Raw genomic sequence first — 144179 nt, forward strand, 5'->3', positions numbered from 1 at the left:
ACACACACACACACATTATTAACTGTATCAAAAGGCATTGTTTCACCCACCCTCAGACATACACAAACTGTATCAAAACTATTTAATGTCCTATAGGCAGGTTGGGCTAGTAGTGTCACCTTCAGAAGATCACAGACTCAACACTATTATTTATGAAAAAGTATTTAATACAAAGTTTTTTTTTAATTTATTCATATCTTCCATCCATAAGATTTCTAAGCCTGAGCTAATGAGAAAGGCTGCTTTTGACTTCATCTAGAAACCCAAACAGCTTCCATTGAAATATCATTTGTATGCCCACAATACAGCATGAGAACCTATAATAAGAAATAACTGCATTATTTTTTATGGATCACACATGAAAAGGCTGTTTTAAAAAGTAGTCCAGCTGTGTCAGCCATTTTTATACAAAAAGTTTCTGTATTGATGAGGTTCTGAGTCACAAAGAAAGTCAACTATTTTAACTAAATGCATACATATATATAGATACAAAAAAATAAATAAATAAAAAACACAAAACATTTAAAATAAGTTTTTTATAGTTTTCCCTCAGGAAAGCTGCATCCCAATATCTTGTACCATAAGCACCCTGAGTTTTACAAGCATTAGACATAGCAGACGCATCAAACAGGAACACAATCAGAACACATACTGTTGGTTGCACTGGCCAGAAGATATAGATGAAGGCAACCATGTGGATAATCATGGAAGCAGTGCCTAGTCATCATCGAAACAACAGAGAATGGGTAAGGAAAATCAACTTTGAGTAGAATAAATAGCATAATAGTGGAAGCAGACCAAGTCTCACTGCCAGAATTAGCAGCACTGTGTGATAGGGCATATGAATCAGCACTGATTGTTTGTTGTACATCTGCTGCTAGATTCATAAACACAGAAAAGTATAGGAATGCAGTTATCTAAGCTTTGAGATGCAAGGATGTAGCAGTGCCTGGGCTTGAGCAGCAAAAAAAAAAAAAAAGCATCTTGCATACAGCACAATCTCACTTACCAGACAGGGAAAATGTTTGCATCCAGGTGATCACAAACAGGCAAATCTGAACTTATAAAGATAATGTTATCATAAGATCATAGGATCATAGGAGGTTACTAGGCTAATGGCCCTGGGCCCCTTACAAGCCTAGCCAAGAGTTTATCCCCCAAAAAAAACCCTCAGTCAGTACCTGTCACCCCTGTCAATGAGGGACAAAGGTGTTACCCCTGGGACAAATTTGTGGTTTCCCATCCACTCATCAAGGTTTCGCTTGAAGAGGGTCAGCGAGGTACTCTGTTTGACATGTATGGGAAGTCTATTCCAGAGAAGGGGCAGCCTGTGGGAGACAAACCTGTCTCTCCAGCAGGTTTTGTTGATGTCGCATATTAGATTTAGGCCTATCGAGTGAGTAATGCGCAAGGAGGCAGACTTATGGATATGGAACATCTCTAGTAGGACAAGGTCTGATATTGCCTTGTAGGCAAAACACACATCATCTCTGAGCAATCTGTATGATACCAAGTAAAGTGATAATGGTTTGAGACTGCCTGCATAAGACAGATGTTGGAGGCCATGGATTCTCTTTGTGAGGTATTTCTGTGGCCTTTCCAGTTGGAGCAAGTGTTTGGAGAGTTACATACCAGACAGGGAATTATACTCAATTATAGGCCTAATGAGGGAGGAGTACAGAGAGGCAATAACCTCCATTTTTCTGGATTCAATCCCTTTACTTGTGAGATGAACCAAGGAAAAGGCTTCTCTGACACTGCCTCCACATGGTGGGCGAATGTTAGATTGTTGTCAACCTGAGTACCCAGGCCTTTCACCACAAGTTGTGTGCTTAGGGGGTTGCCGTTGATGTGGTAATCAATAGGGGCCATGTTTTTACTGAATAGTATGATAATACATTTTTTGCGGATATCTTAAGGACATAACTTTGGCACCAGTTATTTGTAGCTGTGAGACTCTCTTGCAGTATATTACCATCATTTGAGGAGTCAGTGATAGCACCCAACTTACAGTCATCCACAAACTTGGCCAGCCGCAGGCCCATTGTCTTTGCCTGGACCACTAAGATGTAAATGCCAAACAGTAAGGGTCCCAGGACAGATCCCTGGAGATTTCTGGTCTGCTGTTGGAGATGGTGGCACCTATTTTGACCTTGTGTGTCCAATCAGTGAGACAGTTGGTCACCCATCTGATGAGATAGGGATTTATGCCAAGTTGTGTTAGCTTTTCAATGCTTCCTGAGTGGGGCATTGTGTCAAAGGCCTTGGCCAAGCAAAAGTAAGCTGTGTGTACTGATTTTTCCCTCATCCAGAGCCTTGGTGACAGTCTCAAAGAAGTCAACCAGGTCAGTAGACAAGATCTGCCCCTGACAAATCCGAATTGGGTGGGGTTAAGTGCTTGGAGATTGCCTATGTCCTTGTTTATGAGATCCATAATAATAATAATAATAATAATAATAATAATAATAATAAAACACTCCATGGCTTTACAGATCAGACTTGTCAAGCTAATGGGGCAATAGTTTCCTGGGTCAGTTGTGGCACCACCTTTGTTCAACTGGATGACAATGGCAGTTCTCCACTCTACCAGAATGAAGCCTATAATTATGCTGTGACTGAATAGTGTGCTCAATGGAGAAGCTAGTTCATGCTGGAGATGCTACAGAATACAGCCTGGGATACTATCAGGTCCCATGGAAGCTATGTTCTTTGCCTTAGATAGGGCCTTTCACACTTGATCTACAAAGATGTGAGGTGTGGGACAAGTACTGTCGATGTTGAATGGGCCTTTGTGGGGGATAGGGGGGGTGAAAGTTGCACTGACCCTATCAGCTAGCAGGTTGGCTAAGTCAACAGGATCAGTGTAAATGGTACCATTAAGTACTAGTTTGTAACAAATCTGGGCTTTGCCATGGAGGTTCCTGATGTAAATGAAGAAGAACTTGTGGTTTCCCTTTGTTTTGAAGGCTAGTTTAAACTCATAATTGGCTTTGTATGTTTTCACTAGTGATCTAATTTGCTTGTTGAGGCTGAGTAGTAAGTTTTTCCAATTAGGAATTTGTTCCTTTTTACCATTGGACATCAGCTTCTTCCATTTGTTATAAAGCCTGTTGATAGATGATGCTCACTAGACAGGTCTGTGCTTCCTTGAGTAGCAGGTTTTAGTTCTGTTGGGTATGACTGACTCCATGCAGTTGTACAGGTGCTTACATACTGCATTGACATACTGTTCAGCATAGCTGTCTGCATTCTCTGAGGGTGGTGGTGATGTGAAGCTACTGCTATCCTCCCTTAGGAGGTTGTAGTCAGCTTTTGAGAAGTTTTTAGCCTGGTTATGGCTGGGGAGGGGTGGAGTGGGATATAAACTTCTACTGAAACAGACCGATGATCTGATTAGAACATACTATGGAAGTGGTACAGTGGCCAGCTATGTTGGTGAAAACCAAGTCCAGAATGCTATCTCCCCTTGTGGGGGATGATAACAGCTGGTCAAGTGCATTAGAATTGATGAAGTCAAGGAATCTTTGGGTGAGTGCATTAGCGCAGGAATAGTTCAGCCAGTCTACAGTGTGGTAGTTGAAGTCACCAATGATCAGGGTGTTAGGGGGTACCTTGATGGAGTCAAGTAGGTCATGGTAGGAGGTGTTGGTGTCCTGAGTCATGGAGGGAAGTCTATAGCTGGCTTTAACTTGGATGGGTATCTTGTCAACTGTCAGTTGCACCTGAGTAATTCCAGTGTGTCATGCTGGCAAACCAGTCTGGAGGTGTGCTTTTCCTTAATGAAGATGGAGACTCCACCACCTGTAGTCTTTCCAACTTTCTTCTGGGGTCAGAAAGTGTGGAATAAGGCATGGCTTGTTAAGGCAGGGGTGCTCTCTGCAGCCTTGAACCAAGTTTCTGTGACCGCACAGATTTTGATATCTTCTGGTGTGAGAAGAGCCTCCAGTGAGTGCATTTTCAGGTTAAGACTTCTAGCATTAAGCAGCATTACCTTCAATTTACTTTTTGACAGATCTTTTATGCTGGGAGATTTGCCCTTGCACATAGCCTAAAAAAAGGCACAATGGGGGAAGCAATACCCTTGGCCAATATCTAGAACCCTAGGGGTGACAGGTAGAGGCCATCACTGGTAAAGCATCGAGGCCTGTAGACCATGTCATTCCAGACAGACAGATACTGGATCCCCTTGGAAAGACACTAGAAACTAAGCCAATTGTTGAAGTCAGTTATTTTTGTTGGTATTGTGGTATCATTCTTGATGAATGTAGGATGCTGCTCAGGGCTAGGGTCATACTTGCCTGGGACACATATTTTGAGAGCTCAATCATGTCTCTCATTGTATAGTCCAGGGAGGTATGTCTCAAGTCATTCACACCAACATGGACAATGACAGAGTCATACTTGTACCTGTTGTAGAGAGACTTAAGTGCTTGCGTTATGTGGCAGATTCTGGCACCTGACAGACAGCTGACCATGACATTCTCCTTATTGAACCTGGTGAGGGTGATATCAATGTGTCTTACTATTGACTCACCAATGAATAGTATGTTTGGTTTATTGTTATGCCTAATGGGCTATGTATGTGAGGCACTGGTGTGTTGTCTACTTTGTGTGATGTGATTGGCATTGTGTGTGGAATGTTTTTAGTGTGTTTTGGGGGTCTCTGTTCTTTAGGTAAGTTTTTATTGAGGACCCCTGCATAGGTGGCTGTGTGTTGTGCTTGGCTCTGTGATGTGGGTGGTGTGGTGCTTGTACTGGCAATCTCCTCTTTGTCAGGAGTACTGAATGTAGTGTGAGAGAGCATGGAATCCAGCTTATTGATGTAGATGCCTTTGTTCGTAAATAGAAGAATTATGTGCTAGGAGAAGAGGACTGTCCTTGAACGTGAGACAGTTGCTATACTGTCCCAGTATACCTATGTCAACCAGACTGGCAGGAGAAACTGATGGGAGTTGTCCAGACATAGTATTCAGAATACTTTGTAGACTTATGGAGAGCATGATTTGATAAGGTTTTGTCCACATGAGTGTAGACAACAAAAAAACTAGATGTAAAATAACTGGCCTGAAGCATACGTGCTAAAACCAAAACTGAGATGTTTAGAACAGAAGACAAATTTAATCAGGCTAGTAACAAGCAGTAATAAATGCAGAATAAGAGCACTTGAACACTTAAGAGCACACAGAGCAGCAAAATAAGATAATAACATGGGTAGAGCACAGTTACAGTAAGAGCAGCTGAATAAAGTATACATTTTCTTTTGTTAAATGGAGAGGGAGGAAACAGAGTGAACTTAAGATTATGAGACTACGGGGGTTGTCCTTCCCAAATGCTCTCCCTGTACACAGTAGATAGAGCTGATGAGATGGGACTGGTAGGAGTTTCTGAAATCAAAGAAGCAAGGGGGTAGTCCTTCCCAAATGATCTCACTGTACTCAGCTGAGTCAGCAAATGAGATGGGTCCAGGGGGAGTGTCCAAACACACATTTACAGCAAGGGCAAGCAATTCCAAAGCCACCAAGTTTAAAACTACAACAACACTAGGGCAGGAGGGTAGGAAACAAACTGCAGAGAGAAAAGGACCACAATATTCAATTAATATTCAATAAAAGTCAGAAAAAGCAGGTAATATGAGGAGAAATAAATGTAACTCAATATGCCCAGTTCAAAATGAAATGGGAGAAGTGAACAATATAACCCCTCTAATAGAGAATACGATTTTGTAAACATAATACGAAAGAAATGGGAATTTATAAAAACAGACCTACCTACTGTTAAAGAACTACATGATTTTCCTAAGGTAGTCTTTAAGAAAGGTAGGAATTTGAAGAATCTATTAGAAATTCATAAACCTATTAATTTTAGTACAAAACATGGGGGCATGTATAAATGTCATATGTGCCCATATTGTAGATATATAGAGGTAGGGACAAACTTCTCTATCAGAGGGGTTAGATATACTACTAAACATAGGTTTGATTGTAATACAAAAGGAGTGGTCTATCTTGCTAAGTGTTACAGCTGCCCTGCCTTCTATATCGGAAAGACTGATAGAAGGTTGAAGGACAGAGTATATGAACATTTGTATAGCATTAGAAACAACAAAATAGACAATGCCTTAGCTAGACACACTCACTCTTGTCCTAATCATGGTTTTATGTTTAGAGCTATAGAATGTGCAACCTCGGATGCTAGAGGCGGCCCAGTACATTTGTTACTTGAAAAAATGGAATTGTTTTGGCAACTACATATGTTTGCATGTCTCTATCCAGGTCTTAATGAGATGTATTCTATCAAATATATTTTAAAACTTAAAAGTCTTTTAAGATATTATAGCTATATATTTTTAAAGTAGTTTTTTTAAAAAAAACCTTTAGGGCAGAAATGTATATTATTTTACATAGCAAACATTTTATGAATTGTATATGTTATGCATATTATATTATATTATTTTACTAAGTAGGGTTGTCCAGTAGGAGTGATGTATGAGTTTTGCATCATTAGTTTAACTGTTTTAGTTTGTTTAAATTGTATGTTTTTTGAGTATGTACATAATTAAAGTCAGAAACTCATTTATATTTATGGTTTCTGACTTTTATACTTTTTGTATAGTATATTAGGTATTTTATAAGTTTCTAGACTGTTTTTAGAATATTTATAGATATATAAATTATGACTTAAATTAATAAATGTGTTAGTAGGTTTTAATTAACTTAACTAGAAGTAGATATAATTCATGTTATGTGTGTTTAAGGCATTTTGGTTTAGGCTGTGAGGGTATGTATATGCATTGGATCAGCTCTTCTAACAAGTAGGGTGGATCAGCTGACTGATGTTCATTTTATATACTGTGTTTTGAATATTTAATTGCATCTGAAGAAGTCTAGCTATCCAGCCAGACGAAAAGCGCTTTATGGAATAAAAAGTTTGCATTACTTGCTTACAAGTTTGTGAATTTATTCTTTTTGTGGAGCATTAGTCGGTTTGTTTTTCCCACTTACCATATCTATTCTAACTGTGTCTGTATTTGTGGTTATAGGGGTGTGGGGTTGCTGGCAACATGTTGTCTGAAACAGTTAAAAGTCTTCAACCTGGACAAAAGTCTGTCTTATATTGACACTCATGATTCAAAAGGTGTCCACTTGACAGGTAGCTTGCTGAAGCTCTGCTGTTTGAAACTAACTAAAATATGTTTTTAGTGGTAACGGTTCTTAGAACAATGAGTCATGTTTACCATATCCTTTCTGTTTTGGGAGATGTGGGATGTGTTGTGTTTACAATTAGCTGAAACCCTTTACTTTGGGGCAAGGTTTTTCAAATGGCCTTTCAGCCAGCTCTACCATCGCCAATCAATCTTAGGCTATTGTGTTGATGTGTGACTTGCTGGATGCCACCAAAGTGAATTGAATATGTTACAAATGGTAATATTGTTCTCGGTTAGCCATTCAGTCATGTAAAACACCAATCCCAACTGTGCCTACTATGGATGATGGTTAAGGGTTTGCTGGATGCATTTGTTGAAACCTGTTAAATGCAGTGCTATGTATAGTGTTTCTCTCAGCTTGCCAGTCTTTCTGCTTATTATACTCACTTAAACTCTGTTTACTGTTATGACTTGGAATATAATTGAAATCAGCTTAAATATATAACTATGGGAAATATTTATCTAATTTCAGTTATATTTAATATACTTATTCCAACTTTTATGGCTGGAGATTTTCTCTCTAAGTTTAAAACAAGCAAAGTCCTGTCAGGTATGCTGAACTGACTCCAACCGTAGCTACTGTGCAAATGAAGGTCTTGCAGGATGTGAGGTACTGTCAGCTAGCTGAAATGGTTTACTTTGCACAGTGTCTTCAACTGGCCCATGATCGATTTTAGGCATATCTCCCACATTAAATATATATTTAATGTCAGAGAAATTACAACAAAGGTATCTTGCCTTTAAACATGCCAGAGCTGGAGTCAGAGTATACAACATATGTTCAAGTCAATTTCACTTCTGATGTTCTGACAGTGGAGTTATATTAAGCAGGAATGGGTTTTCTAATGCACATTAAGAGATGTAACAATACATGAAAGTTAAATAATTCATAAATCTACAAGTCTGGTAGATGAATAAGTTAGTTCATGGATTCCTGTAACCTAAATCTGTGTTTAATAGGAGATAGAAATGTTTTTGTTTGTTTTTAGTTGTTAACTAGTCAAGGTCACTGGATATAAGCATTCCTATTTCAGGGGCAACCTGGCAATTCTGTTTGGTTTATTCACTCACACAGTAGACCAGTGAAGGCTGAGGAAGTTAAAATTAGGATTCAAAATAATGTAGTCATCTGCAAACATGAGCAAATTAATCTCTCTTTTTAGGAACTGTAAGCCTTTTAAATAAAGATGAGCTGCATGGAACTAAATAATGGATTCTGTAGGGTGCAAGAAAAAGGATGATGACAGTGGGCATCATTGCCACATACTCTTTTGGGGAGGAGGCAAAACAATCAGATTGCTCAGTATTAATACATACTCATCCCCTCAGTGAATTGCAACACTCTTTCAAATAATATGTGACTCATTCTGGGACTCTGAGATTAATGAGGTAAGTTGAGTGTTTATGACTTGAAGAATGTATATCTATTCTAGGCTTTGATGAAATACTTGTCAAAGAATGAATGCATTTGTAACAGAAAGATATCTTTTCACAGCTATGTTATAAAAGACTGAGGTAAAAATGGAAATAAGATGTTACAGAATCTTGCGTACTTTGACAGGAAGCCTGTCTTCACCTGTTGTCACACCATTTGGGCCAATATTTTAAAACACTGGGCCAGATTCAGGAAGCCTCCGTGTAAGAGTTATAACTCTTACACGGAGGCTGCACTTAAACGGTGTGATGTCAGCATGTCATGCATATGCATGAGGTGCATGAGGCATGCTGAATCACACTGTAACTCTTACACGGTCCGTGTAAGAGAGTAGGGGTGTGTCCGTAGGCTAAGCCCTGCATGCGGACACGCCCCCGGCAGTGTAGAATGGCTGAAAGTAAACAGCCACGAGAGAGGCCATGGAAATGTAAATAAACACACTACACAACACATTCCCCCACAGACCATCAGTGTACAAAGTGAACAGAGGCTATAAAATGAAAATAAAAACTGTTTTATTTTTTTTAAACCCCGTAAATGTGTGCTACTGTGTGCGCTCGTGTGCGTGGGTGTGCTACTAGCGCAATTGCAGTTAGCAGGCAGTGGAGAAGGATATGAGAACTAAATATGCAAAGTAAGCCAAGAAGAAATAGCTTAGCGGTAGAGTTGCTGGCTTAAGAGTAGGCAGGCAGGGTTCAAGCCCAAACAACAACCTTTTTTTTTTTTTTTTGTAAATAAGCAGTAAAAAGGCCCCTGACAGTATTGTACAAATGTAAAAGTATACCCTTTTGTAAAATGGAATGAAATGGAGCATATATTCTGAAGTAACACAGTAATAAAAATATTTAGAAATGTACTGATAGCTAAGCTGCAGTGAAACAGAGTGCTTGTAGTTGAGTAGTGTTTAAAAAGCTGCAAATTGCTTGCCCATAGCTAAGCACTGGTTTAACAGGCTCAAACTGTGTGCAACTAGCTGTGCTTAGCTTAACATGTGTGTCACGAGCCAATTAAGGTTTATCCCAGCGCACACCGTCTGCGCGCCACTCCCACAAGCCAACTGCCAGTGCGCATGCATTAGCTCCGCGCAAATGAGCACAGACCTGGTTTTAAGTGCTTAAAAGTGCTTTTGGCATGTTTGATTGACAGGTCCTCAATTCATGTCTAGACAGTCTTGAAAATTAAAAATCAGTGGTCAGATTCAAACCCAGGATACCATGCACTAGAGTCAAGGTACTAAACCACTAAGCCATGACAGCAGTACTTAGAAATGCAGAAATAGCATACATATAGGATATAATCCAGAATGGAGCATGATAAAGCAGTTTCTGTGAAGTAGATACAATTCCAAAACGGCCAATCATAGAAATGTGCGGGAAAATTGGCATATATAAGCCCCATAGGTGGGAATACACAGCAGAACCGATTGTAGAACAGACCTGCAGGCAGAATGAGTGGAGTAGGGGAGGGACGTTGCTTTCGAGCACAGCGGTGGGGCGTTGAGGAGTCCAGATACATGGTCTGGCTCCTAGTTCACCATCATGAGGCCCAACTCATGCAGGGCCAGGTCTCATGGGGAGCGTACAGGGTGGAGGCATGGGACCAGTTGGCTCATGATCTGACCAGTGCTACTGGCATTCCACGCACTGGTGAGCAGGTCTGTCACCACCATGCGGACCTGAATTGGCGTAAGCAAGACCAGCTGACCCAATGGATCCAGGAGGCCCAGGATACGCCCAACGCCCCACTACTGAGTAAGTTACATTTTACTTATGTATGTCAGAAATTAAACTAGCTGATACTATGGAGATGTGTATTCCAATATTACTTGTTTTGTATTACAGCTGCAGGTGTCCGCACTGTGAACCGAAGGGTGCATGACCGCAGGCTGGTGCGGCTGCGCCACCATGCAGGTTAGTAACCCCACATAGTACTTGTAAATAAATATTATAGTGTAGCACGTATCAGAACACTGCACTGTATTGATCAAAAGAAATATAATGTGCAAGCCAGAAGTGAAAGTCTGCAGGTATGGCTGCAACAAGTTCAGCAGTATGCAAGTGTAACCGGAAATATAATTGATAGAAATAAATAGTGCTGTAATACAGATGTCCCACCATTAATTAAATATAGTATAACCTGCAGTAGTCTCAAGAGTACAGCTTCAGAATCTGAGGTAATCACATGTGAGATTTATCCCCTGTTGAAATGCTGAATCATGACAGAAGTGAGGCTGCTGGAAAGTGTTTGAATCACCACAGGTCTAATATGTGAACAAAGCCTAGAAGTACCAACCTGAACTGTGAAATTGCAGGATGTGTGTGAGTGACAGAAAGGGTCATGTATCAATAAATAAAGTAGTAATAACCCCCAAATATATAAGCCTGAGTGTGTCTCCACAGAACTAAATGCATGTGGGAATTACAAATTAACATCCCAAACTGATTTCAGTGTGTCTGAATCTTGAATGTTTAAGCCAAAATCTGTATATGGTGATGACAGTAAACAATTTGCAGATAGAATGAATGATTGTCTGACAAACTAAACAGCCATAGTTGTCCCCTGTCCTGTCATCGAAGTGTAGCAGGATGATGTATCTGATCAAATTCACAATAACTAGGATAGTGATGTAACTGTAACAGGTCTAGCATGACAGTCAAATAAAAATAATTTTGAAACATCAGCCTCAAGGTAATTGTGTACCTATTACAAATGTATATGAATGTGAAACTTATGCATGTGTCATCATTTTCTTTCTCCACCCCACCCTATAACTGCAAATTAAAACACTCACTACATATTGGTATGTGAACATTTCATTAACCATGGACATTTGTCCTGTTCACAAATATATGCATGTCTGTTTGTGCATGTGCCCTGTTCATACCTGCAAACCTGATGGCCTGTTGCCATTAATCAACCCTGCATGTTGTTTGATTGTGTATTTCTGTTCAAATAATGCATGTGATATTGATATGCCCGTTGTTCAATGGTGTTAATATCTGGGTGTTTGTTTAATGGGAATACCAATGCATGCTGTTACAACTAATTGGAATGGAATAATATGCCACTAACCCAAACTAACATAACATACCCACAAACATAGAATGCTTGGGAAGGCAGGTCCCAGCGGACCCACCTCTCCCACCTCAGTTGGCGACTGCACCTGGCACTAGTGCCCAGGCTGGACCCTCCTCTGGTGGCCCTGTGCCACCTTCAGGTGGAAGCGCTGCAGGGGATGGGACCCATCCCCCCTCTGCAAGCGTGGCCGGAGGAGTACGTCCACTCACCCTCCAAGGTGTCCGGTCTGTGGTGTGAAGGGAGATCCAAGACTCTGTTCTTGGGCCCCTACGCCAGCTCGAGGCTCGGGTTGCACAGATTATGGCCACGGCCGTTGTCCCGCCTGCACAGCCCCCAGCACAGCCCCATCCTGGGCTGTGAAGGAACAGTGGCAACTGCCTATGGGTGGGGATATCAGTTCCACTGTTGCCATCTGTGGGCTCATGCACCTTGGATATCCCAACCTCCGTCCCCGTCAATTGTGTAACCCCCCCACTTCTGTCATACACCGCCCCTGTATGCGTCTTGTCTGTCTTGTCTGTTAACCTACCCAGCCTACCTCCCCAGCTATACCAACTTCCTTCACCTGACATACCACTCTCACCTGAAAAAAAAAAAAAGGGCACTCTGTACCCACAAAAAAATTACGCCCCATACATAGCTGTCCATGTCGCACACATGTCCGCTGGACATTGAAACTGTTAATTACAATTGGCTTTACAACAAATATTAATGTTGTCCTGACACCTCTCTCAGGGGTGGAAGGTTTCAAATGTCCCACCAAAATACATAGAAATACACAGCTGTTGCTGCTAAAGACATGGGCATCTATGGGCCTTACCCACATCCTTCCTGCAAATCCCACGCTTGTTTCCCTACTTTCTTACCCTCTTTGTGACCCCTTTTCACCACTTTCCTGTCACCCCTTTTTCTTTTCTTTCAAAGAAAATAGCTGGTGTCTTGTGTTAGCAGAGCTCAACGCCAGTGCGCATGCGTGAGCTCCGCGCAAACGAGCGCAGACCTGGTTTTAAGTGCTTAAAAGTGCCTTTATGGCACTTTGATTGACAGGTCCTGTACTCATTTTGAAAACTTGGAAAGAAAAATAAATTCCCACTGCCAGTCTCGAACCCAGGACCTTGGTAACATTAGTCTGTATGACCTACCACTAATATCAAGAGTGCCAAAGTACTGCAAGCAGACAATCCAAAAGGAAAAAACATTTTAATGACAAAACACAGCAGAGCTTTTGGACATAATCCTTCTTCAATACTACAAACTTATAAAATTTCTTTCAACTTATATATAGGCCCAAAATAGTCATGTGGTTAGCAGCCCAAAAATCACATGACCATAAGTATCAATGAATAATACAAGTTTAAAACAATACAAATAGTAATAATTTCATTCTATAGTACATAACAAAACAATTTAAAATTCAGCATGCTAATATAATTAACAGCCAAAATTACACATAAAATTCACATTACAAAATAAAACAATATACACAATTATAAATTCAATCTACTGAGCTTAACCAAAATTGGTTTAAGGCTCAGCGTACTGTTCAAGCCAGGAGAATAGTCACCAGCAAACCTTAAAATCCACTCATACTCTTTGATTTCTAAAAAATTATTTATATCGCCACCTCTTGGGGAGGGGAAAACAGAGTCAATAACCCTAAATTTAAAAACATGATCTTGTCCACAATCTAACATGTGTTTATATAAAGCATTTGTTTCAACACATCTTCTAATTTCAGACTTATGCTCTGTAATCCTCTCTTTCAACTTACGAGTGGTCTTGCCTACATAAAAAGATTTGCATAACACACAGGTAGCCAAATACACTATATGTGTTGTGTGACAGGTAGCTGAAACATAAAATTTAAAAGTTTTCCCTGTTACTGGATGAACAAAAAGGTCACTCCCTGTGTATAAAATATCCCCACAGCATGAACAATTGTGGCATTTACATGTACCATACTTAGAGGAAAGCGTTTTCATAGTGTTGGTAGAAAAATCCTTATAACATAACGAATTTTTTAAGGTTCTCATGTTCCTATAGGCAAATAAAGGTCTATCACCCAACAAAGCCTTTAGTTCATTTGAAGCCATTAGTATCAACCAGTTCTTAAATATTATTTGCTTTATGGATGGTGTTGTAAGACTATATGCAGTCACATATCTAATCACATCCATACGCACATTCGTGCTGTTCAAAGGTAAGGCATCTGACTCCAGTGGGTCAGATAGGAAGGTAGGAACAAACTTAGTCATCCTCTCCTGCATCACTTTCTCTTTCTCCATAGAAAGTAGGGTATTATCATATCCACTGGCAGAAAAATCTGCCAACATATCCTTTAATTGCAACTCAAAACAATGATCATCAGTGTTGAGCTTACTCAACCTTCGTAACTGGGATCTCACAATACCTTTAAAGATGTGAAGTGCATGCATGCTGTGAAAGTGAGTATATCTACCAGCACACACATCCTTTTTATGTGACTTTGTATTCATATGTCCATCCTTAAGTATAACTTCTACATCCAAAAACACAATTTCAGTCTTGGAACAACTCATTTTAAACTTTAAAAAGGAAGAAGCTCTATTCAAATAGTCTAAAAACATATTCAATATATCCAAGCTGCCCTTCCAAAGTAAGAAACAATCGTCTACAAAGCGTTGGAAAAATCTAATGTGTTGTCTATAAGGGTTTAGATCACTTAAAATATGCTTACTTTCCCACTGGTAAAGCACCAGGTTGGCATAGGTGTTGGCTATGGAAGTACCCATAGCCACACCAGTGAGCTGGAGATATATGAGTTCATTAAAAAGGAAAACATTATTCTTTAAAACCACATCTAAAAGGCTACACCAAGTTTCAATTTTACCATAATCAGGGTTGGAACATGAAATCAAAAAATCTCTCAAAAGGTCAATCCCATCATCATTTGGGATGACCGTAAAAAGAGAGACAATATCCAAAGTTACCAAGTAATACTCATTATTAATCATTTGTTCCTTCTCAGAGTTATAGCTTACTCGCAGCTTCTGTAAGAAATCAAATGTGTCACGTAAAACCGAGTCACAATTATTCAAAAAAGGTTGTAACTGACCATGTAAATAAACTGACAGGGGTTCGGTCACCCAACCTGCTCCTGAGACAATAGGTCTCATAGGTGGATTTGTGATTGACTTATGGATCTTAGGTATTCCATATAGGCGAGGTGTCACAGGACAAGGAACTGTTAAATAATTAAACAAATCAAGGTCTTTCTGACCCTGCAGCTGTAAGTCATAAATGACCATATTAACATATGATATACATTTTTTTTACATCCATACCAGTGACGCGTTTAAAAGCAGCAGTATCCTCCAGCAAACAGGACATAGTATTTAAATATTTATCACGTTCCATGAGCACCACTACCCCTCCCTTATCAGCTTGTTTAATTATTACTTCTTTACAGGAGCACAGATCTTTAAATGTTTTAAACTCATCCAGTGTTAAGTTGTACTCATTCCTTTTACTCTTATTACTACTCTCATACAATTGCCTAATCTGTAGTTCACACAGATCATGAAAAGCCTTCACTATTGGTACAGCAATAGGTATAAAAGTACTGAGGTGCTTGAAGCCTCTTTCTACTATAGATGATTGACCAAACAACAATTTTAAGTTTAAAATTCTGGTGAATTTTTTCAAGTCAGTTAGTGCAGACACCAGGTCATTTCCACCTGAAGGAATAAAGTTAAGCCCCTTTGAAAGTACTGATATATGGGCTTCTTGCAGCTGGAACGTTGATAAATTTAATGTACCTTTAATTATTTTTGGCCCATCTTGGCTGTGCCTAAAGGGCTGTTGAGCTTCCTTTTATTAGATGCCTCTGAGCATATAGCTGGAGAGTTGCTCTGTGTCATCGGTCGTTCTTTCACAGTTTCAGGATGTTCCAGTGAAAAACGCTTTGAAGCGAAATTAAAAGTTAGTTGCTGTGACTTTCTCCCCACCTCATAATTTATATTTCCAGGCGTTGTAATCACTCGCTTCAGTGTTACAGAGGAATTAGAAGTCTCTGCCCCTATTGCTGGTGTTATGTGGGTCAAACCATTCGCGGATTCAGACGGGGGAGGTTGTATTGCATGCCTTTTATTCTGTTCACTAAAAACTGCAGTAGCGTCGCTAATATCGTCCAAAGTATCCAGGTTACTTCTTGTTTTAACTTTATAAGCAAACCAGGATTCATTTTTGGATCTATTGCTATTATTTATAGGGACATTCTCCCTGGGCCAAGAGAAGATATTCCCTCTGCCAAAATCACTGATGTCACGAACAAGTTTTCGTTTTTTAGTTGCTTCCATTCTGGCATCTAAAGTTTGTAGTCTCCCTACCATGTCATGAAAATGCTTAGACATATTCGAAAAGATAGGCATAGCCAATATATCATTTTCAAGGGTGCAAATATCTTTCTTCAGGTCTTCCTCTATAGATAAAAAGTACTCATTCATGAGCAACATATAGTCTAAACCTAATTTGATATTCAGCTGTTGCCACTTCTTGAGCAACTCTGGGTATGCGTTCCCATATGAGGGCATTTTAAGAATACGTAGCCCTCTGGGAACAATCCCTCTGTCAATGTATGCTAAAAAACTAAAATGTTGCCATTGCAAATGTTTAAAAGTGTTAGCCTTTCTTTCCAATGTTTGTAACACTTTGTTAAATTCAGAGACAGCATCTGTATCAGGTACAGCAGAATCCACAATTACAGGATTAATTTCCTTTGTTTTGTTATGTACTATAGAATTAAATTATTACTATTTGTATTGTTTTAAACTTGTTTTATTCAGTGATACTTATGGTCATGTGATTTTTGGGCTGCTAACCACATGACTATTTTGGGCCTATATATAAGTTGAAAGAAATTTTATAAGTTTGTAGTATTGAAGAAGGATTATGTCCGAAAGCTCTGCTGTGTTTTGTCATTAAAGTGGTTTTTCCTTTTGGATTGACCTACCACTAAGCCATGACTGCCATACAAGAACATAGTGCTAAAATAAATATAACATGTAATAGTAGGAATCAATATAAAGGCAATATAGGAGGTGTACTACCCAAAGCATTTCAGGTAGAGTTTTAATGGCCGAATTACTGGATTCCCACACTAGTTCAGTGTTAACAGAAACAGCCCTGCTAATCGTTCGCTTGTACATAATAATGTAAGGTAATGTACACATAAGAAGGTATGCATATGTACACATACATATATATAAATATATAGTAATACATATGAAATATAGTCGTAGGTGTCAGTATCCATACACACTCACTACAGGAGACAGTGAAGATAAATGCAGCAGCCAGAATCTGCAACACAGACTGACCCCTTTGAGACCCACTAACCCTTTTAACTGCTTAAAGGTGGCTTCAGCACTTTGATTGACAGGTCCTGCACTCATTTCGAAGGTTTGGAAAGAAAAATAAATTCCCACTGCCAATCTCAAACCCAGGACCTTGGTAACATTAGTCTGTATGACCTACCAATAAACCATGACTACCATATGAGAACATTGTGCACAAATAAATATAACATGTAATAGTAGGGATCAATATAAAGGCAATATAGGAGGTGTACTACCCAAAGCATTTCAGGTAGAGTTTTAATGGCTGAATTACTGGATTCCCACACTAGTTCAGTGTTAACAGAAACAGCCCTGCTAATTGTCAGCTTGTACATAATAATGTAAGGTAATGTACATATATGAAGGTATGTATATGTACACATACATACATATAAATATACATTAATACATATGAAATATAGTTGTAGGTGTCAGTATCCATACACACTCACTACAGGAAACAGTGAAGATAAATGCAGCAGCCAGAATCTGTAACACAGCCTGACTCCTGTGAGACCTACTAACCCCTTTACTGCTGGAAGGTGCCTCCAGCACTTTGATTGATAGACCCTGTACTCAATTTGAAAGCAAAATACAAGCATACTAGTAGGCCCTACCACAAGACCATTGTAACACTAGTCTGTATGACCTACCAGCAAGACATGACTCTCATACAGGAATATAGTGCTAAATAAGTGGAACATGTAATAGTAGGAATGAAGATAAAGGCAATATAGTATGTGTACTACCCTAAGCTTGTCAGACAGACTTTTACTGTCCCAATTACTGGATTCCCATACTAGTGTGTGTTAACAGAAACAGCCCTGCAAATTGTTAGCTTGTACCCAATATTGTCAGCTAATGTACATATATGAAAGTATGTATATGTACACATATGTATATATAGCAATACATAATAAATATAGTTGTAGGTGTCAGTATGCATACACACTCACTACAAGGAACAGGTGGGAGAAATGCAGCAACCTGAATTCATAACACAGCATGAAGCATGAGAGATGTACTAACCTTCACACTTACAGAACATTTTCCAACAGCATACCAGCATGGTCCACGCCCTTACAATCTGAAAGGGCAACACCTATCTCACATACCTTTTTATAGCACTGTCCTGAAATCACAGTGAGACATGCAATCAGTACACAACTGGCTGTATGCAATTAGCCAATGCTGCCTTACAATTGGTGCAGAGGCCATCACATGGACCTATGCAGATACCTACAAAAGCATTCAGTACCCACACTCCACACATGCAATACAGTCATTGCACAAACCTAATGAGAAAGAGAGAGAGAGAGAGACAGAAATAGGAAAATATACAGACTGCCAGCAGAAAAACCAGCAGCAGCAGCAGAAAACAGCAAGCAGCAAGCATCACCACTGACACAGCAACAGCTGCCACAAACACAGGTAATGCAAAGTAGCAGGTTAATACTGTGTTTACTGTGACACCTCCAAATGTATCATAGTTCACTATCTATAGGTATGTCCATGAGATAGGTTGTGTGTACATAGTCCTGAAATATATACATATGTAATATTGCTGTACATGTTGCCCATACTTAAAACTTCCATAGCTTAGAACACAAGGCCAGTTGTGCATATGATGCAGTAGTTACCAGGGTCAGTAGAGGTTACTCCTCATTGGTGTGGGACCACTGTGTATGTATGGCACTGTTCAGGTACATATCCTGTAGTATGGCCAGGGATTAATATCAGTCTGTCATGTGGTGCTATGTCCTCCAGGGGTGAACGTAGCACACATCCAGGGATACCATTTCGTAACAGTGATGCTATGTGTTCTGCAATGTTGAGGGTGGCCCTCACCTGGACATGTGAGAGAATAGGGAGGTTACAGTCATCTGGGATAACTAATACCACATGTGTAGGAGAATGGGGGGGGGGTTACCTGCACCTAAACTGTCTGCAACAATGTTGCCAATATCTGTGCATTTGGTGAATGTGAAGCATCGTAACACTGATGACCACAGATGCCTTGCCTTCATGTGAATCTGCCCTGTGCTGCAGTAGCCTCCTACTATTGTTATACAATGTGCCTGTATCTGTAGTCCACTGGACAGGATTAATAAGTGGTGTGCAGATGTTCTGGGTTAGATATGTGTGTGCACAGTACATGCAGTATGTGGGATGTCTGTGGTAAGCATATGCAAAGGGGCCAGCAGTGTGTGTTGTGGCTTCCACTGGCCCAATGGGCTGCATGGATAGCATCACAGTCATAACTAGTGAATAACTGTGTAATTACATGCATACATAGCAAGGTAGTGTACTGTGCTTGTGGTGTTGTTGGGATATGTATATCCAGGCTGAGTAATGTGTGTCCACATCACAGGGCTGGATGGCAACACATATCCAGTATGTAGGGATGAACACCCAGAGTGTGTCAGACGTGTCGCCTGTGCAGAAATATCTGGCCATTACCTGTGCATCCCCCACAACACACACACATGCAACATATGGCAGAAATACTATAGCAGTACACACATGTTCATAGGTTCATACTAAGCTATTTGCCCTAGGGCATTGATAAGCCTAGTAGAATGTGTTTGTCTTTCGCCACCCAATTACAAGTTATGCTGCTATGCCCTTGTCCGACGTTAGTATACTGTGCCTCTGTCTAACAGTGACATAGAAGTGATACCTGGGGTACAACTATGATCTCCATCCACTCATCCAGATTCCTAGAGTCAATGAGGGACTCTGCCTAACCTGTAGTGTGAGTTCATTACAGAGTGAATGGAGCCTCTTGGTTAGGAATATGCCCCTCCAGCATGTCCATGTATGTCAGTGCTGAGGTTCAGGTCTCCTGAGCATGTGGCTGTATGGGACTCTGATTACCTGAGGTGCAGCATGTTCATTACTGCTGGGTAGGACATGGCTGTATATGGCACGCACAGATTGCCTCTGAACAGGCAGTATGCCACTGAGTCCAGCTGGATTTCCTTTACCTGGGCAGCATATGACATCTGTTTGAGCCATTGCATCCTCTTGATGAGGTACTGTTGTCCTGTACCAGTTGCTGTAGGTGTCTGGTTAGGTACATCCCAAAAGGTGCATTGTACGCAATTATAGGCCTGATGATGGATGAGTAAAGAGGCACAATGACCTCCCCTGCCATACATGTGAATCCCTCATGATTAGCTGGGCTATATAACATGTCTTTCAATCCACGTTGGCCATGTGGTTGACAAATGACAGACTGCTATCATGTTTCTTCCCCAGGTCCCCAACTACATCTTCTGTACTCAATGGCCTAACACCTATGTTGTACTTTGCCACCAATGTGGAGGCGTGGGAATCTGCGTTGAATATTGATACTCCCCCTCCCTTGTTCAAGTGTTGGGGCCGACAAGAATGGTAACAGCTATAACTTGGTAGTGCTGGTGTGCTCCTGTGAATCCTGAAACAGGTTTATGTTACTGCACAGATATCGATGTCCATAATGCTAAGTAGGGTTTTGAGTGCGTGCATCCTGAGGTCTAGACTTAGCATCACTCTTACTTCCTCATCCTTTGTGATACAAATGGATGTGGGTTTGCCTTATGAGCCTTGCCTAATACAGGCACTATGGGTGTAGCAAGAGGCTCCGCCAAATTCCAATAGGACAGGGGTGACAGGTGCAAGCTGTCCCTAGCAAAGCATACCACCCCAAGATGGCAGGCATTGGCACACCTGTGAATGACACCAGTATGTCAGTCAATTGTTGGAAGGGATCATCGTGCCTTGATATTGTGGTATCGTTCTTGGTGAGGGTAGGATGCTACTCAAGGTCAGGGTCAAACTGTCTTGGGCTACGTGCTCAGAGAGCTCCGTACTGTCTCATGTCATGTAGTCCAGGGAGGTACTTGCCTTTGGGGTTACTTGAGTGTTTGTGTTATGTGGCAGGTCGTAGTGCCCGACAGGCTGCACACCTCGTTAAGCCTGGTGAACGTGATGTCAGTGTGCCTGATGATAGAGGCACCTAGTTCAGGTGTATGAGGTGTGTTGTTTACTGTTAATGGCTGTGAGTGTTAAGCACATTGGCTTTGTGTGATATGTGTTGCACGTGTTTGTTTCCGTGGTAGTGGTTTCCTGAGTGTCTGCTTAGTAGGTCTCTGCTGCGTAGGCAGACCTGTAGTCCGAGCCTACAAGTATGTTCATGTGTGATCATGTGTTAGTTCTGCTGTCGTGGTAGGTCTATGTGAGACTGGAAGTGTAGTGAGTGTGGTTTCCTTCGCCACCTGACTGGTTATGGCGGTATTGAGTAGACAGAGCCTAGCCTCCAGTTTGGTATATGGTTGCATCACTCACATGAGTTTGAATTTGTTGTTAGGAGGAGGGGGTTGTCTGTGTACATGCAGCTGTTCTAACATTGTCTCTGGAGTACCACACTCACTAGCTGGAATGGGGAGGAGACTGACAACTGACCTTTGGACATGCTAGAATACTATTGTGAATTCCGTAATAATTGAAAACAAGGTCCAGTGGGGAGTGAGGGTGTACTGATATTACCTACTACTGCTGACTGATATAAAAGCTTCAGTGAGCAAGTGCCAGGTAACCTAAGTGCAATGTGTCACAATTAAGTAAATGCAACAATGACAAGCAGTCACTTGCTGTCATGTGTGACATGGAAATACGTACAGTAAGCAATGCAGATATCAGTAGTGAGTCACAGAAGTGTTGAGAAGCTGTGTATTATGTGGAAGTAGCATACCAGTGAAATAACAAGCTAACAAATAACAAGCATATAAACAAAGGTAGATTCAGGAGGCCTGGATGTAGTGTTTGCTACAGCAAACAAGGTGTAGCAATGTCAGTAAGATACAGCTCAAATATGCAGGCACTATAAACCTGAAACCAGATGTCCCCAGCTATGAATGGCAGAGTACAGCCTATTGTCACACAAGAGTGCAGACCACAAACCTTGTTAATGTTAAATAACTGGCCTGAAGGCCAACTGCCTATACCAGAACTAATACACTTGGACACTGGGCTCTCAATCAGCAGTTTCCAACTTCAACGGATGAAAGATATGTGTCCTGCCACCACAGTGCTTGCCACAAACCTCCCTAATGTAAAACAACTGGTCTGAAGGCCAACTGCTTAGTCCAAATGACTTAGAATGATAGCTACACTTTAATCAAGTTACAACCAAGCAGTAATAAGTACAATTTAATACTCCCTGTATAGAATGTGTACCATGTATTGCTGCGATACTATGCTGATAACCTGTTTGTGTACCTTTCCAGGGTAACATGGCTCCAAAAAGGAACCCTGCATATTCTGCTGCAGAGGATGAAATGATTCACCAGAGCCTGGTGCGTGACTATGCCATCCTGTCCTCACGCACCACCTAGAATCAGCAGGAGAGGTCTGCACTGTGGCAAAATCTAGTTAGCAGGATAAATGATGTTGGCATGCATGATAGGACATATGAGCAGGTGAGACATCACTGCAGTGATTTGATTAGAAATGTCTGCCAGCATGCTGCAGATATCCGCAGGCAACAGGTTGCCACAGGTGGGGGGGGTGGCCACACATCCCCCCCTCAACAGACAGGAGGGGCTACTGCTAAGTGTTGTGTATCCAGCCCCAGAACAACAACAGCAACAGTCATGCATCATGATGGAGGTTGGATCCACACAGCAGCAAGACACCGAGCGTGCAGGTAAGATGCCATATTTATTTATTGTTATTACTTTTACATTTGTTGACCAAGATAGTCTAGCTGGATATATGCCCATTTTCAGTAGAGGCCTGGGGAGAAAAGCTCCACACATAACATAATAAAGGCAGACAGACAAGTTGTTAATACAGACAGCCAACATAATAGAAATATACACCAGCCTGTTAATTAAATCAACATACATTTAAGGAACTCAAACAGTTTAAAGTCATACACAATGTACTGTCGGTTTCAAAGCAATTCTACCTAAAACATAACGGTTATGCAATAAGGCAAAAGCCATATAGATAATAGCTAAAGCTCAGAAGGGTAGAGAAGTAGAAGGAGTATGAAAGATAAAATAATAGGGAAGAGGCAGGAGTCAAGAAGGGAAGTGAGGAAAAGAAGGAAGACAGTCAAGAGGAGGTGGGAGGGATGGGAGAAGTAGGTCAGAGCATAGAAGGACATCAAGGTGAAAGAAACAGGGAAGAAGCTAGTTTTTATGCACAATGAGGGTTAAAGGTAAAGAGAGGGTTGGGAGAGGGACGTTAGCCTGGAGTCCAACAAGACCAAAGCCAGTGGTTTTGGAAGTACAGTTTGAGTTGTCGTTTGAAGAGAGGTAAGGGTGAGATTAGAGTTAACTCCTGGTATGTACATATGACTGTTCTGTACACTGTTACTTCATGCACGCATAAGGTGTGCATGTGGTATGTATCTGTCATCATGATATGTAATTGTGCATGTGTGATACAGACATTATGAGCAGCTGATGTGTATAAGGGAACTAGTGTACTACTGTACTGTATCATGTGCAAAACAAATGGCACACTTGTGCCCACTGACATTACTCTCTTCACACTTCCAGGTCCCTCCCATCTAGCAACGAGGTAGGCCATACATGCTGGTGAGTGTGTTTAACATTACCTGAAAAACAATTTATAATACTAGTAAGAGTAGTGTAACTCTGTAGTATACATGCTGGTGAGTGTGTTTAATAATACCTGCAATACCCAGTTTAACAAAATTAAGAGTAGTGTAACACGGTACTGATGTGTGTGTTTACTGTGGGGTGTGCATGTGTGCGAGTGTGCCTGTGCCCATGTGTGCATGTGTGTTAGTGTCCATGAGTGCATGTGTCCATTTCTGAATGTGTGCATTAGTATTGAAGTGCATCTCTGTCAAATATGTGTTGAGACTGTAATCTGTGTTCCCTGTTTTCCTCCCGTAGGTTCTGGTGCTGCTCTGGTGACCTGCAGCAGGGAACCTGAATCTTGTGCCCCAGGTACTGATGATGATGAAATGTCTGTAATGGTGCAGGAAGGTGTGTCTGGGTCCACCATTGGTCAGCCAATTGACAGTACACAGCTGTCAACCCCGTCAATGCGCACAGTCATCCTGCCGTTACATCCTTTGTCACCATTGTCCCTAGGTGATGGACAGTCTGCAGTGGGCATAGATCAGGATAATGTGGTACCTGTGGTACATGCATCCCCACAAGGCAGCCATGGGCAGGGTCCTCCAATGGTACCACACAGACAGTCGCCCATGGGTTCTCGTGGGGGCATCCGTGGCCGTACTGCCTCTGGCCGACGTGCCCACGGAGGTATGTCAACCTCCACTATGTTTCGAACTGTCATGCAGGCACAGGCACGTATGGAAAGGTACACCAGACAGGGTCTGAGGGAGCTGAGAGCATGTCACACAGCCATGACAGACGGCATGCGTGACGTTGCGAATGCTATCCGTAACTTCACAGATGCCGTTGACAGACATTGTGGGGGCATACAACAGCTGCTCCACAACCAGATGTCCATGGGCCAGGGCGATGGTGTGCGTTTGCGATGTTAACGTGGCCGTATGCCAGCAACAGCACCAGCTGGCAGTGGCCACGGACAACAACAGGCCCACTCACGCACCTCAAGTGCCAGCACCAGCCCCAGCAATGCTGGGTCTGTGCTGTCATCAAGACGCCCCAGGAGACCACGTGCACGTGGCTCTGGACAGTCCCAACAGGGAACTGTGTCCAGTCAACACACCCCTGCTTCCGACGACAGTACCCAGTCTGGGTTAGTACCGGATACGGCCTGTAGCACCCCTGCCAGGCATAGGTACCGTGTCTGTGCCCACAGACACTGATCTGGATGACCTGACAGGTGCAGTCTGTGGCTGTCCACAAAACCCTGTACATGGCAGCCATTATGTGGGACTGTGTGCGTGCTTACACACATGCAGAAACCTAACACCTAGGGCAAACACATACACACACACACACTGCACCAACACTGGTCCACCCTGTACTGCTGCCCCTCACAAACACACATACACACACATGTCAATTGGTGTTACTAGTGGCTGACTTGGGCATACCTAACCCACACCCTGTGCATATGATGACACTGTGCCACCTCCTGCATACTACAACATTGGTGCAGGAAAAGGTAAACACATTGCTGATGCACAGGGTGACTACATAGATGTGTATAAGTAGTAACATGTTGGTAACTGTTCACTGTTCCACTATGATTGTGTGTATATCCCAGCAGTCCTGCTGCAGTAACTGTATGAATGTCCTCAATTGTTATCTGCACCCATACTACTTACCAAAGTGTACCAGCTGCACACCATCACATGCTAACATTGACTATGGGAATGCGCATCATGTGCTGTTATGTAGATTCAGCTATATGTATCTGTTCTGTCACACATGCATTTATACACACCCTGCTACCCACACACATGCACATGCTCACCTGCCATTCCCATTATTTATTACCCTACATGAGTAGCTGTCGATACATAACAGGTACACATTTGAGAAGTGCACTATGTTGTTTACTACCGACTTCCTCTTCTCTACCTGTACTTACAGGGTGCAGGCAACCTCATCAGTTCAAAGGTGTAATGTGCATCAGGTACTGTGGTACCCTGATTGCCACATCAAACATGTTTCCCATAACAGAAATGCACACACAGACACATCCCACATCCACACACTTGCCACATTCAGGCTTCAAAACACTGTCTAGGTATATTCTGGTACATGTGCGTGTTACAGTAGCATGTAGCACTATACTGAGTACTGGCAGTTGTCTGTTGTCATGTTGTTTGTATAGAGTAAAAGAATTGTTTGATTATCCTACTTCGTTTTGTGGACATTACTTGAAGAAGTGTTACCTTACATGTGTTATTGGTACCACCACCTTCTCTTTTGTAGTTTTGTTTGTATAGGGTGCTGTCAACATCACTGCTTGTTAAGGGTAATGTGCACCCTGCAGTGCATAGCCCCATGTGGCAAAAGCCACATCCCACCCCCATCATTGTGCACACACACTAACCCCACCCACAGTAAAACACATACTTTCCATTTGCAAGATTCAAACCCATACCTAACTGTGTTATGACAGTAGAAGCAAACACATTAGCAGACTGTGCTATTTGCAATAGTTGGAGAAATCCTTTCTAATGCTGTACTTAGAGGGTGCTGACATCATCTGTGTGTAGGAGGAGGGATGTGCACCCTGTAGTGTGTTCTCCCAGTTGGCAAAAGGCACTTATCCCTCCCAGCATAATGCACACACATAAACCCCACTCATACTAACACACATACATTCCCTTTGCAGGATTCAAATCCCTACCTAACTATGTTATGACACTGGAGAAAGACGCATTAGCAGAGCGCGCTATATGAATTACTGGAGGACTTTAATACAGGTAATATAGTTATAGAGTCCTGACATCATCAGTGTTTCAAAAGGGGGATCTGCATCCTGTACTGTACTATCACAGTTGCTAATAGGGGCATTTCCCACACACACATCGATGTGTTCGAGGTTTGCATATGTGGAGGATCCAGTACTCCAGTGTGATTAGTATATGGTTTGATTGCAACAATGAGGGATATACTCCCAGTGGTGAGCATTCTGTACTCATGTTTGTGATGATCAGGTCTAGTATATCTGCCCCTCTTGTGGGAAGGTTGATTACCTGTTCCATAGCTAAAGAATGTCTGATCTATGGGAACCCTAGAGCTTGGGTATTGTGGCTTGTTTAATGTTCACAGTCTATGTTTGGGTAGCTGACGTCACCCAGTATGATGGTGTTTGCAGAGAAATCTATACTCTCCTGTGTGAGCATGAAGGCTGTGTGGGAGTCCTGAGTTTGAGAGGGTGCTGTAAGAGCTCCTCTGTGTCTCTTTCCATGTGGTCCAGGGAGGTACGTCTCAGGTTGTTTGCACCAGCATGGACAATGACTGCCTCATAGTTGTACTTGCTGTGGAGTGACCTGTGTGCCTGTGTTATGTGGCACATTCTATTACCCGACAGGTAGCTAAATGTGACCCTCACCTTGCTCAGTCTGGAGGGTGGCACGTCTGTCAACAGCTCATGTCAAACAAGTTCACACCCCTCATAAATGATGTGGAAAACTTCAAAGGCCCCAGGCCTGTTGAAAATATGGACCAGACTGCAGATACCTGTATAAAGGCATTCTATGGACACATTCAGGAATGCATGGATCATGAAACCACATATGAAAGCATGACCCAATTCTCCAAAGGCAGACGTCCTGTGTGCCGGACACCAGCCATAAACACACTATACAATAGAAGAATGACGCCACTACATGATACAATAAACTCCCAAAATGTGAAGGCATCACTGATGAGTATTGGAAGACAACTACAGGCACCCATATTATTGTCTAAGGCCATCTTTGAGAGAAGATTCCACAAGCCACTGAGGATAATCACAAGGCTTTCTGTAGTTATGTTAGGAACCTGGGTGGTACTACCCAGATATGCTCAGAGGTAATCCAAGATGTCACACGAAATACAAAACACACAGACATTGCCATCATCCTGGTGGACAGGTTCACTGCTGCCTTCTCCCCCCCACCACACCAAAAGGGCAAATATGTCTCGCGGCAGAGTGCTGCCCCCCCTGAAATCACAGATGCTCAGGTAAGAGATGCCCTTCCCAAAGCAATAAACACTGCATCAATGGGACCAGACAGTGTCCCAGGCTGTGTCCTACATGAACCACAAGAAGAGCTACACCCAGACATAACACTACTGTTCAATCCCAGCCTTACTACACGATATGTGGCCAAAGAGTGGCGTACAGCAACAGTGGTCCCTCTACATTCAGGTGATGCCTTCACGGATCCTGGACACTATTCGCCCCATATGTCTGACTAGCTTTGTCTGCAAAGCTATGGCAAGGATCATCATGAACCTCACATATCTAGATATTGTGGACCTACAGACATGTCACCATACACAGTCTGGCTTTGTTAATGGCAGATCCTGCCTCTCAAACCTGTTTGATTTCTTTGAAACAGTCACCAAGGCCACTGTCAAGGGGAAGGAGGTCTACACAGCCTATCTGGACCTTGCATAAGCCTTTGATACAATACCCCACTTGTGCATTCTAGGGAAGCTCACCAGTGTACATATTAACCCCTATGTCACTATGGTTATTGCACAGTGACTCAAGGGCAGAACACACATGGCTAGAATTGCTGGAGCCATGTCAGCCTCCAACCTGGTACAAGTGGTGTCCCACAAGGCTCAGCCCTGGGAGCTGTCATGTTCATTATATATTTATCATAGGTACAGGCCAACATGGAAGTACTGTGGCTGAGCAAGTCGCAGGTGACTGCAAACCGGACGCCATAATCAACTCTCCAGTTAACACACGCATCCTCCAAAAGGGCCTCTTGCAAACACATGACTTGTGCCACAGCCATGGCCTCAAGGTGAATGACAGAAAGCGTATAGTCATCCCCTTTGTCAAACACAAAGTGACCACAAAGTACCACATATGTGTTAATCCATTAAGTGCAGATGAAGGAATTATGGACCTTGGGATACACAGGTTGATAGCATTCTACCATTTGACAACAACATGGACAAAGTGGTTAGGAAAACATGTTATATGGGCCACATCATCATGATGGGATCCACATGTAGATCAGGGGAGGACATTGTGCCCCTTTACTCATCCCTCATCATGCCCATAATTGACTATGATGAACCTGTCGGCATGCACCTTACCAGACACCTGCAGCAACTGGAAATACCACATACATACCTCGACAAGAGGATCAAAGGGCTCAAACAGATGCCACATACTGACTGGTTAAAGAAACAGCAGCTCTACTTAGTGGCATACTGCCTCTTCATAGGCAATCTGTGCCTGACATATAAAGCCATGTCAAACCCTCACTTAATGGCCATGCTGCACCTCAGAATATCCAGATCCCATCAGGATACACGCTGGAAAGACTTGAACCTCAGGAGTGATATACATAGGACATGCTGGAGGGGCACATTCACAACTCAGAGGCTCACTTCATTCTTGATTATTATCCCAATAGAGGTTAGGCAGAGTGACTCAGTGACTATCTTCAAGAGTGATATTAATGACTGGATGTGACATTGTAGGGTTACCCTGGGTATCACTTATGTGTCACTGTGAGACAGAGGCACAGTATACTAACCTTGGAAAAGGGCATAGCAAGACAGATTTACAATGCATGTTGAAAGCCACACACATTCTGGCTAGGTGGATACATGCCCTGGGCAGACATCCCTGTATGAACCTATGGACCTATGTATCTTATTCACCATTGGCCCTATGTGCTGTTAATCACCAATGCAATCTCAATACTATGGTAGCATGTGCAAAGGTCAGTTGTCAGTCACCTCTATGGTACAGTTGTGGAATATGTGTGTCATGTAGTAATGTCACAGCTGCCACATGTACACAGTCAACCCTATCCCCTACCCATGGATGTACAACACATGTATGAGATGGAAACACATGGCCAAACTGTGGACTAAGCACTCTGAACCCAGTACTGGCATAACCTGTCGGGTGGCATGAAATACTACAGTGACAGCAATACCAATCTGATGTGGACCTACATGGACAGCAATACAAGCATGGAAACACACCGGGCCAGTTGTGGAGCCTAAGGATAGCATCCTGCATGACTGGCAGACATCTCTGCAGCTGGCACACAGGCATACATTAGGCCTGCACACAGCACGCATAACACATAGCACACAAATCCTGTGTGCCAAACAAGCACAGTCTGTACAGCTATACAACACTACTGCCGCAGTTGTGTTAGGTACTTTATTGTCCAGTACAGTGAGAACATGCTCACCAGGCTGGACAAGGTGTAGGTCACAGTGATATGCTCATGGGGCACTGTGGTCCACCACATAACACAAGCATACAGGTCAGTCAGATGCATGGACACATATGACTCAGTCATTGTCCATGCCACCACAGCTGATGTGGGATGTCCCTCACTGGGATACATGATAGGGAACATGGAAGGGATCACTGAGCAAGTGACACAGGCTGGTAGAACCCTGACCTTGGTTGGCATCAGACCCTCACCAGAGATTCTGACATATTACTGAATGCTAATGAATTACTGTAGCTACAACACCCTAGCTGAACGGTTCTTAGCATGCGGTCACTGCATTGCTATGGAATAACGTCTTACCACTCCCACAACAGGTGAAAACATGCAGCACCTGTACATCAACAACAGGTAGACTATATGCCCCAGACCAGGTGTGTATCCCTCACTACTAGGCTGATAGCATCTACATCTCACACTGTATATACACATCCCACATGCAGCACCTGCACAGAAGACCACAGTCATAATGTTACCCTGTGCAAATATCATGTATTCACATGTGGCAGGCATCACACATGGTAACTATTGAAGGTCACAGGTACATATGTGTATTTGGCACACACATACATCATGTGCGCATTGCCATAACTGGTTTAATCAATGTCATGCATTATTGTGAAGGACAACCCGCACACATGGGCATTCTGTGTGGGCAAAACACACGTGGCATGTCTGTAATCAAAAGCCATACATAATTGTGATATCATTTAGAAAGGGGTATGTGCATCCTGTAGTGTGTTTTCCCAGTTGCCAAAAGGGATATTTCAGTCATACACACTTATCCCCCCCTTCACACACACTTGCCACTTGCTGGATTTAAACCCCTATCTAACTATGTTATGACACTAGAGATGGACGTATTAGCAGAGCGCGCTATTCGCATTACTGGGAGATTTCTTTTCCCCTGATAAACTTATAGGGTGCTGACATCATCAGAGTTTAGAAAGTGGAATGAGCATCCTGTGGTGTGTTTTCCCAGTTGCCAAAAGGGATGTTCCTTTTATACACACACACACTTACCCCCCTTCACACACACTTGCTGGATTCAAACCCCTACTTAACTATGTTATGACACTAGAGACGGATGCATTAGCACAGCGCGCTATTCACATTACTGGGAGATTTCCTTTCCCCTGATATACTTATAGGGTGCTGACATCATCAGAGTTTAGAAAGTGGAATGAGCATCCTGTGGTGTGTTTTCCCAGTTGCCAAAAGGGATGTTCCTTTCATACACACTCACTTACCCCCCTTCACACACACTTACTAGATTCAAAACCCTACCTAACTATGTTATGACACTACAGACGGACGCATTAGCAGAGCGCGCTATTCGGATTACTGGGAGATTCCTTTTCTCCTGATATACTTATAGGGTGCTTACATGATCAGTGTCTAGAAAGGGGAATGAGCATCCTCTGGTGTGTTTTCACAGTTGCTAGGAGTAACATTTGGACTAAGTGTGTGAGCATGCCCAGTTCAGCCTTCCCATGGCATGTTGTGTGAAAGATGTCTCATTTATCTAAGTGTGTGAACATGCCCAGTGTGGGCTTTCCATATGTTGAACTCTGCAGCCCATCACATTTGTGGATGAGTGTGACCTTCAACAAATACCTCCAGTTTATGGTTGTGTGTTCTGTGCCATGTTGTGTAGTTACTGTCCAAATGCTTTTTGTGTGAACACAACAGGGAGTATACTGTGCCTGCAGGTTTTGCATGGGATACTTTGCACACAATTGTCAACATCCATTCATACTGACCTAACACTGTAGTACTGTATAGTGTAGTGGTTCAGTACTTTCACTGTGGTGGTCAGTATCCTGGGCTTTAGTCCTATCACTGCTTTACATTTCCATAGTGTACACAACAGCCTGGTTAGGGTCCAGTTGTGCACATCTGCACAAAGGCGGTGCCTCTACGGACCCTGATAATTACTGCCCCATAAGCTTAACAAGTCTAGTCTGCAAAGCTATGGAGAGGATCATAATTGAGCTCATAAACAAAGATATAGGGGACATGCAGACATTGTACCCGTCCCAGTTTGGCTTGGTCGAGGGCAGATCATGCCTTTTGTACTCGGTTGACATCTTCAAAATGGTCACTTAGGCCATTGTTGAGGGAAAGGCAGTCCATACAGCCTACCTTGGCCTTGCAAACACTTTCAACACAATACCCCATGCAGGTATTGTGGAAAACCCTACCAACTGAAATGTAAACCCATATGTCACAAGATGGGTTGTAAACTGGCTTAAGGACGGGACCCACAGGGTTAGAGTTGCTGGCACTATGTTAGACTCCAGGCTGGTCACAGGTGGTGTCACACAGGGCTCAGTCCTTGGCCCCCTATTGTTTGTCATGTACTTCTCAGAAGTACAGGCCAACATGGGAGGACTTTGGCTGACAACGTTTGCAGATGACTGCACACTGGGCGCCATAGTGGACAGTGCATCAGACACAGATATCCTTCAGAAGGGACTCACGGTAACTGATAGCTGGTGCCAGAGCCATGGCCTGAAGTCAAAGTGCACAACATGTGTAGACATACCCTTCGGGAAAAGCAAGGTAACCCCAAGCTACCATATAGGTGGCAATCCTCTAAGCACAGAGGAGGTTATCATGGACCTGGGGACCCAGGTTGACAGTCGCCGTTCTTCTGACACTCACGTAGCTAAAGTGGCTAGAAAGACCTTCTACATTGCCCACCTGATCAGAATGGGATTCACATCCAGATCTAGTGGGTCATTGTTCCCCTGTACTCTTCACTTATCAGACCGGTGATCGAGTACAATGCCCTATTCTGGATGTATCTCACCCAACATCTGCAGCAATTGGAGACACCCTGAATGTCCCCCACCTAAAGGATAAAGGAACCCCAACATCTGTCATATGCTGCCAGATTGAAGACACTCAATTCCGTCACATACCGTCTGCTTAGAGGTGACATGTGCCTGACATGAAAGGCCATGCAAGGCCATGCAAGGCCATGTCCAAACAGGGATTAATGGACATGCTCCACCTCAGAATCGGCAGATCCACCTGAACCACTAGTGCAAGTGACTTACACCTTAACATGGATGTACGTTGGACATGTTGGAGGGATGGAGTTATCACTCGGAGACTCCCTATGCTGTGGAATACAATCCCGGTCCATGTGAGGCAGAGCACCTTGCTGGCTGTGTTCAAGAGGTATCTTGACCTGTGGATGGGAGGTCATACGTTTAACCCGGGGATCATCACTGTGTCACTGCTGGAGAGAGGCACGACAAAATAATGGGCACAGTACTGTTTCCATATAAGGGGTGGTGTACGCCAACAAACTCTGGGCTAGGCTTATACCTGCCTTAGGGAAGATAGCCTAGTATAAACCTATGTACCTATGAACCTATCTGACCATGTTGCATTATGTTCAGATGTGAACTACTTACAACAGCCTCATCCAACATCAGTAGTGTATTCCACAACATGGGTGTACATTGGCAAACACTACCGATGTGCCCTAGGCCATTTCTAATGCTAGTCGGAGAGTGTGTTTGCCCGTCAACACATTGTAAGTGTAGTTTGCCATGACATATGTCTTGTTTAGTATACTGTGCCTCTGTCTACCTGTGACATAACATTGATACCCAGGGTAAACCTACCATCTCCCATCCACTCATTAGGATTCCTGTTGAGGGGAATCAATGAGTGACTCTACGGATAACCTGTACTGGTAGTTTACTCATGCGTGGGGGTGGCTTCTGTGTTATGGATAATGCAGTACAGCCTGTCCTATGTATGTCAGTGCTGGGGTTCAGGTCCCTCATGTGCATAGCTCCCTGCCATTCAGATTGTACAAGGTGCAGCATGTGCATTGATTCCAGCTTGGACATGGCTTTCTACATCAGGCACAGCTTGCGTCTGGGTGGACAGCATGGCAGTGTGTGAAGCTGCACTCTGTTTAATCAGGTGGCACATTATATGTGTTCCAGCTCTTTCATACTCCTGGTGAGGTACTGTTGTGGACTTTACAGTTGCTGGATGTGTATGCATGAGGTACACCCCACAGGGGCTGTTGTGGTCATTTCTAATGCTGATGAAAGATAACTGCAGAACCACAATGACCTCCCCTTAGCTAGATGTCAGAAAGCATGGACCATGCAATCACAAATAAAAACAGGACCCTCTCCACAAAGGGAAAGTGGCCTGTCTGGTGGACCCCAGCCATAAACAAACTGTATAACAGATGAGGGATACTAATGCAAGACAGAGCTACATCTCCAAAAGGGAAGACAGCTGTGATTAGCACTAGTAGAAAGCTACATTATCTCATAAAGACATGCAAGGTCAACTTGGGGACATAAATCACCAAAGACAATGAAGGTAACCACACTGCTTTCTTCAGTTATGTCAGACACCTGGTTGGGAACCCTCAGATATGCTCAGAGTTGGTACACAACAACATATATTCCAGTGACCTGACAGATATTGGCAACATTCTGGCGGACAGCTTCAGTGCGATTTACCCCCTCCCTCACCCCCAAAAGAAGATAGTTATCACAGTTGTATGTAACCTCACTGTCATCTTGGATGTCCATGTGAGAGCCGCACTCAGCAAAGACAAGTACACAGCATCAATGGGACCTGATGGTATCCCCGGTTGCATGCTATGTGAACTCCAGAAGGAGCTGGACCCGTATATACAAATGCTATTTAACCTTAGCCTTGCTACAGGATATGTACCTGAACACTGGCGTACGGCAACAGTGGTCACACTCCACAAAGGAGATGCCTCCACAGACCATGGCAACTACCACCACACAAGCTTAACCAGCCTTGTCTGCAAAGCTATGGGAAGAGTCATTATGGAGCTCTTACATGGAGACATTGCTGACCTACAGACCCTTGATCCCAACCCAGTTCAGCTTTGTACAGCACAGATCCTGCCTTTTGCACATAGTTGACTACTATGGAACTGTCAGTAGGGCCATTGATGAGGGCTACGCAGTCCACACAGCCTACCTGCACTTGGCTAAGGCCTGTGACACAATACCCCACTCAGACATCATAGACAAGCTCAACAGCTAACATATAACACCATATGTCACAGGATAGGTTGCAAAATGGCTAGGAAACAGAACCCATAAAGTCAACATTGCAGGTGCCTTGTCAGATTCAAAGCCAGTCACAGGTGGTGTCCCACAAGGATGTGTCCTGGGACCCCTCTTAATTGGTATTTACTTTTCAGATGTGAAAGCAAACATAGGAGGGTTGTGGCTGACAAAGTTTGCAGATGACTGCAACCTAGGCACCATAGTGAATACATCAGCTGGCACACACATCCTACAGAATGCCGTCACAAAGATGGATAGCTGGTGCCAGACTCATGGCCTGAAACTGAATGCAACTGATGTGTAGTCATCCCCTTTGGGAGGAACAAAGTACCCACAGATCAATACATAGACAGCAACCCACTGAGCACAGAAAACAAATCAGACACCTGGGGACACATGTAGATAGTGACATCTCGTTTGACACCCATGTTGCCAAAGTGGTTAGAAAGACTTTCTATCTTGCCCACCTTATCATGGAGGGTTTTCCATCCAGATCATAGGAGGTCATTGTACCACTATACTTCTCCCTTATCAGGCCCATGATTGAATACAAAGCCCCATTTGGTATGTACCTCACCCAGCACTTGCAACAGCTGGAGAGACCCCAAAAGTACCTTACCATGAAGATCAGGGGTCTACAACACATGTCATATGCTTCCAGAATAGAGGAAACCCAGCTTTATTCAGTGTCATGCCGCATACTTGCAGGTGACCTATGCCTGACATACAAGACCGTGTCCATTCAGGATTTGGTGGACATGCTCCACTGCAAGCAATCCAAATCCACCAGAACCATGAGAGCTGAAGATTTGAACCTCAGCACATACATGTATAGGACATGCTGGAGGGAAAGAGTCATAACTCAGAGGCATCTCACACTCTAGCAGAGTATCCCAGTTCATGTTAGACAGAGTCCCTCACTGACTCTCTTCAAGAGACATCTGGACAACTGCATATGAGACAGAGGCACAGACTAGACAGAGGTACAGTCATGTTATTCAATTACGTAAGGGGGTCATAATGTGTCACTACTAAGTCAGAGGCACAATATTCGGAATCTATTCTGTACACTTATTACCACTATAAGGGGTGGCAATAGCCACATCACTATGGCTAGGCATATACATGCACTAGGGCAGATAGCCTACTAGTAAACTATGACACTATGAAACTATGGTGTATGTGTAGGTATTGTCAATCAAGCACTATGATGTGGTTTGGGGGGCTTGATATCTCCCTGTATTCCAACATTGTTTTGTCTATTCCTTCTAACATGTCTAGGGATCACTTGCTAGTGTCCTCTCCTGCTCAGCTGGTGAACCTGGGAATATTGAGGCAATGTTACAATTGCCTCATGTACACTGACAACCCTCTCCTTCTCCCATAAAACACACATGCATGTGAGAGATGCAACTATATAGCCAAAGTGGAGGCTGAGCTCTCTCAACATAGGACTAGCAAGACCAGAGAGAAGGTGAAGGTAACCACACACATCACTAACCCAGTCTCACATAGCACTATCACAACTTAAAATCATATACATAGACACACAAAGACATACTCGGAGGCTCTGATCAGAATTCTACCAAAACAGCAGCGTCCACCACAGCAGACACCCACACAACTGCCTCCACAGGGCACAGCACATGCAACACATAGACCACAGAGTCAGTGTGCCAGACAGTCACAGCCCTTAAGGCCAAACACAATGCCAGACACACTTGTCATAGGTGACTCCATAGTCAGACACACTGACATCCCGCTCACCAGATTGAGTACGGAGGAGGTCACAGTAAGCTGCCTATCGGGCACTGGAATCCACCACATAATGCAAGCACTCAGGTCACTCAACTGCAGTCATTAACCATGCTGGTGTGAACGACCTGAGATGTACCTCTCTGGACTACATGGAAAGAGACATAGAGGATCCCTCTGATTATGTAGGCCAGGCAGGTATGACCCTGATCTTGAGCAGTATCCTACCTTCACCAAGTATGATGCCACATAAACAGAGACAAGATGATCAGCTGTAATAATTTGCTTAAACTATGGTGTCATTCAAAGGGGGTCCAATGTCTGTCTGCCTGGGATGACATGCTGGACAGGCCACGCTGATTTGCAAGGGACGGCTTGCACCTGTCACCCCTGGGCTTCCGGATTTCGGCTGATGCTCTTGCCACCCCCATTGTGCCTTTTTTATGCAAGAATCAGATTCTACACCTACCACCCTAGAACACAGAAAAGGAAAGACACTAAGGGTAATGCTGCTCAATGCCAGAGGTCTCAACCTCAAGCTGCACACACTCGACGCCCTTCTCAGTATGTAGCACATTGATGTCTGTGCTGTGCCTGAAACCTGGTTCACGGCTTCTGACAGCACCCCGGCACTATCGGGTGTTACCTCATATCATGCGTTCCGGCACCAAAATCCGGACAACATCAAGAAAGGAGGGTGGGTGTCCAATATTCATCAAGGACACCCTCACCTCAAGGTTGGTGGCAACACACGATGCATCGGAGACCATCCAGGTGCCAGTAACCGTAGACAAGACTGCTCTGCAGTTTGTAGCATGTTACATGCCACCCTCTCAAACTCAGGTACCTCACACAGCTGTCCTGAAAACACTGGAGAGGATAAATGTATCTCCAAACACCATCATACTGGGTGATTCCAACTATCCAAATATAGACTGGGATCACTAATCAAGCCCCAGCACTCTAACCCAAAGGTTCCAAGAGTTCATACACTCAAATGCCATGGGACAACTGGTCACCATCCCTACAAGTGGAGACAACATACTAGAACTCATCATCACGAACATGGGGTCACACTGTTCAACACCAGAAGTATACCCATCATTGTTGAGATCAGATCATGAACTAATCTCAGTGGGAGTCCACATCCCACCCACACCCCAGATAGAAAAACAAACAGTGAAGACCTTCTCAAATGCTGACTTCACATTTCTAAGGACTGGTGTGGTCTCTTTCAAGGCCCCCAAGCCAGCGGACACCATTACCCAAGCCGCTGTATCACTTACAAATGCCTTCTACCAGCACCTCCAGGTCTGCATGGATCAGGCAATCCCAAACAAAACAAAGACTCTTTGTACCACAGGCAAGCATCCAGTCTGGTGGACCCCAGCCATAAACAAGCTCTACAACAAAAGGAAGGAGCTACTACAAGATAGAGTGAAATCTGTAGAAGGGAAGACACCCCTGCTCATTATGAGTAAAACACTGGGTTCCCCCATACAATCATCCAAGGCAAGTTTTGAGAGTAAACCCGCTCAGGACTTAGTTCGGAATGACGTAAATATCACTGAACCTACAAACATTGCCAACATACTGGCTGACAGGTTCAGTGCAGATTTCCCCCCCCCCTTCCCCCCAACTGGAGGGGTATCTATACCAGAGGATTGTAGCCCCCCAAACATCTCCAATGCTGGGGTGAGAACTGCTCTATCCAAGGTGGAAAACACTTTATCCATGGGTCCAGATGGTGTCCCCAGTTGTGTGCTCCATGAACTCAATGAGGAATTACACCCGCAGTTAGGGCAGCTGTTTAATCTTAGCCTCACCTCAGGATATGTGCCCAAGGAGTGGCATACAGCAATGGTGGACCCACTTCACAAAGGAGGTGCCTCCACCAACCCCGGAAACTACCATCCCATCAGCTTGACAAGCCTGGTCTGCTAAGCTATGGAGAGGATCATAATGGGAATAATAAATGAAGACATAGGGGACTTGCAGACGTTGGATCCAATCCAGTTTGGCTTTGTCAAGGGCAGATCATGCCTTTTAAACTTGGTTGACTTTTTCAAGACAGTCACCCAGGCCATTGGCGTGGGCAAGGCAGTCCACACAGCCTACCTTGACCTGGCAAAGGCTTTCGACACAATACCCCACTCGGGTATCATTGAAAACATCACCAGCTTAAATGTGAACCCATACATCACAGGATGGGTTGCAAACTGGCTAAGTGACAGAACACACAGGGTCAAAGTTGCTGGTGCCATGTCACACTCCAGAACTGTCACAAGTGGTGTCCCACAGGGCTCAGTCCTGGGCCCACTTTTGTTCAGCATCTACTTTTCAGAAGTACAAGCAAACACAGGAGGATTATGGCTGACAAAGTTTGAAGATGACTGCAAACTGGGAACCATAGTTGGAAACCCATCTGACACAGACATCCTTCAGAAGGGTCTCATAGACACGGATAACTGGTGTCAGAGCCATGGCCTTATGTTAAACGCTAAACAATGCATAGTCATACCCTTCGGGAACAACAGGGTTACCTCTAGTTCCCATCTAGGTGGAAATCCTCTAAGCTCAGAAGAGGTTATCAGGGACCTGGGCACCCGGGTTGACAGTAATATTTCGTTTGACACTCACGTTGCCAGAGTAGGCCTGGGGCAGTTCCTGCTATTAGGACAGAGGTGTGACCTGGTAGTGTCAGGGTGCTGATGTGGGCTTTGACCCTGTTTTCTATTACAGCACTGATATCTACATTCTCTATACTGTGTGCGTTTACACTGCATGCATTTATACTTCTGGCATTGGGTAGCATTACATCTAGGTTCCTATCCCTTGTGGTACCTATGAGGTAGGTTTGTGTTTTTTGTGGTTTATGATTGGTGAGGGTGGATGTTAGTCGGGTCCTCAGGTGTGCATATGGTACATGGTATTACATTACTTAACACATGGCATTCATGCCTCAGGTGGTGCTGCAAGGTTGCCTCTGTCGGATGCACATACTACACTCCCTGTACATGTTTGGAAGCAGGTTGTGTCATGTTAGGCATCCCTGTTACTATATGAGTGAGTCACAGCGGGTATCAGTCCCAGTGTTCCTACTGACCAAGTGTATGTGCTATGCGTTGCCTCTTTGCCAAGGCCAGGGCATACTGGGCATGCCTCCTTCTGCCTACTGGGACAAGGCCAGGTTGTTCCTCCTCCGAGTCACCCTCTGCCTGTGGTGGCCTTGGCAATGGTGGGGGGATGTTAGGCCCAGCCCTGTGCTGGTCCTGCTGCAGCTGTTTCCGCAGGATCATATTATGTAGCATAGCACATATCATGACCATTTGGGTACATGTAGTTGGTGTGTACTGCAAGGCTCCACCAGATGTGTCCAGACACCGGAACCATGACTTGAGCAGCCCAAACACACGCTCTATGACATTACGTGTTTGTGCGTGTGCTTCATTATGGCGTTCCTGTTCAGGTGTGTGTGCATTTCTGATGGGTGTCATCAGCCACGGCTCAAGTACGTAACCTGCATCCCCCACTAGGTGTCCGTGTGGGAAGTCCCCACTGGCAAATGATTGGTACAGCTGCATCAGATGCCAGATGTGAGAATCATGGTAGTTCCCAGGGCAGCCAGCACACACATTCATTATTATGCTCTGGGCATCACACATGACCTGACAGTTGATGGAGGGGTATCCCTTGTGGTTAATGTAGACTCTACCCCGCTCACCGGCTGGTGCTTTGATGCGTACGTGCGTGCAGTCTATTGCACCCAGCACCTCAGGGTATCCCGCTATTTTCTGGAAGAGACGCATATTGCTGGCCACAACCTCACGGTCATTAGGGACATATATATGATCACCGACATGTGCGAACATGGCATCCAGGAACTGGTGCAGTACCCTGGAGGCTGGTGCCTGTGATATCCACATCATATCACCAGTTGGTCTCTGGAAGGTACCTGTTGCTAGTATTCTTAGGCCAACACATACCTTGGTTTCCACTGGGATGGGTTGCCCTCTGTTGGTTCTGTGTGTGAGATGTGGCCTGCACAGCTCAACAATCTGCTGCAGAAGGTCTCTGTCCACTCTGTAGCGCTCTACTATCTCCAGCTCATGTAACCAATGGTAGGTGACCCTGGGCCTGTATACTCTTCTCCTTCTCCTCACTCTGGGTTGTCTGTCAGCATCTGCATTGTCACCACCCTCAGCAATTCACCTTTGCCTGATTATAACAGCTATGGCAGCCCCTAGCATTTCTGCTCTGAGTTCAGCTTTTTTCAGTTTTCAATTCTGATAGCTTACTTTCTTGCAGTATGTCTTGTGAGAAACACCCTGCACTGCTCTTTGCAGTGTTTTAAATGCTGGGTTGGGCTTTTAGTCTGCCTGCATAATTGCCTGCTTCCAATTGTTTCCAACAATTAACTGCAGCAGTATCCTCTGGCAGTTTCCGTGTATTTTATTTGTTTCCTGTTTCCTCTCTGTTTCCTGAGGGGGAGCAATGTGCACACCAGCTTAAGCACGCTCACAGTTACTTAAACGCTCGCACACATCCCTACACGGTGTTACACGCGCGCACACATCCTTACATGGTGTGAACTTGGCTGATTCATGTTAAAACGCGCGCACACTGCCTTAAACACGTGCACGCCCACGCAAACCGTTGTAAACAGTTTGCAACACGCTCCCACATGTTGAGCCTGCCTTACACGCGCGCACATGCGCACATGCACATATATCAAGAAACTTTGAGTGTAGGGATAGCGTAAACCTTCAATTTCTTGACTTTCGTAGTGTTCTGTTGGGACACACCTCCCTCCCTGATGTCTGTCTGTCATCTGTCACATTACATTGCCCTCCAATCTGGTACATTTGTTTCTATCCTTCCCCTCTGTGATGTCACCTACCTCTTACTCTGTTCCTCATACTTCTCTAACTCTTACACTACTCAGACAGTGCTCATTACCTATGTGGCAGTGTGATTCAGTATTGTAACCCTCATTTACATAGGATTGCCTAGTAATGCTTAGTTACATGTCTTACACGGAGCTTCCCCCCCTTGACAACCACTAAACAGAGGCCATATTGTTTTTAGTCTGCAAGTCCCTCCATTGACATTCCATGTAATACATTAATTCCACAATTGTGGGCTTATAAGCTTCGGTTTTCAGTTTTAGGTAGCGCACTCCATTTGCGCGGGTGTGCGCTGCAGTTAAACATCATAATCCCACGGGGAAAAAAAAGTTATATAACATATTTTTGCAACACTTTTTCATGCCAATGGCCACATATTTGGCCATTGGCATGCTTAATGAAACATATGCACCCTTTATTTGGAGCTGACATAGCTCTGTTTTAGATTTTGCAGAAATGTACTCAGTTGTCAGCTGAGTACATTTCTGCAGCTAACACGTCCGTTACACGGACTGGTTTCAGCTTCGTGGATCACTCAGATACCTCATTTGCATATCTTTGAGCTGCAAATGAGTTATTGAGCATTTCCACGCCCAGTCCGTGTAAGCAACGTGTTAGCTGTCTCTTACATGGAGGTTTGGGCTGTACCTGAATCGGGAGGCTTACACGGAGGCTTACACTACTCTTGAACTCCGTGTAAGCCTTCCTGAATCTGGCCCACTGTTAACTCAAGTTCACTGATCAGTTAAGATAACAATTTAGCAGTCACCTACCTTTAAGTGTAAATAACTTGTAAGTGTAAGGGGATGTTCATTGGAAATGATGGCACTTGAGGTGAAAGCTGAGAACTGAATACTTTGTAATGAAAGCTCAGTAAAATGTTCTTAACCTGCCTGTAACAATGTATCAGATTGTTACTGTACTTAGTCATCAAGTCTTCAATCTATAGAAGGAGGAACAAGTATTAAGAAGAATTGTTCTTCTGTGCCCTAGAAAATAATTGCATTTTGTAAATAAATGGGATATCTGGATTGTATCACAGAGGATAAATTAACTTTAAGTTGCTTATAATCTACTATATATGTTTTTATTAAAACCACAGTTGCTTACTCAACTGAAAAAAATTGCACTGTCTGGAACTCAGAGTCCTGAATTTTATTATCTCTTCTTTTGTAAAACAAAAATGACCTGCAGCATGAATGAGGCACAAATTAAAATTCTTTTACCATATGAATATCAGCATATATGTCAAGGGTTTATAACCCATGAAGATAGAGAATAGCCTTAAGAAGTTAGTGCATTCGGTCACGTAGCATTAGTTGAGTCAATATATAAGAACTTACATGTAGTGGACAGTGTAATGGTGATTGTCAGTGAAACAGCTTCATGGTCAGAAGGACCTAGGTTTGGCAGAAAACTGATCTCTGTGTCATGGAAGAAGAGGTAAATAGCATATAAAATAAATACATAAAAATGAATAATTAAATAAATAAAGGCATGCATAAATAAAGTTGCCATGTGCAGGCAGATTACAAATGGATAACAAAAAGGATCAGCAGGATAAATATGTTTCTGCATATCAATTAGATTACTTGAGTCAATTGTTCCCTTAAAACAATTTTGCATTTTGACATTTCATTCTCTTTAGAGCTCACAATAGTCCCACCATCCCCTACCCAATGGCATAGTAAAGCTCTACACATTAAGGAAGTCCACGGATGGAAAGAAATCTTGAGAAAAATGCTTGGTGAACTCATATCACTGCATTACATGTTTTTAGGTCCCTTTGTTTCATCCTATGGCACCATACCCTAGTGCCTCTTGTTGACCACTGGGTTTACCAGCCTTCTCAAATACCACTGGACTTTCACCATATAGGCTGAGGTTGCTAGGGGGATCTGGTGGGGTCTGGTGATCTCGCCTTCTATTAGGGGATTTTTTATTTATGCCCTATCCAGTTGCTACCTCCCCTGTGGTCTTTTACTAGTGTCCAGAGCGTGAGTACACTGTAGATGTACAGGCATATCACTCAACCTTGGTGGCAGCAAAATCAAAGATTCTGCTGTAATCCCTGTTAAGATTATCTCATCACACATCCCTGACCGACACCTGGGATCATGTGGTGAATGACCTCAAGACTGCCTTTCCCTCTGGGATGGTAATGCCTATCACTCACCTGCTGCTCCAACAGTCACCCAAGCCAGTAATAAAACCTGGGCCAAATGGGCTATAGTTAGGGTTGTATCTGTCTATACCACTGGAGTGGTGTCAGGACTATACATATTACCCAAATCCCAAATCCAATGGGTGGTGAAATTAAGATGTACCCTTATTCTTCCATTATTTTTATCACATTCTCTGACTGGCAAATGAAATTAATTTTGATAATAAGTAAAACTCCTTTCACAGATGTGCTAGTATATGCTTAAGTCACTTAAGTGAAAACTTTTTTGTCAGACCACATTCCAGTGAAAAAATTGCACATCCCAATTTATTCAAATATATATATATATATATATATATATATATATATATATATATATATATATATATATATATATATATTATCATGGCAATTTCTTCATGCCGACATTTCTCAGGATGTTCATAAACTTCCACCTTGCTGTCTTTTGTCCATATGGGCTTTGATACTATGTGGTTCAGTATTGTTGATTCTCAATATTATGTATGCTTGATATTCTGCTCTTGATATTATAAGATTCAAAATTATGGTAAATACATTTTATATATATATATATATATATATATATATATATATATATATATATATATAGATAGATAGATAAATAAATAAACTGTGTGTGTTTTTCCATAGAAGCAAGACCCCTTTCAACCCCAGTCCTCAAAGCTCTAAATATATTAACTGCAGGCCTGCACAATGGTGGAGTAAGGAAAAACTTCTTATTCCACTGATCAATTACAGTCACAATTTCTGAATTACACTATTTAAAAGGTAAGTGGACAAAATGTATTTCTATGATGCATGGAACCCACGTGAAAAACTGAAAAGTTTGATTACTTTTCATTTATGGAATAATAGGCTTTTATGAAACAAACATTTTTTTTTGAAAGAAAGTGATAGCCAGAATTTCAAAATAGCTTGCACAATCCATAGCTCACATTTTCTCCTGTCTCAGCAAGAGCATACAAGTGCATGCTAATGGTGATTCAAAATTGCATGCTGTGTAGTGAAAACAATGCACAGCAAAACATGTATACAAATGACTGAATGATGACTTGGAAATAAATACATTTAGTAAAATAATGTCCTAACAATATTAAAACATATGAAATCTGAGCATAGTCATGATTCATCATCATCTACAGAGGAAATTGTGTCAGTGTCTATAAATGTGGAAATCATCCAAATGTATAAGTGCTGCACATAGCAAGTGTGGAGTCAGGGCAGTCACTTATCAGCTTCACAGAATACTCCATAGATTGATTTCTGCCAATATGCATGTGGCACCGTCAAGCACCAGTGTAAATGGTACCATCAGGACAGCTTACCGCAGTTTCACTGATCAAGAGATTACTGATAATTTTTGAGCTGATCAGGATACTGTAATAATTTTGTTTGGTATATGTTGCCACACAGGAATGCATGCTTTTTTCATACCTATGAAGATAACAGTGTATTTGGCTCTTTCCATATTGGCTACAGGCACCTTTAGAAAACCAACTGGGGACTTGTTTCACAGACATCAGCCTGTTAGAATACTCAAGTTCCTCAATGATGTTTTTACATATGATGTATCATACATGGTATCATAGAGAACCACTAGAGAGAGGGAGAGCTAAAACTGAGTACATACCATAACCTCATCCAACTTCCAAAGGTACTGGTTGTCATAGATTGCACAAATGTAGCAGTAAACCTCCCCCACTTTTCAGCCATATCATTGTCCTCATGTGTGTGGGGGTGTCAATATATTATTTTTAGCCAATATTTCAGTTTGTTGCATAAGGACTTGTGTCTCTTCAAACAGAGATGGTGTGAATGCAGGACAGATACCTTTATGTGGTTTGCTTATGACATGTACTGCTGATGGGAAGCAATTCTTATTACAAGAAGGGATGGTGCAACATGGTACATGTCTAAACTCAGGTGTGAACTGTGTACCCCATGAAGGCCATTTGGCCACTGATGATACACTCCTTTCCACACCCTCAGATAACACTGCCAGGAAGTGCAGTGATGGTGGCACTAACAATTTTCTACATGGATGTGGTCCTAGCAGCAGTGTGAATCACCACCAAGATACTCTGCATATTAATCATTACTGTTTACTTGGCATCCAGGTCCTCACAGGTGCTACCCAGCACAGCAATGAGGTCCATGCTGGCCTGGTCTGCAATGAATTTTGCCTGGATGAGACTACAGAACATATGTTGCTTGATCTCAAGTGCTCCTCACACATCAGGGGCCAAGTGTGACATGATAGGAGGAACCCCTGTGAGCCTGTAAAATGTTGGGTATAATGACTTCAAATGTAGTGTGCACATCTGCTGCAAGCCACAGAAGAGGCATCATTGTTGGTCAGAGCTACGAGAACATCTTTCCTAAGTAGGGTAGTGATCATTCATACAGTGTAACATCAAGTTCTTGCCTGGGTGAGGCCACAACCTTGACCATTAATGAAGATAGAGCCACTTGCTCAGGATGGAGATGGACAGTAGCTGTGACATCAAACTGTGATTAGGGATCTGTGCTTTACCATCATTAGCCATAGCATCCGCCAACATCCTGCTGCTCTCTGGCCTCTGTAGGTATTACTGTGACAATGCTCTGCCCTGTGCAAAAACCCTGCCCCTGTGAAATGCCTACTAATGGTGTCCATGAAAGATGTACTATGCAAACACATACAACCCTTGCTGCTGTCCTAGCTTAACTAGATAGTTGATAACCCTAAAACATCACATGGCTAGCAAATAATGTAGTTTACCTATGGTGTTTATTTGCATTGTAACTGTACCCAAGTCTAGTGTAAGAGGTACCAGCTTGGTACATCATTCACTGGGACATCTGGAGCTACTCAGTGTTATTGTCAGTGTCCATTCTTCCATGGATAATCCCAGAGGAATTTTCTCCCAGCAAGTTTCTAAAATGTTCTCCATGTCTATCAGTGTACTGCTCCCATGATGCCACTCCCATGGCCGCTTTTTCTACTGCAATGAAATATGCCTGATATTTATTTATTTATATATTTATTTTGTGCTTGTTGACTGGGTTTGTCCAACTGAGCTAAGTAGCCCTTTTTCAGTGGAAGCTCGGGGGAAAAAAGCTCCACATGTTCTATAGATTATCATTTACAAAAATAAGTAAACAATCAACAACTGGTTTACAGAAAATATAAAAAAAAATGCACATGAAATACAAGGATTTACTACAGCAAACTAATCATTAAGTTTTAGATTTTTTATGGATATGATATAGTATGCCAATAAGATGCTTATGACATTGCTGTAAAATGTTAACAGATTGACTTGATATTGTGGTCTACCCTGTTACAAGTACCTTCTGTGAAAGTGTAACACATTCAATCAAGCATATATTGCTCATCTTTTGTAATGAGAGTTCTAATGGAAAGGTGTCCTTCTTTAACAAGGAGAACACTAATTACCACACATTGAGTACATAGGTTCATATAGGTTCATAGGTTGATACTAGGCTATCTGCCCTAGTGCATTTACAAGCCTAGCCAGAGTGTGTTTGGCTTTCGCCACCCTTCTTAGATTAGTTGACTGTGCCTCTGTATAGTAGGTCACAGAAGATAGCCCATTTAAGGTTAGTTTACCATGCCTCTGTCTAGCAGTGACACAGAAGAGATCCCAGGGGTAAATTCAAATCCAAACGTCAAGATTCTTCTTGAAGAGGGTCATTGAGGGGCTCTGTCTGACATGGATTGGGATTTTGTTCCAGAGTGAGGGGAGCCTCTGGGATATGAATCTGTCCCTCCAGCATGTTCTATTTATTTCTGTGTTGAGGTTTAAGTCACTGGAGAGTGTAGTTCTGATGGATTTGGATTTCTTGAGGTGAAGCATGTCCATTAATTCTGGGTTGGATATGGCTTTATACGTCAGGCACAGATCACCTCTGAGTAGGCAGTAAGCAACTGAGTAGAGCTGGAGTTTCTTTAGCCTAACTGCGTAGGGCATCTGTTTGAGTCTCTTGATCCTCTTGGTGAGGTACTTTTTGGGTCTTTCTAGTTGTAGCAGGTGTTGGGTAAGGTGCATCCCAAATGGGGCATTGTATTCAATTATGGGCCTGATGAGTTATGAGTAAAGGGGCACAATAACCTCTCTTGATCTAGATGTGAACCCCTTTGTGATAAGGTGGGCTATATAGAATGTCTTTCTAACCACTTTGGCAATGTGATTGTCAAAGGAGAGATTGCAATCTACTTGGGTCCCCAAATCCCTAATTACTTCTTCCGTACTTAATGGATTACCACCTCTGTGGTAATTTGTGGGCACTTTGCTTTTCCCAAAGGGGATGACTATGCACTTTTTGGCATTTAACTTTAGGCCATGGCTCTGGCACCAGTTATCCGTCTCTGTGAGACCTTTTTGGAGGATGCTTGTGTCAGCCGGCGAGTTGATTATGGCCCCCAGTTTGCAGTCATCTGCAAACTTTGTCAGCCATAGTCCTCCTGTGTTAGCCTGTACCTCAGAGAAATATATACCGAACAAGAGAGGTCCAAGGACTGAGCCTTGTGGGATGCCACTTGTAACTGGTTTAGAGTCTGACATGGCACCTGCAATTCTGACCATGTGGGTTCTATCCCTAAACCAGTTTGCAGCCCATCTTGTGACACAGGGGTTGATATTTAAGTTGGTGAGCTTATTTATGATGCCCGAGTGGGGTATTGTGTCGAAGGCTTTTGCAAGGTCAAGGTAGGCTGTGTGGACTACCTTCCCTTCGTCTATGGCCTTGGTGACTGTTTCAAAGAAATTGACCAGGTTCAAGAGGCAAGATCTGCCCTTAACAAAGCCAAATTGGGTAGGATCCAGTGTTTGGAGGTTCCCAATGTCTTTGTTTATGAGTTCCATGATGATACACTCCATAGCTTTGCAGACCAGGCTAGTTAGGCTTATAGGGCTATAGTTTCCGGGGTCCATTGTGGCACCACCTTTATGGAGTGGGACCACTGTTGCTGTATGCCATTCTTTGGGTACATATCCTCTTGTAAGGCTGAGACTGAACAGTGATTTTAAGTGAGGGTTCAGTTCTTCTTGGAGCTCATGTAAAACGCAGCCCGGGACAGCGTCCGGTCCCATTGATGCTGTGCTTTTTGCTTTGGAGAGGGCAGATCTCACCTGTGCATCTGTGATGTCAGGGAGGCTACACTCTGTTGGGATAGTCATTTGCTCATTTTGGGGGGGGGGGGGTTGCACTGAACCTGTTTGCCAGGATGTCGGCAATGTCTGTGGATTCAGTGTATTTTTTGTCATTTTGCACTAACTCAGAGCATATCTGGGAGTTTCCACCCAGGTTTCTGACATAACTAAAGAAAGCCTTGTGATTATCTTTAGCGTCTTGTGCAATTTTTCTTTCAAAGCTAGCCTTAGATGATTTTATGAGGGGATGGTAGTTTCTTGCTAGAACTGATCAGAGTTGCCTTCCCTTTCAGGGATTTTGCTCTATCATGTAGTAGCTTCCTCCTTCTGTTGTCCAGCTAATTTATGGCTGGGGTCCACCAGACAGGTCTCCTGCCTTTGGAGGAGTGTGTCTTGGTTTTATTTTGATAGCACGATCCATGCATTCCTGTAGGTATCCATAGAATGCGTTTGTAAAGGATTCTGCAGTTTGGTCCCTATTTTCCACTGGCCCTGGGGCTTTGAAGGATTCCACCTCAGTTTTGAGAAGTGGGAGGTTTGCTTTTGAGAAGTTTTTGACCATGGTTTCCTTTGCTGGGGGAGGGGACGGGATATGGATGTCCATAGTAATTAATTTATGGTCAGATCTTACCAATGAGGGGTATACCTCTGGTATGGAACATAGAGTCCCCATGTTGGTGATGAACAGGTCCAATATGTTTTCCCCTCTTGTGGGAGTGGTGACCAGTTGTTCCATAGCATTTGAGTTTATAAATTCTAGGAACCATTGGGCTAGGGTGTTGGGGCTTGAGTAGTGCTCCCAGTCTATGTTTGGGTAGTTAAAGTCACCCAATATAATGGTGTTTGGAGAGACCTTCATATTCTCCAGTGTCTTCAGGAAAGCCAAGTGGGGTTCCTGAGTTTGGGAGGGTGGTCTGTAGCAGGCTACAAACTGGAAGGGAGTTTTGCCCACTGTTATTTGCACATGGATGGTCTCAGATGCTTCGTGCAGTGCCACTAGCCTGGAGGTATGGGTATCTTTGAGGAATATGGATACTCCCCCTCCTCTTGTGGTTCGGTCCGTGTTTTGGGGCCGAAAAGCATGGTATGAGGTATAGCCTGGTAGTGCTGGGGTGCTCTCGGGAGCCTTGAACCAGGTTTCTGTTACTGCACAGATATCGATATTCTCCATACTGAGTGCCTTTATAGATTACACATAGATCAATATAATGAAAGTGTTATGCCCCCAATAATCCTGCATAAATATATAATATATTTTTTCAAATCTGTCTGACTAAAGAACATGCTGGGTTCCTGCAAATATATGCATGTTTATATCTACTTGCACAGCACACATGCAAATTAGGTCAGGAAGGATGAATGCATGAATTGCTAGATATTACTCTGGAATAATTGTTTTATAAGGTGTGGCCTGCTTACACTTGCTTGTGTCAGCTTGTATGAAAGTGCTTCTGCTGAACAGCTGCATGGATTTGCTGATTGTGTTACTTAATGGGCAGCAATGTTACAAGAATGACATCATATGTGTGATTTCTAGGCCACCATCGTACCCCTCTTGAAAGTCAGGCTATTACCTAAGGATATATGGGAGAATGGGAGCACCTGCTGGTACCCACCTAGGAGCATCAGCAGGATTCATGAAGGAAAGAAGATGATGCAATATCACCTTCACAAACATTTCAGGGAGAACCTACTGGGGCCTTGTTATAGTGCATTAAAAAAAAATATAGTATCTGGCATGGCCTGGTTGAGGTGCAGGCAATTTTTTGTTAAGCCATGGCAAAGGAACCCTGCTGGGTTCCATGAATATGAGTAAGATTGGAATATTACCAAATATTTGGGAAAGCATTGTTTTTCCTTTTTTTATATATTTTTGTGCTTTGTTTTTTATCCTGTTGGTGATATGAAACTATTATTCCTATTGACAGATAATTGTCAAACTCGGCAGATTATCTATGTCTGCTTCTATTTGATTGTAATGCCAGATGGAGGAAGTGATGGTAGACTGTGTGATACGCCTACTATATTCATGTGCATTTACTCAGTTTGCACTTATAAGGTTGTGTCACAGTGTAAAGTGTCACAGTGACTGCAAAGTACCTGGTGTGTGTGCCCACATGTGTACTTGTGATATAGTTAATGTATCTTCCTGTATGTGCAAGGGATGCACACATGTAGGCAGCCTGCAATCCAGATATTGGTAAATACTTATGGGATTTTATATGTTGCACTAGCACGATACCTTACAATCAATCTATTTCACTGATTTTCTCTCTGTCTCTTTCAATATGGGCTCAGCATGGTGCTAATTATTTTATCTTCTGCAGGATGGAGAAGCCAGTTATAGTTATCTCCCCTCACAATGTCTGATATGTTTGATAGATTATTATAAAAAGTCCAGGGTCAGCATACTTTCACTTATAACTACTTCCCCATTCTGTCTTCTTGCAGTTCTAGATGCATCTCAACTGTCCAGATTTTGGCTGAATGTCCAAAATTTTGCCTCATATTTTTGGTCCATTCCTCATACAATTTGTCTTTTTCTGAAAATTAGTTGAGGATTGAAGTCACTAAATAATGACAGATATTTGAGTTTCAGACTTCTTAACTTTCAGAAAATGCATGGAAATACAAAACCTATTATTCTTGCACTTTCTAAGTTTATAAGAACAATATTTAAAATCTGTCTCTAATTTGGGTTTTTGTCTCCACATAATTTTTGCCTTTATCCAGACTTCTCGTGCTAAGAGGTTGAGAGGTATGATGATAGCTTTAGTCTACAGGTGGTCTCTCTGCTTCTTGCTCCTGCTGAGGGTGTGGCTGAGGTGTATGCAGATGAGGAGGCATAGGCTGCCTCAACTGAAGGGGTTTCTGGATCCCAATAGCATGTAGACAGATGCAATTGTTGAGTCACCATATCAAGAATGCAACTTTATGCAAAACAATGTGCAAAGAGATTCAGTAATGACAGGCACAGTTCAACACAGAATTTAAATATAAATTTTTCATATTCACCAAAATATAGGCAAACACCCTATATGACACCTCTTGCAAAACACATCAGTCAAATTAAATAAATGGAAAGGTAATGAGCAGAATACTACACTGCAGGGGGAGAGGGGGTGCAGTCATTTTGTTAGTTCATAGGTATGTAATAGGCATGTATTCCAATAGACCAATGAAAAGCCTAGTCTGAACTCCCATTTCATCTAGAACATTGTCTGGTATAGTTAAGGTTACAGAGTCACAAAGTAAGTAAACAGAGGCTGAGAGAGCTGCAGTCCTGGAATACAAGTAGTAGTTTGTCAGCAGTCAGCAGCTCACAGCCTTAATCATCTATGCAGAAACCAGAGAAGGCAATTCTAAAAGTTTCAGGTGTGATGGCATCCTCCACCTGAAACAACAGACCTCACAATATCCCTGGTTTAACTCTTATTTATCTATGATGTCTACCTTTTTAGGCAGTACTAATTTTACATTTTCAAAATTCTATCAAGTTCCAGATTTCTAACCAAATTCTACCATTTAAGTGATAGGATAATGAGAAAAATCTTTAGTGCACATCGCCAGGTTATATTCATGAGGGAGCCTGATAAATACTTCCCTGTAGTGAACCTTGGAGATCCACACTCTAGTCAAACTTAGAGGGCAGTATCCTAGCTTAGAGGCCAGTGTGCTGTCTTAGAGGCCAGTGTTTAAACTGTGCATCTTCATTTGAGACTATGTATATGGAAAAAGTTCTACTAAAATGTATGTTTTTCAGGTAATTTAATGAAACAAAACTTCATTGTTGTGTTGTTCTGACATGATACTTGATACAGCCATATTATGTCACTCACTCTTTGTTCACTTACCTGGTTAATCCAGTTTTAGATCACAGGGAAGCCACAACATATTGCAGCAGTCTGCAGACACAAATCAGACAGGCTAAGTTTCAGTTTTTTTCATGATGTTCACACACACACACACACACACACACACACACACACACACACACACACACACACACACACACACACACACACACTCACACTCTTACACATTGTACACAGGCCTGCAAGTAATTTAGAGAAACACCAGCTAACATGTGTCATGTAATTATGATGTAGGAGGGAATCACACCACACAAAAAAAAACATATGTCTACAGGAATGACATGCAGATTCCAGAAAGAAGACATCCGTCTGAGAAACAAACAGAATAACCATGCATTGAAAGTTAACAACTCTTAGCAGCAGCACTGTGCCACTCACAGACTAGTATGATTTTTGATAATCTCACAAAAACACTGGTTCGATGGGCTGATTTTGCTCCACTGAAACCTAGAGATCCCATTGCTCAACAGAGAGGCCCTGTGCTATGATAACCATGGTTAAGATATAATATAGAGTGCACAAAGAGTTTTCTGTGTACTGGATAAAAATATAATTTTACCACCCCAAAACCACACAAGCTATCAAGGGGAGATTGATGTTTCTGGCTGAGATTAAATACAGCAGCAGGATTGCATTTTGCAGTACTACAAGAGATTGCACAGCTACAAATGAGCCGTAAGAGTTTTTTTCCCCTCAAGTCCATCAGTGAGAGTCATTGCAAGTTACATAGTTAATAATTGTGATGCCCTGCACTGGAAAACCTCATACATGGGTGCTGTAGCAACTAAAAAAGGCATCACTTAGGATAAGACTCAAAAATGGAAATATAGGGACAACGAGAGAGAAATGAAGTGTCACAAATTTTTTATGGAGTACTAAAAAGCATTATTGCAATTAGCATCAGGAATTTATTCTATATCATTCCAGTTTTTTGGAATAACTTAACTGATCATCCTAACAGAAATTCAAAACCTAGACATGCTCAGAATCAGTGTAGCAGTGAAGTTGTGGGATACAGCTAAGGCTTTCAGATATTATAGCTATTTTGCAGCATTGTATCTCTTTTATTACTGATGTTTTTATCTCCATCTCATGATATTCCAGCAATGCATTGTACATTTCTAATAATTCTTCTTATATTCAACTGGTTATATGTTATTTATAAGAAACAGGAGACTATCTGCTGACTACATCACACTTTTCTAGCTAGTCTTTGACTTAAGAGGAGGCACATGTAGCATTAAGGAACTGTAACTAAGTTACATCAATTAAAGTACAAAACAGCTTACAACATGTTGAACGAGTGAGTAATTTTAGATTAGGAGCACATCATAATGTCTGGTTCTTCAAAGCATTCTCTGGATGTCAGTTTTAAGCAGTTAATATCATTGTCATTAGCTACACACAAAGTGAAGAAAAGACATGAAGAATTCACAAGTCAGAATTACTGAAAGACATTGGCTGGACTGGTCAACATCTGACTAGAATTTGGTCCCTAATTAGTTCCTTCTTACAATCCTTCCTGTCTAGTGAGATGACAAACTGCTGCATTTTTATATGTATTGTCTGTGATGCTCTGAATCCTTCACATTACCTAAAAGAAACACAGCACCATTATTTTTCAACTTCATATGGCATACGATAGGCGTTTTCCATAACCATGCAGAACTAGAAGGAGGAGGGTGTAGAGCAATAGGGGTCTAGGAATGGCTGATTTGATAGTATCAAATATTTTTATATGATAAAGAAAAAAAAAACAGTTTTAAATTCAAAGACTCACCGTATTTGAGAAATATGGTGTTTGTGGCATAAAAGAAAATATTATACCTAACAACTGAAGGAACTTTCATAATATTGTATCAGGAATATATATCTATATATATCTATATATATATATATATATATATATAAATATATATATATATATATATATATATATATATATATATATATGCATATATGTATATATGTATATATTTGTGTATGTATATATATATATATATATATATATATATATATATATATATATATATATATATATATATATATATATATACAGGTTCTCTATTATATTATTAAAAGTTTCGCTTGTCTAAATGCAAAACATCAACAGCTAAACTCAGAAACTACAAAACCGTGAATGGCCACCTGAGCGAAATTTTTCTCATGGAAAAAATTTGCTTGGCTATTATTGAGAATTTGCCATTTTCCCTGATGAAAAGTGATCTCAGAGTGAGTATATTTAGTTGGGGGGGCACAGCCCCCCACATGTGGGGGTGTGGGGGCAAAGACCCCCACTTAATTAGGGTTTAAAAGTTTTTGTGGTGTCCGTCGGCCAAGCATATTTTTTCCATGGAAAAAGAATTCAGTTAGGTGACCATTCGCAGTTTTGCCGTTTCGGAGTTCAGCTGTCGATGTTTAGCATTTCAACATGCTAAACTTTCAGCAATATAATAGGGAAACTATATATATGCATATATATATCTATATATATTTAGAGATATATCTATACATATATATATATATATATATATATATATATATATATATATATATATGGGTCCCCTTCTAAAGTCCGAAACGCCGATTCCCCGACACAGAAATCACCGACGCCAGATAACCGACAGGTACGTATACCGACAGGGTGATTCGCCGACAGTGGAAAGACCGACAAGGGTAATGTGTGATCGCGACCCGGTAAGTGTGCGACAGTGACGGAGGTAGGAGTGGTCAGGTAAGTGAGTTAAGGTTAGAGTGCAGGTAGGTGAAGTGTGCGTTAGTGTTGGAGCTTGGGCTAGGGGTGGGTAAGTGAGTTAGGGTTAGGGTGCAGGTAGGTGAAGTGTGCGTTAGTGTCGGAGCTTGGGCTAGGGGTGGGTAAGTGAGTTATGGTTAGGGTGCAGGTAGGTGAAGTGTGCATTAGTGTCGGAGCTTGGGCTAGGGGTGGGTAAGTGAGTTAGGGTTAGTGTGCAGGTAGGTGAAGTGTGCGTTAGTGTTAGAGCTTGGGCTAGGGGTGGGTAAGTGAGTTAGGGTTAGGGTGCAGGTAGGTGAAGTGTGCGATAGTGTCGGACCTTAGGGTTAGGGTTTGGGTCAGGGCTAGTGTGTATGCTATGTAGTGTAGTGTGTTGTTTACATTCCGTGTGTCGGTGTTATGGTGTTCGGTGTTTCGCGTTGTCGGGTTTGTGTGTTGTCGGTGTTCTGGCGTCGGTGATTTCTGTGTCGGGGAATCGTCGTTTCGGTCTTTAGCAGTAGACCCATATATATATATAAAAAACATCTACATTTTTTGACTGCAATATGCTTCATCTAGCTATTATGTTTTAATGAGCTACACATATTAATGTACAGTTCATTAGAAACTTTTTTTCAGTATACCAGCATTGTGGATTGCTACATATATTTTTAAATAATATAAATAAACCATTTTTATTTATTTTTTTAATGATTAAAGGAGTTATTATACATGCATGCTTAAATTTTTATTTAGTATGAAATGTATGAACTCCACGGACAGCTAAAAGCACAGTAATGTTAATTCAAATAAAACTTAATAGCACATAAATCTATATCTAATAGTACATGAACTTTCTTCTCCTTAAGGAGAGGAAATATCCATTCTGTTGAATTGCACTAATGACAGCAGCAGAAGTACACATTAGGAAAAAAGATTCCTCCCTTACAAAATGAAGTAGAAGATCACAATGCTTGTAGGGAATGCTAATTGGCAATACCTTGCTAATGCTAGCAAGTCAGAAGGAGGAAACATTAAGTTATTATTTTTAATAATGTTTACAAGTGTATCCAGCCATTTCCAGCCAGTGAAAAATGTTAGCCTTGGTAAAATGTGGCAGCACTACTTTTCACTGGTGACGCTGCTCATCTTCTCTCTGATAGCAATCATTAGTTTTATTTTTTAACCCAGTCTTCAAATGAAGACAGATGATCAGCAGAGTTTGAAACGCAAGCTGCTTATGGGCAGAAAAATGGCTGCTAGATTACAGATCACTGAGTCTGATCTAAGGCCAGTTACAGCTAGAAAATCCTGGTAAAAGACAAAATAACTACGCAGGCATTTCAGTGACATAAGGAAGAAAATAAAGACACCAAATCACTTGGGCCATCATATATTTCTTTATAACAGAACAGGTTTTATGACTGTTACTAGCCAATGTATTCTCCAGAGGGTTTGCTGTGTCATTAGGTTTAATTTTTCCCCGATATCTTCCCCATATGTGCACCTTCAGAGAACAGAAATTGGACTGGGGCTCTGAAGCACAGACTAATGAAAATCACCTACTAGACAGAGGCAGAATAATTTACTGAAAGGTAATGATACAGGTAAAGAAGTAACTTAAAAGAAATGACACAGTTGGAAACATAGCTGGCATTTTAATGAATTCCTTGCAAAGTTTTGAAAGTGAAAATAATCAGATTCTGTGAAAATCAAGTTTTGAATATGTACTTAAAAAAACAGTGTGTGTAATAATGCAAAGCCCCTTGAATTAATGTTTTTGTATACTGCAGATGAAAAGGATGCAGTAGATTGCATAGAACTTAACAAATGCATAAATGTGTGGGAGAGTGTTTTAAAGTCAGCTGTTTTCTGAGCAGCAACTATAGTTTTTATATCTCTGCCATAGAACACGGCTATTTACTTTCATAGAGTTATTTTGGGCATCCACCATGATTCTAAAGAAAAACAAGAAAAGGATGTGTTGACAATGTAGGATAGAAACCATTCTACAAACTGAAAAACTTTGCTTTAATTTGCATAGCAGACAGAAATTAACAAAATATATTTTCTCAATGTGCAGTAGAAACCTTGGCCATGTACATCTTATTCTGAAGTGAAACTACTGCACTTTAAACCTACAGCCAGTTAATCCACTCAGCAAGATTTGTTAATACTTAATTTTATTATGAACAGCTTATTATTCAACTATTTATTTATTTATTTACATATTTATTATTTATTGGCATTTGATTACAGAGAAAGTCTGACTAGGAAGTCCATTTTCAGTGGAGACTCGAGTAGAAAGCTCCAAATTATTACAAAACTTTTTATGAATAATAATTTTACAATATTCAAAAATTAAACAAAAACATCTGCAGTATAAATAATTAAAACTAATTAGAAATAATATAAAAACATTGGTTAAGAATCAATGCAAGTTATATAACAATCATTTATTTAGAGAAATTGTAGACAGTTTGCAGTGAAATTAAATGCAAGTTAGTCTAATACAAACAGGAATTGCACTATGAAGTGAAGGAAAAACAGGTTTACAGTATATTTAGAGAGAAAGTCAGGGAAGAGAATTTGATAGAAGTAGGGACGTAAGTGAAGAAGGAAAGGTAAGTAGGTATAAGAGATGAAAAGGTACTTGTTCACATTTTGGGATGTAGTTTATCCTGTTTTTGAGCAAATACAGAGACAGATTTTAATTAGAAAGTCTTTCAGAGTGGTTTTTGAAAGATGGGAGGGATTGACCTGATAGATATAGATAAGGAGTTCCAGGCCTTTGCAACCTTGAATGAACAGAGATAATTCCATATAGAAGGATTCTGGTCACCACAGCTGAAACTCACACTATTAATAAAACAACAGCTACTGACAAATGTAGCAAAGAGGTAAGTGTTTTCAGGGAGACAAAGTCTGCTTCTTCAGGCCATTAACAGACTTTAAAAGGTTACTTACATTTACAAAATATTTAAAAAAAACAGCTCCAATAGAAACAATGTAACAGTTCAAACACACTACCCACTAAGGATGCAAACAACCAATTCCAGAAATAAACCATTTAACAATACTGGGGATCTGAATAACCAATCTAAAGGCACAAAACCAACACACCTATTCAACATTTTTAAATATTCATGCCAGAAAGGTACATACACCTAAATATGTATGAGAACTGATGAATATTAATGTTCAAGGGGTCAGGACTTCAAAACTGGCTTTAGGAACACATATTTGTTTAAACCAGTTACACATTTCCCTTCAACAATTTTCATTTCATTTCCTTCTTTCTCAGTGCTACATTTGAAGTCACCACCCCTCATAGTTTCAAAAACCAACTCCAAAACAAGAAACTTAAAGCTATGATCATTACCCTTGTCTAATATATGTTTTGCTAAGGCACTAGTACTTTTCTGATTCCGTATCTCACTTACATGCTCCAGTATTCTGTCTTTGAACATTCTATTGGTTTTGCCAATATAAAATACAGTATGACTGGCATAATATATCAAATTTTTGGTTCTACAATCCGCATGAAAGTCAAGACAAACATCTTTATGTTTTTAATGACAGTAATACTTTTGTACATTATGCAAATTTTATACAAGATTTGTTGATTATGAGTTTTTTATTTGGAGTGGTGGTTTAGATAGTTTGATGAGTTTTATAGAGTATTTACATGGCATCACACAATTTTTGAAGTTTAGTCACTGTGCGTTAGATAAGACGAGTTTTTAGATGTGTATATTAGCCTCGGTAATAGTAAGAGAGTGAATACAGGCATTTATAGAAAAACAAGCAGGAGGAGTATCTTGTTACATAAGACCAGCATGCATATGAGACGTGAGTTAGAATATTCTTAGAGGCCAGTTTTTGAGAGCTATGCATATACATAATGATGATGTACAGTTAAGGTTAGCTTTGGATTGTATGAGGAAATAATTTTTGAACAGGGCTACAGTGTTGCTGATGTTGACAGTAGTCTGAGAGAGAATTGGTCTGTGTGTGATACTGTGGGGAGACCATTTTGTTTTGATCCATCTGTTAGTACAAATGTTGTCACTGCTAGGACCAATATTTGTCCGCTTAAAAATAGATTGATATTAACTTACTCCAGTGACTTCAATGTTACTTGTGATTTTATTAAGAAGAATTGATCACTTCTTCTGGCTAACCTAGACCTTAGAAAAGTATTAGATGAGAAACCAATGTTTTCTTCTAGAAATAATTTATCAATTAAGTGACAATTATGCTGTAAGAGCTTTGAACAAATTCCTTATGAGAATCAAAGAAGTGTGGTACATATTGTTGTCGAAAGTGTACAGCATGTCAGTACATCTGGACTTATTCTTCTTTTTTACATCTCCCCACTAAGCAACAGATTTGCCTTGACTTTTATGCAGATTGTAGAGCCAAAAATTTGCTATATTATGCCAGTTGTATTGTTTGCACTTCATTGTATATTGGCAAAACGTATAGAATGTTTAAAGACAGAATACTGAAGCATGTAGGTGATATACAGAATCAGAAGAGTACTAGTGCTTTAGCAAAAGTTATTAGATAGTTGTAATGATCATAGTTTCAAGTTTCTCATTTTGGAGTTGGTTTTTGAAAATATGAGGGGTGGTGACTTCAAATGTAGCACCGAGAAGAAAGAAATGAAATTAATATTCTTGTTGAAGGGAAATGTGTATCCTAGTTTAAACAAATATGTGTCCCTGAATCCAGTTTTGAAGTCCTGACACCTTGAACATTAATATTCATAAGTTCTCATACAGATTCGGGGGTATGCACCTTTCTGACATGAATATTTAAAATGTTTGAATAGATTTATCAGTTTTGTACCTTTGGATCAGTTATTCAGATCCCCGTGGGCTTAATTGTTAAATGGTTCATTTCTGTGACTGGTTGTTTGAATCCTTAGCGGGTAGTGTTTTTGAACTGTTACATTGTTTCTATCTGAGCTGTTTTTTTTTTAATTTTTTTATAAATGTAAGTGAACTTATAAAGTCTGTTAATGGTCTGAAGAAGTGGACTCTGTCTCCACAAAAGTTCATACTTGTTTTCTACATTTATCAGTAGCGTTTGTTTTATTAAAAGTGTGTGTTTTAGCTGTGGTGACTAGAATCCTTTTAAATGGAAATTTACATTTTTGTTGGTCTTCCAATTTTCAGCTGACCACTCAGCTTTGTTTTGCTGCTATTTTGTTTTGGTGGAGTGGCCAGGACATGGCAGAAGGATTTGATTTAGAAATGGGGTATAATCCTGGAGTCAGTTTGCAAGTCAGTATGGAATATTTACATTGGTTTCAATTGACTGACTCCAATAAATTGTTGAATGATTTAACTGAGAATGGGTTTACTGAAGATTTGGCCACTGATAATGTTTCTCAGGCTGCCTTCAATGTTTGGTACAGAGAACTTGAAAATAAATTGTTCAAATATAAACATTTACAGTGGCAGGGACTGCATTTGGAAGCAGTTATACATCATAAGGTAGTTCTACAGGGATTGTGTGTCTTAAAATGCCTATGTATGGCACACTATACCCCAATTTGTTGAAACAATGGCAGTCTCTTAATCTTATGTGGCTGTTAATAGATTTTTTTCTATCAACTGAGACAACTTTGTTGTAGGAAATTCATGAGTTACAATCTGAGATTTTGAGCAGGTTCATTGCTAATGTTTTTAAAGTTAGTTTAGATGAACTCTATGAATGGGTGGCTATGTATGAATAAAGGCTGCAAGCCACCAAAGTTACAAAATTATGACAAGACTTGCAAGATTTTAAGGACGGCCATGATTTTTCTTGGCTGAGGGATATTGCTGCTAAAGAAATAATTTTAATATTGATGTGCCTTCTAGTCTGGAGACTGATCCAGGAAGTGGTGATATTACTAAAGAATCTACTTCAGAGGCTTTACCCAGTTCTGATGCAATAAATAATGTTGCTACCATCCCTTTTCCTCTTCCAGCCCCTTTGCCTATAGAGAGAGATTACAAGCATGGGCAGTCGAAGAGTTGAGGAAGGAGGGGGCGTGTGCAGTGATACAACCCCCCCCAGACAGAATGATGAGGATGGTGACTCGCAACATGTCACAGAGTTGAGTGGATTTGTTTTTAGTATTTCTTCATTTGAACCGACAGAGGTACAGCTTTCTGTGTTGAATAAAGGTTTGAACTTTTTTTCCTAGTAGACTGTCTGATTTAATGAATATATTGACAGACTTGAGGTTATTTGCACAAAAGGTATCTCTTTCTTTACTGTATCCACAATCTGAAATGAACGATTCTGACTTTTTCAGGAAACCTAGCACATTTAGTCATGTATTATCTATATTTGGATGCTTTTGTAGAACTTTGTGAGAATGAGATTCATGAGAACCTTACACATGGACACTTACAGCCCTGTAACTATATAAAATTGATAGAGGAAGAAATCTATTCAAATGGGACAGGTTTTTAAAGGAAGTAAGGTCAAGAATAAGTTATGCTCTTCCTTTGGTTGTAACGTTGCATGCAGATGGTGGCAGTGCAAATAACTGGATGAAATTATGCACTACAGCGACTACCAGTCTAGGCACATATAGCCCCTGAAACTATAAATTAACTTCATGGTGCATTTTTATAGATGTGTATTACCTCATCAAGGAGCAAAATGCAAGGCATGGATTGCACAATCCCAATTTTAACAGAGCCTGTTCATTTATGACATGTACATAGCATTTTCCTTTGTTAAAATCTCCCACTATGACACAGTATAGGCTGCTCAGTATACAATCTGGGTTGCAACAGGGGATTCTCATTAATGAATTAGAATACTTTTTCTGTCTAAATGTGTCATTCTGTTAACTTGTATGGTTGCCTGAAGCCATTATTTTACCTTTTTGTGCTTTACTGTCCAGTCACATAATTGTCCTTGAAAGCAACTAAAATGCACAGCACACAGCATTCATTGACTTTCACTGTACTGATCTACAGGCACTCTTTCTGGACATTCTCTTAAGCAAATAACAAAGATACACTGAGATATTTTTAATATTTAAAAAAGGAGTGTGAGTATACTACCAATGATATTCTGCAAAAAGTTGTTTGGTTAGTGCTTGCATATGGACCCTTCTTGCTTATATGTTACAGTAAAAATGATCACTTATTTGACATATAGTCAATGTTTCTCTAAATTTGAACAAACTGATTGTCTACTAGTTAGAAAGTGGATTATGAACAAATAGTTTTCAGCCAGGAAAGAGAGTCTTCTCTGTTACATTAAGTCATTATACACCAGTAAAAAGTAAAGCACAATTTACAGTATATATGACAGTTTACATTGAGTTGTGCAATGACATACTTATGTTCATGCAGATCTTACATGCAGTTCCTTTGCACACTATTGAAACACAAAAACTGGGGATTGGTAGTAATAGTTCAGTGTATATAACTGGTATGTATGAACCAGTATATAACTCATAGTTGTCCACATAACAAAAGGAATACAGTTTTGACTTCCTATGCTCCAGGAGTCTGGATAATACCAGGCTTCACAGCTTTAAGTCACTGAAATAACAATGTTGTTTATTCAATACATAGAAGCCACACATTGAATTTTGGTATTTTCATACATTTGTTATCAAGAATACATTTAGCAAAGGATCATGTCTTCAGTCTAACTTTTTATAATAATTTGCATAGAAGCTTAGCACATACTCCCTGAATGTAATGCTTATATCATTATTTCTAAGGAACAAACATTCCTCGGTTAAAATTCCATTCATGTCTTCTAATTTTCATTAACAATCTTTCAAATTCTTAAGGCTGAACCACGTCACTCTTACAAAATCCAATAAGCCAATGCTAATGTCTGTTTTAGTAAGCATTTTCTTTAGGAAAATTTCAATGAGTATTATCCTTAGAGATCCTGTGCAAATTGTGTCATTTCTCACTGTTTTTTTGTTGCTGCAGAAGGGTAGTTTTATGCATCTACAATTATTCTTCGTTAAGAATTTTACAATGTAATCATACTATAGTATTTACAATTTACTAAGGAAGAAAGGATATGTGTTCATTTAATTATTTACTGTATGGGTGCATCTACTGTGGCAATGAGTATATACTGAAGTAGAAACAGAAGTTCATCAAGTTAGTAATATTATTGTAGCTTACCTGTCTGATTCTTTACTTTTGCAACCAAGCAATTTGTCTTTCTTATTTGATTCAGCACACCAATAGCAATACATGACAGATTATTATGTGTTGTACTGATGAGATGTTAGTGCCCCTGAGAAAATTTTAACGACATTTACATCAAACATTGACTTTATATATCTCATCTGTCTTATGCTGACCTACTACTTGCGGTATTATTTTTCTGTAATGTAGCTGTCTGTGTGTGTGTGTGTGTGTGTGTGTGTGTGTGTGTGTGTGTGTGTGTGTGTGTGTGTGTGTCTGTGTGCTTCTGTGTGTTTGTGTGCATGTGTGTCTGTGTGCGTGTGTGCGTGTGTGTCTGTGTGTGTCTATATGATAGGATATTGCACTGCTACGTTACTCTGTTGGCTGCCTTCACTCTCCAAATTATGCATCTAATCTGCATTGTAACCTGAACCAGCACTTCATCCTGCTGGTTCTGGAATGCATTGACACGGACATCCAAGCAGGTACTTAAAATAAATTTATAGTAACACTCTATAAATTCTTTGGAAGACTGTACATACGTGTTGGAATGTTGTCAGCATTAAAAACAGAATTTATACTTTGATACTGATGATACTCTACATTTATTTATTTACTTATTTATTTGGATTGTTTTACCATGATAGTCTGACTGGGCAACAAAGCTTTTTTTCAGTGAAGGCTACAGGAGAAAACCTCCACATACAAAAATAAAGTTAAAATAATTACAGTAGGCAAGTGAAACAATGAAAAGATGTAATAATAATCTCTGCATAATATACAAAGAGATTTATGAAATAATTAAAACATTATACAAAAAAAGTGATATACAAACTGTGCTAGAGTAAATAAAATTATGAAATACATTGACATAATCAGTAAAAGAATAATTTAGAAAAATAAATTATGTTTGGATATTGAGAAATGCATTGTAAACAGATAAAATAATGTTAGTGATGAATAATGTAAGAGATCAAGGGAAAAATGAAATAAAAATAGAGTAGTAAATAGACCAACAGAATGTGATAGAAGTTATGAAAGGGATAAGATGAAAGAATAACAGATGAACAAATGTGGACAGAGGAAAAGGAAGTTAAAAAAGTAGTATTGGTTTTGAGAAAGTGATGCTACTACATAATCCAAACATAAATATAACTGGAAAGATGGTAATGCTATATGTATGCTACTCATTTGTAAATTAATACAGACAATTTCTTACCTACCTTATGGCCAGTATCTTTCCAGATTTGGAGAATCTAGCCATCTGTCAAAGAAGATTAAGTTTATTCCCACCCATACCTACTCTCTCATTCAGGTTTATGAACTACATGTGAAAGTGTCTCCATAATCATCAAATACAGACACAGCTCATGAAAGGTGAAGCAGGAAGACTAACTGGAGATTCTCCACATCCAACTCCCCATACGCAAAGTGTCATACCATATCATTGCTGGCTATAGGTCCCCATCTATGACCCATGATACCTGTACTGAATGCTTAAATCTCCTGGCGTCAATCACCAGTGAACCCAACACTATTGCTCTTGTCAACATCAGCTTCTCCAGAACTGATTGGGAAACATACACATCTTCCAGTATGCAGTCCCAAAGATTCCTGGACTTGGTTAACACAAATGCTATGGAACAGCCAATACGTATAACCACTAGGTGGGCCAATATCCTTAACCTGATTCTCAAAAAACATGAGGGGATTTTATACCCAGTCATGAGTAATGTCCTCACTCATTAGGTCAGACTATGAAGTGGTCTCCTTTGAAATTAAGATAAAAAATAGAAACCATCTAACACTCAAACACAGAGGAAGTACTCCAAAGCTAGCATACTACTACTACTCAGTGATATTCTGGCAACATTTTAAGTCCCCTCACAAACCACATGAACTCCAGTGTCTATGCATAACTGTTTACAGAAACTGTAAATCATCTTCTAAACAGCTGCACAGTGGCAGTGGTTTACACCCAGAATAAGCACAGAACTTCCTGAAAGTACAAGCTACCCTGGTGGAATCCTAGTATCAGCAAGCTATATAACAAAAGGAGGAAACCTTAGCAAAATTCAGGAAAGGCAAGGTACAGCAAGGTAAGAAACTCCTCATCAAAGTAAAGAAGCAATTCAAGAGTCTTATCAAGTCTGCTAAAGGCAAATTTCTGGGGAAAATAGCCCAAAAGTGTGCTGTAAATGGAACCGCTTATGTAGAACCAGAGAATATGACAAACCTTCTGGCTGATAAGTTTAACTTTGAGTCCACCCTGCCACTCACCTCCAATAGATATCCTTGATCATAATTCCCCCAACCCCAGCTATCATTAGCAAATAAGGCAAAAATACTGCATCTGTAGTACCTGATAATATCCCAGGATGACCCCCAATTAGCATGAAGTATGACCTATATGCCTGTTTAAAATCACTGTTCAATCTTAGTCTCCAAACTGGCTTCAACAGCAAGTGAATGGAAGACTGCCACCAAAAGGGTAGTCATATGTAAATCCAAATTTTCAAAAAAAAAAAAAATCACAAAAAACAAAATGATGAAGTTAAGGAACCCACAACCATAACTTTATTTCAAACCAAGTTTCTCATCTTTGTTTGAAATAAAGTTAAATGTTTTGTTGTTTTGTGAATGCTGGTATGCAACAATTATTCCTCCAATTATTCCTCTAGATAATGGCAGTCCATCTACTTACCAAGGTAACTACAGACCCATAAGTCTGACTAGTGCCATTTGCAAGGCCATGGAAAAAGTTGTGATGGATATTATAAAGACAGCAGATCTTCAGACACTGGATTCAGTATAGTTTGGAATCATCAAGGGCAGATATTGCTTGCTCATCTGGTAGTCTTTTTCAGGAAGGCCACCAGAGCTATGAATTAAGGTAAAATGAATCACACTGCCTGTCTTGACCTGGCCAGTGCACTCAACACTATCACTCACTCAGGCATTCTAAAAAACTGATGAAACTAAGATTAAACCTTAATGTCACCCACTGAATAGCTATCTGACTCAGAAATAGCTCTCAAGAAGTCATTATGGAAGATTTTACCTTCACAAGCACACCAGTCACCAGTGGAGTCTCCTTAAGATTTGGTACCAGGGCTGCTAATTTTTGGCATTTATTTTTTGGAAATCAAAACTAATGGTAAAGGCCTCTGGTTGTCCAAATTTGCAGATGTCACAGATCTATGCAATTGTAAAATTTGTAAGGATACAAACATCTTTCAAGACTGTTTGTTGGAAACTGATAATTGGTGCAAGAGTCATGGTCTAAAAGTGAATACAAAAAAATTGCATAATAGTATACCCTGGAAAGTGGGCACACCAGGAAATTACCACAAAAAATAATACAATTTAAGAACTGTGAGATTTTTCATCAAAAAGAAAAGAAAGAAAGCCATACAGAGCTGTCCTCCATGCACCACAACAGTTGGACTCTCTCTACATTGTGCTGGCTGTTCAAAAGCCTTTTTCTCTATTGGAATCCTTCTTAAAACATGCAACACTAACAATCTAAATTAGAGGTTTCAGTAACCTGCAATGAGCAAAATAAATCACACCCTGAGCTGCAATAAAGCCTGTCCTGGATATCTGTACATTGCAGGCCGAAGAAATTAGATACCCCTATTGTTACTCATTAATAAGTTTACCTAAACTAAGCTCTGCATCCCAACTCCAACTCAGCTTAACCAGCCATCATTCCGCAGCTCCCTAAATCATTCTTGTCTAAAACATGGACCAGCACTTCCCCACAAATTATGCAGCCAGCCTGCATGAGATGGATATTTAGAGACGATGTAGTGCTTTCTGATGGCAATCTATTACTCAGATGGCATAACACAGTGTGTGAAGTGTACATATATAATGACATTGGAGGCTAAAATATCACACCCCCACACACACACAACTCAGACATCAGGATAATCATCAGTGTATCACAAACACACACACACACACACACACACACACACACACACACACACACACACACACACACACACACAAAACTCATATGACTATCATACTACAAATAATCCTTCATATGCTGAGTTTCTTAAGATTAACCTACCCAAACCTTAAGACCTCAAAAACGTAACATAAGCTGAAAGCACCCTCAGCAACACTGTCCAGCTCTTAAGTGTACCCCCTCACATTGCAGATGGAGTTCCAGAGTTATTGGTGATAAGCCCATGAAGCAGGGATCCAATAAAGAAACATTCTAGTTATAGGTGTCTCAACTGTAGGACAAAAAGATGTAAATTTTATCAGGCTGACCAAGGAAAGAGTGAACATTGGTTCTCTGGCACCATGATCCATCAGATCATGCACACACTCAAGTTCTTAAACAAGCAGTGGTATAACTATGATAGTACATGTGGATGTCAATGATTTGAGATGTACTCCTTGGATCATATGAAAAGAGACATTATGTAACTGTCAGATTATGTGTTCCAGGCAGCTGTGAGCCTAGCATTGAGCAGCATTCTACCTTCTCCAAGGATGACAATCAATATAAGTAAAAAAATGATTGATTTCAATAACTGGTTTAGGTTTGGTGATATCTGAAAAGGGTCCAATATTTGTCAGCCTTGGAGGATATAATTGATAGGCCATGCTGATGTGCCAGGGATGACTTTCACCTGTCCCTTCTAGGCGTTTGAATATTGTCAAAGCCTTTATCTGCTCCCATAGTGATTTTTCCAGCAACGCCAACCAGATGTACCAACCAATATAATGAAATAAGCAAAGGAAAATATGAAGGTGCTACTGATCAATACAAGAAACTCAGCTCCCTAAAGCCCTCCTCACCCAGGAGGATGCAGACATCTGTGCAGTGACTAGGACATCTTTTGACATAGCTGCACAGGGCTATAATGCCTTCCACACTTTGAAACTAGTCACAGCAAAGTTGGTTAAGCAACATAATGAAATAGAGCTTTTCCATGTCTAAATCACCATCAGAAAAGTCCCTTACCATATATTAGCTAGCTATTGAACTCCCCCTCTGACCCAAGAAAGGCATAATTCTTGTTTATAAAAACTAGAGTCTCTCAGTATCAAACCTAATACCATTTTCACTGATGATTTAAACCATCCAGCTATAGACTGGGAAACCTATACCACCACTAGTGCATAAGCACAGAGATCATTTCTGTACTTATTTCAAAACAAACAGCCTGAAAGAACTAGCCAGAGCACCCTCTAAGGAGAATAACATCTGAAACCTTGTTCTTACTAATACTGGGGGCATCTTGAACCATCTATTTTGTATCTTTGTCACTTGTTAGCATTCATTAAAATAAAATTAAATCCATGGGTTACTTCCACCCTGGCACATTTCTGAAAGACAAAGCTACCTACTCTTGAGTGAATATTGTCACATCCTTTTTACTCCACTGAATATGTGGAAATATACAACACTAAACTATACTAGCACATTACCAATTACATAGCTGGATCAGTACCTGGTAGAAACAAGATAAGGGCATACTACAAAAAACAACCCTCCCCCTGGATCTTTAATATCGACAGCTGTACAATAAGAGGAAGATATTATTGGCTAAAAGTAAAAAGAGTAATTCACATTCAATTAAACAATCAACTCAGACACTTAATTAAATCTGTCAATGCCAAGTTTGATGTGAAAATAGCCACCCCAGTAAAGGTCAATCACAAAGTCTTTTTTAGTTATGTTCTCAATCTCAGGTTCACAATGCAACAATGTGCTGTGCTGATTAGAAGTGATATTACCTACGCTGAAGCTGAAGGCATAGCTAACCTACTGGCCAGTAAACTCAGCTTAAACATTGCAATACTTGCCCCACCATGTTTAAATCACAAGAAATATCTGAAATATCTGACACAGAATCACCACCAGGAATTGCACAAGACCATGTTTTGAAAGCTTCATTAATAACAAAAACAAAAATTGCATTAAGGGGTACTGATAATATCCAGTGATGCAACCTGAACAACATTAAGCAAGATTTAGTGGCACCCCTAACAATAGTGTTCAAACTTAAACTCTGTATGGGTTTCATACCAAGTGAATGCAGAACAGCAACAGTTATTCCCTCCATAAGTGATGAGCTTTCATGGACCCAGGCAGTTACAGAACCACAAGTCTGAAAAGCCTCATATGCACAGCCATTGAATGAGTTGTCATGGATTTAATCAATAAGAACAAACAAAACCTCCAAACAATGGGCCTCTCTTAGTTTGGCTTCATAAAAAGCAAGTCATGCTTGCTCAGCCTGTTGGAATTTATTTTAAAATGCCATCAAAACAGTGGATGAAAGTTAAACTATACACAGAGCCTACCTTGAACTGGCCAGGGCTTTTGACACAATGCTTCAAGTCAGGCACAGCAAAAAAAGCCTAATAAACTAGGGATGGACCCATTTGTCGCCTGATGGAATGCCAACTGGCTTACATATATGACACAGGAGATCAAAATAGGGGAAGCCACCTCTACTAAAAGACCTGTCACTAGTGATGTCCCCCAGGATTTGGTACTGGGAACCCTTCTGTTCAGCATCTACTTCTGAAAGGTAAAATCCAATAACAAAAGGTTATGTTTAACTAAGTTTGCAGATGATAGCAAGCTAGGAGCAGTGATCAAATCACCAGAAGTCTCAACTGTCCTACAGGAAGGCTTGTTCCAAATAAATAAATGGTGATAGACTTGTAGACTAAAGCTAATGCCAAAAATTGCATTTTCTCACCATTGGAAAGTCAACTCCCCTAGGGAACTACCTCATTACCAACATACCACAAGAGTTTACACAGTAGTTTAGGATTTGGAAGCTTACATGATCACTGTGTTAAACAAGTGCTTCTATACTGCACAGCTTATAAATACAAGAGCTGGTTTTAGATCCAGGGGTGCCATTACCCATTTTATACAGCACTCATTAGGCAAGACATGGAGTAGAATGCCCCTTTTGGCATATATCTGTCCAGGAACATGCATCAACTGGAACACCCAAAGAGATACTTTACAAAAAGGATACATGGCCTAAAAAATATCTCCTATATGGTCTGCCTTAAAACCCTACCTCAATATTCTGTCTCTTACAGACCACTAAAATATAACCTGTGTGATGCCTGCACCCTAGTCCAGCAATCAAGGAGCTTCAGTCATCACCACTAACACCAGAGAGGGTGTCTCATATAGGAGGAAAGGATAACAAATACACACAGTAAAGTGCAATTTCCCTTAAATGCACACAGAGATCACAGTCAGTCTGGGGCTGGTCACTCCCTTGCTCTCCAGGTTCCCAATATGACTCCCCACTGGCACAGCTATAGGGTCCAGATCTCAGCCTAGTGGGCAAGCAAAAACCTCTAGCACCCTCTCTGTCCAACCAGTGCTTCATGTCCCTGCCCAAGTAGCTGACACATACTCATGCACTTTGAGAAGAGTTTATACAACCACACAGACACTCCGGGGGAAGGCTGGCACAGTTTCTCCAGCTGTGCCCCTTTCACTCAGAGTATACAGCAGTGCTCTGCCACCACATAGCTAATAATTATCAGCTACTCAAAGGCCCTTAAAAGGGTGTCCAATTATTACTGTGCAATATTATTATCCAGTTGGTAGATGTGACTAAACAATGAACGCTTATTAGAGTGACTTGGTACAGTAATCACTATAAATATGCAATGTACTCTTAGAGCTTAACTTATCTCTACACAAACCAACCACAGTTATAAGGATTTAAAATATTTAATAATAAATAATTAAAACCACAGCAAAATACTTTCTACTACACAGTCAGTGCTAGTCAAGAGTTCAGAGATCACACAAAAATACTTAAAATAATTCAATTGTACAGTTCTGACATCACAGAAAAAACACTTAGTCTAATCTTTCTAGATTCTAGCTATCCCTAAAAGAAAATACAAGTCTAAGATAACTTACATGTGAGCAAGAGGCAGTGCTGTGAGTTGGATGATCAAGACAAAAATGCGTAATGCCTTCTGATTCTCTCTGTTTAAATTGAAACTGCAGTTCTGATAAACATTAATTCTTTTTCACTTTCCTGAGTTCCCAGGCTACACATTAACTGCATTTACATTCTTAACATCTTCCTTTTGTTATCTTGCAGCTGGTCAGGAACAGAGCAATAAAAATACATTTGCATGTTTAAATCTAGCAATTTAACTCTTGGTTAAAACAATAGAAAGAATTTCTTCATCTAGAATTTTCGGCACCACTGCTACTTCAAAGGATTACCACATGCTTTACTTTGGTCAGTGGAGTGCACTGTTGTCACATTTATTTCCAGTTCCACATGTAACAGTATCTTTACATTTAAGACAACAAGCCTGTAGTTTACATTCATATTTATAAATGACAGAATTATCTGCAAAATTTTATCTGGCTAGGCTGGCAGCCTTCACCCTTCTCTACCAGTCTTCTCATTTCTCCTCCCGCCTAGAGAACTCAAGCTAGTTTTTCAAGTGAGACTTGAGAAACACCGCTTGAGAGGGTTAGGTCTATCTGAGTGTGCCTCACCCCATTCCCTGTCTTGAGAACCCATCTGCATTGTCATTGATACTCCCACTGCAGTGTTAAACTGACATATCATATGCTTGCAACCCTAGGCTCCATTTTTGCAACTTGTCATTTTGCTGGCTGACTCTGTTTAACCATTTTAGGGGGTTGTGATCTGGCATAATAGTGAATTTCTTTCCATGCAGATAAGGCTGAAGTTTCTGCAGTGCCCACACTATGGCTAGACATTCCTTTTCTACAGCCGCATAGCATTCCTCCCTGGGTTGGAGCCTACAACTGAGATAAACCACTGGGTGCTCTTCCCCCTCTGAAGAAATCTGGCTAAGTTCAGCCCCCACCCCATGGTTTGAAGCATCCACCTGCACAACAAATTATTTGCTATAGTCTGGACTGGCTAATGCAGGGGGACCTCCCAAAGCTTCTTTAAGTGTCTGGAATGCCTGCTCTCATGCTGAAGTCCACACTACCTTATCTGGCCTGTTCTTCCTTGTCAGGTCTGTGAGGAGAGCAGCTATGGTACTATAACTGGGGACAAACTTTCTGTAGACCCTGCTGTCCCTTAAAATGCCCTCACCTGCTTTTCAGTAACAGGTGCAGGGCATGCCTGAATGGCTTTCACTTTGGCAGGTTGTGGCCTTATCTTTCAACTCCCCACTCTATGTCCTAGGTAGGAGACCTCTGCCATACCCACCTACCCACCTGACATTTGCTCGGCTTAATGGTCAACCCTGCCCTCTGTAGTCTGTCCAGCACCTCCCTGACATGCTGAAGGTGCTTTGGCCAGGAATGGCTGTAGATGGCAATATCATCTAGGTAAGCAAGGGCAACCCCCCCCCTGTTCCTGCTAGGATATTATCTACCAGCCTCTTGAAAGTCACTGGGGCATTCTTCATCTCAAAGGGCATCTTTGTGAACTCATGCAAGCCAAACGGAATCACAAAGGCTGACTTCTCTCTAGCACTGGGAGTCAAGGGCATCTGCCAGTAACCCTTGGTAAGATCAATGGTTGTAAGATACTTAGCTCCACCCAGCTTGCTCTAGGGCCACATCTATCCTACACATGGGGTAAACATCTGATTCTATGTGACTATTTAATTTCCTGTAGTCCACACAGAACCTGACACTACCATCCTTCTTTGGCACCAGCACCACTGGGGAGGCCCAGGGACTGATGGACTTTTTAATCGCCCCTAGTTCCAACATCCCCTGTACCTCCTCCCTCAGGGTCTGTCTGACTCTCTCAGGCACCCTATAAGGGGCCTGCCTAATAGGCTTTTGAGGTCCTGTATTCACCTGGTGCCGCACCAGGTGGGTGCATGCTGGTTTCTCAGTGAACATGTCCCCAAATTCCTGCAACACTGCTCAGATTTCTCGAACCTGGGTAGGATATATCTGCTGGGACATTGCTACTCCTCCCACTGAGGTGTCAACCAGATCCTCACTGAGGGATCAGTCCCCAGATCTCCCTCAGACTCCTCTTGCAATCCACTGCAAACGCTCAGCACAAGGGCCTTCCTATCATGGTAAGGTTTCATCATGTTAACATAGTACAATTTGTGCCTCTGCTGTCTGCCTAGCAGTTCCACCATGTAGGTGACATCACTTACCTTTCTTATCACCTTGTAGGGACCCTCCCAAGCTGCTTGCAGCTTGTTGTGTCTGACAGGAATGAGAACCATTACCTGCTGCCCCACAGCATACTCTCCAACTTGTGCATTCCTGTCATACCACACCTTTTTCTGTTGTGGGGCTTCTGTCAGGTTCTCCTGGGCCAAGCCCATGAGTTCCATGAGTCTTGTCCTGAGGTTTAGGACATATACCACAACAGACTCCTTGTGAGACTTGCACTCACCTTCCCACTGATCTCGAATTAAGTGTAGAGGTCTCCTCACCGTATGCCCATACAGCAACTCAAAATGTGAAAAACTTGTGGATTCCTGGGTATTCTCTCTGTAGGCAAACAACAGATGGGGCAAACATTTGTCCCACTCCCTCTTAAACTGATCTGCAAATGCCTGTAGCATGGACATGATTGAGGAGTTTAACCTCTCAACAAGACCATTAATCTGGGGATGGTAGGGGGTTTTCTTCACGTGTTTCACCCCACAGGACTTCCACAGACAAGCCAGCAGGTCTGGCATTAAATTGGCACCTCTGTCAGTCAATATTTCTTTTGGGAAGCCTACCCTGCTGAAAATCTCTAACAAAGCATTTGCCACCTTCTCTGCCTCAATGGAAGACAACGCCACTGTCTCAGGGTATCGTGTAGCATAATCCAGTACAACTAGGATATACTTTTCCCCATGGAACTAGGGGTACTCAGAAGACCCACAATATCCATAGCTACCCTCTGAATTGGCTCCTCAATCACAGGCAAAGGCATCAAAGGAGCTCTCATCTTGTCTCCTGCTTTGCCTACCTTTTGACACTGCTCACAGGTCCTGCAGTACCCTGTTACATCTCTGGAAATTCCAAGCCAATAAAAGTTCTGCATAATATGCCTCTTTGTATGTTTTATGCCCATTTGACCTGCAAAGGGAATATCATGGGCTATGGCTATAAGCGCAAGACTTTAGGCTCTAGGCACTACCAACTGCTGTACTCTGTCACCTTCTAGCCCTCCCTCAGTGATCCACTCTCTGTATAGTAACCCCTTTGTTCCAGTATACAGATTCCTCCTTTCCTTGAGAATCAGGTGCCTCCCTAGCTACCTGCCTCAGGTCTTGCAATGTAGGTTCTGAGAGCTGAGCCTGTCTCAACTCTCTCCTTGTAACACTTCCCAGCTCCCCTTCCACAGGAAGTCTGGCATCCTCTGACAGTGGTGCCTCACTGTCAGGCAGGGTACTACTACTCACCTCTACCTTTGCAGTCACTCTGTTCAAGGGAACATCAGTAAACATAAGCAGCTGTGGCTCACATTCAGTCTCACGGCTACAGTCACTCCCTTCTTGAAGTAACCACCTCAGCAGTCCTGGCTGCAAGTATGCAGTCTGTCTGGGTCTCCCCAGGTTATCAGAATCACATGCTTGTCTCCTAGCCTGACCGTGTGTAACTGCATAAGTACATGGTACTGCCTCATCCAAATCCATCCCCCTCAGGACATCTGCAGGATGGTAGTTTAGTACCCCTGTTGTCTCAAGACAACCTACTATTGGCATTTTGTCTTTCCCACTTACTGGCTCCCTCACCTTTGGTTCACCACCTTGCCTCCATGGACACCTGTATGCCACATGGCCCCACTGGTTGCATTCAAAACATTTAACCCTAGCTCCTGGACATGTACCTGGACTAGTGGGTTCCCCTGCTACTGGCAGATTCTGTTGTGGCACACTGTGCTGCCCACCATGGGTTCCTTTAGGCCCATGAGCAGTAATGGTGGTCCTCTTCCTGTGCAGGGCTGCCCTGGTTGCCAGGTATAGGTCTCCCTTCTTCCCCAAATCATCTGAAGTAGCACATTGTCTATCAGCTAACCAGATCCTCATGTCCTCAGGCAAAGTGCTAAGGGATTGTTCCCTCACCAAAAGGTCTGCCAGCCCTTCAAAAGTGGTGACCTGACATCCACTAACCCACCTATGGAAATAAGTGCTCAGTTCAGCAACATATTCACACACACTTTCATCTGCCTTGCGTCTATGCTCACAAAACGTTTTTTCTATACATTTCAGGTGTTAGCTTAAACAGTTCTAAAAGACATTTCTTAACAGCAGTATAATCAAAACATGCAACGTCAGGCATTTTGGACAGAACAGTTACAGCTTTACCATGGAGTAAGGGGGTCAGGAACCATACCCAGAGCCCTTGGTCAACTTCATACTGTTTACATACCCTCTCAAACATATGAATGAAACTATCAAAATTATCCCCCTCTTTAAACTGCAGAAGAAATTTACTGACCTTTTGTGCTTCTGGGGTCCAGTTACTCCCTTCCCTATTACCTCCATGACTCTGGGGAAGAGTCAGCAACTTTTTCTCATGCTGCCTCTGCCTCTCTTGTTCCTCAGCTTGCAGACGTAACAATTTCTTGCTCTTCTCAGCCTGTAGACTCTTCAGTCTCTCGGCTGCTTCTATTTCTAAATGCCTGGCCTCCAGCGCAAGTCTCTTTAGCTCCAGCTGGATTTTTAAGTCCACTGCAGAAAGATTGAGCTATCCATTCTCCAAGGGTATTATATATCCACTGCCAGTCTGATTGTCCTCCTGGTTTCTGTTTTCTGATGCAGCTGTAACCGAGGCTGCAGTCACATCTGCCTTAGTCAGGTTTCCATGCGACAGTCCCCTAGGCTGGCACATCTCTGCCAGCTGGCTCCTTGTCAGCTTTCCGTACTCCTCTGCTGACATGCTGCCTGATCACCCTGACTAACTAAGCTAACAAAATAAATAAAATAATTGTGATCTGAACTATGAGTATTCACTGCATGGCTGTTTTAGAGTACAAAACACTTTCAAAGCGTACTGTACACAAGCTACAGTATTCACTCTACCCACACCACTACAAGCCAATTAGTATTTGCCAACTAATTAATATGTGATGTGAATATCCCACTACTGCCAAACAGTTAATATGTGAGGATATCCCAACCACTGCCACCAATTAATATGTTATGCCCATGCCCTGGCCCAGCAATCAAGGAGACTCAATCCTCACCACTAACACCAGAGAGGGTTTCTCATATAGGAGGAAAGGATAACAAATACACACAGTAAAGTGCCATTTCCCTTAAGAGCACACAGAGATCACAGTCAGTATGGGGCTGGTCGCTCCCTTGCTCTCCAGGTCCCCAATAAGACTCCCCACTGGCACAGCTATAGGGTCAAGATCTCAGCCTAGTGGGCAAGCTAAAACCTCTAGCACCCTCTCTGTCTAACCAGTGCTTCGTGTCCCTGCCCAAGTAGCTGACACACACACATTCATGCACTTTGGCAAGAGTTTATACAACCACAAAAACACTTCCGGGGGAGGCTGGCACAGTTTCTCCAGCTGTGCCTCTTTTACCCAGACTATACGGTAGTACCCTGCTAACACCCAGCTATTAATTATCAGCTACTCTAAGGCCCTTAAAAGGGTGTCCAATTATTATTGTGCAATATTATTTAATTGGTAGATGTGCCTAAACAATCAAGGCTTATTAGAGTGACTTGGTGTAGTAATCACTATAAATATGCAATGTACTCTTAGAGCTTAACTAATCTCTAAACAAACCAGCCACAGTTAAAAGGTTTTAAAATAATAAATAATTAAAATCACAAGACAATATTTTCTACTACACAGTCAGTGCTAGTCAAGAGTTCAGAGATCACACAGAAATACTTAAAAATAATTCAGTAGTACAGTTCTGACATCACAGAAAAACACTTAGTCTAATTGTTCTAGCTATCCCTAAAAGAAAACACAAGTCTAAGATAACTTACATGTGAGCAATTTGCAGTGCTTTGAGTTGGATGATCAAGACAAAAATGCTTAATGCCTTCTGATTCTCTTTGTTTAAATTGAAACTGCAGTTCTGATAAACATTACATCATTCTTTTTCACTTTCCTGGAGTTCTCAGGCTACACATTAACTGCATTTACATCCTTAATATCTCTCTTTTGTTATCTTGCAGCTGGTCAGGAACAGAGCAATACAAATACATTTGCATGTTTAAATCTAGCAATTTAACTCTTGGTTAAAACAATAGAAAGAAATTTTTAATCTAGACTGTTCGGCACCACTGCTATTTCAAAGGGTCACCACATGCTTTACTTTGCTCAGTAGAATGCACTGTTGTCGCATTTATTTCCAGTTCCACATGTAACAGTATTTCTTTGAATTTAAGACAACATGCCTGTAGTTTACATTCATATTTATAAATGACAGAATTATCTGCAAAATTCTATCTGGCTAGGCCGGCAGCCTTCACCCTTCTCCACCAGTCTTCACAACCTTTATCAAGCATGCAAGACATCCTCCAAACCATTTGTGATGGACTTACTTCACAACCAAAAGTCAAATGGTATCAGAAATATTCAACCCAGAGACCTAAGACTCAGAAGCAAAATTAACAGAACAATTTGGAGGGAGAGTTACATCTTACAGAGGATATCACTGCTTTATCTATGTAAAACAAAGCTCATCGGTAGCCACATTTAACTTGAATCAGTGAATGGGAAATAGGAAATTTACTCCATCAACCTCTCTGTACTACTAATGGATTGAGGCAGCTCCTAAATGCTTTATCCCAATGCTGGAAAAGTCCAGTTGGGTAATAAATACCCATTTTCAGCAGAGGCCTGGGGAGAAAAGCTCAGGTGTATTAGATAACATCAAGCAAACCAGTATTACAGATGTAATTAAAAAAAATATATCGACATACAATTTGACAATTGAATATGGAGGATGCAATAAAGCATGGGGAGACAGAAATTATGCAATAAATAAAATAATAAAAACACATGACAATTAAATATGAAAATTGGTATATACAAATGAGTTGTCTGTTATACTCAGAAATAAAAAAAATAGATGCAAGTCCCCCTTAAGAACAGGGAGAAAGCAGGTGTTAAAAGGTACAGATAGATAGTATGATGAGCGGTTAGTATGAATTAGAAGTATTTGTTGATAGAGATCATACAGATGAAATGCATGAGCATTGTCATGAGTTAGTGAGAAATTCTTTGAGAGGACTTAAATAAGTGGAGACTAGATAAAGTTTTGATTGAATTTGGGATAGAGTGCATTAGTTTAGGTATGCAGTGTGAGTATAGACTTTGTCCCATACTGTTCTTTTTTTTTTTGGTTTAAAGACTTCAATCAGATTTTTGTCTTGAGAACACAGAAATTGATTTAGGAAACAGTGGTGAAGTACTTAGCAGTGAAATTAGCAGGTAGAGGGGTTATATAGTAAGTTATGGGTTAGCAGAAGTTGTGTTTAGACTTGTTGATGTGGGAGTCTTAACCAGATGAGAACATGGAATGTAGAATAATGATGAGCTTTATGTGGCAGGCTAACTGCAAATCACATTGTTTTATTATAACAATTCTCCAGCTATGATTTAAGAGAGATCTGGATGTTAGTCAAAATAGGTGAGCCATAGAAAGAGAGGGTAAAGGATAAGAACTAGACAGCATGATTCTACTAGAAAGAGTAAATATATATTTTTTGGATCTATACAGCAGAGCTAGCTTTTGCTGAGTTTTCTTTTAACACAGCATCACAGAGTTAGGTGACCAGACACTGCTCTCCTGTTTTCACCTGTGCAATCCAAGGAATCTGTTGCATTCTGCTAACCATAAGTACAATTTTATACTGTATTTTGCACTTAGAAACTGTTTTTTGCAATATTGCTGATTTTCTAAAATCATTCTTGCTGATCTGTTGCACTTTTTGTATGCTGTAGCGTAGACTAGATTTAGACCTGCTGAATCTGGTTCTATTTGCTAAATTGAGCACTAAACCAGGCAATCTTTTGTTGGAGAGGCCCACCCTGCACCCTTGTGGCAGGAGAGTGCAGTTAGGACTCATATGATTGAAGGTTGTTGGCACAAGACTCAGTTTTGAGCTTTTCTGTTGATTACATTGTTTAATTCAGTTTGCTCACTGTTGCTACATAAGCCCCACAATTGCATAGGTTTGCAATTGTTTTAACACAGCTCCACAGAATTAGGCAGCCAGCCACTGCTCTGCTGTATACATCTGTTTACATGTAGTGCACATCCATGCACCATCATGCACTATCACACAATGGGGATAACTATTGGTGGTTATAGATACAAAACATTCAGTTGATAAATGTTTCCCTTAGTAGCTGCCCGTGATCCAACTGAGAAGTCCTTAAATTGTGCTTAGGTCTTCAGAGAGCACCTCAGCTGCACTTTTGCCCCTTAAACAGTCCCAAAACCACCAAGTCTACAGTAGTTTTATACCATTTAGAGAACCCCACCACTAGTACAGACCATTTATAAAGCACACCTTTGGTAAACACCCAGTCTAGAGCATCCAGTTATATCGCACCCTCCATTTTCTCTCTGCACTGTGAAAAAAGGACTTAACCTGGCATTATGGATGGTCACTTTACCTCCATTTCTCCTACCAGCCTGATTGACATGGGTATCCTGAGGCAGTGTAGCAACTGCCTCATGTACACTGGCAACACTCTACTCCTAAATCACCCAAGTACAATTTGTGAGAGATGCATGTACTCTAAGAATCTGGAATCCTTGATCTCTTGCAAACAGAACAGTAGCAGTGAACAGGTTGTCAGCTCACATACTACACTTCCTACCCAAACCATGCACTCAGCACATAAACCATCATATGCGGACATACTCACCAAACACCTACTTAAACACCAGCAACCTTCCAAACACAAACATGCTACACCTAATACAGCACCTACAGCACTCAATACACATAAAAACACAAGCACCAGTGTCTCACCAAATAAGCCCCTAAGGCAAAGCACATCTAAACCAAATGTTTTAGTCATAGGTGACTCCATTGTGAAACACACATATGTCCCACTCATCAGGCAGGACAAGGAGAAGGTTAAGATCAGATGTCTATCGGAAGCCAGGATTCATCAACTCACACATGCATTCAAATCTGTCAACAACAAGTACTGTTATGACTCTGTCATAGTTCATGGTGGAGTGAATGAACTGAGATGTACCTCACTGAACTATATGAAGAGAGACATGATTGCACTCTATGAACATGCATGCCAGGCAGGTATGACCCTAACCTTGAGCAGAATTCTACTCTCACCTAGGATGATACCACAATATAAACAAAAAAATGATTTTCCTCAACAATTGACTTAGTTTCTTGTATCATTCTAAGGGGATCAAGTTCCTGTCAACCTGCGATGACATGGTTGATAGACCATGCTGTTTTTCCAGAGATGATCTTCATCTGTCATCTCTAGGCTTTTGGTTACTGACTAAGGCACTTGCCTCCCCCATAGTACCTTTTTTAGGCAAGGTCTCAAGAACAAAATTCCGATGTTAAAATATCACTCAGCTGTTAGAGTGGAGGACTGTAGTGATTTCCCAAGTCATCCTTAGGTCGCTGATTCAATTCTGGGCCAAAGGAGGTTATCTTTGGTATTTACCAAGCTGTGGATGGTGATTCATTACTGAGACTATGCAGAAATTCCTTAACATTCCAAGAGCAGGATAAGTTATTTCTTACACTTATTTCATTGAATTGCACATCTGGAACACTTATAATTGTGCTATACAGTTAATCTCCTACATTTTGCACTGCTATAAAGCTTTTATTACTGTTTCACTGCATTTGTGTTCTGTTTTATACTGTTTTAACTGTATTTTTCATTGCTCAATACTGTTTCATTACTATAATTGCATGTTTACTGAACTACTTAACTGTAAACTGTTTTTTCATTCTGAGACTTATATTTTCTTTTTGTGAGTGCTCTTTCTGTGCATTTATCGTGAGGTTTATGTGTTCTCCTCAGGCTGCATAATCTTGATAGAGGCCTGCTGTTGACTAGGCCTGGTAGTTTTGTTTGTTGAGTTTCCTGTGTTTCTGGCAGCCATTTTCTTCTGATAGTTTGTTGTCTTCATTATTATCAAGAGTAACAGAGTTTCCTGACCTTCTGTATCATGAGTGAATGGGTAATAGCAGGGGCTAGTAGGACTGAGTTGTGATTCAATCTTCTTGATTCTTCCATCCTTTCTGGTATGTGTCTACAAAAGGCTGTGCTTGTATTTACCAGGCTGTGGATGGTGATTCATTACTGAGACTAAGCAGAAATTCCTTAACATTCCAAGAGCAGGATAAGTTATTTCTTACACTTATTTAATTGAATTGCACTTTTGTAATGTTTATAATTGTGATATACAGTTAATTTACTACATTTGCACTGTTATAAAGTTTGTTTACTGTTTCGCTGTATTTATGTACTCTTTTATACTGTTTAACTGTATTTTTCATTGCTAGATACTAAGAGTTGTATTTTCTGTTTGTGAGTGCTCTATCTGTGCTTTTCTATGATTTTTTTAATTTTTTGAGGTTTCTGTGTTCTAGTCAGGTATCATGTAACTGATTTGTTTGCAGTTAAAAGCATTCTCTAGAGTCTCCTTGCTCTTTTATCTGTTTAAAACTTTCATTTAGTGGCTACAGCTAGTAGCTGTAATAGTGTGCATTACTAATTTCATTTTTATTTAATTACTAAACTTTAAACTGCTTTTTCATACTGAGACTTGTATTTTCTGTTTGTGAGTGCTGTATCTGTGCTTTTCTGAGCATTTTTGATTTTTTGAGGTTTATGTGTCTTAGTCAGGTATCATATAACTGATTTGTTTGCAGTTAAAAGCATTCTCTAGAGTCTCCTTGCTCCTTTATCTGTTTAAAACTTTCATTTAGTGGCTACAGCTAGTAGCTATAATAGTGTGCATTACTAGTTGCATTTTTATTTAATTACTCAACTGTAAACTGCTTTTTCATACTGAGATTTGTATTTTCTCGTTGTAATTGCTCTTTCTGTGCATTTATTGTGAGGTTTCTGTGTTCTGCTCAGGTGGCATAATCTTGATAGAGGCCTGCTGTTGTCCAGGCCTGCTAGTTTTGTTTGTTGAGTTTCCTGTGTTTTTGGCAGCCATTTTCTGTTGATAGTCTGTTGTCTTCCTTATTATTGAAAGTAACAGGGTTTCCTGTGCTTCTCTAGCATGAGTGAATGGGTAGAAGCAGGGGCTAGTAGGATTGAGTAGTAATTTGATCTTCTTGATTCTTCCATCCTTTATGGTATATAAACCATGTGTCTACAAAAGGCTGTGCTTGTATTTACCAGGCTGTGGATGGTGATTCATTACTGAGACCAAGTAGAAACTCCTTAACATTCTAAGAGCAGGATAAGTTATTTCTTGCACTTATTTTATTGAACTGGACTTCTGTAACACTTATAATTGTTCTATACAGTAAATCTACTATATTGTGCACTGTTATAAGGCTTTTTTACTGTCACACTGCATTTATGTACTGTTTTATACTGTTTTAACTGTATTTTTCATTGCTAAATACTGTTTCATTACTCTAAATGCATGTTTACTGAATTACTTTACTGTAATCTCCCTTTACATACCGAGAGTTGTATTTTCTGTTTGTAAATGCTCTATCCATGCTTTTCTGTGCATTTTTAATTCTTTGAGGTTTCTGTGTTCTAGTCATTTATCATATAACTGATTTGTTTGCAGTTAAAAGCATTCTCTAGAGTCTCCTTGTTCCTTTATCTGTTTAAAACTTTCATTTAGTGGCTACAGCTTGTAGCTGTAATAGTTTCCCACCCCCTCCCTGTTGTTGTATTGTTGTTATACTTGGTGGCTTTGCAGTTGCCCACCCCATACTGTGTGTTTGGTCTGGGAAACTCCTCCTAGTCTAGTGTCATTAGTTAATTCTACATAATAGAGAGAGAGAGAGAACATTTGTGAGGGCCAACCCACTTAGAATCTTAACCTTGAATTACCTTCTGTTTCAGCTTTCTGCTTTTCCACTTTAGTAAAAATAAATCTAAGCTTGTTATCCCCCTTTCCTATAACAAGTCTAGTTCAGATACAGATTTCCTGTATCCAGAACTGTTTGTAAGCTCCTGGGCCTCCAAGCCTTTCTGTGTTGGAGGGAAGCTTCTAGCTTATCAGTGGGAGTGGTAAGCACTAGGTAACCTATCTACCACACAAGGAGTGGTTTCTGGCCCAGAAATTGTATTTATTGGCCATTTGGGCAGTTTTTACATCTCTCTCAATTTTTTGATTTAAAAGCCCACATTTGTACTTGTTTCCCCCTTTCTTTTAACTAGTCTAGTCCAGATACAGATTTGATGTATCCAGGACTGCTTGTAAGCTTCTGAGTTCCCTTTCTGCATTAGAGGGAAGCCTTCTAGATTATCAGTGGAAGTGGTAAGCCCTAGGTAGCCTATCTACCACAAGAGGATTGGTTTCTGGCCCAGATTTGTGGTTTATTGGCCTTTTGGGCAGTTTCTTCCATCTCTTTCAACTTTCTGGCTTAAAAGCCTGTGTTTGCATTTGTTTCCCCCCTTTCCTGTAACTAGTCTAGTCCAGATACAGATTTGCTGTGTCCAAGACTGTAAGCTTCTGAGCCTCCCAAGCCTTTCTGCGTTGGAGAGAAGCCTTCTAGCTTATCAGTGGGAGTGGTATGCACTAGGTAGCCTATCTACCACAAGAGGAGTGGTTCTGGGCACATATGTGTGGTTTATTGGCCTTTTGGGCAGTTTCTTCCATCTCTTTCAACTTTCTGTCTTAAAAGCCTGTGTTTGTACTTGTTTCCCCCCTTTCGTGTAACTAGACTAGTCCAGGTACAGATTTGCTGTGTCGAAGACTGTAAGCTTCTGAGCCCCCAAGCCTTTCTGTGTTGGAGGGAAGCCTTATAGCTTATCAGTGGGAGTGGTATGCACTAGGTAGCCTGTCTACCACAAGAGGAGTAGCTTCTGGTCCAGATTTGTGGTTTATTGGCCTTTTGGGCAGTTTCTTCCATATCTTTCAACTTTCTGGCTTAAAAGCCTGTGCTTACGCTTGTTTCCCCCCTTTCCTGTAACTAGTCTAGTCCAGATACAGATTTGCTGTGTCCAAGGCTGTAAGCTTCTGAGCTGCCCAAGCCATTCTGTGTTAAAGGGAAGCCTTCTAGCTTTTCAGTGAGTGTGGTATGCACTAGGTAGCCAATCTACCACAAGAAGAGTGGTTCCTGGCCCAGAAATTGTAGTTTATTGGCCGTTTGGACAGTTTTTCCATCTCTCTCTCAACTTTCCAGTTTAAAAACCCACATTTGCTCTTTTTTCCACCTTTCCTCTAACTAGTCTAATCCAGATACATACTTGCTCTATCCAGGACTGTTTGAAAGCTTCTGAGTGGTGCCAGAGTCTGCTGTTCAATTTTTCCCTTAGATCTAGTAGTTCTCTCGTCTTTTGCGCTTATACTAGCTTATTAGTCTAGAACTTTACCAGACTTCTTGTAGCAATTATTGTAGCACGCAAATGCTACCAGCTCTAAGTGTTCTACAAGGAAACATATCTAGTACTTATTATCAATGCCCACCCCTCCAGCCATGTCTAAAGGTCAGTTCCCTGTGCTTTCTCCTATTAACCTAGTGAACTTGGGCATCCTGAGGCAATGTAGCAACTGCCTCATGTACACTGACAACCCTCTCTTCTTATCTTCCAACACTCAGATTTGTGAGAGATGCACTTATATATCCAAATTGGAAGCCACGCACTCTCCAGCCAAGACCGGAATAGCTGGTCAAGAGAAGAAGGTAAACTGTTGCACCAAACCACATGGAACACATAGCCCTCTGGAACACATACCAGCACTGCCTTTACATAAAAACACAAACCACACACCCACCTTCATGGAGGCTCCAATAAAAATCTACCCAAGCAACAGAGACCTCCTAGGCAGGAACGTAGTCGACCACCACACCACAACACTAATCACAAGACACATAACTCTCCTAAAAAGTGTGCCATTCAACCAAAGCCCCTAAGGCAAAACAGCATGTCCAACACACCAGTCATAGGTGACTCGATAGGGAGGCACGCTGATGTCCCACTCACTAGGTTGAATAAGGAGAAAGTAAAAGTCAGCTGCCTGTCAGTTGCCAGTATCCAACACATAATGGACGCACTCAGGTCACTCAACAACATGTACAAATATGCCTCTGTCATTGTATACGTGGGTGTGAATGATCTGAGACATACCTCCCTGGACTACATGAAAAGAGACATGGAGGAGCTCTCGGATTAGCATACCCAGGCAGGTATGAACCTAGCCCTGAGCGGCATCCTACCATCACCCAGAATGATACCACAGTACAAGCAGAAAGTGATTGATATCAACAACTGGCTAAGTTTCTGGTGTCATTCTAAGGGGATCCAGTATCTGTATGCCTGGGATGACATGATTGACAGACCTCGATGCTTTGCCAGAGAAGGCCTGCATCTGTCACCCCTGAGCTTCTGGATACTGGCCAAGGCCTTTGCCACCCATATAATGCCTTTTTTAGGCAGTGTTCCAAAGACCAAATTAGCACTGTAACAGCTACATACAAATGCATTCTGAGGGTCATGTTGCTCAACACTAGAAGTCTAAATCTCAAAATGCACTCACTTGAGGCACTCCTTGAAATGGAAAACATTGATATTTGTGCTGTAACAGAGACCTGGGTCAAGGCAGCAGAAATCACCCCTGCACTACCAGGCTATAAATCATTCCTCACCTTTCGGCCCCAGAACTTAGACCAAAGCTCCAAAGGTGGTGGTGTTTCCATATTCATAAAGGATGAGCACACCTCCAGACTGGTAGCCCAACATAATGCATCAGAGATACTTCAGGTGAGGCTAACTGTGAGTAAGATAGTGATTCAGGTTGTAGCCTGCTATAGGTCCTCAACCATGTCCCAAGACTCGCACTCCAAGTTCCTCAGCACCCTGGAGAATACTAGGGTCCAGCCTAACACTCTCTTACTAGGTGACTTCAACTACCCCTCCATTAATTGGGTAAAATACTCATGTACCAATATACTTACCAAACATTTCCTGCAGTTCATTAATTCCAGTGCCCTGGACCAGTTTGACCTTACCCCCACTAGAGGTAGCAACATCCTTGACCTGGTCATTACTAACATGGGTGACCTTTGCTCTACACCAATAGTCAGCTCCTCCCTGGTTAGAGCTGACCACAAACTAATCACCTTGGAAATCCACATCCCTCCTACCTAACCCCAGCAAAGGTAACTACCATGAAAAACTTCTCCAAAACTAACTTTGGGATCCTAAAACCAGAGGTGGCTAACTTCACAGCACCCATGCAAATGGAGAATAGTTGTGTGACCACAGAATCATACTCCAATGCACTGTACGAACACGTACACAAATGCATGGATCTTGCCATACCCAATAGAACCAAGACACTCTCCTCAAAAAAAAGGAAGCCAACATGGTGGTCCCCTACCATAAACAAACTCCATAACAGAAGGAGGAAACTGATGTGGAATAAGGTGAAGTCCCAAGACTGCAAAAACTCTCTTATCTGCCTCATCAAAAAGTTGAGATCCCTCATCAAATCCTCTAAAGCTAGGTATAAAACAGAATTGCAGCAGATAGTAAAGACACCCACAAATCCTTCCATAGTTATGTAAAGAATCTCCTCGGTAATACCCAGATTTGCTCTGAGCTACTGCATAATGGTACCTCCTATACTGAGCCAACAGATATTGCCAGTATACTGGCTGACAGATTCAGTTCCAACTTTACCCCTATCCTCCCAAAGGACCAATCACAATACCAGTAGATTGACAGGCACCCAGTATTACTGCCTCACAGGTTAAAACAGTACTGTTCAAGGTCAAGAATACAGCTTCTATGAGACCTGAAAATATCCCTGGTTGTGTTCTACATGAACTACAGGCACCTCGCCTGTGTGCCCTGTTCAATCACAGGCTCACCACAGGCGTTGTCCCTGACAAATGGCGCACTGCCACAGTCATCCCTCTCCACAAAGGAGGAGTGACTACAGACCCTGAGAACTATCGCCCCTTTAGCCTGATGAGTCTGATATGCAAAGATATGGAATGCACCATCATGGACCTAATAAACAAGGATATAGGGAATTTCCAAACTCTGTATCCCACACAGTTTGGTTTTGTGAAGGGTAGATCATCCCTGCTCAACTTGGTCAACTACTTTGAGTCAGTCACCAGAGGTGTGGATAAAGGCAATACAGCCTGCCTTGATCTGGCCAAGGCTTTTGATACCATTCCCCACTCAGGAATCATAGAAAAACTCACAAAGCTTGGCATCAACCCTTGTATCACTAGGTGGGTTGCAATCTGGCTCACAGATAGATCCCGCAGTGTGAAAGTAGATGACTCCAATTCAGACTGCTGATTAGTCACAAGTGGAGTCTTACAGGGTTTGGTCCTGGGTCCTCTCCTGTTTGGTATCTACTTCTCCGAAGTCCAGGCCAACACAAAGGGACTCTGGAGCTATTATTAACTCCTCAAGTGATGACATCCTACAGAATGACCTCACTGTGACCAACGACTGGTGTCAGAACCATGGCCTTAAGCTCAATGCCAAAAATGTGTCATCATTCCCTTTGAAAAACCTGGTTCCCATGAATTACAACATTGATGGTAGTCCACTCAACACAGAAGGCATTATAAGAGATCTGGGAACACAGGTTGACAGCAACCTCTCTTTTGATCACCACATTGCCACTGTGGCCAGAAAGTCCTTCTATGTGGCACATCTCATTACTAATAGTTTTGTATCCAGGAAGAAAGAGGTCATTGCTTCCCTCTACTCTTCCCTCATTAGGCCAGTCATCGAGTACAATGCCCCATTTGGCATGTAACTCACTAGACATCTGCAACAACTGGAGAAGTTGCAAAAGTACCTTACAAAGAGGATTGTAGGCCTTAAACATTTGTCCTATATGGGCAGACTCAAAAAACTCCAACTATTCTCTGTCTCATATAGCCTACTTAGAGGCGATCTCTGCTTGACTTACAAAGCCATGTCTGTCCCTGCTTTGTTAGAAATGCTACATCTAAAGAAATCCCAATCCCTCCACACCACATGCTCCAGAGAACTCAACCTCATTACCACAATTAACAGAACATGCTGGAGGGACAGGTTCTTAACCCAGAGACTGCCCATGCTACGGAACAGACTTCCCATACATGTCAATCAAAACACCTTGCTGACCCTCTTCAAGAGAAATCTTGATGAGTGGATGGGAAACAGAAAATTCACACCAGGTATAACTCCAGTGTCTTTACTCAAAAGAGGTACTGGAAACTAGATCGGGTGGGACTATGCCAGGGTAAAGGCCCCAGGGCCATTAGCCGAGTACACACCTATGAACATATGAACAAATAAATTAAAGTTTATGCTGCTAAACAATAGGAGTTTAAATCAGAAACTGCACTATCTTGAAGAACTCCTCTCCCTGGAGGATACTGAGATCTGTGCAGCAAAAGAAACTTGGTTCAGAGCCACAGAGAGTGTAAGGCTACAATGCCTTCCACACTTTAAGATCACAAAATGAATGGGTGAAAACCAAAGGATGAAGAGTATCTATCTTCATCAAATATAAATACACCTGCAGACTGGTTAGATAGGAAAACTCCATGGAGTTACTCCAAGTTCAACTAAGTGTGGGTAAGACCCCCCCCCAAGTCATCATTAGCTATATGCCCCCTTCAATGAACCAAGATACCTGCACTGCTTATTTGGACCTACTTTTGTCAGTCAAATTACACCCAAACGCTCTACTCTTGGGCAATTTTAACTATCCCTTCATTGAGTGGCAAACTTATATGAGTACCAACATGCTCACACAAAGGTTCCTGGACTTTGTTAACACTAATATCCTGGAACAAATTGTATGCAGCCCCATAAGGGGATCAAATATTCTAGACCTGGTCCTCACCAACATGGGTGATCATTGCACCACCACAAGTATAGGACCCTCACTGGTTAAATCTGATGACAAATCAGTCATATACCTCTCAACCATACTGAATTACTCATTTTTTACCAAGTTGTGTGGTCCAAATAATGGGGTGCCACAATTCCTGGGTGGCACCCCTTCATTTCTGATTTTCCCATTTTTTTTTAATTTTTGTTTTTTTCACTTATTGAGCTGACATCATTGCTTGCACAATGATGTCAGCTCTGTTACCCTGTCAGAATTCAGCTCTAGGGCTCACGTGCATACTTTTCCAGTTTCTGCAGGCTGGGATGGACTTTGAATTTTCTGCAAGTGCAAGCAGGAATTGAAGGATGAGCAACTGAACTGCACAGGAAGGACTGTTTACTTCTGCGAGTGTGAGTGGGAATTGAATGCTGGCTGGAAGGAGGAAATGAACTGCCTTGCCCAGGAAGGACTTTTTACTTCTGTGAGTGCTAGCAGAATTGAATGCTGGCTGGAAGTACTGCACAGCTACTTGAGCGAGTGTGCTGGACTGCTTTGAATTGAGGTATTATTTTGTGCTGGCGTGTGTGTGTGCATGTGTGTGTGTGTGTGTGTGTGTGTGTGTGTGTGTGTGTGTGTGTGTGTGTGTGTGTGTGTCTAACTATAGAGTCAACTACTACTACGTCATTTTTGTTACTTAATGGTGACTCTTACTTACAGATGTGTTTTAGCAGATAACATTTTAGAATGCTGTTGTTTGGGTCATAATGGAAGTGTTTGATGTGCATTGTTAATGCTATTATATGAAAGGGATTTGCCATTAAATATTTGCACCTTTCACAGATGGAGTCACTTGTGCTGAGAAAGAGATTATCTGTGAGAATAAGGCAGTTGCAAAACTGCTTAAGTGTAAAAAGTATTAAGAGACTGGGAACATATGGACAGCATATGTGTTGAACTTATATGTTGCACTATAATTTGTCTAAAATTTAGCGTTTCACAGAATAAGTAAACAACTATTCAAGCTGGGTTTGTCAGATGAACATAAATGAATGTCCATGAGGGTGGATACTGTTCATTGTATGGCTTAGAGTATCTAAACTCTATGGTCATGTGCATGAATCTCAGATGATTTAAGGGGAAAGTATCATAGACTATTAGAAGTAGGGGCTATATGTATGAATCTAGCATATTTAAGGGGCTAAGTGAATAAATCTGGGATGATTTAAGTGGTAGAATACTCACAAAGCTATTAGAAAGAAACTTAATATAGGATGCACTGAGAACACAAACTGCTATATTTAGCTAATGGTGTTGAATATTTGGTTCTAATAGATTTTTTTGACCAGATAAATTTAGATAGTGTTAATTCAGTCTCGTTAATATTTTTGAGTAGAAAAATCTAACAATTTCTGTAGTGTGATATTTCTTTTTGCAGTCATACATAATGTCTGTAAGCCTCTGATGTGATTTGTGGACAAGACATACATCCAGATGTAGACTGGGTTTTGCAACACAGCCGAAAGCATTAATGAGCATTTTATTTTACTAGCAGCATTGCTGATAGATAAGGTCAGTGTGTGTGTGTGTGGGGGGGATGGGGATACAGTACAGCTGGAGGTTAGGATACTATATGCTGTGTCTGTGTAGTGAAAATGCCCCAGGTGAATACACCTGGTAGCTGCAGGTACTCAGGCTTAAACCCTGTACCTTGTGTATAGGCAAAAAGAGCCTAAAGTCCTGAGCCACCACCACTTGTGAATTTATGCCACACATTTTTGTTATGTTCCTCATAAAATCTGTGTTTTCTAGGACTTTTGTGGCAAATCAGTGAAGGACTGAATTCATCAATGACAGACATTTGAATTTCAGACTTCATATTCTTCAGAAAATAAATGGTAACACAAAACCTTTTATTCTACCAATTTTTTAAGTTTATAAGATCAGTATTTGAGATGTCCCTATTTTGGGGCTTAATTCCCCCATTATTGGCTTTGTCCAGGTTTTTTTGTGATAAGACATTGAGAGCTATGGTGAGAAGTAAGAACTGAATTTACTAAATGAGAGCCAGATAAGTTTCAGTCTTCCTATCTTTCAGGAAACTGCTGATTTGGCATAGAGGTATGTTGCTCTGACTGTATTGCACAGGGTCCTGGGTTCAAGACTTGGCAGTGAAATGCATGGTGGTAACATAACATTTTAGTCTAGCAACTTTCCAAAAGTATACAGACAATGTATAAAATGTGTCCCTGTTTTTTGTCCTTATGTCGTCATCCCCCCCAAAAAAACTGAAATTGAAAATAATTGCGAGAAGCTGTGCAAGATGCCTATGACTTACATTACTCTCATTCTATTTTTATATATGTAGTGTATGTGTGGAAGTAGACTTTTATGATGGAAAGGTTCTGAATTGGCCAGTTTTATAATTATTGGTTCATGCATTTTGTTTCATTGCCTAGTGGAAAAATGTTCAAACAATGCATTTAAAATGCGCTCTAAGTCTAACAGGTATGCTGTATTATACAAGGAATATAATTTAATAAAGTCAGGAAGGCATATCAAAGAACACATGGTTATTTTTTTTTTTGTTTTGTGTGCAAGGGGCCTATGATTTCAAAATAGCTCAAAGGTAATCTTTATTCACTACTGGCCAGATGCATTTTCTTTCGATGTGGTGTGGGTTTCAATGCTGTTTCAATGAATGTGAGTTTCAAGGGCAGAACAGTTTTAATGCTAAGTTTATTTTCATTGCAAGACAGTATGGCTTGCTTTGTTAAGCAGATGTCTATTAGTGTTTGTGTATTGTGCTATAAAATGTAAAAATAAAATCCAAATAATCATAGTAGAAGTAAAGCAGTATGCACACATTAATGTTTATGGTAAATGGGGCGAAATAGCCAGGTAATGGGACATTGGAATGGCTGGAGGGGGACTCAGTTGGAATATTTTGGTTGTCTGTTCTTCTGTTTGTAGTTGAACATTGGTATCCCATAATTCCATTGGAGTGGGCAGGGTTACATACTTATGTATGCAAATGTTATATTAATCAGCGTACAGATGTGTACCTATTTTTCATGGGCCTTCTCCAGATTTTTGATGTTTCCAGGTTGAGAGGTATGATCAGTCACATTTAAAGTAGCTATAACACCTGAAACCCTTTTAGTTGAAATCAGGCTAAAAAAAATCACTAAAGTTAATTACACCTCCTAAGGGATGGCATAAATAATTTCCAAGTTCCTTTTCCCACAGATAGCATTGACAGCTATACTAAGGTATACATAAATGCTCTGTACAAACACTTACAAAAATGTATTGACACAGCTGTACCTAATAGGATTGAAGCAAGATCCTCAAGAAAAAACAAGCGTCCTTGGTGGACACCTAGTATTAATAATTTATACAGCAAGAGGAAGGAGTTGCTGTCTAAGAATAAAAAAGAGAGGTCCTAGCACTGGAAGAACACCTTTCTCTGCTTGAACAAACAAATAAGACAACTGGTAAAATCCTCTAAGGGCAACTTTGAAAATAATTTAGCAACCATAGCTAAGGATAACCATAAGGCATTCTTCAGCTATATCCATAACCTAAAAGGTAGGACTCAGACATGTGCTGAACTAGCTGTAGATGGCATCACACACACACTGATCATGTGAAAACAGCTAACCAATTAGCAGACATGTTTGGCAAAAATTTCACATCCCTGTCCACTCCAAACATTCCAAAAAGCATTCCCTCTACATCGTCCTCACCTTGCATTTCCAGAAAGTAAGTCATTAATGCTCTCCCTATGGCCAAAAAACACAGCCTCTATGGACCAGATGGCATCCCACACTGCATTTTAAATAGTCTAAAACACGAGTTAGCAGTTCCATTAGGTACTCTTCTAAACAATGGCCTGAGTTCTGGTTTTGTCTCTGATGAATGGAAAACAACAACCATCATCCCTCTTCATAGGCAGGGTGCAGCAACAGACCCTGGGATCTACAGAGCCATAAGTTTAACCAGCCTTATCAGTAAGGCCATGGAAGAAATCATCATGAACCTTATAAATAAGGATATAGGTGATCTCCACTTCCTTGATCTGACACAGTTTGGTTTGTCAAAAGGCAGGTCATGCCTGTTAAATCTGGTGGATGTCTTCTAAATCATTACCAGAGCCATAGACAAAGGCAAATATGTGCATAGAGTCTTCCTTGACTTAGTCAAGGCCTTTGACACAATTGAACCTTCAAGCATCATTGATAACCTCTCCCAGTTGAATATCAACCCTTTTGACATCAGATGGGTAGCTTACTGGCTCACTGACAGATCACACTTAGTCAAAACTGGGGACTTTACCTCAACCAGCAGAACTGTCACTAGTGGGGTTTTACAGGGATCAGTGCTTGGCCCCCTAATGTTTGGAATATACTTCTAACAAGTGCAGGGCAAAACAGAGGGGCTGTGACTGACTACATCTGTTGATGAGTGCAAATTGGGTGCAATCATTGAATCCCCAAACAATGTCAATATACTTCAAGAGGGACTTACACAAACCAATAATTGGTGCCAAAGCCATGGACTTAAACACATTGCTAAAAATGCATTATCACCTCCTTTGGTAAAAATGATATTCCTGCAGACTGTCATATAATACCCTAAGTAACAACTCAGTAGTAAGAGACTTGGGAATGCAAGTTGACTGTAACCTAAACTTTGACCACCATGTGTCTACTGTGATAAGGAAGGCATTCTATGTTGCATACTTCATCAGCAAAGCCATTGCCTAAAGAGCAAAACAAGTCATAACACCGCTGTACTCGACCCCCATCAGCCCAGTAATTGAGTACAATGATACCTTTGGTGCGTATCATACCAGGAACCTGCAGCAACTTGTGAGACCTCAGAGATTTCCACCCAAAAAAATTCAGGGTCTCTAGCACATGTCATGCATTGACAGAGTGAAGTCACTGTGACTGTACTCAGTTGAGTACAGACTTCTTAGAGGAGACTTGTGCCTGGTCTACAGAGCTAACTCAGATCCAAACCTATTGGAAATACTGCACACCTGCAAGTCAAATGGGAAAAGGCTCACCTGCTCCCGGGACCTTAACCTGGCCTGTGACATAAATAGGACGTGCTGAAGAGGCAGATATGTTTCTCAGAGGTTGCCAATACTCTGGAATAGGCTACCAATTCACATCAAACAAAGCACCTCTATAACCCAGTTTAAGCATAGCCTGGATGACTGGATGGGAAACTATAAATTCCTGCAGAGTATTTCCCCTATGAACCCCCCCCCCAGGTATGGGCAGTCATTGCTAACTAAGAGCTTGAGTTTAGGCAATATCCTTTATTTTGGATTTCTCTCATATTACATTGGGTACAAATGGCTAGGCTTATAAAGACCTTCAGGTCAATAGCCCAGTAACCATCTATTAATGTATTGCATGTGAAGAACAGACTAAGTTGTCATCTGTGGTGACTTCAAGGAATTTGGTATGGGTAACTACTTTAATAGCTGTATTGTTTAGAATGGTAATGTGGATGGTACTTTTAGCATTAGTAGGAGGCTTAAGAAAAACGGTACACGTTTAATCTTTTTGGAATTGAGTAAAACTTGGTTTTGATGTAACCACAGTTCAACTAAGTTGAAGGCATCTTGTCTTATGGATTGTAGTTTTAGTGTGTTGCCAGAAGAGTAGATGAAAATTGAGTTAGTTGCATACTGAATAAGGCAAGCTTGTTGATAGGAGGCATATAGGTTGCTGATGAAAATGTTGAAAAGCAGTCAATTGAGAATACAGCCTTGAGAAGCACCTGTTTTTCTAAGAGAAAAGGAGAGAGATTGATAGAGAAGAGATACATTTGATAGATTGTTATCTTTCAGACAGGTAGTTAGGCAGGCAGAGAGCCACAAAAGAGTTAGTTTGGAAAGACCGAGACAGGACATACAGCTCAGAAGTATCTCATGTTACACTGTATTAAAGGCTTTTGAGATATCTAAAAAAGCAGAAGAGACAACCTTTGTCTCCAACCTTTTAATGGTGTTAGAAGTGCTGAGGAAATCTCTTATGGTGCTATGGTCTGATCAGAAACCATATTGTTTTGGGGTTAGGAGATCATTTTTAAGAGGTACTGAGGGTGTTGCTTATGAATACACTTTTTCAAAATTTTAGAAAGAGGGAACAGGATGGCAATTGGTCTAACCTTTTGTATTATACTACTGGTATAGTTACATTTCTGTGTATTTGTGTTCAGTAGCAGAGTTGTTTATCTGGCTGTGATGGAGTCTACAACCATCTGGACATACAAAGCTGATATAATTATACTTTTTTTGCACTTGTTCTTTTTCAGTGGTAATTAACAAAACTGTACTGCATTTATATATTTGTTTTATTGAATATTGATTGAATATTGGCAGGAACTCTCTCTGCAGTTTGTTGTTCCCACCCTCCCACAAAAGTGTTGTTGTAGTCTTAAACTTGGTGTCTTTGGAACTCCCCATCCTTGTAAATTTGTTTTTGGAAACTCATCCCAGGCCCATCTTATTTGCTTACTCAGCTGAGTACAGTGAGGCCATTTGGGAAGGAATATTCACCCCCTTTCTGCTTTAATTGCGAACACTCTTACCAGTTCCATCTCATCAGCTCTGTCTACTGTATATAGAGACAGGATTTGGGAAGACCAATCCACTTAGCTTCTTAATCCTGAATTATCTCCTGTTTCCTCCTTCTACACTTAAAAACATTTTTTTACACTTTATTCAGCTGCTCTTACTATAACTGTGTTCTACCTACTTTATTACCTTATTTTGCTTTGCTGTGTGCTCTTAAGTGTTCAAGTGCTCTTATTCTGCTACATTTATTACAGCTTGTTAGCAGATTAAATTTATCTGCTATTCTATGCATCTTAGTTTTGATTTTAGCACTTGTGCTTCAGGCCAGCTATTTTACTTTTTAGAAGGCTTTAGTGGTCTACACTCTTGTGGATCAACCCTTATCAAAAATCTCACCATAAGTCCGGCAAGTATTCAAAACATTATGTCTGGACAATTCCCATCAGTTTCTCCTGCCAGCCTGGTCGACATAGGCATACTGAGGCAGTGTAGCAACTACCTCGTGTTCACTGATAGCCTTCTTTTCCTAGCACATCATTTTTCTACTTGTGAGAAATGCTTCTGCATCAGTAACCTGGAATCCATGCTTTATTGCGCCACAGTCAGTACTCCTGAAAAAGAGGAGATTGCCACCACAAACACCATTCCACCCACATCACATAGCCAAGCACAACACACACACCTATACATAGGCCCTCACTAAAAACTTACTTAAACAACAGAAACCTTCAAAACATGTTTATAAACATTCCACACAGCAACAAACACATCACACACAGCAGACAACACACCAGTGTCTCACAAACACTGCCCATAAGGCATAACAATAAACCAAACATACTAGTCATTGGTGTCTCAGTTGTGCGACAGACTGATATCCCCCTCATCAGACTGGACAAGGAGAAGTTCATGGTCATTTGGCTGTCAGGCACCAGAATCTGCCACATCACACACGCACTTAAGTCTCTCCAAAGCATTTACAAGTATGACTTTGTCATTGTCCATGCACAGAAAAAGCAGTTGAGGATACAGGATGCCTCCAATCCACATTCAATGAAAAACAGACCACAAGTCTGATATCCAAAATGTTTTATTAAATGCAAGCCACAATTTGAAAGCTGGTAAGCACTTTTGTCCTGTAACCACAGAACTTGGACAGCAGTTTTTTTGTGGTTCCTTGCATTTGGTCTGTCATTGTCCATGATGGTGTGAATGATTTGAGATGTACCTCCCTTGACTATATGAACAGAGACATGATTTAGTTCTCAGAGCATGTGTGCTAGGCAGGTTTGACCCTAGCCCTAAGCAGCATCCCATCTTCACCAAGAATGATACCACAATACCAACAAAAAATAATTGACTTCAACAATTGGCTTAATTTCTGGTGTCTTTCCAAGGGGATCCAATATCTGTCAGCCTGAGAAGACATGGTTGACAGGCCTCGATGCTTTGCCAGAGATGGCCTCCACCTATCATACCTAGGATTCCAGATCCTGGCCAAGGCTCTTGCCTCCCCCATTATACTTTTTTTAGGCTATGACCCAAATACAAATCTTCCAACATAAAAGATCTGTCAAAAAACAAATTGAAGGTCATGCTGCTTAATGCTAGGAACCTTAACATGAAAATGCACTTACTGGAGGTTCTCCTCACACTGGAAGATGACGATGTCTGTGTGGTCACAGAAACTTGGTTAAGAGCTGTGGAAAGAACCCCTGTCTTACCAGGCTATACCTCATGCCACACATTCCAACCCAAAAATGAAGTCAGGAAGATTAAGGGTGGTGGAGTCTCTATCTTCATTAAGGAAAGGCACACCTCCAGACTGGTTTTCCAGCATGATGTACTGGAATTACTCCAGGTGCAACTGACAGTTGGCACAACACTGATCCAAGTTATTACCAACTATTGATCCCCATCCATGACTCATAGCATCCAGTCCTCCTATCCAAACCTACTTGACTCCATCAAGGTACCCCCTAACACCCTGATCCTTGGCAACTTTAACTGCTTTACCATAGACTTTGTGAACTATTCCTGAACTAATGCACTCACTCAATGATTCCTTGACTTCATCAATTCTAATACACTATACCAGCTTGTCAAATCCCCCACAAGGGGAGATAACATTCTGGACTTGTTTCTCCCTGACATGGGTGATGGCTGCACCACTCCCATAGCATGTTCCTCCCTGATGAGATCAGATCATCGGTCTGTCTCATTCTAAGTTTCTATTCCACCCAACCCCCCCCCCCCCCGGCTGTAACCAGGCTAAAAAACTTCTCAAAAGCTGACTACAACCTCCTAAGGGAGGCTATCAGAAGCTTGACACTACCGCCCCTCAGAGGATGCAGACAACTATGCTGAACAGTATGCCAATGCAGTATACAAGCACCTATACAACTGCAATGACTCAGCCATACCCAATAGAACTAAAATCTCCTCCTCAAGGACACACAAACCTGTCTGGTAGACATCCTCTGTCAAAAGGCTTTATAACATAAGGAAGAAACTGCTGTCGAAGGGTAAAAACCAACAAATTCCAAATTGGAACAACTCCCTCCTCAGCCTCAACAAGCAAATTAGATCACTAGTGAAAACCTACAAAGCCAATTATGAATTGAAACTAGCCTCGGAAACAAAGGGAAACCACAAAGCCTTCTTCAGTTACATCGGGAACTTCCATGGCAAAGCCCAGCTTTGTTATGGATTAGTACTTAACAGTATCACTTACATTAATCCTGTTGACTTAGCCAACCTGCTAGCAGATAGGTTCAGTGCAAACTTCTGCCCCTATCTCCCCCAAAAGGCCCATTCCTCATCCCCAATACTTGTCCTGCACCTCACATCTCTGTAGATCGAGTGTTAAAGGCCCTATTCAAGGAAAAGAACACAACTTCCATGGGACCTGATAGTATCCCAGGCTGTATTCTGCACCACCTCCAGCAAGAACTAGCTTTGCTACTGGGCATCCTATTCAACCAAAGCCTAAGTACAGGCTTCATTCCAAAAGAGTGGAGAATTGCCATTGTCATCCTCTTGCACAAAGGTGGTGCCACTACTTACTCTGGAAATTATTGCCCCATTAGCTTGACAAGTCTGATCTGTAAAGCCATGGTGCATATTATTATTGATCTCATAAACAAGGACATAGGCGATCTCCAAGCACTTGAACCCCCTCCCCCAGTTTGGATTCATCAAGGAAAGATCTTGCCTGCTGAACCTGGTTGACCTCTTTGAGACTGTCACCAAGGTTGTGGATAAAGGAAAGTCAGTACATACAGCTTACTTTGACTTGGCTAAGGCCTTTGACACAATCCCCCACTTGGGAATCATCAGAAAGCTAACACAACTTGGCATAAATCTCTATCTCATCAGATGAGTGGCCAGCTGCCTCCCCAATAGGACCCACAAGGTCAAAATAGTTGCCTCCACTTCCAACAGCAGACCTGTCACTAGTGGTGTTCCCCAGGGATCTGTCCTGGGACTCTTACTGTTTGGCATCTACTTCTCAGTAGTCCAGGCAAAGACAAAAGGCCTGTGGCTGACCAAGTTTGTAGATGACTGTAAGCTGGGTGGTGTCATTGACTCCCAAAATGATGTTAACATACTGCAAGAGGGTCACACAGCAACAAATGACTGGTGCCAAAGTCATGGCCTTAAGTTAAATGCAAAAAATGTATTATTATACCATTTATCAAAAACACGGCCCCTACTGATTACCACATCGGTGGCAAACCCCTAAGCACACAACCTGCGGTGAGAGACCTAGGTACTCATGTTGACAACAATTTCATATTTCACCATCATGTAGTGGCAGTGGTCAGAAAAAACTTTTACTTGGTTTATCTCATAAGTAAAGGGATTGCATCCAAAAAAGGAGGTTATTACCTCTCTGTACTCCTCTGTCATTAGTTCAAGAATTGAGTATAAAACCCCATTTGGTATGTACCTCTCCATACTCCTGCACCAACTGGAAAGGCCACAGAAATACCTCACAAAGAGAATCCATGGCCTCCAACACCTGTACTATGTGGACAGGCTCAAATCACTATCACTCTACTCAGTATCGTACAGATTGCTCAGAGATGACCTGTGTTTTTCCTAGAAGGCAATATCGGACCCTTCCCCACTAGAGATGCCCCATATCTGTGTCTAACTTCTCATGCATTACCCACTTGAAAGACCTAAATCTAATATGCAGCATCAACAAAACTTGCTGGAGAGGCAGGTTTGTCTCCCAGAGGCTGCCCTGTCTCTGGAATAGGCTTCCCATACATGCAAACAGAATACCTCACTGATGGTTGGGAGGATAGCCTAATGGTCAAGGTGTTTTCCTTACAAACACAAGGTGCAGGGTTTGAGTCTCACAAGGGATAATTGGCTAGGCTTACAATGGCTTGCAAGGGCAGTTAACCTAGTACTAACCTATGAACCTCTTCAAGCACAACCTTAATGAGTGGATGGAAAACCACAAATTTGTTCCAGGGGTTCAACCTGTGTCCCTCACGGACAGAGGTGACAGGTGCTGACTGAGGCTTCCTTTTTGGGGATGAACTCTTGGCTAGGCTTGTAAGGGCCCCAGGGCCATTAGCCTAGTAACCTCCTATGATCCTGGATTCTATGACTTCAGAAGAGTTATCTTATTTATGGAGAGGAATAATAAAGAGTTTTTTTTTTCCAAAGAGCAGGGGCATGGAAGACTTGACTAGATCTCTTGATGAGAATTGAGACTGGGTATGCAAGAGTGTGGAGCGAGCCTAAGGTACTCAGCAGGAAGATTGTCAGAAGAAGGAAAACAAGTTTAGTAGTTGTCTAATGTATGATGTGGAGACAGACTGGAGATTATAGGAAGGTATGTCACGACTACCATAACTTTGTGGTTGATTAAACGTTTGGGGAGAACTGGAGGTAAGATAGGCTATGATGTTAATGAAGAAAGTGTTTAATAGCTGTTTCTAATGAGCATAAGTCTGGAAAAGGGTTTGGTGAGGAAGGAGAACCACATTGTAAAAATGTTCTTCATAGAACGCCAGAATTTCTTTAGAATTTTTGTGATTATATTGTGGGCCTGTGTAATATTCCTGTCTAGGTAAACTTGATTCAGGAGTGAGGTTATGCAACTCTTTGAATAGATGTAAGTTTGAGGGGTATCATCTTTGTGCCATTGTTTCCATGCTTTGTCACGTTTTTACATGAGAATCCTAGTTGAATGAGTCAGTCAAGGGGTTTGAGTGGCTTTTGCTCTTTTGTTTTTCTTAGAGGGGCAAGAATATGTATAGTATTCATGAATATATTGTTGCATTTGTTAACAATGTTGTCTAGGGGTAAGGTTTTCATTGGAAACCATTTAAAGGATATTAGTACATTTTTGAGAGTGTCAGGATGAAAGTTAGAAAGATTTTAAGTAGTTACATATTGATGTTTTTGTTTTTGTTTTAGCTGGTGGGTGTTTTCTCTGTTGGTGAATATAAGATGATGGTCACTAAAGGAATCAGGTAGTATCCCTGAGTTAGAATACTTGCTGGAGTCAGAGTGAAGTATCAAGTTGAGGAAAGAATATTTATGACTTGATTTTTTGAGTCGAGTAGGAAAAGAGTCATAAAGTCACTTTTAACTCAAATTCTTGTTAGAAATTGGAGATAACGCTGATATAACAGCTTTGCCCTTGTCAATTAAATTGAGGGCAGTCATTCTCAATGGTCATCTATTTATAAAACAGCTATTTTCCTTACTTGTCTATGGCCAATATCTAAATAAATGTCAGATTTTGCCACTACTATTTTACCTTATTCTAAAGGGTGCATGACCTATTTGCTCATAGCCAAATTGTATTGACAAGTTGCAACTATTGTTTAGAATCATGCAGAACAAAAATGCAACTTAGGGTTCTCAGACTGTCTGTCTCTCTTTCACTCACTTTTAGCATTTGTATTTAGCATACTCATCTGGGTATTTGTATGAGAGGGTGATTGCATTATCCAGCCATTCTCCCTTTTTGTCCAGCATTGATTGTTTGCATGGACTGCTTTTTTCCTCTGTCCACTTTTTGTTCTTTTTTTGAATTATATAATACTGAAAGAGTAGAATGATGGATACATGTTATGAATGACCCCCCCCCCCACACACACACACATTTTAGCTGCCAGTCTGCTTCATGCCAATAAGGAACATGTGCTGCCATGTTTATAGCTGTCATCTGGTTGTTTTACATTTCTATACTATGCTAACTTTGTCACAAAAAGTTTACAATCCTTACTGTATTTTGGATACCAGTGCTGCACAGTTGAAAGACAATGAATAGATGCAGTGCTGAGATGGTAGAAGCTGTCTGGGGTTAACAACTGTCATATAAACTTAGAGGTAGGTAGTGTTAAATGGATTTTGCACTCCAGTAACATGAAAGGGATTACTTGCATACTTCAGGTAGATAGGGCCCCAACAAAAGCAGTTTGACACCATTTTTATATAGGACACACATTTTAGTTTAAAAGATCAACAAAAATAGTACATTTAGATTACATTTATTAATATTGTCTTCTCATCCAAACATAAAGTGATTTGGTCTAGTAATTCTTAAGAGAACAACTGTACCATTCAATGGATGATTTTTTTTTTTTTTTTTTTTTTTTATTTTGCTCTTCAACCAGGCATTGAGGAACACCACACTAAGAAGTGACATCAGATGTCAAAGACACCAGCTTCAGCTCTGACAGTTTAATTATACTTCAGTGGCCATGTAGATGATAGGGAGTCCTCGTTTACTGGTCTGTCATTTATTTTTTTTCAGATAATTTCCCCATTATTCAGAATTCTGCCTCAGCTTTGCTGAAGTTACTTCTCTGGAGGTTCTGTCCTTTGATTATCCTCAATCACTCTGAAGGTTATAAGTTTAGGAAGAATTATTGGTCTGACTTTGAGTCTTTAAATTCCCTGTTAGACAGATCAGAGCATGTTTATTAGAGCACTACAGAATTAATGTCTGGTCCTTAAAAATCAACATTGGCCTTTAGAAGTCATTGAAGACAGCCAGATACAGAATAGTTTTCATAACAGAAGGTTTTCAGGTACTAGGGCTCATACAATTAATGCTATTGAAACTTGCTATAGGTGTAATTCAGTTACTTAATAGAGCACATTCCCTTAAATAAGTGTAACTTAGGGAGGAACATCAGTATTTTTGGGAGGTAGGCATATTTCTACCCTCCACATCATACTACAGATCTCCTATCCAGTGTTCTACTTTCATCGCTGCATATGCCAGTCAACATCAACCACTTCCTACTGTAGTCTATATCTGATATGTTTGGGCTCCAACATGTTTCTTAAGAGCATCTTGATGATCTTGGCCATCCACATGTACTAGGGAGTTTGATCTCCTGTTACTTCTTCCCATGGTCCTTGCAGTAAAGTATGATGGGTGAGCATGCAATGAGGATGTGTGATATAGTGCCACACTTTCACAACAATTCTGCCAAGTCCATCATCCCATCCTCTATTTGGGCCATACTTTCCAGTTATTATGTCTCTAGCATCCATGGATCATGACAGGGGATGTCCATGGTACTTCCATTCCACCAGGGCAGTAACACTCATCCCTCTCTGCTGTTTCACTAGTCATCAGAGACCTCAGTCAAACAACAACAGCCTGCTGGACTATAGTCAGAGCTTTGTCTCTCTCTCTCTCTATCAGCAGTATGGTGAATATCAGTAAATCCTGGAGAAGCTATCCTAAATCTGTGAACTAAACATCACAGTGTTATGCATAAATCATAGCAATTTGTGAGTATGTCCTTGAATGTTCTCCTGAAGCATTAATAGGACGAGCAACTTATGTCCACTGCCAAACTGTGTCAGAAGCCTTTTTAAACATCTTCAGCCTATATTTTAACTTTAAATAGATATCTGTAACTCCCCTCAACCTCCATATTCAAAACATATTGGACTGCTGGAAGATGTTACTGTAGAAAATTATCATATGCTAAAACCGTTGCTGTGAGAAAACTAAATTTGAGGTTTTAAGTGCATTCAGCTGGACACTAAATAAACAATATCTAACATCCTCATCTTCTACATTGCAACCATAATATACATTATAGGAGTAATAATGCCTTCTACAATTTTCTGTACCACATCTAGCATACCTCTGTCTTTAGTCTCCTGAAAAGAGTGTGTTATTTTTGAGCAAATTAAATGCCCCAGAATTTCTTAAGACTAAGCAGAGAGTTTCTTGTTACCAAATCTCTATCCATAACAGAGAAACTTTAGCATAAAAACACTAAAGCCAAACAAAAAACTTGGCACTAATAACCTGCTTAGTCTTTTTCTACAGTCATCTCTTAGAAGATCTGATGCATAATTTTCATGCTACTTATTTATACCACAGTTTCTGGGATGTGGAGTCTGTCATTTCTGATGTAAGTTCTTAAACCAGCACATCCATAATGTAAAAGCTGTGTAGCATAATACCCCATCATGACAGTGGTAAGTTAGGAGGAACTGTGGTGTTGGCACATTCTTGGAGAGGATTCCACACATTTGCCCAGAGTGGAGGAGAACATGGTCTCCTCCTTATAAAATGGGATGGCCAGAAATAGACAGACACTCTTGTCATCTCAGTGGGAAAGTCAGAGTTACAGAAAGGGACAGGCAGAGGTCAGAATGCAAGGCTTGAGCAAAACTTATTGTCTGATAATGGGGAAAGGGACTTTCTTTGTAAGAAAGTAGAAAACTGCCATGCATGACTTTGCTGTAGAAATCTTGTGTTTTGTTGCTGCAGAAAATATAAGCCAACATCAATGACATCAAAAAGGCCAAATTGTCTAAAAAGCATTTCACAGCATTAGAACAGATCAGGCTCTATTGTACAATATCGCAAATTCAGATATCAGTACAGACAAAAAGCATAGAAGATTCCATATTAATATAATGGAAAATTATGAAATAAGCAATTCATTGATGGCTCAAAAAAGTTTTATAGAGGGGCGTGGCCAAGGATGAACACAGGATAGCAGCAGATTTCTTCAGCTCCACCAATTTCATTACACTGACAGGAATTAATTACTTAAAAAATTAATTTTTGAAGTAATTTTCTTTCTAAATATATTTGTTTTATATAGTTCTTGAACTATATCTAAAAAAGAAAGGAAATTTTAACAATATTCCTGTCAGAAATCACATTGGAAATTTTCCTGTCAGTTTATCAGTCTGAAATGAGTTCCAGTAAGACAAATTCTCAGGACTCCAGCATCAAGAAAGAACTTCAGTCTCTGATAACTATAATCCAGCAACTTACTGCTAAGATGGATAAAATGGATACTAAAATTGATACTTTCATAGACAAAACTACAAAACAAATAGACTTGTTACATATAGACCTGCAACAACAGAAGATCCAGATGACAGGCATAGAAGAAGCTGTGAATGACATGGAAAATAGAATCCAAGAAGAGGAAATCAACATTGAGTTTCTGCTGAAACAAAATACACACTTACAAACAAAGCTGGATGACTTGGAAAATAGATCTAGGCGCAATAACATTAGGATTTTTGGACTGCCAGAAAATATTGAAGGTAACAATATTACTTCTTTTTTAACAACATGGCTCCCTAAAACTTTAGACTTACCAAAAGCATTCTCTTTTGGTATCGAAGATGCACATAGATCTATAGCTAATACTAACTCTAACAAAAACTATCCTAGATCAGTTATAGTTAGATTTCTATCATCTTTGATAAAGAGATGGTTCTTAAATCTGCTTGGGCTAAAGCTCCTGTTAAGTTTAATGAGACAACTGTGCATTTTGACAATGACTATTCTCCCTTGGTAATAGCTAAAAGAAAAGTTTTTCTGCCACTAATAAGGGAGCTTAAAAAAGCACAGTTTAAAACATACCTTCTGTTTCCTGCCAAGCTAAAAATCTTCCTTCCTGATGGTCCTAAAATTTTTGATGACTTAGACTCTGCTTTACTGTTTATCAAAAAAAATAAGATTTTGGATAAAATAGAGGAAATGGAATGGGCTAGTCCTTCATTAAAGAGACTGGCAACTGAAACTTCGTGGAAGACTTCTGAGAGGAAGAAGAGACTAAAGAACAAATGATTTGTTCTATGTTTTTTTTTTCTTTTTTTCTCCCATCATTTTACTGCATTATTAATCTTTTTAAATATAGTTCCTGCATTTCCAGAAAGCCGCAAATGTTCTGAAAAAGATTTAATCAAAGTTATTCTCTGTGTGCAAAGAAATGTTTTGTTTCATAACCAGTCAAAATATCTGAGGAACTAATAACAAACTATTATTCAATTTGTTTCTCTTTCTGAAAAACAGAAGTAAGGTCAGTAATTAGATACATTTTTTTTTCCTTTTTTTCTCCTTTCCTTCTTTTCTTTGTTTAAACAATGACATTCTATTTAGATTATGTAGTGGGTAAAGGGTGGGGGAAGGCAAGGAGAGAAGAGTAATGAAAATATGATAAATAGAATAATAACATATTTATTCCTTGTAAAAAGTTTATATGTTCTTCAAATGCTATTCCTAATTATACTTTCTTGATTATACTGCTTATGCTTGTTTGTAAATAATATGTCATGCTTTAACTAATAATAATTAGAACTAAACAATAGTAAATAATGTGTTTTATTTTTAACTCTATTAATATAAACAGTAAGTAATATTCCATTGTATATATAGAAATGCATTTGATCATATAGACACAATAAATAATGGCATTTGCATAGAATTGAGTTGGGACAGTGATATTGAGTTTTATTACCTATTAATAACTTTGGGCTTGATTTCACTTGCATAGAGGCTGTGGTAACCTGTGGGGTACATCGTGAAGGTTTTGTCATGTTTAGATGCATTAACACTGCTAAATGAATGTTTGTCACTAGTTTTTAACAAGTTTCCCACCAAAATGTTAAGGGAGACAATCTGGGATGTGGGCTACTTCATGAACAGTGTCCTCATGCTGTTTCAAAAGCTTCAACTCTCAGAATTCTCACAGAGAAGCTGAAAGCAGTTAACCTGACCTCTGACCCAATTATCACACTGACACATCACAGATTCAGGAAGAACACTCTACCAGGAAATAGAACTGATGCAACTGTGACTATGTGAAGGAAAATGAACTCTTTGACATTTAAATGTGAGTTATTTTATATAATTACTTAAATATCTATGTTATAATTCATAAAATATGTCAATTATAATGATTTTAAATGATGCAGTTTCTTGTAGTAAGTAAATGTCTTATTTTAGAAGGCATAGAAAATGAAACATTTATTCAAGTGTTTTTGAAAATCTAGCTGACTGCAGCATACTAATCTGTGTTCAAAACTTATGTTCCAAACATATACATTACTATAACTCATTTAATTCCTCTGATTGACAAGCATAAATAACTTTATAACTCTATTCTGGAAGAAATTGTCTTGTGATATATTTTAAAGCAGTAGTATAGACATACAAAATGCAGATTTTTTTTTTTTTTTTTTTTTTACAATAATGCAAGTGTTTCTGAGAATTTGCATAACTATGCAGTATGATTTATAACAACTTCTATAAATGTAATATTTTATTCTATTGACAATAATGAGTATGAGTAAAATGCTCATATACAAGCAATTCAAGGTTTTTTTTTTCTGGAAGCTGTTAACTGCATTTACATGACAGAAAATAGATGCATCTTAATATATGTAATGTCTGAACCATATTAGCCAAAGTTTTTCATTTAAATGAATGTTAGAACTTATTTTTACATACGTTCTCTCTCCTTCTTTCACTCTCTCTCCCTCTTTCACGTCTTTTATTTCTCTCTCTCCTCTTGGTTCCTAATATCAAGTTTATTTGAATGCTATTTGAATACAAGTGTATTATATTACATAGATGTATATAGTAGTATGAATAGTTTTTTAAAAAAAGTTTATTTTAGTTTATATGATGCTGTTTTATCAAATGTGTAGTCTTGTCTTGCTAGATAATTGAATTGAAAGCTGTTAATTTAAGTTAAATATAACCAGTATTAAATTGATAAGGTGGTAGCTGAGGTACTGCTGCTTAGGGTAGGGGGTTAACTTGAGTGGTAAATACTACTCTAAGTTGGAGTTTTTAACTCCAGGATGGATGCAATGTTTAATCCTTACATTATTTTCACTTGTTCATTGTTATATGTATATAGTTTTGACATCCACAATATATTTTATACACTCATTGTCACTACAAACAAAATTGAATCCTATACAAAATCCCATGAGATTCAATAAATACAGCTATATTTAAAGGTACACCTAAAGGAGGAGATGTAACATTACTTATGTTGTTATTTGTTATTTTGATCATAAGATTCTTAAGTTTTAAAAATGCCAAATGGCATCTTTAAAAGGAATTTCTTTAAAGATTAATGGATTGAATAATCCGTGTAAAAGGGCAAGCCTAATAAGATACATTAATTTACATAAGGCCAACTTAGTCTTCCTGCAAGAAACACATCTCTTGAAAAAAGATATTGATAAACTAGCCACAAACAAATATACAGTATTGGTTAGTTCAGAGCATACTCAGGAAAAAAAGAGGAGTGGCTATTTTATGGAATAAAAGTATGCCTATTCCTAAAACCATTAAGTCTTATCAGGATGACAAAGGAATGTTTTGTATGGTTACAATACAAATTAATGGGAAGACTTACACTTTAATTAATGTATATTGGATACCTGGAATTGGTATTAATACAGTGAAACATCATCTTGATAAGATTATATCATTCTCTATAGGATATATTATCTTAGCTGGTGACTTTAATTGTATACTACATGAAAGTGATACTACCACTATAGGAAAAGAAGAATTACATCTAATGCAAAACATTTAAATGATTTTGCTAATTCTTATCATTTGAATGATATTAATAATCAGATAGATTCAAAATCATTACCATACACCTTTTTTTCTAACAGATACAAAACTTATTCAAAAATAGATAGGGTCTTTATTTCTAACCAGATGGTAACAGATTTAATTAATTCCAAAATCATTTCATGTCCTATATCTGATCATAATTCAATTGTTTTGAATTCATGATAAAAAATACTCATAATGTTCAGATCAAAAGGATACCAGCATACTTAACTCAACTAAAAGACTATAAAGAATATATACTTTCAGAAGTACAACATTTTCTAGACATAAATAATACTCCTGAAGTCTCCATTGTCTATGTTTGGGATGCCTTAAAATCATATCTATATGGACAAAGTATAAGATGGTATAATAATAAAAGGAAATCTTGGGATAAGGAATTGTTAGATATTCAAAGTAAATTAGACTCTTATAAACATAATAATAAAGAAAATATTATGGATAAGAAAGTCATTGAAGAAATAAACAAACTAAATGACAAATACAAAGAAATTTTAACTCATAAAGTTAAAATAACTCTAGAGAAATACAAGTTTTTGTCTTACTCAATAAGCCCCAAATACTTACATAGACTTAAAAATAAAACAAAAAGGTTGAATAAACAAAACCATATCAAAGAAATCTTTTCTCTAAGGAAAAAGAAAAATGTTTCTAATCTACCAGAAATATTAGATGAATTTAGAAATCACTTTCACAATATTAACAATAATAACATTAACATGGAACCTAAAGATAAAATAAAGGAGTTTATAACCACAAACATGAATAAAAAGCTTAATAAACAACAGATTAAACTATTGGACAAAAGTATTTCATATACAGAGGTTATTACACAAATAAATAAGCTTAAACCAAACAAAGCACCGGGTAATGCTGGTATTATACCAGAGATATATAAAATCCTTTCTAAAAGTACATATTCATTAATACATAAGGTTTTTATTTTGGCCCAAACTGAGTTAATAACCCCCCCATCTTGGCAATATACATTTATTTCGCCAATTTTAAAACCTAATAAAGATCCAACTAGATGTACTTCATATCGGCCCATCTCATTACTTAATGTTGATTATAAAATGTTTATGAGTATTTTTGCTGATAGATTGAAGACAATAATTCCCGGCATTATAGATATAGATCAGACAAGCTTCATTGTAAATAGAAATACTTTTGATAATATAAGAAGGACTTTAACATTAATTGATTTTGCAAATAGGAAAAAGAAAGATTTAACACTTATTAGTCTTGATATAAGTTCAGCATTTGATTCAGTAAGTTGGGACTATCTGTTTACCTTACTGAAGTGCACAAACTTCTCAGATGCATTTGTAAATCTAATTGAGCATTTATATAAAGGAACGTTGGCTTATATTAAGGTAGGAACATATGTTTCACAAAAAATACCCATTCTTAAAGGTACAAAACAAGGATGTCCACTTTCTCCACTATTATTCACTTTAGTAATGGAGCCTTGGGCTAATTTGATCAGAAACAGTACTGACATAGAGGGTTTTGAAATAGATGAAAATACAACATCCAAAATTCAACTTTTTGCAGATGATGTTCTAATTACATCAGCAGGATCTAATTCTTCTATGCAGTCTCTATTTGATAAAATGATGAATTTTAAAAGTATTTCTGGTTTAATATTCAATGAAGAAAAAACTAAAATACTACCTATATATACACGAAAAAATATTCTCATTAGTAATTTTACTAAATATGTACCCAATTCAGGTCAGATAACTTATTTAGATATAATACTATCTAAAGATATTAAATCTATTATATATAATAATTATAATACCTGTTTTCATAATATACAAAATCTTTTTAATTCCTGGAATAATATGTTTTTTTACTATGGAGGAGAGACTTACAATTACTAAAATGATAATATTCCCCAAGATTTTATACTTAATACAATCAATAATACTTTCACCTACAAAAATAATTATCAAGAAACTGAATACACTAATGCTAAATTTCCTATGGGCACCTAATAGACCTAGGATTGCATTAAAAAAACATACTAATAGCTGGTCTCAAGGGGGTATTTCTTTTCCAGACTTTAATTTACATACTATTTCTTCTATTGTAAAAGTTATTACTTTATTAATAGATCAGTCATATGTCGCAAAATGGAAAGATTATTGGGAGCTAATTAGTATGCACTTCATGAAAATCTCCTTAACACATAAAAATATGATTGTAAATAACTCCATGTTATGGTTACTAAAGGAATGGAATTTTGTACTTCACCTATTACACCTAAACATATGGTTTGTTACCCATTAAATATTATTATTGGCTATCGTAACTTTATATTCATACACCCTAAGTATAGGGAATGGAATTTTATTATATTCCCTATAATGTATACTCAGGGTATGCTTTTGTTATCTACTTCTGAAGGAACTCATTTAGCTATAGATAATGATCTAAAATATTGGTATCAGTTGATATCTGATAATAAAGTTAAAAATCTAGATTTCTTAAAACAAGAATTTGATCTAAGAGAAACTTGCTGGTTAGAGGTTCAGACCTTTAGACAACATCTCATTGATAGAATAGATCTAATGTCTATAACAGTTAAAGAATCTATTCCAACACTGATTGATTACTTGATATTAAATTTACAACATAGAGTTTCTGATATAGGTAAACTTTCATACATACATAAAATTATCAGACAAGAAACTTTTTACAGTGTAGATACATACTGGAATTATTTCACTTCTATTAATGGGGACCCACCAAATCAACAAGATAAACAATATATATTGGAATCTGCTTATAGAACTACGTCTTCCATTGTCTGGAGACTTTATACATGGAAATTTTTACATAGATCTTTTTATACACCTTTGATGATGAGTAAAATAAATAATAAAGATAATCTATGTAAGAGATGTAATGTAGAAATTAATGCTGACTGGGCCCATATGTTTTATGACTGTATAAAATTGAAAGAATACTGGAAATCAGTTAATGAATTTTTGCAGGCTCTTTTTACAGATAATTTCATTATTTCTAAATCTCTTATATTATTCAACACACCTGTACCTCAAAGTGTTAAAAAGTTTAAGCTTCCATTGTTATGGTCTATTTTAGCAGTGGCTAGGAAAATAATAACCAGAAATTGGATTTCAGATACACCTCCTTCGTTCAATGAATTTAAAAATGTTATGAATATAGTGTGCCATATGGAAATAAACACAATTAGGTCAAGAACAACTAGAAAAACATCTTATTATATTGTATGGGATAATTTACAAAATTTGTTAAAAAAATCCTAATTTCAATAGCATGGTATTTTAGTTTAATTAATTGATCTGATTGTAGTGGATGTCTTTGTAAATACTTTAGTTGTTTTGTTGAATGTTATAATCATATTTATTTTTAATTACTTGTATAAAATTGTTATGATATTTCTCTTGTATGTTAAAACAATAAACCTGTTTAAAAAAAAAAAAAAGTTTTATAGAGAATTGGAAGCAAAGCAAAAGAAATATTAACACAACCAAACAAAAAGAAATACACACATTTTCAAGAACCATCTATGAAGACTCTGTGGTACATAACAAATATGCTGAATAGACAGAAGAAATAAAAGAAACAGTAAGAAGATCAAATGTACAGGATATGAAATGGGATGAAGTAAGGGCCAGAGAAAATGAAACAAAAATAAGAAAACACCTAACTGGAAATTCCCATACACAGATGCAATACCTAAGTTCTGGCTAAAAGTAGTAACATCTTTACACAAATATTTAGCCATGAGTAAGAACTGAACAGACACCAACTTGGTTAACAACATGAAACATAATATTCCTTCTTAAGGGTGAACCTGCAAGCTATCGTAAAAACTATAGACCAATAACTGGCCCTCTGGCAATGTATAAACTATGTACTGGAATTAATGCTGACAGAATGTATAGTCATTTAGAAGAAAACTCAATCATGACAATAGAACAAAAGTTAACAAAAGAAAGTCATATGGAACAAAGGATCAGTTGTAAAATAATTTTATAATAGAGACTTGTTAAAAAAAGGGATGACTCTAAGTGTGACATGGAGAGATTACAAAAAAGCATTTTACAGCATCTCACATTCATGGATAAAGAAGTCTGTACAGATGTATAAAATACACCCTACTTTGATCAATTACATTAGCGTGACCATGAAATAGTGGCAAACCCCTTTGCAGCTAAGGCATGATAAAGGACAAAATATTATCCCAGGGATAAAAATTCAAAGAGGTATATTTCAGGGTGACTTTCTGTCACTGTTGTTCTTTTTTTGTCTTGCCCTTAATCCATTAAGCTGTCTACTTAACAGACTAGACCATAGTTACAATTTGGATGCCAGAAAACAACCTGGTGTAAAGACTTTTCATTTTCTTTTTGTGAATGATTTAAAACTGTATAGTTCATCAGATGAAGAGCTGAGAGCACAACTGCAAGTGATCAAAACTTCCTTAGATGATATAATAATGTCATCTGGGCTTGATAAATGTGCAAAAGCAACATTTAAAGCAGAAAAGCTGTAGAATCAAGAAAATATCAGTCTGGGACAAGAATGTGATATAAAGGAACTTGAGAGGGAGGGAATGTATAAATATTTGGAAATTGATGAAGGATTGTCAAGAAAACATGAACAAATGTGAACAAAACTCAATAAGGAATATTCTAGAAGATTAACATTAATTCTGTAAATGGCCCATATATCAAAGAAACAGAGTTCAAGTTATAAACCAATTTGCTCTTATAGTTCTAACTTACACTTTTGGGGTGATTGGCCTCAAAAGGTATTGGATCGGTTGGAGAGGAAAACAAAAAAATGCTTCACGCTTATAAAATGATGTATAAAAATCAGTGTATATCAAGATTATATATTCCTCATTCTGAGTAAGGTATAGGCCTCTTTGGAATGAATTACTTGTATAGATCTGCAAATGTAGGACTGCATACATGTCTCCCAACTTCCCCAAATCCAGCCATAGTGAAAGTTTTAAAATATGAGAAAAACATGTCTAAAGTGACTTCTCTACTTAGTTTAGCAGAAGCATATCAGTGTCGAACAGGAAAGGAAACCAAACTACATGTACACAAAAATCAGGCAGAAACTGAATGTGTCAAAAAAAAAACAAAAGAAAAAATATAAGAAGGATCAGATGACAAGGCAAGAAATATGGAAAAGGTGTAAATATAGTTGCAAGTACAGAAACTCCTGCAACAACACCATGTCAGTCAAAATCTGACACAGGAATGGTTAAGGAGAAGTGAATTTAAACTAAAAGATGAAAGGTTAATTTTGGCAGCCCAGGAAAGTGCAATGTCTATGCATTGGTTTACCAAGTCCATTGAACATGTGTGATGAACAGACAAATGCAGGTTCGGTAAAACAGAATTGGAAAGTTGCATATCCTGTTGTTTAGTGTGATATAATAATGGTAGAGGGCCTGTATACTAAAAGGCATAATGATGATGCAAGACTGTTGCATTGGAGATTGTGCGAACATTACATTATTAAAGCAGCTGAAAAGCAATAGAAACATGAGCCACAAAGCATAATAGAGACTGATGAAGCTTATATCACATGGTAATACCCATTACTAACAGTTCAAAACATAGTAACCACAAATGGCCTTGGCTGAAACAAGGAACCACTAAATGCAAAAAAAACAGCTGTAAATGCTACGCTATGTAGACTTGAGAAGCCAGAAAAAGTTACAAAATAACTCGTGAAAGCAGCGTCTGGTAAAACTCTCACTTAGCAAAAGATTCCTGGTATTTTTGTCTCATTTTCCTATAAACAGGTTTAAGAATGACATTTTGTTTGTCACTATAGATGTCATAGACCTTTTTTCGTGTATACCAAAAGGTGAGGGGTTAGAAGCATTTGCCAGAAGTATTAACAAATATGCTGACCTCAATTGGGATAAGACCTGTCTAATTATGGAAATGATGAGTATAGTGTTAGATCATATCTATATTTATTATGAAGGTGAAATATTTAGACAAACCAAAGGAGTAGCAATGGGTGCTGCATGTGCCCCTATTTTTGCCAATATGGTAATGTTAGACTGGGAAAAATCAGTTATTTTACCAAGTGATTTCTACAGTTATATAAAATATTATATACGTTACCTAGATGACATCTATATTTTATGGGATGCTAATGTAGAGATTCTTATGGAATTTATCGATTACTTGAATTCTAGTAGTAGTTTCCTCAAATTTACATATGCACAGAGTCAAGATGGACTTGCATATCTTGACACCTATGTATTTAAAGAAAATTTTCAATTTTCTTCCAAAATACATAGGAAGACTACATTTTCCAACAGTTATCTAGAATACTCAAGCAATCATCCCAGGTCTCTTATGAGGAATATCTATAAGGGGCAATTAATTAGAGCTCTTAGAATGACATCTGGCTATTCTGATATGATAGCAGAGGTAGCGTTTATCACTTTATTATTTAGGGAAAGGGGCTATGATACCAGCATGATGCGTAACATCAGTAGCCAAGTGATTAAAGCATGGGGAACTAAATATATTCCCTTGTTAGGTTTGGAATTCAACAATTTACATAATACTAATGTTGCTATTATTAAACCTTTGTCCACGAATTTTAATCGATCATGTATTTTAGAATATGGACCATTTTCTTATAAAGTCAAAGAAATGTTAAATAGAAATTGGAACATTATATTAGCTGATACACAAATAGCGAATACATTGGGGCATCAACCCTATTTTGTCAGCAAAGTGGGTCCTAATATTAAGAGACTGTTGGAAAATCTTCCCACACAAAAATGTATTACACTTAACCACACACAAAAATGTGGTAGTTGCAATTGTTTTGCTATTAATTGCAGTGAAGGTATTAGGTTGAACAATGTGACTCAATCTTTTATTAGATTTAAACCAGGCAATTGTAAAACTAAATTTGTTATATACATTGCCTTATGCAGAGTTTGTTCAACGTTCTACATTGGAACGACTGAGAGACAGCTGAACAAATGAATTTATGGGCATTTTTATTCTATCAAAAAGAGCGATGAAAAAAACGCTCTTTATAGGCATATCAAACAACATGGGGCTGACCATCGATTTACGTTTGCAATAATTGATTTAGTTAAATCTGACCTTAGAGGAGGTGATCAGAAGGGCCACTTATCATATAGAGAAATGTGGTGGCAAATATATACTGATGCTGTATCCACCCCAGGTTTGAATGATAGTATAACTATCAAACCATTATTACACAAATTGAATCATTAAACTTTATGTTTTATGTTTTTAACTTATTGCATTTTTGTATAGACAAATGTTTAATGACAATTATCCATTGGATTATTTATTTTAATATTTTAATACAGTTTTAGATTTTTATGCAGACATATGTCAACATCATCAAGTTTTGAGTGTATTATAAAGTACCAAATGAGTATGTATAGCTTTAAATATTTTGGCGCCAAAGATTTTATATATATGGTAGCAATCCAATCAGGCTCTTAGTTCTGATGAAGCCTGTATTATTCACGGGTGAAAGTGCTCAACCAGTTTTGTGTTTTATATCTAGTTTCGTGTTTCGTGTTGTATGATATTACATTAAATTTGTGGAGTTTTACCAGACGCTGCTTGCACGAGTTATTTTGGAACTTTTTCTGGCTTCTCAAGTCTACATAGCGTGGTGTTTGCAGCCATTTTTTGCATTTAACAGTTCAAAACATGGATGCAAGAAAAACAGATATAGTAGTCCATGAAAAGAAGACAGAAGCAAAATTCATCACTGAAATTGCTACACCCAGTGATTATTGTGTCTTACATACAGAGAGACACAAAGTCATAAAATATCAGGACTTGCAAACAGAAATGAGGACAATGTGGAAGAGGGATATCCAAACAGTTCCAATAGTGGTTGGAGCATTGGGTCTCATAAAAATAATTTACAGCCATATTTATATGTGCTACCAATACATGTAACTCCATATGAATTGCAGAAGAAGTCACTTCTGGGTACATTGTGGGTGCAACATCAAAGATTGAAACAATACTAATTTCACAAACTTTAATCTTACTTTGACTTAGGAATGGGGTCTATTCCCGTGATTGGAATAGAAATCCAAAAAAATTAAACTGAGACTTAAAGACGTAAACTAATGGAACCTGACAATTCATTAATAATTATACTCGTTGGTACAAAACAGCAGAATACAGGAGTCTGCAGCACAGCAGGTGGGAATAAAATTACATGACATATTCTGAAAGAAACGAGAGCCAAAACCAGTGCTCTGTATCTCTCAATAAGTCTATGGGCCAGCCAAGGTGAGATTTGACTGACAAATATTCTTATCCAAAAACTGAACTGGGGTGGTCGTTTAGTATAGTGTTCACTAGTGATCACTATACTCGACAGTGTTCACTAATGATCACGGTAGAGTATGTGGAATTGCCGTGTTGGTTCATTCTTGGAAATGTGTCCAAAATAACATGTCCAGAGTGAAGAAGGTCACAACACCTTATTTTAAAATCTGAGTGCCAAGAACAGAGAGATCAGGAGATCTCAATCTCTATTGCCAAGTAAAGAGAACATGTTGGATGGATTGGTATGTATCACATATACACTTCTATGGAACCATTAATCACAAATGTAATTTGAACAAATGGGTGGAAAACTGCAAATTCTCCCTTTATTTAGCATTCATGTCCCTCATGGATAGAGGTGACAAGTAAATATCATGATAAATCCTTCTTCTGACTTCCTCAGGGTTATCTGTATACAAAATGTAAGGGCTAAAAGCTAGGATGCGAATGTAAAGGTTAGCTTCATAAGATCCTCACAGATCAGTAATCTAGTAAGTACCTAAAAACCTTTGATGTTGACCTCTCAAAGGGCAAGACAGAGATAGTGACAGAGAGAGGCCAGAAAGTAGATTAAGAGTTTAAATTGGGAAGTTGAAAGGAGAAGGCTAGGATGGAGGCCTTGGAATGAGCTATACCAATAATAAGTCATTTTGAGAAGAAAATCTCAAGAGTGATAAAAATGTACTGTGAACATAAGTAAAACACTGATGTTTTGTTGTTTTTAAGCATATGGCAATTTTTTGTTTTAAAAAAAGTATATATTGTGAAATTCTTCTATTTCAAGTCCCTTAAGACTAATTATTTCTGAACAGCTATGAGTCTGCTGAGTTTTCTTGAGAAACAAAAATGGACATATTTTAAAAGCTGGTACATGCATGACGTATGTACCATTTGAGCTGTTACATCCAAAAGTGTTACAGTAATTACACCAGTCTACATCACTGTAAAAAGTAGATTGTAACTTTTATATAATATTATCATCACTTAGAATAGCAGGGCTGCTACCACTGTTGTATCACTGTGGGCTCATTAAGTGAGAGGAACATTCCTGATGAATACTCTTAACATCTCTCCCTGCTTACAATGGCTGAGGAACAGGGCAGTCCTTCTTAGTACTTGATATTGGGAGCAAAAGCACTTTTGTCCTTTTCAGATGGGATTATCTTTTCTATGCTATATGATATTCTAATCTGTTCCACTTTAGGGACAGAGCATTTAGCATTTTCAATTAGACAAAGAAATATGAAGTATTCACACTGGTCCTTATCAGTAGAAGATTATATAGTTTGCTAGTAATATAAGAAAACAACATGTGGAAAAGGTGGTAGAACTACCAACAACTCCAAAATTAAAATAAATAAATAAATAAAATAAAATAATGATCAAAAATGTTCAAATGAGACAATGACACAACCAAAATGTAAAATGTTAAGCACTTTCATTCTTTATTGTAAACTAGAGCTTCCTCAGATCCAAGTGATCACATATAAAACTTTCTTATTTGCATTCTATGATAAATGATGTAACTCTCAGCTCACATAAAGAAACCAATGACAATTAAGTTTCAGCACAAAACAATATTAATATCAACAATACATTAATGAAACAAAAATGCTCTTCACATGTTAAAGGAAAAGCAAAAACTTCTTAAATATAGTAAAATGTTTTACTTTTACTATACATTTGATGTTAATAACACCATTTAATTCTGGTGACTTATCAGCTACTGATGCAATTTGCCTCCTTGTTTTTTTGCATTCAAGAACATTATTAAAATAATTAATAAAAAACTAACCAATCAACTGCATCAAGAACAAAAACATATATAAATTGTTTAAAATCAGAACAAGATGATGCATGTTGTCCAAAGCATTAGTATAATCTTTATTTTTGATAGCCTCAGTGTGCTCATAAATGTTGTTTGAGAGCATTCTTGTTGCTTTACTCACATATTTTTAATGTCATGAACATTTTTGTTTAATCAATTTATTGTTCAAATTAATATTATGTCCTGAAACCTGATTGTCATTGGTTTATTTGTGTCAGCTGACAGTTATGTCATTTATCAAAGAAAGCCTATATGGAAGTTATGTATGTGATTAGTTGGTTCTGACGAAGTTCTTCGTTATAATAAAGAACAAAAGCACTTACATTTTGCATCTTGTTTGTTTCATTGTCTTATTCAAACATTTTTCAATTTTTTTAGGTTTGCTAGCAATATCCTTATGATCTTTCAGATGCTTGACAATGCACAGAAGATACAATAGCATGTACACTGGTGAAGCCTACACAGAGTTTATATGTGTGAGCAGTCATGTGGGGTGAGCAACCGCACTAATTACATATTCATGCTGCACACCGCATTTAAACATAAATAAGCATGGTTTTGTGGCTGGCAACAGAGTCAGCAGGCAGGAAACCATGTAAAGTTAAGATGGGTAGCAATCTTGTTTACAGCAGAGCACAGTTGGTTAATGTGTTTGTGTGGAATGCTATAATGATCACCCGGGCTTAATCTATAAGTTTCCATAGCTCTCAATCTCTTAGCACAAGAAATCTGGGAAAATCCCAACATAATGGGGAGACAATGACGCAGAAATAAGGACAGATTCTACATACTTGCATGTGAGGGTTTGCACGGTGGTTGGCAAAGTGTGCTTATGAGAAATGCATTTCCATTACTTTTCCTGTTTGCGTATAGTTAAGCAGTGCGCAAACATTAGCTGCATTGCTAAAAGTCTGAGAGTTAGTACTGAGTCTATGAAACACACCTGCTGCTTAGCTGAATTTGTGGCAGTAGGTGTAAATGTGTTAACATATTTATCTTTGAGCCCAGATGATACCGGTTCGAATTGTGGTGTATCTAACACTTTTAAATAAACAGTGATAATGCAATGACATGAATTCTTTAAAGTACATGTGTTGCTGTGTGTTGGCATAGTGCAACAGGGTTAAGTGGCATTGCTTGGAGGCAACCCCAACATTGTAAAGCCACTCACTGTTGCTTGGCATTGGTGCACGATGCCAAACTCCCCGGAAACAGAGGCCAAAAAGTGAAGAGATCCATTGATTATTCTAGAACTTATTTGTGTTGTGCATGATTCTATATTTTTCCCAGGTGTTAAAATGGAGTAGATAGGAAAGTGAAGAAATGGGGAGCAAGCAGGGGGAAAGAAGAAAGAGAAAGCTCTACAGGAATGTGCAGGAGGGAGGTAGGAAAGCACCACAGCAATCCATTTCTTCAACAGTAAAAACTGAAAATATGTGAAAATATTAGCTGAATTTGGACTGTCACCTCCACAGAGAGGGGTGACAACAGCATAATCATGTTATATAGCCAACTGGACCAAATCAAGTATGTCAAGATGACACATGTGAAATGGAAAGCTATGTATGTGATGATTTTTTTTTTGTAGGATAGGCGCCCATTTTTTTTTTTACTTCAGTAAGAGAGTAATACTGAGTAAGGGACATAGGTATTTCTGGGTCAGGTATGTTGGGTAGGTAAGGAAGCAAATGGAAACAAAGACAAACAAGTCAAGACACAGACACAGGGACAGTGAAAGACAAAAAAAGGTTGGGGGCACCATAATTGGGGTGAGGGAGGGGACAACACGTGTTCATGCCCATCAAACATGGAGACAGTGAGAATCGATTCCTCACCCTCTGGACTGTCATCATGGTCCACTTAGTCCACTGGCAGCAGGAGTGCTTGACATCTTCTCCTCCTATGTACCATGAGGGAGAGCAGCCTCTCCATCTGGTGTAGGCATACACCAATGGTGAGTTTCATGACTCTACACACCAACCCTGGCATCTCCCTGTGGTTGATGAAATCACCACCTCTGCCACTGCAACTGGAGGACACCACTGCACCACCTGAGAGCACAGGTACTGCAGGGGCAGCAGAAGCAGTGCTGCCAGGTTGGGGCCTAGACATGCTGGGCATTGGTGCTGGAGCCTGTGGAGTGGAGGCAGGCTGATCCACTAGGGCTGGCCTACGTCACTGTTCTATGCAGCGGTTAGTGATTTGGTAAACATGGATGACATGGGGACATTTTGACAAAACATAATAGGAAATAAAAAAGAGAGATAAGAGTTGGGTACCATCATATGTGACATACAGTGCATTAAAACAATTATACAACTATTTCATCTGAAGTATTACATTTAAGTATTACACTTAAGTGGGGTAGCACAGTAGTGCAGTGGTTAACAACGCTGCCTCACAGCAACAGGTTCTCCAGTGCAATTCTCAGCTGAGTTGCCTTTTGTGTGGAGTCTGTATGTCCTCCCTGGATTCACATGGGTTTCCTCTGGTACACTGGTTTCCTCACACATTTCAAAGACCTGCATCTAAAGTGATTCTCCCAGGGTCTCTTCTGAAAATAGGCTCTGTGCTAATCAGACAATCCTGATTAACAAATGTTAAATAAAATAAATAAATAAAAATAAATAAGTATACATCTTACTCACCATATCTACAGATTGCTGAAAGTAATCCTTGAAATGTGCATGCATTGCAAACATGTGTGTTCCACTTATACAGCTTACAGTTAACAGCATGGTATTTATGCCACTTGTATAAAATTTAATTTATTATAAATACTATTAAAGAAATGCAGGTCTGTATAGTTGTGATTTCTCATATTTGAACTGTGCTACAGATTAATGCATGCATGCTTGCTTTTACAGTTAGGATATGCATGCTCAATTTGCTACAAGTGTGTAAAAAACAAAAATCTATCTTCAATTTTTAAAGCTACAATAATACTTATTTTGTGTTGCATGCATACTACTTCCTTCCATTATTCTTTCCATTGGAGCAGTATGAGACTGTCTATTGAACTCAAATTCAACATTAGCTGGGAAAAGAACAGAAAAGAACAGAAGAGCATTATGCATGCCAGTCTTACCTATATTAAGCTTTCTAGGTATTACAAATACTCTGTTATTGTCATACTTAGACAGCTGTGGGATGTCTGCAGTGTCAAATTCAGTTAATGAACAGCTGAGAGTATCCCTTTTGCACCTGTGTAGGTCATTAAAATTATGTCTACACTGCTCTGCAGTGCGTGGGATGCCAGTAGCACTTGATACAGCCTGAGCCAAACTACTCCATGCCTGAGATTTGTACTGGGAGCCAGAATAATCCTCCTGCAGAATCCTTTGGCTATGGCACTTTACTGAAAGTCCAATAAATATCTTGGACTCCTGAACACCCTACCTCTGTGCCCTAAACCAGGCAACTTCCCCACTAATTCCGACCATGTCTAACACCCAGCCTAGAGCAATAGAAAATGATGCTTTCCAGGAAATTCCAGTTATCTTCTTTACTGGTAGTGCACAAACCCAAGCAACTATGCCAACCACATTTGCACAACGTTAAGAAGGGCACAGCAGCACCAAGCAGAGGTGACATAAAATTGAAATAGGAAGGTTAATCTGAGACTTGACCTTAGATTGAGGACTGTCTGGTGATGTAGCTTGGAAATATGTATTGAAAATTGAAAGGTAACTGTTAGGTGAGTTAAGTTTGCAGACATGCACTGGGACATAAATGTTATGACCTGATACATTTGTTTTTGGCTTTATACACTGAGAACATTGATTTTAAAGTGTGGGATTCAAATGTAGGCATAAGGGCCAAAACATTTTGTTCTACAGCATTGATTTTCCATCTTTGCCACAGAAGAAGTGCTGCTCAGACATAGTCAGGAATCATGCATAAATACAGCTGACAGTTTGAGGTGTTACGCATGTATGTGTGTGACCTGACAATGTTATTGTATATAGATCCAGTTCTGTATGTGTCTTATTTAATTGTGAAGGCTGCCCAAGTCCAGATAGCAGAATTATACTTACAGAAATATAGTAGACAGTATACTCTCAGGCATACATCTGAAAACACATTAAAGTTGTCTTATCCCTCATGCATATAATTCATATCACCTCCACTGTCTAAAGTGTTATAAGTGAGAGTGAATATAATGGGAAATGGGATAACAGTATAAAAGTCTGGACTGTCCTATTTTGGAACCTAGGGACTTTTTCCTGCTGCTACAGAACTAGTGACATGACATTTCCATAAATTCCTACTCATTCTTAAGTTCTCTGTGTTAACTGCCACCCAATGCCATTTAGTATGTTTGCGCTGTGCCCAGAAAAATTAATTGAATGCATCAATTTTCAGTTATTGGCTGTGTGCATCCTGTCTGCAGGTGTACAATGACTGCAGGTGTTGGGGAACTTTGCTAACCACAACGCAACACCGCTAAGTGGTGCTGTGTGATGGAAAGCAAAAATTGCAACAATGTATTCTTTTTGACCTTTGCACTTTTACAGATGCCCTGTCTGCAGGTGTTCAGCAGGTGTTCTGTCCAAATCCTGTGTGGTTCACTAGCCTGGGTTTGTGCACTGCTAAGCATCACACAAACTAAATATACACAGCCAAATCTGACACCGATTTTCTCTGTTTCCCTTGTTTGAGCTAAGTCATGCACCACACAAACATTGGCCCAAAAAATAAATAAATAGTAGGGAAAAGTAGTTGAAATGAAAAAAAAACAATCTATGATCTAAATATTACAAAATGTTTGTTGGTACACATGAAATAGTTCTACATAGGTCTGAATTCGAACTCTCACTTCTGTGAACCTGCAGAACACATTAAGGGTGCCTTACACCTCTTTGCCAGAAAAACAGCTTTCAGCTTTGCAGTAGGGATCGGAAATTATTCTGCATACAACCAACTGCAACACCATCCACAGTACTAAGAAACCACATAACAGTTATTTGTACATGTACAAATTTCGTATATAGTGCACTGAGTGATCACACAGCATTTATGACTATTGCTTGCAAAAATGCAGCTCTGTCTTACCATTTTGTGCTTGTTGCTCATTTTTGTCTTATATGACCAGTAATATGAGACATGCAGTCTCAAGGCACTCTATATCCTTGTCTTTAAATGTGTGAGGATATTAAATGACAATAATATACAGTGTCAAGAAATGAAGGAGAGGCTTGACGTTAATGAACAGAACCTGTGAATTGTATACTGCTTACTTACATTTCCAGTCTTGATAAAATTACTTATATACACTTTGTAAGTCTAACCTGACACACCCACTGGATGTAGGGCAGTCTGGATTGCTGTCATTATTCAGTTGCAATTCATTAGCAACAAACACTGAGGTAGTGCTTGCGCTGTGTTTACATCAGCTACACAGAGTCAAGTATTTGAGATTCAGCAATCCTAATGAGTTCACTCCTCATATGGATATTCACCATGCTAATAGCCCTGAATCTACACCATAAAAAGGCAACTGTGCAGCTAGGAAACCTGAAGGTGAGGAGAATTGTTTATGTGGAGAGCACAGAAGAGGCTATTACTTCAGGATACATCTGCATAAAAGACTACTGAACTTGAGAATGTTTGCTGCATTTTTCAACTATATACTACAGATGATGAAATGTCATTTAAGAAAAGTCTGTTTCGTATTTATATAATATATTAATTAGCGAATACTACTGGTATCTGTATGTCTTACTTAGAAGTTTACTAATGGGCTATACATGTTTGTCAGGGTATTTCACTGGTATACATGACTGGCAATAGCTTAAAATGGAATGTTCTGTATTAAATCTCTGCACGTTTCAGAGACAATTCACTTGATAGCACTTTTCGCATTTCACTGATGGTTTGATATCAAAATGTGTCATTTACCTGTTTTTTGGGGGTGGGGGAACAAAGCTGCATTTCTGTATTGGCACAAACAATTATATTTTCCTATTGTTACTCCCCCATGTTTTGCATCCAGCCTTGTTTTGTGTGCGAATGTAATATGTTACAACCACATAATTCCTGTTGTTCATATTTTTAATATCTAGACTGTTTTATGTTTCGCCAGTGGGTAATACTGAAATTCTACCTTTTCTGTTTTGTCTGGTAACAGGTACTTTCTTATGTGATACTTCTGAGTATTATCCTTTTGCTCTGTTTTAAGACACCTAGGATTATGACACTCAGGCATCTCAATCCAGAAAAAACACCCTTCAGCGACTCTGCGAATTAGGTAATTGTGGAAGCTTTTAGGTGACATAGTGCCTTCATGTTTGGGTGGAACATGGAGATATGCCTGGCAGAATGCAAATTTGGCAGCAGATAGTTGCAGATATGAATGCAGTATATAACCACAGCAGTAGGTAGCCATAGGGCAACTGACATGATCTCATATGTATGGGAGAGAGCAACTGTAGTGGCCTATGATTGAGTGGGTACCTGGGTGGCTACTATACAGCCACCACTAACAGCAAATGAAGAGTTCCTGCTCAGTGTCAGGGATCCAGACAACTCCCAGGAAAGTGCAGAACAGCACATCCCTGATATTGGTGGTACTGTTTCACGGACAGCAAGTATGTCCCAGGAGGAGCTTCCAGGCAGGCTTTTGTATCTTCATTGTTAAATACTCTTGTACAGTAAAATATATACATGATACATTAGTTCTGTTTAACAAGAAATTGGTTGGGGGGATTGTAGATTGCTACAGTTAACAACACATTTTGATTGATTACAAATGGGGCTTTACGTTGGACTTGTCATTCAAGTTCTTGTTGAAAGTATAGTTAATGGAGAAATAAAAGGCAAAAAGTTTTACCCCCTGTGTTACTGTTAATTGTGATGATGTTGTCCTTACCTTTTGCTTAATTTCTTCCAGGACCATCCAGCATAGGGAGTCTACTATCATCTGCACATTGTAAGCCAAACATTTTTATGTCACTACTGATGAGCAGTTCAAAGAAATATTTAGTGTGTGATGTTGGTGTCAGGACTGTTGTGTTTATTGCTGTACTGTCTGTAATAGTGGCACCTCTGTTTGTTAGTATATATTGGACTATAGCAGTGTAGGTATTATTTTTTTCCCTGAGTTTGTTGCTTATTATCACAGGTGTTCCCAACAGTTGAACTGTAGGACTTCTACTACCTGATGTCAGAGTATCAGCAGACCCTGATGATGATAGTGGCCAAAGAAAGGCACAGTTGGGGGGTGCAGAGGTTGAATCTGACACTGAGGATGACATACAGCCTCCCCTGTAATTCCATCACACACAGCCAATAGGCCTAAGCCTACCCATTCCAGTGAGCACTCAGATATTGGACAGGTAGAGGGCGAGACAATCAATCAGGAAAGTATTGTTACTCTGAATTCAATGTCTATTGACTCTGGCTGCAGCCAAATTGTGGGCAATGTGTCAAGCAGGATGGTAGTTAGGGGTACTCAGAGGAGAACTGCTGTACTCCCTCCATCTGATACAGGTGTCTCTTTCTATGCCACTCAGTGTATGTTTAAGGCCGTCATAAAGGCACAGGCATGTTCCCATAGGTCCTGCAGAGAAATGCTTAAGGTTGTAGATGTGGCACAGTCTGACATGTGTGACTGTCTCCACCATGCTGCTGATTCAATGGATCTGATGACTGAATTTTGGAACAGATGGTGTATGTGATGAAACGTCTGCTAGGAAGGGGATGGCATCCTTGTTGGCATAGGTAAAAACACATCATTTGCTGTTAGTCAACTTGGCTGTGCCCAATCATGCTCCCATAGTGGTAATACTTCCACTGATCTGCCAGTGGTTGAGCTGTCCAGACACAGATGTGGCAGACCATGGGGTGGTGGTCCTGGGCAGCCTCATGAAAACAGCTGGTCTAGCAGACATCAGTCATGTTCAGGTAGCAACAGTGCATCTAACTGTCAGTATGGATGTACAAGTGCAACTCCTGGCAGAGCCAGATCTAGTGGTCGGGTATGGCAACAATGAACTGCCACCTCTACCATGCATGGCTTACCCTTGTCCAACATCCCAAGATGTAGAGCTAGCACAGAGCTTGAGTCCCCTTCTGACTCCTCACATGTGTGTGGCAGACCCTTGCACACAGATTTCACCTGGATGACCCATACATCACAAATGCACACACACACACAACAGTTATATGGTTCAGCCATGAAGCTTAAAACTCATTTTGTCTCACTGGGCATTTATTTTATCTGAATATCACCTGCTTCTCTTTCTTGCTCACACACACTCACCAACCTTTTGTATCAGCCTAGGCTTCCTGCACTCGCACACAGCACTCTGTGCAAGTGATGATAACTGTGCAATATCCCTGTTTTCTATCTTTTGGATTCAGGGATACATAAGCTTTGTGTCTGAAGCTTAGTATGCATAGCTGACTTAGTACTTAGTATAGCTGCATTTGTGATGTTGAACTAGTAAATGTACATATATTGGCCTTAGAAAGTTAGACATTTGATAGCATCACAGTTTTTTTGCATGAGTATTGTTAATGATCTTGTGAGGGTTGAAAGGTCTGAAACTGGAATGTGTCTCATTACTTTTTAACTTTTCTCTTTAAAGATTTTCTAGTATAAACATATGTGCTAAACAGAGGGCATGTGGTGATCATCAGTACTTTTGAGAGGTATGACTGTGTGAATTTTTGATGCCCGAGGCCTACTACTTAATAATGGACACATATAAGTCAAAAAAGTCTCTGCTGTCACATGTTAAGTTTGTTTCTGTACAAATCACCCACCTTTTACTTGCTTACATGGCCAAGTAACAACATGCAAGGATATGCCATTCATTCATAGTATTACACAGTACACTCCAGGTTCAACCCTTGTAAATCCAGAAGTTGCAACAGTTTTAGTTTATGGCTGGTTTTGTCTGATGCTAGCAGTACACAGCCATTACATGGGAAGGTAAAGGTTGTGAGTGTTGCCTGGCATCAATGTTACTATACATATGTGCATAGGAGGAAGGTTTTAGCCCCTTAAGTGAGTGAGTCTGCTATGCATTGCCTCTTTGCCAATGCAACGCCATATTAAGCACACCTATGTCTGCCTACACCCACAACAGCTGCTGATTCCCCCTTTGACTCCTCGCTTGCATGTGGCTGTGGTGACCTTGCCATTGGTGGTGGGATGTGTGCTCCTTCCCCTTGCTGATACCTCTGAAGCAGTTTTCTCAGGATGATGTTGCGTAGCATGGTACATACGTGAATATTTCGGTACATGTACATGGATTGTAATGCAGGGCTCCCCCAGATGTATCTATGAACTGGAAATGCAACTTCAGCAGCACAAACACACACTCTATTATATTTCTGGTTTGAGCATGTGCCTCATTATGGCATTCATCAGCAAGTGTGTGTTCATTTCTTATGGGTGTTATCAGCAACTGTTCCATTTCATAACCTGCATCTCCCAGTAAATGACCCTGTGGGATATCCCCTCTAGTGACCATCTGACAGAGTTGGGACGTGTGCCAGATATGAGTTGTGGTTACTGCCTGGGTTGCCAGCATACACGTTCAAGATGATTCCCCTGCATTACACATGACTTGACAGTTAATAGAGTGGAAGCCCTTTCTTTTTATGTAGAGCCTTCCCTGCTCCTTGGGCGGTGTCTTAATTTTTATATGTGTACAATCTATGGCACTCAGTACTTTAGGGTAGTGTGTGAAAGGGTAGAAATCCTACAGATTTCTAGCCCTGTTCTTAGAAGTATGAAAAAAAATATATGTGGTCACCGGCATGTTGGAGCATATTTAAGGAATTGATGGAGGATCCTGGATGCTGATGCCTGTGACACCCCCAGCATGTCCCCTGGTGGTCTCTGAAAGGTATCTGTAGCTAAAATTTTAAGTGCTACACATACCTTTATCTCCACTGGGATGGTTCCCTTCAGTTTGTCCTTGCTCTTACTTGAGGAAGACAGAAGTTGCAGAGTTCTTGTTGTGTGTCTCTTGCAACCCTGTATAACTGTACAATTTCCACATCATGTAGATTGTAGTAAGTTACCCAGGGTCTAAAAAGTCTTCTCCATCTTGCCCTTGGTCTATTAGCAGCAACAGCAGCAGCATAGACTTCAGCCTGTTGCACATACACATGAATTAAGCAATAGTAGCCCCTGACATTGTTTCTGTGTAGACTCCTTTCCATGGCTGTATTCCAGTAGGTTTTGGAATTTGTAGGAAAAAACAGCACTGAGTCTACACAGTTCTTTTATAGCTTTCTGAACAGCTCCTCCATCTTGGATTGGTTGATTAGCATACAATTCAGCTGCATATTCTGTAATTAGTATGCCACACTGTTTGAACATGTTTGTGTGGCTCTACACAATGTATAGAGCCACTTACTGAAACCAGAACAGTTTGGTACCATGTGCATGTCACGTCATATCATGCCATGCACATTGTGTAACTGGACCGTTTAGGCTTTATTGAATCTGCCTGGTAGTTTTTTTTTTTTTTACTTAAATAATGTGCCCAAAAAAGTACTAGCAATTAACTATGACTTCCTATCAGCAGCAACATTCATGCTTTCCTTTTTGTCAATGAAGCTTTTCATTGACTGAAATACAGTTTATGCACTAGACAGAGGGATGCTCTAAACTCCAACAACTGTGACTTAAACTTCTTAACTTTTTCTACACTATGGAAGTTTCAGACTGAGAAAATGTACTCTATCTACTATTAGAATCTAATTTATGCAGTAGTTTTCTAATTTGTAATCTTTGATTGTAGTTTTATGTAAAGAAAATTATTTAAATCTGGCACAAGTTAACTGTACGCTTTCTACTATGAAAAAAAAAAAACAGTACGGGTTATTCATGCAATAGTCACAGTATTACAAGGGACAGCCAGTACCACAAGATAGAAGGATAAGGGCCTTACTATGGCCCAGGTGACCACAGCTGAATTAATGGCTTGGGTGTCTGAGGTTCTGGATGGGAAGGATAGGCATGTATATCCTAAGGATGATGTGTACTTGGGCACACATTACGATGAAACTCTAATGGCATTTCGAAATGCCAGGGTGCCTTGTGATAAAAAAAGAACACAGGGGGTCATTGGCTTAGTCACCAAAGAGGTGGGACAATATGCCAGCATATATGGGGGGGTAGGGTATAAAGCAAAAGTAATCCTCAGGAGCAATATGATCCTGCCCCAGGAACTGCATTCTTTTCATTTAACTGGATCGTGGGTCAAAGTAAGTCTGGGAGAGGTAAGAGATCCCAGTAAACATGTTGGATGAGTAGAAGTTCTGGAACAAGTGAAGGACAGCTGAGAAGAGCTGAAATGAACATCATAATTGAGGCCTAATGTTCATATTGACATGATCGGTGCTCATTTGTTCAATACCTTGCTTTATGTCTTTTTTTTAAATAAAAGCCTTCTTTTAATTTTTCCCATCTACAGTTTGGTGTCTTTTTTCTTCTCACTGTGTTTTTCAGTTGCTTGCCAGATTCTTAAGGGGGCTTATTTGCTTTAGCTTTTTATTTCTCTGTACCATGTATTGCTAGATTTATTGTGGTTGCCCCATTTCTATCCATTAATTACAACTGGTTGATGGTAACATTGGTGCAGGATGTTCCTTATAACCCCTGAGAGGAAAACTCAGAAGCAAGAATAAACAAGACTCATGCAGAAATAACTTTATGAAAACACAGTCTGGTGATCATACTAAGGATGGATATTCTCAAGTATTTAAAAAAACTGTTAAAAACATGTATTAAACATAGAAGTTCACATGGTGCAGCAGAAAAGAAGACTTCAGGACAGGTTTGAGACTGAAAGATCCATTCAAATCTGGTGAAGAGGTAGCATATAAAAAAAGTCATCGCTACTCTAGTAGCTCAGTATAAATCGTTAGATCACAAACTCTCATTCCTGTTATCAAATCCATGGCAGGGGTGGTCAAAAAGGTGTAGCCACCCAGGGTGCAAACTGTTAGAACTTGCAACTGCAAGAAGTGTTTCTCATCCAAAGAAATAGTGCAGCTGCAGTAGTCATTTACGCCACCAAAATCTCAGAGCTGCTTGCATGACAGTCTGTGTAAAGAATTATAGCAATGAGATATTATATATCTTTGCAACTTTAAGAAAGAGGTGTTTTAGAAGTGTTGCAAAGAATGATTATGTATTTTCATATAATACTTTATGATGAGTCCAACTGTTCCGCGGATGCAGCCTATAGGGTTAATCATTTAAGGAATTTAGTATAAATTGCTGGAAAGTACAAGGTGTTTATAAAAGTGTTAACACACAAAAGAGAAAAAAAAACTTCTTTTTTACTGTTCATCCCTGGTCAGGAGTGGGAGCATTTCTAACAGTGTCATGCTTCAAGGCGCAATTAATGCTTTTTATTAATTGGCCCTCAGCTCTGGCCTGGGAGGGTGCTAAATGGGGCATTACTCATTACTCCAAACAACCTTGGCACAGGTCTGCCTGCTTTAACTACTTGCAGAACACAATGTAGAGCTTGAAGAAAGTCCCCATATTTGCACCTCAAGTGCATTCTTAATACTACTCTTCTTTATAGCAGTATTATGCTCAAAAATGTATTCACTTAAATGTTAATATTCCCCGTATAAAAGGAGTTAAAGCAGTCACACACCACTGAATAAATCACATTACATGGAATGGAATTCTCAAAAATAAATAAATAAATAAATAAATAAATAAATAAATAAATTAAGTCTTGCATATCTTACTGCCATCTGGATGAGCAAAACTTCTCATTATCCTAATGAATCTAAAGCTAGAACAATTTCTACTTAGACTCGTACCTAGACAATCTGTTAGAATTGCAGACATACATTTTGCATTCACATAATTTCCTTTTCAAATTACATTTTTGGTTGGCGCAGTGGGGCAGCAGTTAACATTGTTGCCTCACACCAAGAGGTTCTCCCGCTCAATTCTCAACTGGAATGCCCTCTGTATGGAGTCTGCATGTCCTCCCTGTGTTCGCATAGGTTTCCTCCCACATTTCAAAGACATGTGCATGGAGTGTTTCTCCCCAGGCCTGTGCTGAATATAGGCTCTGTGCTAGTTGGCCTTTCCTGGTCAACAAATGTTAAATACAATAAATTTATTCTTAAAAGTAAAATTTGGAGTGTTCCCTACCATGTCAGTGATGTCTTTAATGGAAGGTTCATAGGTTCTTGGATAAATATTTATCCAAATATCCCAGTTATTCTTAATAATACCATATACCACCCCTATACTCCTTTAATAAGTCAGTGGTATTGAAATTAGTGGTAGACAGTACAGTTGTGCAAACTCTTACCATAACAGTAGATGTCCTTGCCTTCACCACTGCAGTATTTATCACATATGAGATTCTTTACCATGGAAGCCCAACATCCAGCAAGTCAAACAAAGCTACCATTGATTTAAGATATGCTAAACATCACCCAAATGCTCCTTGCATAAAGGTGACGTTTAGGCATACCATCCTCAGAAGTGATTGTCCCAGTAGGAATACCAGTTAAGGAAAACCAAATAGAACCTGCACATTCAGGAAGGAAAACATTAGGTGGTTGGAGGAAGGGAGTGAATACTGCAACAGTAAAGGCAAGGACATCTACATTTATGGTAAGATTTTACACAACTGTACTATGTCCTTACATTCATCACTGCAGTATTCATCATATATGGGAGAGTGTCAATGGTCAAGAAGAAACTTAGGAGGAGGAAGCAGCAGTAGAGCCCTCTAAGAAGTCATGAAGAATGGCATTATAAAACCAGCTCTAACTCTGGAGATACCAACCAACTAGTACTGTTTGGTAAAAGTATGCACAAAAGTCCAGGTAGCAGCTTTAAGAATAGAATTAGTGTCTAAGCCTTTGAAAATAACACCACAAGCCACAGATCTAGTAGAATGAGCCTTTTTTCAGAAGAAGGAAGGCTCTTGCCATGGAAAGAGTAACAAAAAGAAATAGCCTTTGAAATCCAAGTAGAAATAGTTTGCTTGGAAACGGCTAATACTAAAGACCTAGAATGAAAGAAAACAAGAACTTGATCAGATTTTCTAATATCTTCAGTCTTATCCCAATAAAATCTGAGCTGTCTATGCATGTCCAAAGTATGCAGTGCCCTCTCACTGTCAGATTATGGAGAGGGTGAAAAAGGAGGCAAATTAATAGCCTAATCAATTGACATCTCATTAGCCACCTTAAGCATGAAACAAAGATTATTATGCAGGGACACCCAGTCCTTATGGAATATAAAAAAAGATGGACAAGCCATAAGAGCTTGCAACTCAGGCACCCATCTGGCAGAAGTAAGGGCTAACAAAACAACTGTCTTCCAAGAATAATGTCACAAGGAAGCTGAAACAGCAGGCTCAAAAGAAGTCTGAGTCAATTTCTCCAGAACAAAATTAAGATCCCAGGATGGAGTTACGGGCTTCCTGGAAGGTCTGATATTAAAGATACCTTTAAAAAATTGCTTAGCCTCAAATCTAGAAGATACAGGAGGAGTTAAAGGCAGACAAGTAGAAAGAGATGATAAGTGGGCCTTAATAGAAGAATAGGCCAAACCAGCATCGAGCAACATATATAAGAGAGAACCAAAGGAACTTCAACAGTAAGTGGGCCCAGGTTATGAGGCAGACACAAAACAGAAAACCTCTTCCATTTAGATATTAGGATTTCCTAGTGGTAGGTTTCCTGGCTTCCTGCAGGACCTGCAGCATATCCTCAGAAAAAAAGGTGTCTGTGAGGAATCAGAACCCTATCACCCACAGTATCAGATGAATTGTGGACAGATGAAATGGATGAGAGATCCCTTGTCTTGTGTGAGTAGATCCATCCTTTGAGGCAACTTGTGATGATTGCCTTGGCTAGATGCAGAAGAAGAAGGAATCAGTGCTGATGGGCCAAAAGGAAGTCACCAACAAGATTTTTGGAGTGTCCTGTTGAATCCTGAACAGGACTTTCAAAATGAGAGGAAGGGGAGGGAATGCATAAAGAAATGTCCCCTTCCAAGAATTCCAAGAAATGAGAGGCCATTCACCTTCCAAACCAGCAGGAAGAGCCTTTTACCACCATTTTTACCTTTAGTGGGGGGGGGGATGAGATTGCCTATGAATAAAGGCTGGCTTAGAAAGGTAGCATCTCTAAAATTTAGGCAAAGGAGAAACAAACACAAGTTTAAGCTCCTGTAGAGACTTAACCAGACTTGCAGCTGTGTAATAGCAATAACCCACTTCTAGGTCTGGGTAATGCTGGATTTACCCACAGTTGACTTTGCTCTCATGACTAAACCACACCAACCATGGGTAAATCCAGCATTACCCACACCCAGGCATGGGTTATTGCTATATTATACCATGGTAGTAGACTATACGAAAAATGCAACTTCATGTAAGCTGTTAAAAAGTATAACTTCTACCATTCATATATAAAAATTAAGATGACTTATTTAGTATATTATTAATGCAATGGCCCCTCCTCATCTGCAAGCATGGGCAGACACACACACACACACACACACACACACACACACACACACACACACACACACACACACACACACATACAGATGCACAAAGAGAAGGTTAATTGGGAAAGAAATAGGAGAAACGGAATGCCTTAAAATATAATGCTCCCCTTGTAGCTTTATTGCCATAGGTATTTTAGGAACATTAATAAAGCATTGAATTGTTTTGGAAAAATTGAGGTTCAGTATGATATATATATATATATATATATATATATATATATATATATATATATATATATATATATATATATATATATATATATATATATATATATATATATATATATATATATATATATATATATATATATATATATATATATTTATATATATATCATATTTTATGAGGTGCTGACAAGTTTTAAGAGAATCAAAAGCTACTGTTGATGAAATAAGGACATAGGAAGGGGATTAAATCAGGAGAATACAATTCTGGATGGAAAACCAGCAATTCCAATCAAGTATGGATTTAAGTAGAGATGAGATATATTTTTCATTATAAGTCAACTCCTAGTATATGATGAGATCTAGTGTCCAAAATACAGTAAGCAAAGTAATATAGAATTAAACTGTTTTACTATTACTTTGCAATTACAGTGAATGATTTCTTTAGGAAAATATTCTATATTTATTTGTGCCTCAAAGCCCTGTCACTTTACTCAGTATTATACAGACTTCTGAGAGGTAATCTTTGCCTGATGTACAAGGCATCCCTTGATCCCCGGGCCTAATTTTAAAGAACCTTATGCAAATCTACAAAACAAACAGCAACCATGCTACTTGATCAAAAGACTTAATTTTTGCTTGCAAATAAATAGGGCATAAATAGGGCATGTTGATCAGCGAATTCTCATTTTCTGAAACTGACTCCCCATCCGGGTGAAGCAGAGTTCCCCCCAACCCTGTTTAAGTGCAACTTGGACTAATGGATGGGTAATCAGAAATTCCTCCTTGGTCTGGTGCCTATGTCGCTGATGGACAGAGGCAATCAGTAAATCACCCCTATATAAATACAATTTGTAGGTCACATTTGAGTTGCATGGCTAAGCTTATTAGGGCCCTAGTGGTCATTAGCATAGTGTACACCTATGAACCTATAAAATAGAGAAATGATGCGAAATAACCAGGATATATAGAAGTTAGTTTAAGGAGAGAGCATGAACAGCTGTCTTCGTCCAGAGAGCTTACAAGGCATGTAAGAAAATGGAGGGAGATTGCCCAACCTTTCATCTGCATCATCTGTACTTATTTACTGCCTGCACTTTAACAAAACTTGTTTTTGTGTTTAAATTACCTGTTTAACTGTTGTAGGCTACACACTCAAGTGTGATAGCCATTTTTATGCATTTAAAGTGTTTTTTTTTATTGTATCTGCTTTATTTTCTGAAAAAAAAACAAACAAAAAAAAAACTTGTTTTCCCACCTTTCTAAGCTAGTTTAGTCCAATTTTCAGGTTACTGCTGAATTCAGGGCTGTGTTACAAGTTTCTGTGTTTGCCCATACCTTACTTAGATAGAAGGAAGTTTCTCTGTTCACTGTGAGAGAGGGAGCTTTGAGCAGCATATCTGTCCCTGGAGGAGTGGTTTCCAGCCCAGAAATTAGTAGTTTATTGGCCATTTTGGGCTAATTTCTATCTCTTTAATTTCCCTGCTATAAAACCCGCATTTTATAGGGGCGGGGCTGAGATTGCCTATGAACAAAGGCTGGCTTAGAAAGGTAGCATCTCTAAAATTTAGGCAAAGGAGAAACAAACACATGTTTAAGCTCCTGTAGAGACTTAACCAGACCTGCAGCTGTGTAATAGCAATAACCCACTTCTAGGTCTGGGTAATAATGGATTTACCCACAGTTGGCTTCGCTCTCATGACTAAACCACACCAACCATGGGTAAATCCAGCATTACCCACACCCAGGCGTGGGTTATTGCTATATTATACCATGGTAGTAGACTATACGAAAAATGCAACTTCATGTAAGCTGTTAAAAAGTATAACTTCTACCATTCATATATAAAAATTAAGATGACTTATTTAGTATATTATTAATGCAATGGCCCCTCCTCATCTGCAAGCATGGGCAGACTCACACACACACACACACACACACACACACACACACACACACACACACACACACACACACACACATACAGATGCACAAACAGAAGGTTAATTGGGAAAAAAATAGGCGAAACGGTATGCCTTAAAATATAATGCTCCCCTTGTAGCTTTATTGCCATAGGTATTTTAGGAACATTAATAAAGCATTGAATTGTTTTGGAAAAATTGAGGTTCAGTATGATATATATATATATATATATATATATATATATATATATATATATATATATATATATATCATATCATATTTTATGAGGTGCTGACAAGTTTCAAGAGAATCAAAAGCTACTGTTGATGAAATAAGGACTTAGGAAGGGGATTAAATCAGGAGAATACAATTCTGGATGGAAAACCAGCAATTCCAATCAAGTATGGATTTAAGTAGAGATGAGATATATTTTTCATTATAAGTCAACTCCTAGTATATGATGAGATCCAGTGTCCAAAATACAGTAAGCAAAGTAATATAGAATTAAACTGTTTTACTATTACTTTGCAATTACAGTGAATGATTTCTTTAGGAAAATATTCTATATTTATTTGTGCCTCAAAGCCCTGTCACTTTACTCAGTATTATACATACTTCTGAGAGGTAATCTTTGCCTGATGTACAAGGCATCCCTTGATCCCCGGGCCTAACTTTAAAGAACCTTATGCAAATCTACAAAACAAACAGCAAACATGCTACTTGATCAAAAGACTTAATTTTTGCTTGCAAATAAATAGGGCATGTTGATCAGAGAATTCTCATTTTCTGAAACTGACTCCCCATCCGGGTGAAGCAGAGTTCCCCCCAACCCTGTTTAAGTGCAACTTGAACTAATGGATGGGTAATCAGAAATTCCTCCTTGGTCTGGTGCCTATGTCGCTGATGGACAGAGGCAATCAGTAAATCACCCCTATATAAATACAATTTGTAGGTCACATTTGAGTTGCATGGCTAAGCTTATTAGGGCCCTAGTGGTCATTAGCATAGTGTACACCTATGAACCTATAAAATAGAGAAATGATGCGAAATAACCAGGATATATAGAAGTTAGTTTAAGGAGAGAGCATGAACAGCTGTCTTTGTCCAGAGAGCTTACAAGGCATGTAAGAAAATAGAGGGAGATTGCCCAACCTTTCATCTGCATCATCTGTACTTATTTACTGCCTGCACTTTAACAAAACTTGTTTTTGTGTTTAAATTACCTGTTTAACTGTTGTAGGCTACACACTCAAGTGTGATAGCCATTTTTGTGCATTTAAAGTGTTTTTTTTTTATTGTATCTGCTTTATTTTCTGAAAAAAAACAAACAAAAAAAACTTGTTTTCCCACCTTTCTAAGCTAGTTTAGTCCAGTTTTCAGATTACTGCTGAATTCAGGGCTGTGTTACAAGTTTCTGTGTTTGCCCATACCTTACTTGGATAGAAGGAAGTTTCTCTGTTCACTGTGAGAGAGGGAGCTTTGAGCAGCATATCTGTCCCTGGAGGAGTGGTTTCAGCCCAGAAATTAGTAGTTTATTGGCCATTTTGGGCTAATTTCTATCTCTTTAATTTCCCTGCTATAAAACCCGCATTTGTGCAGTTTTGCATGCTGGGCAGCGCCACTTAGCTAGGGTATAAATATTCCCGGCTCCACAAAGTCTACTCTTCGATTTTTTCCTTGGAACTAGAGAAACTTTCAACTTAAGCACGCAAACCAATCACTTGTCATCCCGGCACTTGCTCAAAACTCATAGCAAGCACTAATAAACCATAGCACTAGACCACCTATACTGGAGAAAAGGACAAGGCTATCTATTCGACCTTACCAGCTAATCAGTAAAACAGTTCACTGTACCTATCCAGTCATGTCCAAAAAGCAGTTTCAGGTGTACTCTCTGGTCCAACTGGTGAATCTGGGCATTTTGAGGCAACGTTACAATTCCCTCTCCTCATTCCACCAAACACTAATACATGCAAGAGATGCAATTACACAGAAAACTGGAGGCTAAGCTCTCTCAACCCAAGACTGGACCAGGCAGTCAAAAGGAGAATGGAATTACTTGCATTACACCAACAGTCTCACATAGACCTATGAAACCAGCACCGTCAAAAAACACAAAACATACTCGGAGGCTCTAAATATAAATCTGCAAAAGCAACAGAGACCTCCAAAGCAGACATCCAAGCAACTTCCACCCCCAACACAAACCATGAAATACATACTTCACAAAACCAGTGTGCCACGCAATCACAGCCCATAAGGCAAAATAACATACCCAACACACTAGTAATAGGTGACTTTATAGTCAGGCACACTGACGTCCCACTCACTAGGCTGAACAAGGAGAAGGTTACTGTTAACTGCCTGTCGGGTGCCAGGATACGCTACATAACACAAGCACTCAGGTCACTCCAGAAAAAGTACAAATATGACTCTGTCATTCTCCATGTTGGTGTGAATGAACTCAGCTGTACCTCCCTGGACTACATGAAAAGAGACATGGAGGAGCTCTCTGATCACGTAGCCCAGATCAGTATGACCCTGACCCTGAGTAGCATCCTGCCCTCACCAAGAATGATACCACAGAATAGAGAAAAAATTATCAATTTCAACAGTTGGCTAAGCTTCTGGTGTCATTCAAAGGGGATCCAGTGTCTGTCAGCCTGGGATGACATGCTTGACAATCCACGCTGCTTCACTAGAGATGGCTTGCACCTGTCACCCTTAGGCTTTTGAATACTGGCCAAGGCTCTTGCCACCTCCATAGTGCCTTTTTTAGGCAAGGCTCGAAAGACAAACCCACCGCCATAAATAGCACAAGTAACAAAAAACTGAGGGTAATGCTACTGAATGCCAGAAGTCTAAACCTCAAAATGCACACACTCGAGGCACTCTTCAGTATGGAGAAAATCAATATATGTGCAGTAACAGAAACCTGGTTTAAGTCTCTAGAGAGCACCCCGGCACTAGCAGGCTACAACTCATACCATACATTTCGGCCACAAAACTCAGACCGAAATACAAAAGGCAGGGGAGTATCCATATTCATCAAGGATACCCACACCTTCAGGTTGGTGGCACAGCACGATGCTTCAGAGATCATACATGTGCAGCTAACAACGGGCAAAACTGCTATTCAAACTATAGCTTGCTACAGATCCCCCACCATGTCCCAGGACCCCCACTCCGCATTCCTGGAAACACTGGGAAACATAAAGGTCCTACCAAACACTCTGATATTGGGTGATTTCAATTACCTAAACATTAACTGGGAGAACTACTCAAGTACAAACTCACTTGCCCAACATTTCCTAGAATTTATAAACTCAAATGCCCTGGATCAACTGGTAAACACCCCTACCAGAGGTGACAACATATTGGACCTGGTCATCACCAACATGGGTGACCGGTGTTCCACACCAGAGGTCAACCCCTCGCTGGTTAGATCTGACCATAAACTAATCACTCTGGATATCCACATTCTGCCACCACCCCTGGTCAAAGGAACCACCGTGAAAAACTTTTCAAAAGCAAACTTCACATTACTTAAGACCGGGGTGGGAAGTTTCAAAGCCCCCATGCTAAAGAATAATGCTGTCCAAGCTGCAAAATCCTTTACTAATGCATTCTAAGGGCAACTACATGAATGCATGGATTGTGTTATCCCAAGCAAAACCAAGACTCACTCCTCCAAGAAAAGGAAACCAGTCTGGTGGACCCCTGCCATAAACAAGCTATACAATAGAAGAAGGAAACTAGTACAGAAAAGAGTAAAATCCCTGAATCATCCAAGGCTAGCTTCAAAAGAAAAATTGTCATGGATGCCAAAGATAACTACAAGGCATTCTTTAGCTATGTCAAGAATCTAAGTGGCAATTCTCAGATCTGCTCAGAGTTAGTGCAGAATGGCACAAAATACATTGAACCTGGGAGACAGGTTCAGTGCAAGCTTCACCCCCCTCTCACCCACAAAAGGGCCCATAACTATACCAGAAGAATGTAGTGCCCCTGGAATCACAGACACTCAGGTTAAAACAGCCCTCTCCAAAGCCAAAAACACAGCATCACTGGGAATGGAAGGTGTCCTAGGCTGCATGTTACACAAGCTCAAAGATGAACTAACCCCTCACCTAATTACACTGTTTAAACTCAGCCTGTCCACATGCTACGTGCCCGCAAAGTGGTGCAAAGCAATGGTTATTCCGCTCCACAAAGGTGGAGCCACAATGGACCCCGGGAACTATCGCCCTATAAGCCTGACTAGCTTGGTCTGCAAAGCTATGGAGTGCATCATCATGGATCTCATTAACAGAGACATTGGGAAACTCCAAACACTGGACCCTACGCAGTTTGGCTTTTCTAAGGGCAGATCATGCCACCTAAACCTGGTGGATTTCTTTGAGACAGTTACCAGGGGTATAGATGGGGGAATGATGGTCCACACAGCCTACCTAGACCTCACAAAGGCCTTCAACACCATTCCCCACTCAGGTATTGTAGACAAGATCACCAGCCTGAACATAAACTCCTACGTCACAAGATGGGTTGCCAACTGGCTCATGAACAGTACACACATGGTAAGAGTTGCAGGAGCTAGTTCTGACTCTAAACCAGTTACAAGTGGCATTCACCAGGGTTCAGTCCTAGGACCCCTCCTGTTCAGTATATACTTCTCAGAGATACAGGCAAGCACAGGAGGACTATGGCTGACCAAGTTCCCAGACAACTGCAAACTAGGGCTATAATTGACTCTCCAGCTGACACAGGCATCCTCCAAAAGGGACTCACTGAGACAGATACCTGGTGTCAAAACCATGTTCTCAGGCTAAATGCCAAAAAGTGCATAGTGATCCCCTCTGGAAAAAACAAAGTACCAACAAACTACCACATAGGTGGTAGCCCCCTAAATAAGGAAGACGTAATAAGGGATTTGGGGACCCAAGTAGATAGTAACCTCTCCTTTGATAATCACATTGCCAAAGTGGTTAGAAAATCCTTCTATGTGGCCCACCTAATCACAAAAGAATTTTCATCCAGATCAAAAGAGGTCATTGGGCCCCTTTACGCATCACTCATCAGACCCATCATAGAGTACAAGGCCCCATTTGGGATGTACCTTACAAGACACTTGCAACAACTGGAAAGACCACAGAAGTACCTCACCAAGAGGATGACAGGCCTCAAGCAGATGCCCTATGCAGCTCGACTGAAGAAACCCCAGCTGCACTTGATTGCATACCCCCTACTCAGAAGTGATCTCTGCCTGACATACAAGGCCATGTCCAACCCAGAATTGATGGACATGCTCCACCTAAAGAAAACCATATCCCCTTAAGCCAAATGCTCCAGGGATCTAAACCTCACCACAGCAATAAATATGATGTGCTGGAGGGATAGATTCCTGTCCCACAGACTTCCCATGCTCTGGAACAAGACTGCAGTCTACATTAGGCAGAGCTCCTCACTAACCCTCTTTAAGAGAAACCTTGACGAGTGGATGGGAAACAGAAAGTTTACCCCAGAGATCACTTCAATGGATCTGCTGGACAGAGGCACAGGGAACTAATCTAAGGGGGCTGCGAAAGCCAACACATTCCAGCTAGGCTTATAAATGCCTTCGGGCTGATAGCCTAGTACCTACCTATGAACTTATCACACACACACACATGCTGTCTTACACACACACACACACACACACACACACACACACACACACACACACACACACACACACACACACACACAAACATACTCTCTCTCACAAACACACAATCTCTCAGAAACATACACTCTCTCAGAAACACATTTACAACATCGACACCTAGGGAGAATTTAGAGTCACTGATCAGACTACTGGCTGACTTTTGGTGGTTGGAGAAAACTGGACCTCCCAGTGAAATCCCAAGTGAGCACTGAGAAGACATCTTTACACCTCATATAAGCAGCGCAGCTAAGACCTGAACTGGAGGCCCAGTGCAGTGTATTTACATGGGACACAGTCCTCACAGTCTGCAAAAGGACAGTAATCTACATACAGCAAGATCTTTTAAAGAGCAGGCAGTGTTAGCTTCAAGCACAGTTATTGCTTCTGATAATACCATCCACACCATGCTGATTGTGAATGCCACAACCACAAAATAACGCAACACATCCCCTCCTTAGATGAGGGTGCTATGTGTACATACCACAATTTTCCAACTTCACATAAGTGGCAATATTAAAACTTAAAGTGAACAAGAGGACTGTACATGTGTGGGACCCAGACACAGATGTTAGAACATGGCCACATTATGGTACTACACTGATTACCAATAGATGCTTAAGACTAGAAAAGAACATCACTATTAGATGCATCTGAAATCAATTTATCTTATCATTATGGCATACCTGCTGCGGGGAATGTTATAAAAAGCCAAGTTACAAGCCCTATGTGCCAAGATTGATGTTTGAATTTTTGTATCAGCATGTAACATTTTGCATGGTCATCTAGATAATAGTGGCTTACTGTGTTGTCATGGTTGCCTTCAAATAATTCATGTTGTTATCTCTCAGAACCATCATGTATAGAGAGAAGCACAAGTGTCATACTATGATAAGTACTGATGTTTTCAACCCGGACATCCCTAATCTGCTGAGAATAGTACTCAGTGTACTTCAAAAGAAGATTGTGCAATCCAGTAAAAATAAAGTCTTTATGCTTACCTTCATCTTGTGGAGAAACCCCTTGAGCAGATATTGCCTATTCATGCAGCTTTTTGATTACATGTTTTCCTGCACTGTCATCACCACCATCATCACATCCCTGGATATAAGTATCTGAGGTCATGGATACAGAGTATATAAGCATCTCTGTATAGTCTCTCCAAATCACTATATCCTGACTGTGCCCTCCATTTCTACATCCTTTATGGCTAAATATTTTGAATGTATGGTATGACGCATGGGGCCTCACTGTTATAAAATGTCCAAGTGATACAGTTAGTATTACTATGTGTCCTA

The sequence above is a fragment of the Protopterus annectens genome, chromosome 8.part1 (genome assembly GCF_019279795.1).
Source record: "Protopterus annectens isolate FY-2018-M chromosome 8.part1, PAN1.0, whole genome shotgun sequence".
NCBI classification, from domain to species: Eukaryota; Metazoa; Chordata; order Ceratodontiformes; family Protopteridae; genus Protopterus; species Protopterus annectens.